A 119,358-nucleotide genomic window follows, 5' to 3' on the forward strand; every position below is an offset into this window, starting at 1 on the left:
TTGCTGGCAGTGTGTAGGTGAGGTGTTAAATCTTCTGCAGAGTGAGTGGGGAGGTGGGAAGAAGAGGTTACAGGAAAAATTAGTGAGGGAATGGGATTGCTCTGTGAGCTGGCATAGACTAAATGGGCTGAATAGTCTTTAGGGGAATTAAGGGCTATGGGTAAAAGGTAGGTAGGTAGTGTTGATGGAGCAGATCAGTAGTGATTTCTGACTGGGAGAGCAGGCTCGATGGGCATATGGGCCGACCTCTGTCCCCATATCTCATGTTCTTATTGTGTTTATAACCATCATTCTTAAAATTATGATATAGCCACGGTCCTAATAATATTATATTGCCATTGTAGTTCAGGTTTGTGGAATATCGAGAATGCTGCTGAACTATTTTTCTGCGTTCCACCTTTGAACGAGAAACTATTGTTGCGGCAGTAAAGTGTGTTTCACTACAGAGTTCTGTGATGAGCTCATGTTTCCACTCATCTTTCCATTGGTGTCAAGAGTGAAAGATATCTTGCGATTTAATTCAAAGGGAGAAGCAGTTGTTGTTCATCTATGCCAGTGAGGGCCAATGTTATCCAGGCCTTTGGCCCAGGATTTTGTGCTGACTGATGTCAACCTCCATAAATCTATTTTTTTCCCCACCTCACACCTAAAACCCTTTATTTTTCTTACATCCAGTTGCCTTTGAAGAAGACCGCAGAGCCCACCTCACTGTCAAAAGACAAAGGAGGAAAAACCCAACACCCAATCCCAACCCACCAATTTTCCCTTGCAACCGCTGCAACCGTGTCTGCCTGTCCCGCATCGGACTTGTCAGCCACAAACGAGCCTGCGGCTGACATGGACTTTTACCCCTCCATAAATCTTCGTCCGCGAAGCCAAGCCAAAGATATATAGGTTTTGGAATAGTCAAGGTGTCAAAGGTTATGGAGAGGAGGCAGGAGAGTGGGGCTGAGTGGGAGAATGGATCAGCTCATGAAGGAATGGCGGGGCAGACTCAATGGGCTGGATGGCATACTTCTTCTCCTATATTATGTGGACTTATGGTGTCTGTTATGGGAAATATGTGAGGGCCAATGTTATCCAGGCCTTTGGCCCAGGATTTTGTGCTGAACATTTCTTTATTTGTTTACAAGTGTTTGTTGAGTCAATTTTTTTTGCGGGTGCATCATCTAAGAGAACCATGATGCTAGAGGATGCCAAAGGGTGCTGGAGGCTTCCTGATTGTGTAGGAGGTGTGTATCTGGAGCTCAGGCTGTCGATGGTTTGGACTGGTCTGTGCAGCTGCGGAGGCTGTGGGAGCATTGGAGGCAAATCTACGAACACTCAGTTACTCAGAGGGGACTCTCCTTTGCTTCTCTTTCTCTGACTCTAAGGAGCGCCGGGCATTTTCTGCCGACGGAGAATCTTTGTCGTTCTTATGGTTGACTAAAGGGAGTTTTGTATAATATTACATTTGTTTCACTGCACGACAATAAAGTAATCTTAAAACTTCAATGTCCCAATTGTACCAGCCCCAGCAATGCATTCCAGCCACCCACTACTCTGTGTAAAAATAACTTTGCCATCTCCCCGTAGCCTTCCTCCACTCACCATAAACCAATGTCCTCTGGTACTTGCCATTGTTGCCCAGGAGAAAGATCCTGACTGTCCACTCTATGCAAGCCCCTCATCATCTAATACATCTCTGTTAAGGCACTTCCCATCCTTTGTCACTCCATTTAAGAAAGGATGTGGTGACATTGGAGAGGGTTCAGAGGAGATTCACACAGATGATTCTGGAAATGAAAGGGTTATCATATGAGGAGTTTTTGACAGATCTTGGCCTGGACTCATGAGGGCGGATCTCACTGAAACATTTCAAATGTTGAAAGGCCTGGAAGCAGTAGATGGAGAAAGGTTGTTCCCCATGGTGGGAGAGTCTGGCACAAGAGGCCACAACCTCAGCATTGAAGGGTGTCCACTTAGACCAGAGATGCGGAGGAACTTCTTCAGCCAGAGGGAGGTGTATCTATGGAATTTGTTCTCACAGGTGTTGTGGAGGCTGGGTCATTGGGTGATTGATGGGTTCTTGATTAGATGGGGCAGCAAAGGCTATGGGGATAAGGCTGGGCAATGGGACTGAGTGGGAAAATGGATCAAAACGAAGGAGCTGATTGTTGACTTCAGGAAGGGAAAACCAAAGGTGATCATTGGGGGATCAGAGGAGGAGAGGTCAGCACATTTAGGTTCTTGGGAATCATCATCTCGGAGGAGCTTTCCTGGACGCAACAGACTAATGGCATCATGAACAAAGCACATCAGGACCTCTACTTCCTCAGGATTTTGCGGAGGTTCAGTATGAAACCAGACACCCTGGCAAATTTCTACAGATGTGTGGTGGAAAGTGTGCTGACTGGCTGCATCAGAGTCTGGTATAGGTGCGTCAATACCCCTGAGCATAAAGCCTTGCAAAGGGTTGTGGATGCAGCCCAGGACATCACAGGCAAAATACTCCCCACTATAAAGAACATCTACAGGGAACGCCGCTGTCGAAGAGCAGCAACAATCATCAAGGACCCACACCCCCAGCGCCCGGTCTGTTCTTGTTGCTGCCATCAGGAAAGAGATATTGGTGCCACAAGACTCGCATCCCCAGGTTCAGGAATAGCTGCTACCTGTCCACCATCAGACGCCTCAACTACAAACTCATTCAGGAGCTCATTTAAGGACTCTTACTTGAGCACCATATTAAATTTTTTGCATAGTTTGTTTACATTTCTTTATTTGTTTACAAGTGTTTGTTGAGTCAATTTTTTTTGCGGGTGCAGAAGAATAAGTGGTAATTCTGCCGCGCCTGCAGGAAAAAGAATCTCAGTCGTATGAGATGTCACATATGTATTCTGACAATGAATCAGAAATGTGAATGTGGCTCCCCAGGGTTCCTACCCCTTTTGCTGCTTGAAGGGCTTTCCCATTAATCACAATCCCTTTACCTCCTGTGGACACTGTGAGACCAGCTGGGTTCCTCAGCATTTCTGTGTTTTGACTACAATCACAGTGTCTGCAGACTTTCATGCATCACAGCCTTGCTGTGCCCAACAATGGGCGGAATCTAGACAGTGCTCCTTCCCCTGAGCACCTTCATGTTGCGTGCGCCAAGCCTCAGTGCACCCCACGCGCTGTAGCCCGGAATGTGCTAGTCGGCAGCATTCCCTCGCCGACATCTCACTCTGCTGGAAGACCAAGGAGATTTGGGCAGACGAGATGGGCACCTCTCCCCGAGTTGATGACCTTCCAGCAGTTGTGGTTGTCTGGCTCTGCGTGAGAGGCTGTGTGTTACGGGTAATGAGAATCATACGTCTTGTGTAATGCTGCAAGCTTCATTCTTCTTCTGTTTCAAATCTACGAGAATATCGAGAACTCGCCAACCATTTACCTTGCTAAACATCTGATTCTACTGTTCTAATGTATCATCAAAGATCAGGTTAAAATCTTGCTCCTTTGTAAAGCAATAAGATTGAAATTGGATAGAACATCGCAGAGTTCCCTCTAAGTCATTCGGTGATTCATCTCATTCTGTGATGAATAATATTCAAGGGTGAAGGTAACGTTAATGTTATAGCCTTTGGCAGCTGCTCTATCATCTCCAGCTTTGGGCAAAAGCAAAGACAGCCCTGGTAAAGAGACATGTAGCATCACACAGGAAGAGACTCTTTGGCCCATTGCTCCTAGCAGAACAATCCCACCAGTCTTTTATCCCCTTGCCTCATTTCCTTCTGGCGCTGATGACATTCTCTCCCATGCCCAACCTATCCTCCCATTCTCTTACAACTCACCTCGACCGGGGGTAGCACCATGGCCAATGAACTAACCGGTTATGGGTGTGAGGTCAGATATCGGCTTTTGTCATGTAATAAAGCAGAGAAGTCATATTGACAAAGTTGCCTTTACCCTACCATAAGGCAGATAAAGATTCATCATTAACATTGCCCGGCAACGACTGGGTCATTGGAGACAGTCAGAGAAAAAGAAGCAAATGAAAATCCCCTCAGAGTTACTGAGTGTCTGTGGGTTCATCTCCAGCATTCCTGCAGCCACACAGATCCCTGTTCGACCCATTGGCCGCCCGAGCCCCAGATCCAACCCACGGCATGATCAGGAAGCCTATATCATCTGAGGCTCTTGAGTACCCTCTCAAATCCTGGTTCCATTACCTGTAATACGCGTCGAAAGAACCAAAGACTTGTTGATGCAAACCAAGGCTTTTATTAACTAAAAGACTGGAGCCTATCACAAGTAGGTCGACCAGAATGAGGAGCAATCCTTTAAGACCTGCGAGTAGGTGTGGCTACACTCTCTGTCAATCACAGTCATCCGACATGACCATCCATACATAGACACATTGGTGATAGAATCTGTACACTCACTTTACCCATGAGCCAGTCTCCAGCAACCCCCAGCCTGGAGTGAGTCCTTTGGCCTCAGATCACCTGCAGCCCTGTGGACTGTCCTCAGCCGCGGAGCCCCTCGCTGGTCTGCTGCCGTGTCACCATTCATCTCTGCTTCTCCTTCCCATTGCTGGTGCCCTGAGCCAGTCTGCTACTTCCCCTGAGTCTGTAACCCTTCATGGCCACTGTCGAACACAGGGGCTGCCATCTTGGGCCCAGATCCCGCAGTCACAAGATTTTAAATAAAACACCACCAGCTGTATAAATGTAAATTGTTGTGATGTCTTTGATGTGATTAGTTAAACATGGATATTTAATGTCTTGTATTGGTTTGCACAGTTAAATAGAGACAGCAGGTGGATGGAGAGAAACACACCTTGAGGTTCATACGCTGTGACAGACACATCACAGGTCAGGTGTGAGATACATACCATGTGAGGGGTCTCCTGGAAGCCGGAAGCTTGTATCCACTGACGGCGTTAACACCAGAGTCTTCAGGTGTGAGATATGAGAGTTGTCATATCCGTGAGTACGATGTACAGATGCACCAACATTCTTACTGAGGTCACACAGGTACATCATCGTCAGAATCAGAAACTGGTTTATTGTAATGAACGCCTGTCACAAACTTGCTGTTTTGCAGCTGTAGTTCTGGGCATTACAGGCACAAATAATGTTATAAATTACATTTCAGTAAATACAGTATTTCAAAATAAACAATTAGTGCAAAAGGAGAGAAAGTGAGATGGTGTCTGGGGTTCATTGTCCGTTTAGAAATCTGATGGCGGAGGGGAAGAAGCTGTTTTTGTACCGTTGGGTGTTCGTCATCAGGCTCCTGGACTTCCTTCCTGATGGTAGCAGTGAGAGGAGGGCACAGTCTGGGTGGTGAGGATAGAGGCTGGTTTCGTGAGACACGGCCTCTTGTAGGTGTCCTTCATGGAGTGAAGACTGATGTTGTTGGCAGAGTTCACAACGGTCTGTGGTCTTTTCCTGCCCTGTGCATTGGCACCTCCATACCAGACAGTGATGCCACCAGCCAGAATGCTTTCTACAGTCCACTGGTAGAAATTTGTGAGGGTCTTTGGTGACATCCCGAATCTCCTCAAACTCCTAATGCAGTGGAGCTGCTCATGAGCCATCTTCCTGATTGCATTGACATGGAGGCCTCAGGAGATGCTGACACCCAGGAATTTGAAGCTCTTTACCCTCTCCCTGCTGACCCTTTGATGAGGACTAGTTCGAGTTTTCGTGATTTCCCCTTCCTGAAGTCCACAATCGGTTCCTCAGTTTTCCAGACGTCGAGTGAAACATTGTTGTGACACTGTTCAACCAGCTGATCTATCATCCTCCTGAATGCTTCCTCTTGCTGTCTGTGATTCTGCCAACAACCGCGGTGTCATCGACAAATTTGTAGATGGCATTTTGTGTCACAATCAATGACCATTCACAGACACGAAGCGGGAGTCAAAAACTTTAATGATCAGAAGACCTGAACATGCCTCTACATGCTGCTGGCTCATGTCTAAGGCAGGTATGAGGGAGGGAGGAGACGAGGGCTCTCGGCCTTTATTAGGGGATCTTATGGGGGAGGGGCTACAGGTACAGAAGGTGGGCCGGCCTGCCCAGCCCAGTGAGGACATGCCCAAGTACTGTGTTCCACCACACATTGGAATTGTGCCTGGCCACACTGTCATGGATGTGGAGTGAGAAAAGCAGTGGGTTAAGCACGCATCCTTGTTGATTGTGTGCCTCTGTCGATTGTCAGTGATGAGGAGACATTGTTTCTGATTTGTACTGACTGTGGTCTTCCGATGAGAAAGTCAAGGATCCAGTTTCAGATGGAGGTGCAGAGGCCCAGGGTTTGAAGCTTATTGACCAGCACTGAGAGGGTAATGTTATTGAAAGCTGAGCTGAAAAGCAGCCTGATGTACGTGCTGCTGTTGCCCAGGTGATCCAGAGCTGAGTGGAGAGCCAGTGAGATTGCATCTGATGGCAGTAGGCAAATTACATTAAAGAGGTAATAAATATAAATGACAGATAAATAAATATTCACAGATGCAGTTAGTGCAAGAAAAAAGCATGATCTTTCAGTAGGGCAGACAAATCCTTTGCTTATCCCGGAGTAGTTTATGGTCAGTGTAATGAGGAGAATTTCGAAGGCCTGGTAGCTGTTGGATAAAAATTATTCTTGAACCCAGAGGTGCTGGTCTTCAGGATTCTTTACCTTCTGCCTGAAGGGAACAGTGAGAAGAGGTTGTGACCATGGTGATGGGGGGCCTTTATCACAGAAGGTGGTAAACATAGCCAGATCCATCCTCTGCACATTCTGTGGCCTTTTGTGTTCATGGGCACTTGATTTCCCAAACCATGATGCAACCAGTTCGCATGCCTTCTATGGAGCACTTGTAGAGGTTCAATAGTGTATTCACGTAGAGCTTTTGAGTACAGAGAAATTTCTCTCCTCACCTCTGCCACTGGTCCAAACTGTCAGATCCTTGGAAGGCCTCGAGGGTCTGGATACAGTGGTGCAGTGGGTAGAGGTGATGATTCACAACACTGGTTTGATCCCCACTCCTGCACTGTCTGTGTGGAGTTTGCACATCCTTCCTGTGACCCCATGGGATTCTTTCCCCCCCACCTCCCAACCTTGAATTTAAGAGCAAGGAGGTTGTGCTGCAACTGTACAAGATGCAATTCTGGTCCTCTTACTTGAGGAAAGTTGTACTGGCTTTGGAGGTGGTCCAGGTTAATTCCAAGGCTGAAGGGATTGGCTTATGAGGAGAGATTGAGTCATCTGGGACTGTGCTCACTTGAATTCAGAAGAATGAGAGGCGATCTTATAGAAACATATAAAATTATGAAAGGCCAGAACTAGGAAGCATAGCCTCAAGATTTATGATAGTAGATTTAAGAGAGAGATGAGGAGGAACTGCTTTTTCCAGAGGGTGGGGAATCTGTGGAATTGTGACATCAGCAAATATATTTCAGACAAGGTTGGATAGATTTCTACATAGTCAGGGAATTAAGGGAAATGGGGAAAAGGCAGGTAGATGGAGATGAGTCCATCATCAGATCAGCCATGATCTCATTGAATAGTGGAGCAGGCTCGATGGGCCAGATGGCCGACTCCTGCTCCTATTTCTTATGTTCTTATGCTCTACCCACCACCTCCCACTCCCCCCTCCCACCCCCGATGCTCCAATTTCCCCCACATCCTAAGGTGAAAGAGTTAATTGGCTCCTGTTAACTACTGGTGTGGGCAGGCAGTAGGTGATGTGGGAATGTGGGAACCATTGGTTTGCAGGGAAGCTCAAGGGTTAGGGGGAATAGTATTGGGAGGGTTTCCCTGAGCATGACCATGAACTCAATGGGCTGAATGGCCTCCTCCTGTGCCTTAAGAGAAACTGAAGAAGCCAAAATTATGGGATGGATGCAACACATGAAAAATGTCAGCCAAATTGCGAGCAGGGACACTCCAACTCATGCTAGTGAGGTCCTGATTGGTCGGTCTGTGTGCTGTTTTTATTTAATTTTTTTATTTTTTACACTGAACTATATTAATCAAAATCCACACAAACATTTCCCTCTTGAATATACACAGTGTCATTTTCTCCCCTCCCTTTTCCCCCTCCCTTCCCTCCCTCCTTCCCACCCCCTCCAAACCCATTAAACGTTCAACATATACAATACAATAAACCCATTAAACAATGTTATCACACAATGAAAATAAACAAGAAAATTGTGTCATCTACTTTTAGGCTACGAGATCCAGGCTTTTTACACAGGTGGGTGATTTAGGTTCTGAAGAGGGCGTAGAAGTCAGTTCATTTCGTCTTCTTCTCCTTCTGTCATTTTAGGGGGTGGAGGTCCGCGGTAGGCCCTCTCTGTTGTGTCCCATGTACGGTTCCCAAATTTGTTTGAATAATGTGACTTTGTTTTTTAAATTATATATTATTTTTTTCCATTGGAATACATTTATTCATTTCTATGTACCGTTGCTGTACTCTCAGGCTCTCTTCTGATTTCCAGGTTGACATTATACATTTTTTTGCTACTGCTAAGGCTATCATAATAAATCTTTTTTGCGCTTCATCCAGTTTGAGGCCTAATTCTTTACTTCTTGTATTACTTAGAAGAAAGATCTCTGGATTTTTTTGGGATGTTGCTTTTTGTGATTTTATTTAATACCTGATTTAGATCTTCCCAAAACTTTTCCATTTTCTCACATCCGCAAATTGCATGTACTGTTGTTCCCGTTTCCTTCTTACAGTGAAAACATCTGTCTGATACTGTTGGGTCCCATTTATTTAACTTTTGGGGCGTGATATATAGCCTGTGTAACCAATTATATAGTATCATGCGTAACCTCGTGTTTATTGTATTTCTCATAGTTCCGGAGCATAGCTTTTCCCATATTTCATTTTTGGTCTGTGTGCTGGTTCAGGAGGAGATATCCTCTCCTGTTCTTCAGCACACACTCTGCCCCAATCAACTCATGACCACACCTCCAAAGTATGCTGCTGGTTGTCAGCTGTCCTGAGTTCCCACAGGGAGCTATAGAAATGTACATCTGTCTCATGTTGTTGACTCATTCAGACTTGAAGTAAAACAACTCTGGGATGGTGCGGCTGGAAGCAATCATTTCTGGCGCTTCCTGCATCTGGCACCAACAGCTGATTAAGCCAGCAGAGCTGTATGTGTTTGGGCTTGGGCACAGGGCAGGACTGTTTAAATACGGTTTCGTTTATGTCTGGATTGGTGACAGGAAGCCTGGTCTCCGCAAGATGTAATCTGATGAACATTGAATTGATTTGTAATGGGATGGATGCAGAATTCCAGCCACGTAAAGCTTTCTCTGCTCCTTGCTTGCTGTGCCCAGTGCAACACAGTGATCCTGAAACTCTTCTCAGGCATCTGGTTCCCAGGAGCATGTAAGTAAATAGCAGAGCCACCTTCAACCCAGCTGTAATCTCATCACAGGGCCTGTGAAGTCTCTGTAAATGGCACAAGCTGGGAGGCAAAAGCAAGCTGGAGAAATGAGCAAGTGGCTTCCCATAACCATGTACCCCTGCCTAATGGCCCAGAGTTCATAGAACACTACAGCACTTCAGCCAACGATATTGGAAACCCACTCCACAACAATCCAACCCCTCCTGACCTCACACCTGTAACCCTCTATTGTTCTTACATCCATATGCTTGAGACTTTGAAAAGAGCGAATCAGAATTCATTGTCACAGAATTTGTGACGTTTTTACAGGTGTAAATATTGCTGTAAATTACATTAAAAAAAAATTAGTGCAAAAGAAGAGGAAGTGAAGCCGTGCCTGTGGTTTATTGTCTGTTCAGAAATCTGACGGCGGAGGGGACGAAGCTGATACTTACCGTTGGGTGTTCGTCTTCAGGCTCCTGGACCTCCTTCCTGATGGTAGCAGTGAGAAGAGGGCATGGCCTGGGTGTTGAAGGTCCAAGAGGATAGAGGCTGCTTTCTTGAGACACCGCCTCAGGTAGACGTCTTCGATGGAGTGAAAACTGATGCCCGTGTGGCACAGGCCAATTTCACCAAGTTCTTTTGAATGTCCCTATTGTACCAGTCTTCACCACCACTTCTGGCAATGTATTCCAGGCCCCCACACCTCTTAGTGTAAAATGACTTCTCTCCAAAGATCTCTCCTCCGTTTACCTTAAACACACCCACCATCACTGGCATCACTCGGGGGTGCCCACCACACCGGATGACACCATCAGAGGGGGTGACACCAAAACGACTCTCTATAAAATTTTTGTGCCGTGTTTCAGCAGAAATTGTATTATTTTAAATAAAAATATCCCTGTAGTTAGTTTTAACAACAAAAACATTTTTCGTAGCACTAGTTTACATGTATCCATATACCTACAAGGCTAAAACTTGGTGTTCATTTACTTTCTGAGCCTTCTAATGCCCTCCAGTCAGAGCCACCCCCCCCCCCCCCCCCACAAGCTCAGCGCCATCAACCCCCATCCCCCCACCCCGCTCAGTGGCTCTGCCATCCTGGACGTACAAGGAACATATACCTATTTCTTCTACTCTCGTTCCATGGGGGTGGGAGAGGGGGGAGATGACACCATGAGTTACAACACTGGGTGGCACTAATCCTAGTGACTCCAGTACCCACCTCCCTTTGTGTAAAAAATGTTACCCCTCAGGTTCACGTTAAATCTCTCCCCCCTCACCTTCAATTCATGTCCTCTGGTTACCGATTCCCCTACTCTTGGCAAAAGACTCTCTGCATTCACCCAATCTATATTTCTCACGATTTAGTATGTCATACAAGACTTTCAGCTCACAAAGTGGCCTCTGTCACTGCACTTTGCTGACATGTGGCAATCAACCTGAGGTTGTGAGTGGATCCTACCTTTGGTGAAAGTGGAAGTAGGTTCACTCCTTGCTCTTGGAGGATTTATTCACCTTAACCTTGGACATGGCCCCAGCACATCATTTTTCTGTCATTCAGGTTCAATTTAATTCAATGTTAAATAAAATAAAAGCCCTATCTGCCATTTAGAAATGTAATAATCAGTTGACTAAACATTGATTGAAACAGATGATTTTCTACATGATTCCTTCTACCAAGAGCAGCGAAGGCATTGTTTGGAACGGGATGTTTGACTCTATTTGCACGTTTGTGTAACATTGACAGAATTTGCCAGTTTAAAAATCCCTTCTCCTCAGCACTGCCTGCCACATGTTCCAGCCACAGGATGGAACAACAATTCTTCTTCAACAGAGCATGTCTCCAGCAGAGAACACGGGCAGTAGGTGCATGAAACCCTCCATCCTGTCTTGGAAATATATCACCAGCCCTTCTCCATCACTGGGTTGAGCTCCTGCAACTCCCTCCCCAACAGCACATTCACCTGAGGGAGTGCAGTGGTTCAAGGAAGCAGTTCACCCCCACCTTCTTGGGGACTTAGTGATGGGTATTACCATTAATGCCAAACTGTGGGGAATGCTCAATGACTGATAAACTGCTAAAAGAACTCTCGAAGACTCCACGATTTATTAATAATATTTATTGTAGATATATGCATACATGTACTATTCTTGTCTGTAGGTGTTTTGCATCGAGGACCGGAGAACATCGGGTTGTACCGGTATAATCGGATGACAATAAACTTGAACTTAAGGTAAAACTACAATTATCAATGAGCTTTAAAACAAAGAATACCTTGCAGTTGATAACATTTTACCCCATCTGTTAGGACAGGTCTGGTCCTATTTTGGATCACAGAGAATCGTTTTGAAACACTGATCTCTATATTTTAAAACCTTCCATTGTCAGCAAGGGTGGATGCTATTTTAGTACAAAGCAAGATCGCAGAAAGAATAATGCAACAATTAGTTGCAGCAATGATAAAAATGGTTTTTATTGTCATCTTGCACAAAAGGACCCAGCTTCAAGATTTGGGGGAGTAGATTTAGGACGGAGATGAGAAGGAACTGCTTCTCCCAGAGTGTGGAGTCTGTGGAATTTGCTGCCCGAAGAAACAGTAGAGGCTGCCTTGTTAAAAGACATAGGGGGAGAGATTTTCAAATAATAGGAGAGTTGATGGTTATGGGGAACAGGCTGGTGGGTGGAGCTGAGTCCACAGCCTGACCAGCCGTGATCTTACTGAATGGCAGAGGACGGATGGCCAACTCCTGCTCCTGTTTGTTATTGACGGGGTAGGGAGCTTGGGTAGCTGTTGGATCGAACAGGGTCTATGCGGCTGCAGAGGCTGTGGGAGCACTGAAGGCAAATCCATGGACAGTCAAGGGTTCTGAAGGGACTCTCTTTTGGTTCTCTTTCTCTCATACAGTAAGGGGTGCCAGGCAACACTAATGGAGGCTCTTTCTCTGCCTTTATTACATTTTGTGTAATATTACATGTTCTGTCCTATTACATTTCAATAAAGGAATCTTCAAGGGTGCTTGGTGCAATAGAGGGGTGTGGGAGGGATGGAGTGGAGGGGTGTGGGAGGGATGGAGTGGAGTGGTGGGGAGTGGGAAGGATGGAGTGATGGGGTGTGGGAGGAAGGTGTGGAGTGTAGGAGGGAGGTGTGGGGTGTGGGAGGGACGCATCAGGAGTGAGAGGTGGAGGGGCTTGGGGCATGAGGGGAAGTATGGAGGGGTGCAGAGAAACCCTGGAGCAGGCAATGTAATATTAGACAAATGGATGTAATTCCTTGGACCAAAGGATTTTGTGACCAGATTGTGTTGGGCTCAAGAAAGTGGCCGCTTTCTCGGAATAGTAAATTAATAATTAATAATTGGGTATTCACGATGTCTAAATGATCGAGACACACATGTTTCATTTCAGAACCATTCTAGTTTTGCAGAGAAGAGGGATCAGTTTAGATGGTTGAGCCCAGGCCACTGAGGTGTGGGGAAGCTGGATGGTGAACAAGGAGAGGGAGAGGATCTGGCCAGGGGTCTGATCTTGATCCATTGGGGAACCAGTGGAGCTGAGTCACCTGGCACTCAGATCCATTGGAGCGCCTGTGAACCAGAATGTTTGTTCCCGGAGTAGACCTGGAGTACATTCAGTCGGTGGTGCCCACTGAGGTAGCAGGGAAAGGACTGTGTGCTAAACATGGAAGTCTGTAAACGCTGTGATGGGAGTAAAAGCTCCGAAACACTGGAGGAACTCAGCCGGTCTCGCAGTGTCCAGAGGAGGTAGGGATGTACAACCGATGGTTCGGGCCTGACCCCTTCTTCAGGATGTGATTAGATATATACCGTCCTGTAATATGCCACCAGTCCGTGCCGCCCAATGACACTTTTTTGAAGGGTGGGAGGAAAGTGGAGAAAACTCTGGCAGACACGGGGAGAAAGTCCAAATTCCTTCCAGACAGCGCGGGATTCCACCCCCTGTCCGGTCCCGATCACTGGCGCTGGATCCTGGTGGAGCTGGACGCCCCGGGCCGGTGGTGGGGGCCCTGTGCTCTCCGTGCCCCTTCCCACAGCGGACAGGCTTCTGAGAGGGCGGGGGTTCTCAGGAGGGAGTTGGGATGGAGGTCCCTTCCTTCGGACGTGGCTCGTTGCCCACTCCCTCAGTGGCGCTGGGATCGTTGAGGTGGGCATGCTCTTGGTCCGCCTCCCCCTCATTGACCAGCCCCATTCACGTCGGGTGGGGAGCTCGTCAAATCTTTGCTGCTCCGCCTTGTTCTTGCACTTTGAAATCTGGCTGCAACCTTGAGACATTCTGTGAAAGGCACTTGTACAAAGATGCACCTTCCTCCCAGGAGCAGAGAGCGGGTCTCGGCCACAATTCCCGGCCAGATGTTTATTGTGCCTGAGCCAGATGTGATTATGTCGAAGGAGCTTTGAGAAGGTTCGTTTTCTGTCCGATGATTAGCTTTGATGCAGGCAGAGAGAGAGAGAGAGAGAGAGAGACTGTGGACGGATAGGTTTACCAACCAGGTGCTCATCTTTCCGTCCTGGGTCTGCAGCAACTTTCTCCCCTTATACTCCCAACAAATCAACATTTTCTGTTCATTTGAATTCTCCCCTAATGTGTCAAAATTCCTCCTTTCGCAAATATAATGAAAACCCAGATGATTTTGCCTTGAATAAATTGTCCATCGTGTTTTCTACAGCCGCAGCTACAAAATGTAAGGGCATTGCCTGAACTATTCCGAGGATGGGGGAAGGTGTTCTAGAAATCCAATACGTCTGATTCATTTCCCTATCTTTCCCTGGGATACGGTTCTCACGCCAGGAGCCAAGAATCCGAGCCCAGAACCTGTGGTGCGGCCAGGAGGCTGGGACCCCACTTCGACTGCAAATGCTCACTGCATTTTGCAAACCAACGCGCGCAGACTGTATGTGCGGAGAGGCAGCAGCCGGAGACCCGCACCCAATAGAGGTGAACATGAGAGAGGCTGCGTCCACACACACGCACGGTTCCTGCGCTACCTGCTGGCGGTGAGCCACGCAGAAAGCAGTGAATGGAAGCTGCCACCTGGTTCATTGTGTGTGACCCATGTGTGAAAGGCCAGCCTTTGTTTGAGACAAAAGCAACATGGACAAACATCCGCACATCATGGTGGCTTTGTACTGCAGGACTGTGAAATAGTCTGTAAACACTCACCAAATGAGAGAGCAAGTTCGGGAGAAACAGAGCTGGGGGCTATTGGAGGCCATTGGACACAAGGGCATCATTTGTTCCTGTCGCTGACTGTTGACAACCCCTGGCCCGAATGCAAGTGAAAGGTTTTTTTGCAAATCACTCGCCTTCCGTGGCTGGTTGGAAGCTACCAATGTCCCGGCTGCTTTGCAGAGAAGCAGTTCCCCCCCCACACCCTGCCTTCGAAGCCCACTCAGGCAACCTGACTGAGGTTGATGTGATTGTTGCCTGAGAGTAATCTACACCCTCCTCATTTTACCAAATGAAACAATGTGGTGTTGATCTGACAGTCCCTGAATACAATGGATAGTCCATATAGATCACTGAGCACCTGCAGAGAAAGACAGCTCGCACTGATTTGCTGAGAACTTCTGGCACATTTTTCATTTACTTCAAATCTTGGATTTCCAACACTGGCAGTATTTTATTGTTTGGGAGATAAAAGTAGGTTGGGAATAGATGTACAAGTAGAAAGAGCCTCCCCCCCCCCCCCACTTTTACAAATATGGTTTAATCAGTGATTACAAGAAATAACATTTACACAATTCCTCTGGATACAAGTTATTTACAGGTTTAAATTCTCACATGGTTATCACTGTTCAGTACACACTTAAGCCCCTGTGGAGGCCACTGGTTCCAGAAATGCCCCTTCGTCCCCGTGGACACAACATGGTCCTTCTCCTGGGACATGTGGGCACAGAAATCCTCCAGAAGAGGGACAGGTAGTCAGCCTGGGCTGAACTCTCGACTCCCCACTGTCTGGACCCTTGGATGGCCATCTTGGTCAGGCCCACTAGCAAACCGACCAGGAGAACCCCCAAAGAAACTTGGCCTTGGTCTCATTGAACAGAAGAAGGTAAGAGATGGAGTCAGGATGATACCCATTCAGGGAGATCATAGCTGGACTCAGCAGTGAGTTGGAACATAGAAGGGAGACAGAGGAACTAGTGGTGACAACCTCTCCCTCAATGGCAGTGAGACCAAGGAGCCGGTGGTAGACTTCTGGAGGAGGGACAGACCTCACTCCCCTGACCACGTCATTGGCGCTGGGGTAGAAAGAGCAGGCAGCTTTGTTGCTAAAATTGTAAAGGATTTAACCCGTCCTGATCATATCCTCTTCTCCCTCCTTCTGTTGGGAAGAGGATTCTTTCTTTGGCTCGGCTTCGCGGACGAAGATTTATGGAGGGGTATGTCCACATCTGCTGCAGGCTCATTGGTGACTGACAAGTCCGATGCGGGACAGGCAGGCAAGGTTGCAGCGTTGCAAGGGAAAATTGGTGGGTTGGGTGTTGGGTTTTTCCTCCTTTGTCTTTTGTCAGTGAGGTGGGCTCTGCGGTCTTCTTCAAAGGAGGTTGCTGCCCGCCGAACTGTGAGGCACCAAGATGCACGGTTGGAGGCAATATCAGCCCACTGGCAGTGGTCAATGTGGCAGGCACCAAGAGATTTCTTTAAGCAGTCCTTGTACCTCTTCTTTGGTGCACCTCTGTCTCGGTGGCCAGTGGAGAGCTCACCATATAACACGATCTTGGGAAGGCGATGGTCCTCCATTCTGGAGACGTGACCCACCCAGCGCAGTTGGGTCTTCAGCAGCATGGATTTGATGCTTGCGGACCCTGTATTCAAAGTATGCTGACGGCTGCATCATGGTCTGGTATGGGGTCACCAATAGCCCTGATTGTAAAGTCCTGCAAAAGATAGTAGTCACAGCCCAGAACATCACAGGCAGAACCCTCCCCACCATCAAGAACATCTACAGGAAACGCTGCCGTCGGAGAGCAGCAGCAATCACAAAGACCCTCACCACCCAGCACACACTCTGTTCTCGCTGCTGCCATCAGGAATCGGTGGTATCGGTGCCACAAGACTCACACAACCAGGTTCAGGAACAGCTGCGACCCCTCCACCGTCAGACTCCTCAACGATGAACTCAATTTTGCAATTAATTAATTTTTTTACCTCTGTTTTGCACAGTCAGTTTGTTTACATTTCTTTATTTGTTTAAAAAGGGGGTGGCATGGTTACCATGACACTGTTAGGGTGCGCCAGCAATCAGGATCAAGGTTGAGGCCTACGGGCTGGGTGCAGATCAGTGGGACTAAGCAAAAAAATGGTTCGGCACAGACTAGAAGGGCTAAAGGGGCCTGTTTCTGTGCTGTAACGTTTTATGGTTTACGTGTGTACATTTTTTTTTACATTACCAGTGAGTGATAATTCTGCCGCACCCGCAGGAAAAAGAATCTCAGTGTTGGATGTGATGTCATGCATGTTCTCTGACAATGAATCTGAGATCCAAGGACAGTTTCTTTCCTGGGGGGGACAAACAAATGTGCTTTATGTGGGATCAGTGGGAACAGGTGGTTGCTGGTTGGCGAGTTGCATGCTGCATCTCTCTGTGACTGTAAGGGGTGAGGGCAATTTGTGCTGATGGCAAATCTTTGCCTGCCTTAGGGTAGAGTAAAGGAAATTTCATGTAATATTTCATATTTTGGTTTATTACATGAAAATTAAAGAATCTTGAAAAGTTCCCATCTCCCAGCGTGTTGAAGTACTCCAATTTTCCATTTGTCTCTACTAAAGAGGTCGACCTCAGGCTTTTCCCACTTTATATTGCTCTGCCATGCCCCTGTGCAGCCTGCCAATAACAACAATGCCCCCCCACCCCCTCCCTGAACCCTGTCTGCATTCTCCACACAATCCACCCTGCCAACCAATAGTGATATCAGTAAACGTGGGTCCCCACATCACTCAAAGTCATTGATGTACAGTAAATGGTGGAACAGCAGCAGGCCTCTTCGCCCATCCCTGTGGAGCCTTCGCTTCCCAACTCCATCCACTCCTTGACCGAGCCAGGATATTAGCCCCTGATCACATCTGCACTCATTGCCTGTAGTATCTGAGGGCTCACTAATTCCAAAGCAGGCTGCAGTGAAAATGGGATCTCCTCCATCTCCACATTACCTTATTGGAACTTACATTTGTCTCTTTAATGAGTTCAAGTTCAGGATTATTGTTGGAGTAAACACATGACATCACATACCACCTTGTGATTCTTTCTCCTGTGGGCGAGGCAGAATTTCTACTTATTGGTAGTGTAAAGTGTACTCAAGAAAAATATACGTATACTAAAGAGAGAAATTTAAACAAACTGATTCTGCAAATCAGAGAAGGAGAAAAAGAAACAGTAAAGTGGACAAGTGAGAGTCTTTAAATGAGTCCCTGATTGAGTTTGTCGTTGAGGAGTCTGATGGTGGAGGGGGAGCAGCGGTTCCTGATCCTGGGGGTGCGAGTCTTGTGGCACCTACACCTCTTTCCTGACGGCAGCAGCGAGAACAGAGCGAGTGCCGATTGTTGTGGATCCTTGATGATTGCTGCTGCTCTCCTACGGCAGCGATCCCTGTAGATGTTCTCGATAGTGGGAAGGGTTTTGCCTGTGACGTCTTGGGCTGTGTCCACTACCTTTAGCAGGGCTTTAAGAGTTGGTGCAAAAGATGGAGCAGGAGAATATGAATGGGGGGGGGGGGGGGGGGGGTGCGGGAATCTCAGCTAACATTTGGCAGGAACAGCCGCCATTCCCCTCTTTGACCATGTTCTGTCTCCCAGATAGTCCACGGCTGACTTGTAGCTCATTGCCAAATCCTTCAAAACCGTGTGGCCTATTGACCTTGGATATTTGAGTTGAACTGCAGCACACATAGCCTTCTGTGGGAGAGAGCTCCACTGTCCTTGGTGTGAAGGTAAACTTCTTTAGTTTATGTAGTTCAATCTGGATAAATCTGAAGCCATGCACTTTGGAAGGTCGAATTTGAAGGTGGAATATGTGGTTAATGACAGCATTCTGAACAGTGAGGAAGAACAGAGGGATCATGGGGTTCAGGTCCATCGATCTCTCAAGGCTGCTGTACACGTTGATGAAGCAGTTAAGAAGGCATATGGCGTGATGGCTTTAATTAGTCGGGCGATTGAGTCAGAAGTCATGAGGTAATGTTGCAGCTCTATAAAACTCTGGAGTATTGCCTTCAGTTCTGGTTACCTCATCTACATAATACTTGGAGAGGGTGCTGAGGAGATTTGCCAGGATGTTGCCTGGACTGGAGAACCTGTTTTATGGAGCGCGAGAATATGAATGGAGTGGTCAGCCAGCACCTTTTCCCCAGGGTGACAACAACAAATACCAGAGGACATTTATTGAAGGTGAGTGGAGGGCAGTTTAGGGGAGACATTAGAGGTAGCTATTTTTAAACAAGGTGCTGGGTGCCTGGAATGCATAGGCAGGGATAGTGGTGGAGGGTGAACATTCAAAAGACCCTTAATAGATACATGGATGTAAATTATAGATTGAAGATAGGTTTCTGTAGGTCAGCACAACTTTGTGGGCTGAAGGGCCTGTACTGCGGTGGAATGTTCTTTGTTTTAAAAAGGCTGATGCTTTAGTCTTGAGGAATTTACTGTCAAATTTAATTTTGGAACTCTTTCTGGAGACTCAAGTTTCCATAAAGCAAATTGACCTAAAAAATGGACTGATCATTTCTACCCATGGATGCTGCCTGACCAACTGAGGTTTTCCAGTTCCTTCCTCAAATCTCTCCCAGATCTACTTTTCGTATCTAGTCCACTCTTGATGTAGACTCTCTGTTTCTTGGGGGTCATCTAGCAGAATGAAAGCAGTCCACAAAATGCTTATTCAATTAGAAACATAGAACCATACAGCACAGAAACAGGTCCCTTTGGCCCTTCTAGTCTGTGCTAAACCATTTTCATCCAATTAACTTACAATCTCGGTATGTTTTGAATGGAGGGAGGAAACCGGAGCCCCGAGGGAAAACCCATGAAGATACGGGGAGGACGTACAAATTCCTTGCAGACAGCATGGGATTTGAACCCAAGTCCCGAAGTTGGCGTAAATACCAATTGTGAAGCCCTTTTCCAGCTGGTCCAGATCCCTCTGCAAGCTTTGAAAACCTTCCTCGCTGTCCACAACACCCCCAATCTTAGTGTCATCTGCAAACTTGCTGATCCAATTTACCACATTATCATCCAGATCATTGATATAGATGACAAACAACAATGGGCCCAGCACTGATCCCTGAGGCACACCACTAGTCACAGGTCTCTAGTCTGAGAAGCAATCATCCACCATTATCTCTGGCTTCTCCTGACCAGCCATTGTTGAATCTGCACCACTACTTTGCCATGAATACCTAGTGTCTGAAGGTTCCTGACTAATCTCCCACGTGGGACCTTGTCAAAGACCTTACTAAAATCCATGTAGATAGCATCCACAGTCTTTCCTTCATCAACTTTCCTGATAACCTCCTCGAAAAATTCTATTAGATTGGTTAAGCACGACCATGTTGAATATCCCTAATCAGTCCTCGGCTATCCAAATAATTGTCTGTCCAATCGCTTAGAACACCTTCTAATAATTTACCTACTACTGACATCAGGCTCACCGTCCTATAATTTCCAGAGTTACCTTTGGAGCCTTTTTTGAACAATGGAACAATATGAGCTACTCTCCAATCCATTGCCACCACTCCCATGGCTAAGGACATATTAAATATTTCTGCCAGAGCCCCTGCAATTTCTACAATAACTTACATCAAGGTCCGAAGAACTATCTTGTCAGGCCCTAAGGGTTTGTGCACCCTTATTTGCTTTAAGACACCAAACTCTTTCTCCTCTTTAATCTGTACAGGTTCGATGCCTCACTGTTTGTTTTCCTACTTCCCACAACTCTGTGCCCGTTTTCTGAATGAACACTGTTGAAAGAAAAGCATTTAAGATCTCTCCCTTCTCTTTTGGCTCCATTCAAAGTCTACCTCTCTAATTGTTAAGGGGACCAATTTTATCCCTTTGCTCTTAATATACCTGTAGAAACACTTAGGATTTTCTTCACATTGTCTCCCAAAGCCACCTCACATCTTCTTTTACCCTCTTGATTTCTTTCTTGAGGTTTTTCTTGCATTTTTTAGACTCCTCAAGTATCTCATTTACTCTGAGTTGCCTCTACCTGTTATACATCTCTCTCTTCCTCTGAATCAGATCCCCCAAATCCCCCGAAAACCAAGGTTCCCTCTGCCTGCTAACCGTGCCTTTCATCCCGACAGGAACATACAAGTTCTGTACTCTCAAAATCTCTCCTTTGAATATCCTCCATTTACCTCGCACGTCCTTGCCCGAAAACAACATCCCAATCCATGTATTCTAGATCCTTTCTCATTTCCTCAAAATTAGCCTTTCTCCAATTTAGGATCTCAGCCCAAGGCCCAGACCCATCCTTCTCCATAATTAACTTGAAACTAATGGCATTATAATCGCTGGACCCAAAATGTTCCCCTACACATACTTCTGTCACCTGTCCTGTCTTGTTCTCTAAATGGAGATCCAGTATTGCACCCTCTCTAGTTGGTACCGCTATGTATATTGAACACATTTGACTAACTCCAAGCCATCCAGCCCTTTTACACTATGGGAGTCCCAGTCAATATGTGGAAACTTAAAATCCCTACGATCACAACCTTGTGTTTCCTGCAGCCATCTGCTATCTCTCTACAGATTTGCTCCCCCAATTCTCACAGACTATTGGGTGGTCTATAACACAACCCCATGAGTGTGGTCTACCTTTCTCATTCCTCAGCTCCACCCATATAGCCTCAGTAGACAAGCCCTCTACTCTGTCCTGCCTGAGCACAGGTGTGATGTTTTCCCTGATGAGCAATGCCACTCCTCCCCCTTTCATTCCCACCATTCAATCACATCGAAACCAACAAAAGCCCGGAATATTGAGCTGCCGGTCCTCCCCCTCCTACAACCAAGTTTCCCTCCTGGCCACAATATCATAATTCCATGTGCCAATCCACGCTTTAAACTCGTCTGCCTTTCCTACAGTGCTCCTTGCATTGAAATAGATGCACCTTAGAAACTTGCCACCATGTACAACCCGTTGACTTCCAAACATGGAATCCCCTATCACTACAGCTGCACCAGCAAACCAACCTTTTTTTTTGTGATTCATGCCCAAGTTGTTCTGCAAGGCCGCAGGCTGCAGTCGCTTGCCATTTAGATAACATTCTGATCTTCCATCCTTCCTTCCAACATTTACCAACATTGTACTCAATTTGCCAGACCCATGCCCACTCCTTAACCTATCTACATCTCTCTGCAGACTCTCCATATCCTCTGCACAATTTGCTTTTCCACTCAATTTAGTGTCATCAGGGAACTTCGATACTCTACTCTCTTTCCCCTCTTCCAGAACATTAATGTTTAACGGGAACAGTTGCAGGCCAAGCACCGACCCCTGCAGCCTCCCACCTACCACCGAATGCCAACTAGAAAAACACCTGTATCCCAACTCTTTGCTTTCTATTGGCTAACCAAACCTCTATCCATGCGAATACATCACCCCAACTAAACGCATCCTTATCTTCTTTATAAGTCTTAGATATCACTATATCTATATGCCCGGTATGTCCCTCACACTATCTCTACAACCTTCACTATACATATATGTCCCCCATTCTGTGTATGTCTCCCTCACAATCTATGGATGTATGTTCATCTATTGGATGATGCTGTTTGCATTGTTTACGTTGAAATGGGACCTGCTTGGTTTGGAATGAAGCACAACCTAATGTGCTGGTGGAGTCCCATCCACCTGCTTCCCTTGTCCTCTGTGTAGACGGCTGTGACTGAATTCTTGAATGTATTTTATCCAGGATACACAATGCTGCCAAGGTGCATACTTTTCCCGCTTTAAACGGACTCCTATTGACATTAGTGAAAAAAATTCTTCATCTGCACACAATCCCACTTCTTTTCCCAACAGGACTAACTCGGTTTTAAACTCATGCTATGCACTTTGTTCACGAATGCAAAAGGAAACCTTTCAAGTGGTTACTCGCCATTTCATGAAGAGATAGGGACTGTAGGTGAGAACAGCTGTAATACCCTCACAATGAAACATGCGTGAAAACACACTGAACTGAGAGCTGCTTCCCGTAACAAGAGAATCTGCTTTCTTTTTAATGAGTTCCCACTGCTGATCGCTCCCCGGCTGTGACTCAATGGCACTCTTGCCTCTTTGTGGAGAAGAGCAGCATCAAGGAAATTATACTAATTCTTGCAAATAATTGGTCACATTCCATCTCCACATTGAAGGACCCTGCACTTGTGGATACAAGATCAGGGAGGAGATTCAAGTAATGTGAAAACATTGGCATTCTTCTGCATGGAGATGGAGTTATTCAAATTCATCAAGGATCTGAGTCCCAATGGGGGGGGGGGGGGGGGGGGTGCGGTGGGGAAGAGCTGTGTCCAGCTATAGGCGGGTCGGTGCCAACAGATACATCGTGAATGTGATTGGCAAAAGTCGGGGTAATGAGGAAAATGTTATTTTTGTGAGCTTGAAAATTTGGACTGTGAGGGCAAGATTTGGTAATAAATAAAGGCGGGATAAATGTTTGAAATAGATAGTTGTATTTTGATGGAATAACCGCACAATATGGGGTCAGTTGGAGAGCTCTTGCAAGGAGTCAGCACAGATACAACAAAGAGAATAACCAGAAGTGATACTGCAGTATTCCATGCATAAATGGTTCTTTGACAGTGATCACTTGATGTTTGATGAATAATGCTCACATGGACATGGCCTAATCTGGTCTGGTACTGAAGCGTTGGCAGTGATTGACGGGAAGGGCTGGTGTCTTGCGCTTTTGCTGCTTTAGTGGGTGTTGAAGTCAGCTGGTTCTTGGCGTACGCTGGTTTTAACTGGATTCGGTGTCCCGATGGATCACAAAACTTTTAGGCTGGCGTTGGATGAAGTGGATGGCGGCTGGTGTGGCATTGAACCAAGATGTGTGCTGCGTAGTAATTTGGCTGACATGTAGACTGCAACTTTGCCCTTGCATCCTGTTGTCGACCCACGCCTGCGCATTTTTGCACTTGAGCGTCACCTCCATGATGTCACCAGAGGTGACTGGCCCTTCGTAAAGCCCACATGCGTGTGTGGCTACAACAGGAGAATAAGTGAGGTCAAATCAAAACTCCCAAGACTCAACAAAGGTATGAATGACCTGATAAGGCAAGATTTGCAGGGCTTTGGTAAAAGAACAAAGGGGAGAGGAGAGCAGGAGTAACTGGAAAGCTCAATCAGCCAGAGAGCAAAGGCAGGGATGAGTGAAGGGTGAAACACTTTCTCAGAGCCAGTGCCTCAGTCAGCCAAGTAGTTGGCTTTACTCCTGCAAGAAGATGTCTCCACCAGTATCTTCTCAAGGCCAATCAGCAACCTTGGTGCAGAGAATTATATTTTTTAAAGAACAAGAATCAATCAAGCATGCCTTTTAAAATGGATGGAGAGAGTCACAGGAGAGAGGAAGATGTGCAGTGCTCCAGGGAAGGAGTCAGCATAGACTCGATGGACCAAATGGCTTCCCCTTATGCAATGATTGCATGCTGAGTCAAAATAAGAGGAAGTTGTCAATCATTTAGTGGGGCTGTTTCCCATCACATTCTCCACTGCTCTCACCCCCAGTTCATGACTGCAGAGGTTGCTGGGCAGAAGGAATGACTCACAAGAGAAAGGGAATATAGTAAGTGCCTCCCACACAGTTTTGTCAGGGCACCAGTTCTTTCATCCTTCATTTGTTTAAGTGCTCTTGGACACCTTCCATCTCCCCATAAGTGCTCCAAATGCCAGGTACCATGACATTTTGTTCTGCAATATTTTGTTGAGCTCAAGAGCCTTCAGGGGACTTGAAGGATTTTATGTTGGTGTTCTTGCCAAAGTGGATTGTTGAATGAACATTTCTGCCTCAGCTTCATTATCATTAAATAGTTTGCTGATACTCTAATTCATTATAACTGTCAGCGTTCGTGAAATCCCAGCAGTGTGCTCGGACCTTCAGGCAGAAGCCCATGGGTTCAAGGCCTACTCTCGGGACAAGAATCAACCCATAGAGTTTGGCACGGACTGACAATGCGGAAGGGGCCTGTTTCTGTGCTTGATGCTCTGTGGTTCTCTAACGAGTTTATTGTTCAATGTGTATATTCACTGACATTCTTTCTTGCTGCAGCCGAATAGGTACTTGCAAAGAAAATCTACAGTAGGAAATGAATTGAATTAAATTTAAACAGTCAAATAAATAAGATGGGTAGACAGTCCAGTATTTTACCTTAGGCTCTTTGAACAAGTAGAGACATCTCATTTATATGTAGAAGGGCAAGAATCTCGGGCTTGATATTTTGCTCCCGTCTATACAGTACACCTGTGATGTAAATATCTTCAAATGGAGGAGGATGTTTTACGCCCTCAGTCAGTGCAGTGTTCTCAACGCAAGTCTTTAACGATGGAACGGAGAATCCTCAATGCCAAATCACTCCATATTTGCTGCTATCTAACAAGTTCTGTCCTCTGCTTATATTCCAGGGGGATGATGTTGCAGGACACTGTGCATGCTGTTCTCAGCTGCATAGAAATCCCCCCCTCTACATACCCCCCCATTCCCCTCCCCCCCCCCCCACCATTTTAGAAGTCCTTTTACATTAGGAAAAGTCCTTGCTTACATGGCATCATCTGAAAACACTGAATCATTTCCATTTTGCTTATGCACCCACATATTTTAACTGCTGAGGGTAGGGGTGGATTTCAGGGCAGATCTCTTACCTACTTCCCCTCCAATCCTAAACTGGATCATCCACAGAAAACCTTATGCCTTGCACCTCAGATCTCGCCGAAATAGCTGTGCTCACTGACTGACAAGTCACAGAAGGCCATTCACGCCTTCAGTGAAATCTCTGTCCGTCGACATCTCCAATCCTTCCTTCCACCAAAGCTCCACAATCTTCAATGTGTTTGCTTCCCACAGTGTTCCCTTTGTCCTCACCTACCACACCACCAGCCTCCACGTCCACTACTTCCAGCACCAACTACATGATCCCACCACAAACATCTTCCCCTTCATTCCCCTCTCCACCTACTGTAGGGACACTCCCTCCATGACTTCCCACCAATTGCCCCCTCAGTACCTATCTCTGTGGCTGCAGGAAATGCTCCACTTGCCCCCACAGCTCTTCCCTCACCACTATTCGGGGCCCCAAACAGTCTTTGCAAGTGGGCAATACTTGACTTGTGAATCTGCAGGGTTCATCTACTGCATCTGGTGCTCCCAACATGGCCTCCTCCACATCGGGGAGACTGGGCGCAGACTGGGAGATCGCTCCGCTGAGCACCTTTACTGTGTCTGCTGCAATAACAGGTACATCCCACAGCCAATACATTTCAATTCCACACCCCTCTCCCATGCCGAGATGTCTGACCATGGTCTCACGCACTGCCAAACTGAGGGCATTGCAAATTGAAGAAACAACACTTAATATTCTGTACGAGCACTCTTCACATGGCATGAACATTGATTGACTTCTCCAATTTCTGTTTGGCTTTTCCTGTTTCTCTCTCTCTCTCTCTCTCTCTCTCACCATCCCTCTGTCTCTTTTCCTTCAGCTCACAGCCTTCTCTATTTAGAGCTACTGTTATGAGCCCAGAGGATTCCAAAACCCAGCAGCAATAGATATTCTCCAAGACAAATGGTTACTTAAACAAAAGTTACTTTTAATTATCTTTAAACATCAAAACAGAATCACACTTTAACATCACTATTAACTGACTTAACCCCATTCTAATTCTAAGTGCACGTGTATGTAATGTGTGTGTAAGTTCAGAAAAGTTCTTTGGTTCACAGTCCAATCTCAATTCTCATTTCTCCAAGTTCATTGGTTGTAGGCAATTCTTATATTGTGTACTGAATTTAACATTTATAAAGTTCACCAGGCTTTGGTGCTTGAAAAGTAAATGGTTACTGCTCAGGAAGGTTCTTGTCAGTTTTCAGAGAGAGATTTGTTGTTCCAGGACATCCACAACTGATGTACTTCCATCAGTCACCTCAGTGTCTTGCTGATGAAACCTGTCCATTCAGGGTTCTCCAGATGATAACCTCTTTCTTTCAGGTCATCACAGAGTTCCTTTTTGTTTCCCTTCTTCCAAGTGAAACATTAGACAGCCAGTCCTCTCCTCTTGCATGAACCACAAGGGCTTTGACCAGGCCGTCTTCCAAATGGGCTGTCCACAAACTTACTAGCTTATCCTGTTCCAGTCCAGCTGCTGTCTGCTGGCTGTAACACTATACAAGTGATCTCTTTCTCTCTCTCTCTCTCTCTCTCTCTCTCTCTCTGCGCTTCCAAAACCACATGACCCTCCTAGAACAAGTTCTCTTCCAGATAATCTGCAGTTCCAGCAAGATCTTTCATCTGATGCCTTTTGTAATTAACAATCCATTAGTGAAGTCTCTTGAGCACTCTTCAAAGCTATTTCAAAAGCTGTGAGGCCCCGATATGTCTAGCATGGGGCAGAGCTCCAGTATTTCAAATAAGATCTGTTTTAAAGTGTTTGTATGTAACCTAATCTAACAAACCTTTCCCAATTTATCTCCCCAAAACATGTCTATCCACTCTATCACACTACCTTCTTCCCAGCAATTTTCTCTTCTGCCCTCCCACTCATACCCACCAATGACCTCTTGCCTGTTGACCTGTACTCCTCCCTCCGCTTCTTCCTCTCCCCACCTCTTTATCTAGGCACCTGCCTGCTTTTTGTTTATACCTTGACGAAGGGCTCGGGCCCAAAACATTGGTGACACTTTACTTCCTACAGATGCTGCGTGGCCTGAGTTTCTCCAGCACCTTTGTGTATTGCATGAGTTAAAATGACCCTGCCTTGGGTCCGTACCAACTGATCACTCTCTGTAACTATGCCCATTGCCCTGGGTCTGAATTGTTGTACCAGATATGAGATGTCTAGCTTGCAAAACAACCTCCATTACTATGTCTTTGTACATGTGATATCTAACCTGGACTTGAACTAACCTGCCATCGGTAAGAAAGAAAATGCTGGAACTCATTATAAGGCAGGTGGGAACCAGACACTTAGAAAACCAATTTATAATTACTCAATCTGTGGCTTTTTAAAGAAATCCTGTTTAATGAACCTGATGCAGATTTGTGTGGCTGTAACTATGACGACCAGCAGGTGGATTTAAATGTTTTGAATTTTCACAAAGCAATTCAGTAATGTAAAATGTGAGGTTTTCAGCCAAGGTTTAATGGCACAGCTGCCCCACAGTTCCAGAGACCCAGGTTCAATTCTGGCTTCTGGGTGTGTGGAGTTTGCACGCTGTCCTTGTGGCTGCAGATCTATCCTGGTACCTGCGGTTCATGGGTTCATTGGGCTGCTATAGTAAATCACAAAAGTCTGTCGACACTGTGGTTGAAGTAAACACCAAACTGGAGAAACTCAGCAGGTCAAACTGTCCTTTATGTAGCAAAGATAAAGCGACATAACCAAAGTTTCAGGCTTGAGCCCTTCGTCAGGGTATGGAAAAATGTCTGCAGGCATCTGAACAAGAGGGTAAGGGAGAGGCGTGGTTACAAAGGGTAATAGGTGGAGTAAGGAGGGAGGGCACAGCAGCAAGCAAGGGGAGGAGGGATGTCTGGGTGAATAGAGAGGGAAGGGAGTGGAGAGCTGAGGGAAAGGAGACGGGTAAGGGAAGGGGGGGAAAAGAGGAAAGTAGGTTAGCAGAAACTGGAGAAGTCGATGTTAATGCCATCCGGCTGGAGAGGGCCCAGATGGTAAATTGTCGTTCCTCCAATTTACGGGTGGTCTTGGTTTAATTGGCTGCTGTACATGGCCTTGTGCAGACAATAGATTGCCAGAAATATCAAGGTAAAATTCAGGTTCACATGTTCCAAGATGTAGTGATAGAAGTTGTTTTGCGAGCATTCCAGCTCGACTGTATACCATGTATACCGTTGTACAACAAGTCAGACACGGTGCAAAGTGCAGAGTTACTGAGAGAGATCAATTGGTGCAGAGCAAAAGCAACATCATTTTCAGGTGAGACATTCAGGAATCTGATAACAGCAGAAAAGAAATCGTCCTTGAATCTGGGGGTGCGTGATGAGGGGAGGTAAAGTGAGTGTAGCCAGGGTTGGATGGGTCTTTTAGTGTGTTGGCTGCTTTTCCAAGGCAGCAGGAATTATTGACAGAGTTGATGGAGGGGAGAGGGGGACAGTGTGATGGATGGGAGGGGGTGGACATGTGATGGAGGTGAGGGGGGTGTGTGAGAGTCTGAGCCACATTCACAACCCTCTGCAGTTCCTGTCCCATAGAGTGACGTACCCTGACAGGATGGTTTCCGCGCTGCGTCTGTAGAAGTTGTCGAGGGATACGAGGAACATGCCCAATTTTCATAAAATAAAGGGGGCTAAATTAAGACCATTTGGCCCATTGAGTCCATACTGCCATTCCATCATGGCTGATTTATTATCCCCTTCAACCCATTCTCCTGCCTTCTCCCTGTATTTCTTGATTCCCTTCTTGATCGAGGACCTATTGACCTCTATCTTAAATATCCCCAATGAATTGGCCTCCACAGCCATCCATGCCAATGAATTCCACAAACTCACCACTTTCCTGGTTGTTAACTTACTGTGTTCCATGTATCCCAAATTCTAGTTTAACAACATTAATTAGTCTGTTACCTTTCAAAACTACCTTTTCATTTTTCCTGCCAAGGATAATAATTTTACAACACTCTATTCCACTTTCCACTATCTTGCTGACATGGAACTCAACAATATTATCTTGCAAACCGTCTGAGTCCTTCCCTGAGCCTTTTGTCCGAATTAGCTCAGATGTACTGCAACCTGCCTTTTCATCTGAGACATTAACTCAAAGCCCAAAGCGAAGCTCGTTCCCCACTACGAACAGATTCCAGCAGGAAATTACCCATTTATTCCTGCTTACCATCTGTCAACCATTCTACAATCCAAAGGTAATATAACATGTCAGTCCTTTTTTCCTCATGACACAGGAGGGCATTTTGTCAATCAAGTCTATGCTGGCTCACGGAGTACCCCCATTTCCCCATCGGCACTCTCGTAGGCCAGATCTCAAACAACAATGTCAGACTTCTGAAGGGAGAAGGAGCGACAAGTGGGTTGGTGGCAAGACCACAAACCCTCCTTCGATGTCATTGGCTTCCAGAGGAGGGACGGAGCTCCTCCGTATTCCTCGTCGACAGTACTGAGGTGGAGAGAGCAGAAGGCTTTAAGTTCCTTGGGGAAAGCATCTCCAGTGACCTCCCCTGGTTTGCCCATGTTGATGCAATGGACAAGAAAATGCTCCAGTACCTCTACTTCCTCAGAAGGCAGGTTAGGGTTAAGGTTAGCAGATGGAGTATACAGTTGACAGAATGGATATCACAACACCTTTACAGCACTCATGATCGGGACTGGACCTGAGTTTGAATCCTGCACTGTCTGTCAGCAATTTGTACGTTCTCCCCGTGTCTGTGTGGTTTTCTCCGCGGGCTCCGGTCACCTCCCCCCCCTTCAAAAATGTGCCAGTGTGTAGGTTAATGGGCTGTAATTGGGGTGGCATAGACTTGTAGGGCCGAATTGGCCTGTTACAGTGCTGTATGGCTAAATTAAGTGTGTCATCGTGCTCTTTGATGGAAGGAAAAGAGGCGAGGTCTATTTTTGAAATGGGCAATGAGTCCAGAAATTGAAGATGGAGAGGAAGGTCAACTTGCAGGTGGAATCGGTGGTAAGGAAGGCAAATACGACGCCAGTGTTCATTTTGAGAGGGTCGGAATATAAAATTAAAGGATGTCATATGGAGGCTTCAAGAGGCATTGATCAGATTACATTTGAAGTTTTGTGAGCAGTTTGTGGGCTCCTTATCTCAGGAAGGATGTGTTGCCATTGGAAAGGATCCAGAGGAGATAGATGCACAAGGATGATTTCGAGAGTAAAAGGATCATGAGATGAGGAGTATTTGATTATTCTGGGACTGGACCCTCCAGAGTTTAGAAGGATGAGGAGAGGGTCCTCGTCGCACCCTATCAAATATTGAAAGGTCTGGTAGAGGGTATATGGAGAGAATGTTTTCTCTGGTGGGGGTGTCGGAGACAAGAGGGCTCAGCTTCAAGGATGAAAATGTTCCTTGAGGACAGAGATGCGGAGGACTGGCTCATCCACGGCCCTCACCCTCCCGGGTGGGCGGGACAGTTCCCGAAAAACACGGAAGTGAATGCAGGCAGCCCCCACCACAGCCGGACCAGGCAGACACAGGGTCGAGCCGGCCTGTGGCCGCATCAGCACCACGGAGCCGAGGGGGAAGAGTGCTGATGCCGCCCACACCCAAGGCCCACCCTGGGGCTGATTGGGGGCTTTGAGAGGTCAGGCTCAGGCCAAGCCCCCCGGGCCGTGGTCTCGCCTCTGCTCGAAATGCCAGCGGCCCTTTGACGCGGCGTGGCCGCGGGAGCTGAGAATTAAATAATAAATGAGCGCGATGACGTGAACCCTCAGCCCGTGAAAATTCAGAGCGATGGCGAGATCGGATCGTCTCTCCCCGAGTCCCCATCGCAGCGGCTGCTGAAGCCACCGGCTGCCGAAGGGCGAGGTAAGTGGCCGGCATCGGAGCTGGTTGGGGTGGCAGGACCGAGGAATATTCCCCGCGCGGTAGTTGCAGCCAGAGCGGGTCATCTGGACATGAGCTGGCCACGGGGCAGGGGCTTCCGACCGACCCACACGGGGTTAGCGGGGCCATTCATGTTACAAGTCATTTCGGGTCCGTGCCGGGAAAACAAAAGATGCGGACACTCAGTCCAACATTCAACCCGCAATCTGCTGGAAATACTGAGGCCGCATCTTTGGGGGGAGAATCCGAGGCAACGTTTCTGCTTTTGTTGTAATTTTCCGGGGATGCCCGCAGTCTTTCGGGGGATGATTAATGTCCCCCCCCCCCCCCCCACCGAGGGAGTCGTGTCTGAAAGGGGCCGGGACGGAAACTCGCCCTCTCCCCTTCTCCGAGGGCCAAGCGCTCTCCTTGGTGCTGAAGCCAGAGTCCCCGGCTCCGTGCACTACGCGTGGACGCAGCGCACTTTGGCACCGTCCCGCTCCGGGTCGGGCTCCACCGCAGGGCGACATCCAATTCTGTTCTTCTCCATCGAGCAACAGCCCGTCAAGGTTTGAATCCCAATTCCATTCATTTCCGCAAAAGGTCGACTGGAATCACCGAACTCCTTTTGCTGAACCACAGCTTCCAAGTCGCTGTCTCACACAAACTTTGTGTGTTCGCATTGAGAGATCATAGTGTGGCTATAGGGAGAACAGTTACAAACCAAGGCAAGGACGAGGTGGCTATTTCAGTGCAAGGGCTCTGTTCCCCTGCCCCCTTCTATCTCCACGTTGTGCTTGAGTACTAAGCAGATTCAGGTTCCTCTCCCACTGCTGCTACCCTCTGATCATACGTCTCCTGCCGATTTCACAAATGCCACCCTTGCCGTGCTGTCATCCGTGAGACATTCTGAACAAATGGCGTTATTGAGATATTCAGACACACTGATTTACCTTCAACAATGATCTCCCTCGTCTGTAGGAGAACTGCTCTCAGTCACTGTGTATGCTCTCTAAGGCTCCTCTTGAATTACTGGACAGTTGCTTCCCCCCTGAAACCTGCCTATCCATGATCACTGTACAGTGATCCAGAATCTCAGCCCCATTCCAAAGGGCATTACTACACCACACCACTCTGTGGCCAGGTAAGAAAATGGACTTATCCATCACCATGAACCATTCCAAGCCAACTCCTGTCTGTGTGCATCAATATAGTTGGACGTCTGCATAAAAATCAATAGATTTTGACGAGAGATATTCAATGTTATAGGCATTTCCCTATTTTTTAATAACATATTTATCCTCCTTTATAAAACGCCATAAGAAATAGGAACAGGAGTCTGTACCATTGAGCCTGCTTCACCATTCAGTCAGATCATGGCTGATCTGGTAATGGATTCAACACCACTTATCTGCCCATTCTCCAACACCCTCAATTCTCCAATCCTTCAATAATCTCTCTCCCCATGTCTTTCAAGAGAATTCCACAGATTCACTCCTCTCTGGGTGTACATTCTGTTTCTTCTGGGAATTTAAATTCCTGGGAGTCCTATCTCAGAGGACCTTTCCTGGGCCCAATACACCAATGACATCATGAAGAAAGCATATCAGATACTGGCTCTGTATTGGATGTCGCTTCACCAATCATTTCATTTTAAAGTATTCAACTCTTCCAATTTCCTCTGTGCCCTCGACCTGTCCTACCACTATAACCTCCAATCAACTGCCAATCCCTGTCTACTCCTACAGTTCCATGATCTGTGCTCCCTCCTTCACTTCACTGCTGTGGTCTTGTCACCAACTGTCAGGACCTAAAGCATTGGAATTCCTGACAAACCTCTCTACTTCATTCTATGCATCTCTGATGCATTTTGACCCCCCCCCCCCCCCCCCCCACTTTTCCTTTGATGAAGCTTCCTTCACTAGTCCCATTATCTTCTTGGCTTGAAGCCCTTCTGTATCTGAGCAGAGTCCTGTAAAGTTGATTAATGCTCTGTAGATCTGCCACCGATTGCAGTGTAATTCCATGAAATCTCATTCTATGTTTTAAGGTAGCTGTGATTATTTCACATTTACTAAAAAGCACCGAGAAGATTTTGGCTTAAATATGAAAGTAAAAACACCATGTTGGAGAAACTCAGCAGGTCAGACAGTATCCTTTAAGCAGCAAAGATGAAGATAAATATCCAATGTTTCGGGCTTGAGCCCTTCATCAAGGTTTGGCAAAATGTTGGCAGGTGCCTGAATGACCTTTTTATTCGGGCACCTGCTTACAATTTTCCACACTTTGATGAAGGACTCAAGCTCAAAATTATGGTTATTTTTAAAAAATTTACACTTAGAGCACAGTAACAGGGCCAATTCAGCCCTATCTTCCATGCCTCCAAATTTACACCCCATTAATCTTCACACCCAATACATTTTGAACAGTGGGAGGAAAGCAGAGCCCCGAGAGAAAACCCACACAGACACGGGGAGAATGTACAAACTCCTTACAGACAGCGCGGGATTTTAAGCCCGGTCCCGATCACTGGCGCGGTAAAGGTGTTGCACTAATCACTGCACCATCTCTACCACCCTATGTATCTCTATCGTTGCTGTAGAAAGGACACAGTTTAACCAGCTGAGTTTCTTCAGTATTGTGTTTTTACTTCAACCACAGTGTCTGCAGACTTTCTTTTTACCTCTTGGTTTAAATATGCCATGATTCCAAACACTGGAAAGAGTTGGATGGAGTGAAGGCCATAGTTCTATTCATGAAGCCCAGATGCGAAGAATCCAGGAGAGTAAAAATCTACTCCCTGCTGTCAACTACAATTATCTGCCCATCCCATTTGAATAATCCTGAGATGTTTGGGGCAGGTTGGGGTATTTGCTCGAGATGTTGAGTAATTTTTCTCCCACTGTTCTCTACAGTCAAATGTTCACTCTTCTCACATGCTGTCTGCTCTTACTGCCACACAGATAGTGTCTGCCACTGCTCTGTGGTACTGTAGGAGACTCACCCCATAGGAAGCGCTGCATTCAGATTGCCATTGAACAAGCACTAATCTGCTCTTTCAGGGAGATACAAATGATTCCATGGCTAACCTTTGAAAAGAGCAGGGGAATAGTTGAGGAAGGTACTTTGTATGTTATATTTTGGTTATGTCCTTCTCCCTTTAATTTCTGGCAAAGGGTATTTCACAGCTTATCATTAGTTCTTAATATTAACTTGACTCCTAGCCCTTTCCTTGCTAATTTTGGAGGGAATGGGCCAATGGATTTAATATTGACTGTTTCACAATCCCATGTAGCAGCTTTTGCTTCCCTCGTTGCTAGAAGGGCCATTTTGCTGAGATGGAAAGATACTGTCCCTCCCATTCATCTCAATGGTTGTCAGATGTGATGGCATGTTCATCTCTAGAAAAAAAATAGGTGTTTTACTGCTGCAATGGATCTTAAATTTCTTTCTCAATTATTTTCAAAACATGTAGATCAATTATTTTTGGTATTTTTTTCATGACCCCATAGTTATTATTAGTAGTGGACTCCTTAACTTGACCAGCTTCCCTCACAGGGAGGGGTTTAATTCTTAGTTAAGACTTATTTTTTCTCTTTCCCTTTTTTTCATTTAATAACATGGGTTCATTTGTAGCTTGTTTATGTTGTTTGATACTTGTAACTCAACATTAATTTACTTTATTACCATATGTACCTATGTTAAAACCAATAAAAAGATTGAGAAAGAAAAGAGCAGGAGAGATATTATCACCTTCACCAACAACCTTCCTGAAACAGGGTGGATACACCCTGTAACAAGAAGAGAACTGCGAACATTTCCACCTGCTAGTCTGTGGAGGCTCAAAGGACCTGTCCTGAGACTCTGTCTGGACCAGTCACCTCCTGTGGCTTCTCTCTCCAGATGTGTAATCTGTCATCTGTGGCAATGACCGTGAGTGCGGGTGTGGCTGAGGTGGTAGCGATCTGTGCCATGGGCTTGCTGCCCCTCTGCCGAAGCAGCAGTAGAATGCATTGAGCTCATCTGGGATGGGTGCACCACTCTGCCTGGTTTCTCTTCATAGTCCATGACTGATCCTCACATCCATTGTCCATCAGGTCAGTCTGGGAATTGCCAGGCTTTAGGACTGCTTTGGCAGCCCTAGTGCTCTTGTGCAGGTCGTACCTGGATTTCATGCAAAGGGCTGACATGTCCATCTCGATCCTGACCTTCAGTAGTGAGAGGACCTCACACCTGCCATGGTTTTCATAAGGGGAACACACAGATTGTTCCCTTGGACATGCAGTCTTCTCCACACTCACTGATGAAGTCAGTGATGGTGGTGGTAAGTTCGTTAAGGCTGGTTGCTGAGTCTTTGAATGTAGACCACTCAAAGTCATCGTCTGGGATCTCACCTTCTTCCTTAGTCCAGTGATTTTGCTGCAGCTGAATGGGTCCTTGTAAAGAAAACCTATCATAGTAAACTAATTGAACTAAGTTAAATAGACAAAGTAAATAATAAATATTCGCTATAATTCTGGTGCAAAAGAATTCACTTGCAATAGACAGGACGGTCCTTTGGTGGTGTCGGAGCAGTCTCTGGTCAAGATTTCAAGATTAATTTTTCTTTATTGTCATGTAATATTACATGAAATTGCCTTAAGGCTGTTTCCATGGATTTGCCTCCAGTGCTTTTGCAGCCACAAGACTCCTGTCAAATCTATCAGCCACCCCAGGCTTCAGATCCAAACCTCTGACATGATTGAGAATCTTTTGGTGCCCGTGGCCCTTCGGGAGACCTTCTTGCCCTCAGCATCCTCTCGAATCCTGGCTCTGTGGAACAAGGGGCGGTTCAAGAATCTGATAGCTGTTGGAGAGAAATTAGTTTATGTGGGAGGGGAATGGAATGGTCAGAATTTTTGATGGTTGTGTAGCGGCAGAGAGAAGGCTGTTGCATACCCAAGTGTTCTCACTCCATAACCCACAAATATTTATTGTCAGGAGCTACTGGACAGTTTGAGAAAGAGAGGCGAAGGGACATTGACTTGTCAATGCCTCAGAAGCACAGGCATTACTGCAGTACATAGTTACTAACAAATAAGGTTTGATGGATTGGTCTGTTGAACTTGTTTCGAGGGAACCCAACAGCCAGTAATGTACAATGTTTGTCTAAGTTGGAATTCAACTTTTGGTTGTTAGAATATGTTGCTAGAAAGAAGTTGGAAGTGTTGAGCAAAAACTCAGGGGCATCAAAAAATGGGTAGCAGGAGGAGCAGTGTTTCTGGGAACTGAGATGAAACAATGAGAATAAGGCGAATTACAATGGGTAAATTCAAGGTCAAATCTAGCTCAAGAAGGTAATCAGAATGTGAAAGGAACCCAGAAAATAGGAAGTGTAAAGATTTCAAAAATGCAGAATATTTAAAGTTTCTCAAAAAAAAGGTGTCTGTTCATCATGTCTGTTTCTGGTTCTTGACAGAACTGTTTGTATCTGGTGCATTACATGTTGGCAGCTGAGCGCCTCCACTCCCCATCATATGTTCACACAAAGGTGATTCATTTTCAACAGCACCCTGCCAACCCTTCCCTCCCTCACAGCCCAGTACAATGACAAGGAATGGAATGGTGTAGCAGACTCGATGGGCTGATTGGCCTACCTTTGCTCCTATATTTTATAATCTATTGTCTATGGTATTACAAAGAGGATTGATAATTGGCCACTGGGATGCTAAGAGCTGGGGCAAGAAAACAATGGTTTTTCTGCAATCTTGTGATGTTCCCAGAAACATGATTTTTATTTAATTTTGTACATATTTATAACTTGAACTATTTATCCAAAACGATGTCATCCTGAAGCAGTGATTCTGAGTGACCTAGATCTTTTCCTCTCTTCCACTGGGGAAGAGTATTGTAGGCTGCTGTGGGGATTGATGTGTATGCATGTGGGGCTCACTGAGTGATGTCAGTAGCTGGAGGTATGTGATGTCTCGCTCCCCAATGGGGCTTCTGTACTGTGAGATTCAGGCAGGTGTCAGAAAGTAGATCAGAGAGGAAGTTGACCGTGACCCCAGGGACTTTGCTTCAACTCATCTCGGAGTACACCACAGGCCATGAGTTGAAGATGCTTTTTGGGGCTCAGCACCCAGATGGAGTGAGTAAAGTCAGGTGTAAAGCATTCTGAGCAGCCTGATTTTCCTGGCATGACAATAGCAAATACCTGAGGACATCTGTTTAAGGTGAGAGGAGGAAAGTTTAGGGGAGATGTCAGAGGCAGGTATTTTACAGAAAGTAGTGAATTCTTTGAATTCATTGCCAGGGATGGTGCTGGAGGCTGGTGCAATCGGGACACTTAATAGTATCATAGAGAAGATGTAGGAAAATTAGCGGGTTGCAGGTATGAGGTTGGGAAGGGTTAGATTTAAGGGTAAGTTACATTTTAAATATATTTTTTAAAATTACAGTACAGTAGAAGTCTATTCCGGCCATTTAAACCCATGCCGTGTCATTACAACCAAAATTACCTTCGACCCTGTATGTGTTGGAAATGTGGGAGGAAACTGGAGCCTCCAGGGAAAACCCGCGGAGACACAGGGAGAGTGTGCAAACTCCTTCCAGACAGCGTGGGATTCAAACCCATGTCGCTAGTGCTGTATAAGTGTCATGTTTAACCGCTATAGGTCGGCACAACATTTATGGGCTGAGAGGCCGGTTCTGTTCCATAATGATCTGTGTTTTATCTTCTACATTGTTTCTGGTGATTCTTCCTAATTAATTCAGATCATCGACAGGGATTAATGAGGCCACGTGGAGTACTGCATGCATTTCTGGTCACCCAGCTGCGGGAAAGACATACAGAAATGCTGGAGGAACTCAGCAGGTCCTTAGGAGGTAAAGATATATTACCAACATTTCAGGCCTGATCAGGCCAAGGAAGCTGGTAATATATCTTTACTCCCTGTGGACGCGCCAACATTTCTGCATTTTTACTATAATCATAGACTGTTGTGTTTCACTGAAGGAAGGTCAGCAATGAGTTGGAAGGGGTGCAGAGGAGATACTCCAGGATGTTGCTGGGACTGGAAGGAATTAGTTATTGGATTGGCTGAGTCTTTATTCTCTGGGGTGTAGAAAACTGAGGAATGACATAGAAGTTTATAATGTCACGTGGGGGCTGGATGAAGTGAATGCTCACGGTCAATTTCCTAGGGTAGATGATTCTAGAATTAGAATTACAGGGGATAGATTTAAGAAGGCCATGAGGGACAATTCTTTCACTCAGAAGATGCTCTATATATGGAACAAGTTTTCAAAGGAAACTCTGGCCCTGGTACAATTACAACGTTCAAAAAAATCATAGAACAATAGAACAGGCCCTTCAGTCCTTCTAGTCTGTGCCAAACCATTTTTTTAATCTAGTCCTACTGACCTGCACCAGCCCATAATCCTGCATACTTCTCCCATCCATGTACCTGTCCAAATTCCTCTTAAATGTTAAAATTGAGCCACATTCACCAATTCAGCTGGCAACCCATTCCACACTCCCACCACTCTGTGTGTGAAGAAGTTTCCCCCTAAATATTTCCCCTTTCACCCTTAACCCATGTCCTCTGGTTTGTATCTCACCAACCCTCAGTGGAAAAGATCTATCTACATTTATTCTGTCCATCCCCCTCATAATTTTAAATACCTCGATCAAATCCCTCATTCTTCTACGCTCCAGGGAATAAAGTCCTAACCTGTTTAACCTTTTCCTGCAACTCAGTTCCTGAAGTCCAAGTGACATCCTAGTAAATCTTCTCTGCCCTCTTTCAATCTTATTGATATCTTGCCTGTAGTTCGGTGACCAAAACTGCACACAATTCTCCAAATTTGTCCTCACCAATGTCTTATACAAATTTAACATAACATCCCAACTCCTGCCCCTGTCTTAATAAAACTTTCCTTTAAAACCCTAAAAAGAAAGAGGGTTTTAGATTTTATTATTGGGGAGCTAATATGAGATATTTTACTTTCTGGATTCATCATAAGGACAGACAGACAGGATACTGCAAGTTGGATTAATCTAGAAAACAAATCTACTAAGAAGTATTCTCTTATTTCATTAGTTGGAGCATCATTACCTTTTCTGCCTCTAGATTAACAGATAATTTTGTTGTTAAACATACATTGAATATTTGGTTTCAATTTAGAAAATACTTCGGTTACCATTGATTCTTATTAGTCAGTCCCCTTTTAGCTAATACTTTTTTTTTACCTTCAGTACAAAATTTTGGTTTACATGAATGGTCTGAATTAGGTATCCAATCTTTTCAGGATCTTTTTATTGAACAAATTTGGCTTCTTTTGTACAATTATATTCTATGTTTAAATTATATAAACATAATTTCTTTAGATATTTACAGATTAAGAGCTTCTTGAACTCCTTAGTACCGAAACTCCCTCAAGGCCTTCAATACCATTGTTCCCTCGGTGCTGGTCAAGAAGCTACAAATTCTAGGCCTCTGTAACCCCCTCTGTAACTGGATCCTTGACTTTCTCATCGGAAGACCACAGTCAGTATGAATTGGAAAAATGTCTCCTCCTCACTGATCATCAACACAGGCACACCCCAAGGATGCGTGCTTAGCCCATTGCTCTACTCATTATACACCCATCACTGTATAAGATACTGGTGAGACCGCACCTGGAGTACTGTGTCCAGATCTGGTCTCTATATTTGAGGAAGGATATACTGGCTTTGGAGACGGTCCAGAGGAGGTTTACTAGGTTGATCCCTGGGATGAAGGGGTTGACTTATGATGAAAGATTAAATCGTCTAGGATTGTATTCGCTCGAGTTCAGAAGAATGAGAGGAGATCTTATAGAAACCTATAGGATTATGAAACGTATGGATAGGATAGATGTAGGAAGGTTTTTTGAACTGGCCGGGGAAACTAAAACTAGAGGACACAGTCTCAAGATTCAGAGGAGTAAATTTAGGACAGAGATGAGGAAAAATAGTTTTTCCCAGAGAGTAGTGAATGTTTGGAATTCTCCAACCAGGGAAGTGGTTGAGGCTGCCTCATTAAACATATTTAAAATTCAGTTAGATAATTTTTTACATGATAAGAGGAATTAGGGGATATGGGGAGAAGGCAGGTAAGTGGAGTTAGGTCATAAATTAGATCAGCCATGATCGTATTGAATGGCGGAGCAGGCTCGATGGGCCATTTTTGGCCTATTCCTGTTCCTACTTCCTATGTTCCTATGTAATTCCAATGCCATCTACAAGTTTGCCGATGACACCACAGCTGTTGGCAGAAACAAATGGCAATGAGGAAGCGTACAGGATGGAGATAAATCAGCTCATTGAATGGTGTAATGAGAACAACCTTGCGCTCAACGATACAAAGCCCAAGAGATGATGATAGACTTCAGGAGGAAGTCAGGGAAACACAGCCCAGTCCTCATCGAGGGCTCAGTAGTGGAGAGGGTCAAGAATTTCAAACTCCTGGGTGTCAACATCTCTGAGGATCTGTCTTGGAGCCTCCACATTGATGCAATCACAAGGAAGGCTTGCCAACGGCTATACTTTGTGAGGTGTCTGAGGAGATTCAGTATGTCACTGAAGACTCTTGTAAACTTCAACAGATGGACCATGGAGAGCATTCTGGCTGGTTGCATCACTGTCTGGTATGGAGGTGCCAACTCTCAGGACGAGAATAAATTCCAGAGGTTTGTTAACTTGGCCTGTGACAACATGGGCACCAGACTTCACTCCATCGAGGGCATCTACATGAGATGATGTCTAAAAAAGCAGCCTCTATCTTCAAAGGCTTCACCACCCAGGCCGTGCCCTCTTCACTCTGCTACAATCGGGGAAAAGGAACAGGAGCCTATAGATATTGAACAGTTTCTTTTCTTCGGTATTCACTAAGGAGAAGGATATTGGGAGATGTGAGATAAAAAAAAGCAAATTGGGTAAATATGGGGAATATAGAGATTACAAAAGGTGTAGTTTTAAGGCTTTTGAAGAATATAAAGGTGGATAAGTCTCCGGGACCAGACGGGATCTTCCCCAGGACATTGAGAGAAGTGAAGGAGGAAATAGCAGAGGCTCTGGCGGTAATTTTCCAAATGTCATTAGATATGGGGATAGTGCCGGAGGATTTGCGCATTGCGCATGTGGTTCCGTTATTTAAAAAGGGTTCAAGGAGGAAGCCTGGCAACTATCGGCCTGTAAGTTTGACGTCTGTGGTAGGTAAATTAATGGAGAAAATTCTTAGAGATAGTACTTATAAACATCTGGATAGACAGGGTCTGATCAGGAGCACTCAACATGGATTTGTGGGAGGAAGGTCATGTTTGACCAATCTGATTGAATTTTTTGAAGAGGTGACTAGGAATGTGGATGAGGGTAGCGCAGTGGATGTTGTCTATATGGACTTCAGTAAGGCCTTCGATAAGGTACCACATGGAAGGTTAGTTAGGAAGGTGCAGTCTTTAGGTATAAATTTTAAGATAGTCAAATGGATTGAACATTGGCTGAAAGGGAGAGGCCAGAGAGTGGTAGTGGATAATTGTCTGTCAGGTTGGAGGCCGGTGACCAGTGGTGTGCCTCAAGGATCTGTATTGGGCCCATTGTTGTTCGTTATATACATTAATGATCTAGATGATGGGGTGGTGAATTGGATTAGTAAATATGCAGACGATACTAAGATAGGTGGAATAGTGGATAATGAAGAAGGTTTTCAGGGATTGCAGAGGGATTTGGGCTGCTTAGAAGGGTGGGCTGAAAAATGGCAGATGGAATTTAATGCTGATAAGTGTGAGGTTCTTCATTTTGGTAAGAAGAATCAGAATAGGACATACGTGGTAAATGGGAGAGCATTGAGGAATACAGAAGAGCAGAAAGATTTAGGAGTGACGGTACATCGTTCCCTGAAGGTAGAAACTCACGTGAATAGGGTGGTGAAGAAGGCTTTTAGTATGCTAGCCTTTATCAATCATTGCATGGAATATAGGAGTTGGGAGGTGATGTTGAGATTGTATAAGACGTTGGTGCGGCCTAATTTGGAGTTCTGTGTGCAGTTCTGGTCGCCTAATTAGAGGAAGGATATAAACAGAGTGGAGAGAGTGCAGAGAAGGTTTACCAGAATGTTACCTGGGTTTAAGCATCTAGAGTATAGGGAGAGATTGGACAGATTAGGTCTTTATTCTTTGGAGCGTAGAAGGTTGAGAGGGGATTTGATAGAAGTATTTAAGATTATGAAAGGGATAGACAGAGTGGATGTGGATAGACTATTTCCGTTAAGAGGAGGAAAGATTAAAACAAGAGGACATGAGTTAAGAATTAAGGGGCAGAGGTTTAGAGGTAACATGAGGGGGAACTTTTTTACTCAGAGAGTGGTAGCCGTGTGGAATGAGCTTCCGGGAGAAATAGTGGTGGCAGAGTCAATTGTATTATTTAAGAAAATGTTGGACAGGTATATGGATGAGAAGAAGATGGAGGGTTATGGGCATTGTGCAGGGAGGTGGGACTAGAAAGGGGTGTTTGGTTCGGTGCGGACTAGAAGGGCCTAATGGCCTGTTTCCGTGCTGTAATTGTTGTTATGTTATGTTATATGAGCTCTCAGCGGCATAAGGACAGCTTCTTCCCCACTGCCATCAGATTCATGGAAAATCAATGAACCAAAGATACTGCCTTACTATTCAAGCACTGTTATTTTACTTTTTTATAGTAATGTCGTAAGATGGTTATAATATGCATGGTTTGCACTGTGATCCTGCCACGAAACAACGAATTTCATGTCTTGTCTGTGACAATAAATTCTGATTCTGATTCTGAGATTTGGAATCAAATATGATAGGGAAGATTTATAATTTTAAATCAAATCATTAAAAAATTAATGTCAGTTCTTTATGACTTATTATTGATGTCTAAAGGAAATTTCTTGGACAAGACTAAGAAACGATGGCAACAAGATTTTTAACAATTATTTTTGAATTCTACATGGGAATCTATTTTGAAAATGGTAAATTCATCTTCTCTATGTGTCCTACACTCATTATTACAATTTAAAGTAGTTCATCGAGCTTATTTCTCCAAAGATCAATTGGCTAAATTTTATTCTAATATTTCTTCAAAGTGTGACAGATGTAAGACTGAAGGAGGCACATTGTTTTTGTCATGTTCCTCACTTCCCAATTATTGGGAGAGTATTTTTGTACCTCGTCATTAGTTCTTAATATTAATTTGGCTTCTAATCCTTTTCTTGCTCTGTTTGGAATAGGTAAACCTACTGACTTGAAGTTGTAACCATATAACCACTTACAGCATAGAACAAGCCAGTTCGGCCCTACTAGTCCATGCCGTAACAAATCCCCACCCTCCTAGTCCCACTGACCAGCACCCGGTCCATACCCCTCCAGTCCTCTCCTCTCCATGTAACTATCCAGTCTTTCCTTAAATGTAACCAATGATCCCGCCTTGACCACGTCTGCCGGAAGCTCATTCCACATCCCTACCACCCTCTGCGTAAAGAAATTTCTCCTCATGTTCCCCTTATAATTCTCCCCCTTCAACCTTAAACCATGCCCTCTAGTTTGAATCTCCCCCACTCTTAATTGAAAAAGCCTATCCACATTTACTCTGTCTGTCCCTTTTAAAATCTTAAATTGTGTCTGGGTCACAATTCCAAATAGTTGTCTTTGTGCTGTTATCGCTTAGACGAGCTATATTGATGAGATGGAAAGATACTGTCCCTCCTACACATACCCACTCGCTGTCTGATGTGATGGCAGATCTGACTTTGGACAAAAATTAGATGTTCTTCAACTGAAATGAATTTTAACTTTGTATGTTTATGGGGTCCTTTTCTTAATTATTTTCTGAATTTATAAGGCTCCTATTTAGTGATTTGGCTGTTTCCTTTTTTATAGTAGTGGAGCATGAATGTTCACCAACAACTTCATTAGGGCGGGTTATTAGATTATTAGTCTGGTTTTATTTTGTATCATGTTACCCATTCCAATATATTTACTTTGCTGTAGAGCAACTATTATTATTACCTATGTATCATTTACTGCTAAAACTCAATAAAAATATTAAAAGAGAACATCCCATCTGATACACAATACCTTGATTTATGAAGGCCAAGATGCCAAAACCTCTCTTCACAACCCTGTCCACCTGTGATGCCACTTTAAGGGAATTATGTATCTGCATTCCCAGATGCCTCTGTTCTACCGCCCTCCTCAGTGCCCAACCGTTTACTGTGTACGTCCTTTCTTGGTTTGTCCTTCCAAAATGTAAATCCTCACACTTGTTCGCATTAAATTCCATCTGCCATTTTTCAGCCCATTTTTCCAGCTGGTCCAAATCCCTCTGCAAGTTTTGAAAACCTTCTTCACTGTCCACAACGTCTCCAATGTTAGTGTCATCTGAAAACTTGCTGATCCAATTTACCATATTATCATCCAGATCATTGATATAGATGACAAACAACAATGGTCCCAGCACCAATCACTGAGACACACCACTAATCATAGGCTTCAGGTCTGAGAAGCATCATCCACCATTACTCTCTGGCTTCTCCTGTCCAGCCATTGTCAAATCTAGTCACTACTTCACCATAAATACCTCGTGTCTAAACCTTCCTGACTAACCTCCCATGTGGGACATTGTCAAAGGCCTTACTAAAGTCCACATGGACAACATCCACAGCCTTTCCTTCATCAACTTTCCTGGTAACCTCCTTGAAAAACTCTATAAAGTTGGTTAAACATGACCTACAAAACGTAAAGCCATGTTGACTGTCCCTGATCACCAATTACTGGATACACTGCAGTGATTTATGGATAGGAAGGGTTTGGAAGGATATGGATCAAAGCAGGCAGATGGGACTAGCCCAGAATGCCAACTTAGTCAGCATAAATAAGTTGGGCCAAAGGGCCTGTGTAGCATTATGACTTTATGAAACTGGGCTGAATTGCATCTGAAAAATGTTACAGGGCTCCCTCACACACCGGGGCCGAGAGACCTGTTTGCTGCAGAAGTGGGAGCTATATGGTGGAGAGACACGGACATTGATGGGAGAGGGAAGTATGGCTCCATCGGGGCAGAGAGGTGGGCCTTAAAAGAGGGAGAGAAATAGGCAAGGTGAGAGGAGGAAGGGCGGCAAAAGGGTTGAGTGTAAGATTGGGTTCAGGAAAAGTAGGAAAGGGTGTTGAAACAGAAGAATGGAATGGAGGAAGGATGATTTGGACAGATGAAACAAAACAAGGTGGTCAAGAGGAGAAAACTATGTGGCTGAAGGTCAGAGAGAGACCAGTGGGGAGAAGGTGGAAAGACAGCTTGAATGGGAGAGCAGTGAAGCAAGCAGAGGCCTCACGAGAGTGATCCTTATCCCTCTGTTCTCTCCCCGTATCACTTCTCACCTTCTTTCCTTCCCACCTTCATCCACCCATGACCTCTTAGCCTGTGCTCCTCTCCATTCTCCCTCCTCTCTGCTTTTCCTGCCCAAGTGTCTAATTCCATCTACCATTTTGGAGAGATCCACAACTATCGTCTTAGTTTTTCTATTTCTTAATTTCACCCGGGGTGTCTTCATCTTTCTCAAATCTTGTTTTGCATTTTCTGCATGTGTGTGTGTGTTGAAGAATAACAAGATTCTCTGCTCATCAGTCAGCATTTGGTGACTCTAGATCCTGTTGTGTTCACTGATTGTTTCAGGTTTCTAAATTTAAATTTTTAAAAAATTAAACTTAGACACAAAGCATGTTAAAGGCCCTTCCGGCCCATGAGCCTGGGCCGCTCAAATACTCCAATTAACATGCAACCCCCTACATATTTTATGGTGGGAGGAAACCGGAGCCCCCAGAGGTAACCCACTCAGACACGGGGAGAATACACCAACTCTTTACAGACAGTGCGGGATTCAAACCCAGGCTGCTGGTACTGTAACCACTCACCGAGCTGGCCTGCATTTTGTTTGTGAGTGTCTGCATGCTAACCTCGGGCCCTGTGGACTGAGTCAGTGTTCAGTCAGTTGTGGGCATTCTGACTGTGTTCGTGTCCATCATTTGCAAAGAATAACAGGATCTCATCAGGAGCTGCACCAAAGCATAGGCGATGAATGGAAAAACCTTCCGACGTCACAACCTCTCAAAGCCTTTCAAAACTAATCAAGAGTTTGGAAAAGTTAGATAAGAACAATAAAAAAAAACTGTCAACAAGAGAAAAGGAGACACTCTTTACCAATTGTTTTTCATACTGATTGGAGTAAGTAGCCCATTTTATGTCAAAAGGGATGTATTATATTGTAGAATTGCATTCAGGATCATTTTCTCCATCAATGTCATGGAGCTAGCAATAGAGCAGCTATTTATCTAACAATCACACTTATTTAATTTAAAATTTGCATAGGCGTATATATATATGTATGTGTGTTTTCCTAAGGACCGGAGATAAAAGTTTTGTCGGGTTGTACTTGAACAATAAGCTTGAACTTGGACTCTTGTAAAGCAGAAGGGTTCGTGGATGTTTGTCGAACAGTGATCTTACTGCAAATGATTCCAGTGTTGAAAGGAAGAAATAGGAGAGAGCTTAGATTTTAGATTTATCCATGTAATGAGATACAACAGCCACAGTAAATTAGGGGAAAGCTACTGATGGGGGATATCAAGTTCAAGTTCATTGTCATGTACCAAGGTGCAGTGACAGAGGTTGTTTTAAGAGCAGACCTGTTGGAAAGTTCATACATAGTACAAGTAAAGCATAGTACAGAACTGCAGGGTAACAGATCAGTTGGGTTGAGCAAAGGCAGCATCATTTTAGTAGTGTGGGGTTCATTCAGGAGTCTGATTACAGCAGGAAATAAACTGCCCTTGAATCTGAGGGTGTGTGATCTCACGTTCGTGAATCATCTTCCTGACGGGAGGGGTGAAGAGAGTGTGGCTGGAGTGGGGTGGGTCTTTATTATGTTGGCTGCTTTTCTAAGGCAGTGGGAGCGTCACAACCGTATGCAGTTTCTTGTGGAGCTGTTCCTGTCTAATGCAGTGACGTACCCTATCAGGGTACCTTCAATGGGGCACCTGCAGAAGTTGTCAAAGGAAGCAGGTGACATCAGGAAATTTGGCATGCCACCTTTAAAAGTTTAAGAGTGGGAGCTTTATGTCCTTTGAGAAAATATCTCCCCAAAGAATAGTCTTGAATGATTAAAGAGGTCAGGAACAAATTCAATACAAAAAGGTCATGCAGATATCAACAATAATATTGATTATTTCATCAGAATTGTCCAGAAGAGTACAACTGTGAATTAGCAGCAAGAATCAGATAATAGATGATCTGATGGTTGCCTCATCCCTCCCCACCTTTGTCAGCTGGGTTTCAACATTCTGCTTCCTGACATCCTTCAGGAAGAGAGTTTTCAAGATTCATGACTCTTGAGAGAAAAATTAATGTCTTCCTTTTTTGTCTTAAATAGGAAAACTTTTATTTTTAAATTTTATTTTGGATTTCACGACAGTGGAAACATCCTCTTCACATCAACCTTTTCAGGATCTCTCGGGGTTATGTATGTTTCACAAGTCTTGTCTCACTCAGCTGACCTCCAGTAGATAAACAGCCTCTCCAAATTTCTCATCCTTCCTCTTTGACACCAATCCTGTTCACAGACGTGGTCAATATTTGCTCCAAATTTTGTTTTCAGTTCTTCAAGCAATAAACAATGTTCATAATGTTTATTGTCATACACATTGTACAACATACATATGCACCGAAATTGCAGCTGAAAAGATCATCAAAAATAAGACTACAGTAGTATATATAATTTGAATATAATTTAAAAGGAGACTGTAGTGCATTGTGAGAGTCCAGTTGTACAGAGTGGAGATGCCGGCTGCTCGCTCAGGTCTCACAAAACACAAGGGTATGCGCTTCCGGCCAAAGGTTCTGATGGTGGAGTTGTTCGCTGTTTGTAGGGTGGGGCTGTGTGCTCTCGTGCGCGTCTCCAGGGAAGTCGGTGGAATGATGTTTATCTCTGCTCCTGTGTTGACAAGGAATCTGTGGCCCAAGATGCTGTCCTACACATGAAGTAGGCTGTTCTGTCGGTCAGCCGCCGCAGCCATTAACAGTGGCTGGTCCGCTTGTTTCGCCTCAGCGTCCCAGCGTTGGTGGTAGAAACACAGGCGTTAATCCGTAGGGGCTGGGCTCTGGCATTTGGGGCAGTGTTCTGACGGGGGGGGGGGGGGGGGGGGTGGCGGCTTTCCTTCTGGGTGGACTCATTCTGTGACTTAGTAACTCAGTTAACCGTCTTGTGGGCCTCGTGTTTGGTGTGGTAGAGGACATCGGCCTTTGCTGTGACTTTGCGCAAGTTGCTGAAATCGGTGTCTGCAAGCATCTGATGTGCTCTGGCATTTGTTCCTGTCCCCCAGGCCATTTAAGTGCAGGATTCTAGGGGCCTTCTCACACCGGGAGAGGCCATATGTGCCGATAAGGTGGTTTTTTTAAGGCCAAATATTTACTCTCTTCTTGGATGAGGTTGTCTACAGAGAGTGGTGGCTGAATGGAATAATCTTCCAGAGGAAATAGTTGAGGCAGAATCATTCTTTCATTTAAGAGGAGACTGGATATTTCCATGGATAGGAAGGGGTTGAAGGGTTATGGGCGGAGAATAGGTGGAGGGATCTCGAGGAGTTGTTTGAGTGAACTGGCATGGACTTGAAGGGCTGAGATGGCCTGTTTCCATGCCATAAACTGTTATATGGTTATATGTAGAACTACCTCATTGAATTGGAATTGATTTGCTTAATCTGGAACTGGGCCTTCACTTGGCTGAACCAGGAGCAGAGCTGGTTGGTCCAGAAGGTTGGCAGTTTTAGCACGACAGTGCCTATCGCTTCAGTGTCCATGTCGTTGAGTCTTCAGGGCGTGGACACTCATCAGGGTCACCATTGTAGTGCGTTGTGAGAGAGCAATATACCGACTGGAGATGCGGGATGCTAGCTCGAGTATCACAGCAGAATGTTTATTAAAAATTCGCACACTCACTTATTCGGCTGACAGTCAGACCACATGTACGTCCCATGGCTTGCGTCTTGCTGACATAAGTGTGCATGCCAACTTTCTGTCTGGACCAAAAGAGATGGATGTGCGCCACCATCTTTGTCGCGACCGTCCCATTGACCGTGCATAACAAGTGGGGCCAGTTTGTCCTACATATTTGTGTATCACCAGAAGACAATAAATACAAAAGGTAGATTATAAAAATTTGGTTATCCTAGTGCAAAATGTTTAAGGGGAACATTAGGGGGAACATCTTCACACAGTAGGTAGCGAGAGGGTGGAATGAGCTGCCAGTGGAAGTGGTGGGTGTGGGATAGGCTTTGGCATTTAGGAGGAGATTTGATGGCTGGTTGGATGGGAGAGGTATGGTCCGGCCAGAGGTCGATGGGATTAAACATAAAAATAGTTTGGCACTGACGAGATGAGCCAAAGGGCCTGTTTTTGTCCTGGTTCTCAGGGAAAAAAAGTGAATTTGCAATCGTGCAGACCATCCTTTTGAGGTGTCAGACCTGTCCCTGATCAGTGTAAGAAGGGGAGGATTAAGAATCTGATGGATGCTGGAAAGAAACTGTTCTTGATCCTGAGATCTTCGGGCTTCAACAGCGCCCTGTTAACTCCTCCTGATCACTTGCTGTCAACTGCATTCAAGCCTGTTGTGAATCAAACAGCAGAACATTGACCCCTCTGAACCTTCGACATCTGTCATCCCTCACCATTTAGATTTCTCCTGTCCGATGGAGAGTTTCAATTTTTCCTATAAATGACAGGTGTTAAATAATGATCTTGCATCAATATTTACCCAAGAAGGAAAGGATATCAAGCTAGATATCCTGAGGAAATTAATACTGAACCAGGAAGAGTATCGACTAAATAAACATGCACAAGGTAACTGTCATGAAGGCTTTGGATCGTACCAAAGAGCTAAATCTTCAGTGTCAGAACATTTCCCTCTCAAGGGTGCAAATGAAGTCAGTAAGATCATCCCTTACAGACTATGCTATCGAGGGTAATTGTAAAAGTCCCTCTGGAATTTAGGAAAGGTGAAAAAGAGGTTAAAGATATAATTTTATCCTTTGGATATTTTCAACATATTGCAGAGAGAGTAAACAAATTTATAAATGGCCCAACCAACCTGATTAAAATGAGTGGACTGGAGAAGATCTGTTGGCTTTATTTAAAGTATATACTTGTGTAATCAACAATACCATGTAAAGGTCAACCCCCTTCCCCTGTTTTAGGCCCCGACCGCCCTCCCATCCAAGCTCCCGACACCACAGCCATCCATCCATCCAAGCTCCCGACCGCCTGCCTACCAGAGCCCTGGCCATCTGTTCATCCAATTGCACACTGCCCCAGCTGCCCATCCATTCTAATGACCATCGCTTCAGCCACCTGCATATCCAAGCTCCTGACCACAGATCCTCCCACCAGGCATCCACACATCCGAACCCCTGATGCCCCAGTTGCCTGCCTATCTGAGCTCCCGACCACAGATCCTCTCCCTGGCCACCCGCCCATCCGAACCCCTGATGCCCCAGCCATCTGCCCATCCGACCTCCCGACATTCCAACCATGCATATATCACCTGATTCCAGCTATCTGAGCTCCCGATGCCTTGAATGACACAGGTACTTCAGAGAGTCAAATGTTTGACCTATGTAAAAGTCAACCCCTCTTTTGTGGCCCGAAAAAGTGGTAAAACAAATTTGGCCGATTACACGAGTATATATGGTATGTACAGAATTCTTTCATCCTCATTGCTGACAGAGACAATGAACTAAAGTTCATGAGACCAAAGACAAATTATTGACCAGTGTCAATAGGGGGTCCCAACCCGAAATGTGGACTGACCATGGATGCTGGCGGACCTGCTGAGTTCCTCCTGCAGCTCAACATTCTGGCATCTGGAGGAGTGATGGAGGAAGAGAATGGAGAATGGGTTCTGTCTTGATGAAGGGTTCAACATGTTGACCACTCTTTTTCTCCCACTGATGCTGCTCATCCCACTGCATTCTTCCAGCAGGCCGTTTTGCTCAATGTTCGTCGAACATTCCAGCTCACCACGGACCCTTCAGCCCACGATGTCGTGCTGACCTATGGAAACCTACTCCACAACATTCTAACTCTGCCCCATAACCTCTATTTTTCTTACATCCATGTGCCGGTCTAAGAGTCTTTTATGTCCTTATTACACCAGCCTCCACCACCGCCCCTGCCATACATTCCAGGCACCCACCACTCTATGTAAACTCTTACCAAGAGGGAAACTTGCATCTCCCCGAAACTTCCCTCCCCTCACCTTCAACCAATGTCCTCTGATAGTGGCTGGGAAAAAGGTGCTGGGTGTCCACTCTCTCTAAGCCCCTCAGAATTGTATATTCCTCTATTAAGTCACCTCGCTCCTTCGTCAGTTCCTTTAGAAGGATGAAAGAAAATGGGCAGGGAAGAGATGTTTGTTGATGATGTCACCTGGAGGTATTGGAAATGGCACAGGATATCCCAGAAAGACACAGCTCTGGGGGGAGGGAGTGGGGGGGGGGGGGGGGGGGTAAGGTGATGGATGAAAGGTTTAATGGTCATGTCTGAGGCCTCTTTCATAGATATGGAAGAAAATCTGTGATCGTGGATAAGGAGAAACTTTTGTGAAACTAGCATTAAAGGTGGCTTACAGGCTGAAAATGGACATAATGAAGACTCACAGGAATGGAAGGGAGTGAGAGGAAGTGTGGTCAGGGGGTTCATAGTGAAATGCTGCTGAGACCTTCTACCCAGAGATGGAGATCACAGTTAAGTAACTGAATGAATGATTCAAAAACGTATCCTATCAGGAGTGGAAAATGGAAACTGAAATGTAAAATCTTTCGAGTTCTGAGGTTGACCAGGAAATGGCACAGACATCATCTTGGTGAGGAAGGATCGGGAATGGTAGGGAAAGAAGGGTTGCAAAACCTCATCAAGATGAGCCCCGGGGTCAAGGAGGGCAAACTGCATCTCATTAAAGACCCAAAGAGAGGCAATACTACAGAGGTAAAACAGTGATTAAGAGTAGGGAACGGTATTTATTTGGATTAGAACAAGGTGTAACATTGTAGCTGATAATTATAGAGCTGATATCGGGAACTTCACCACAGCCATTGAGTGAGAAAGGAATGAAACCTCTGGATAAATTAACTGGAGGAAGCTGTCAGTTCAGATAAGCTTGGATTCCTCAGTGAGAAAACTGAGGATCTCCCCAGATGTGTGAACGTCTTCGTCTGTAATTTTCTTGGGGGCTGTTTTTATCTGAATCTCTCTCTGACACTTTCATCCTGAGGAATGGCCCAGGATCAGACTAGTTGAGATCTGGCCTGTCTCTCCCCTCCTCGTTTCAACTGTTTACCCCTTTCACTTCATCTTATCAGTGATAATGTCCATCAATTCCCATTCCATGTCTTCTCTGTCATCTGTGAAGAGCTGTTGAAATATTGATGAAGTATTTTTTAAAAATCATTATCCAACTCAGAGCTTTTAATGCTACCAGAGGCTTGGTTTGCAGTGACTCAATTACTGTTTGTGTGTGTGTGTGTGTCATGTTATACACTCTTGAGATCAGACAATCATTGCCAATCGAGCTTGATGCTGACCTAACCGTTTCCATGTGAGCATTCCCTTATGTAGGTCAGTCTCTGAAGTATCGTTGTTTTGCACGTGCTCCACATGTGAGATACTTTACATAAGCAGATTAAAATGAATGGTAACATGAAAGAGATATTAATATGTCCACTGCTTGGCTACTCCAGTGACAGAGCAAGAATGTCCCTGCCTCTTCCCTTCTGCTTTCTTCCTCTCTTCTCCTAAACATTCCAAACTCTTCTCAGAGTCAGGTTTCATTGACTCCCTTGTATAACTTGCACACATTTCAAGTCATTGGATGATTAATGAAGACGAGAGGCTCTTGGGAATTGTGGCTGCCATTATTGAGCAGTACCCACGTAACTTGATGTGTGAATCTGGTGCATTCATGGGGAGCAGGCAGTTGGGTAAAGGAAATCCTGTGATGAGAGAGCTGTCTGCTCGATTTGTACACTGAATGAGCAATACCACGATAAGGTTGTTAGCAGGAGTCCAGCCAAAATTCACCCCATTTGCTGAAAAACCAGGTTTGACACACCCACCATAACAAGAAGAATGAGGGAAGGCAATGAAAAGCAAATGGTCTCATTTCCAAAAGGTGCAAGGGCAGAGAGTCAGAAGAGCAAGGAGCTGGTCATCAATGCTGAGGTGAAAGTAGTGGACAGCTTCACGTTCCCTGTGGGAAACATCTCCAGTGACCTGTTCTGGTCCCACTCAACAATGAGTATTTATGGATAGTACATTTAGATAGGTGTGATGTAGAGAAGGAGTTCGGAGGATCCAAGCAATGACGAGTCTGAACACAGTTCAATCACAAATAGGATCTTTATTTACACGTGGTGGGGAGGAGGGTCCTCAACAGGGAATCACACTCACATATAGACAGACAAGGAAACCACACCCTCCATGTGAATCAGACATAGCTAAACAACCAGTACTCCTTACTCCCGACAAATTGCTTCTAATTGCAATTCTCACAGATAAACATGAGGGCAAAACCAACAGTACCCCTCGCCCCTAATCAATAGCAGGCACAGCACTCCGATTCACTCCAGAACGTAATCGCACTGATGATAATGAGTAAGGCACGACAGTCCTTTCTAGACGTGCACCACAATAGCCTCCCACCCTGCACTAGCACACACCCAGCATCGCCCACGGCTCACAACCAGGTGTAGGCCTAGGGTTCATTCTGAGGGGAAAAAGAGCGGGTCTCCACATGGTGAGCTGGCTGGAGGGGCTGGGTCAGGTATGCCCAAATGATCCAAGAGAGGCACTCATAAGGGAGCCTCACCTGTGGGTCGGCTAACCTTGATTGATATGGGGACATAGCTATGAACCATGCCTGGCTGATCAGGTCATCCTCCAGGAGTGAGCGCATGGAAATTCCTGTGTTCAGAGCAGTTTCTTGTCCAACCTGTTCAATAATCCTCTGAATAACTTATGGGTTGTAGTAAAAATGAACTGGTTCGCAGTTGTCCATTGGGAGAAGAAAACCTACTGTTCTTATCATCTCCAGGCCCTTACCCATGTTAGATGTGTAAATAGGACTGTTAGATAAGAAACTGCCTTTTGTGTTTCAGATCCTTGCTGTTGAACACATTCTGATGAACTCACTCTCTCTCTCCACTTGCTTCAACAGGCCAACATTCCCTTGGACTCGAGCAGAATGTTCCTCATGGCCTGGTCCACCTTGCTGTGAATGGCTGGATTCTCTCTCAATTGGATTCTGTTCTTCACAAGACCTTCCTGTCCCACTAAGAGCCTTCAGTCGTAGTAGTAGTTCCCCTGTCTCCTCCCACCATGAGTGGTTTCCTCTCCTACCTGGACCCCCGGCGTGTTCACTGGGGTGCCACATGGGTGGCATTCCACTCACGGGTGCTCCGCACCAAGCCTGTGGAATCGATGCTCGAAGACTCCACCCTGCATGGGGCAGGCCACTCAAAGCTGGCCCAGGTCCTCACCACGATGGATCTAGTTTCTCTTGGAGTTGGCAGCTGTGTAGGGACTGGCATGTATGTGGTATCAGGGCTGGTGGCAAAGGAGATGGCAGGGCCTGGAGTCATTGTTTCTTTCATCATTGCGGCAATGGCATCCATCCTATCAGGTAAGTGGGAGCAGAAATGAACATCCACCACTTTTCCAAACTTCAGACTGTGCAGTATCTGCTATTGAGTTCCACTGAGATGGGAAGGTATGGGCTCAGTTCCTTGATTGTGTGCTGAACTTGTTGGTCTCGGCAAGAAAGAGTTACTTGGAAGCAGAAGAAGGTCACTTTGAACCTCAAGCCCATTTTACCATTGATTAGGTAGTATCTGAAACAAAACCATCCCTACCTCATACCCCTCGATATTTACTTCATCCATGATCCTGTTTACGTTTTTAAAAACTGGAATGGGCTGCCCGCAGCAGCAGTGGAAGCAGATGCAATAACAATGTTTAAAAGGCTTCCAAATAGACCCATGAATGTGCAGGGCATGGAGGTATACATATTGGGTGCAATCTGCAGTTTTAGATGAACTTGCATGTCATGTTTGGCACAGAGAAGTGGGCCGAAGGGCCTGTTCCTGTGCTGGATTGGTGCATGTGTAGTTAGGCTGCACTATTCTGCCACACTGCACAGCAGCCACTGCAGAGTTAGCTATGGATGGACAACACATGCAGTTCCTGCCAGTGACACCCACAGTCCCTGAGTGAATACATAAGCAGTGACTGAAACCCTGATTCTTCATCTCAGAGTGCACCACAAAATGGCAGTCTATCAAAGGTCTCCCTGTCTAATTAATGTAATGGATCCAGTCTGGCAGCTTGAATTATTGATGTGAGTCATCTGTTTTGCATCCTGACAGAGTTCCTTCCTTCATTGATGAGTGGCATTAAGGTCAGCTTCCTCCCACAACAGAGGCTCACTTTATTAAGAAGGGAAAAGTGACCATAGTGCGAGAGTACATGGAGGCTTCAAGCTCTCAGTCTCTTCTTGGGCTCAGTTACCTTGCGATATGTCTGCACTTCTGATCAGGGAAGAGTGAAGGGCAGTCAATAGGGTCACTGGTCCCAGATTCCCAATCCTTTCGCCTGTCCATTGTCCATATAGGTTTCAGCAAGGCCACGCAGGACAGTTAATAAGGCTTCTAGAGTGTTGGGCTTCATTAATTGGAGGATTGAGTTCAGGAGTCATGAGGTAATATTGCAGCTCTTTAAAGCTCTGGTGAGACCACACATAGAATACGGTGTTCAGTTCTGGTCGACTCATTATAGGAAGCTATGGAGAGGGTGCAGAGGAAATTGACCAGGATGTTGCCTGGATTGGAAAATATGCAATATGAGGCAAGGTTAGAAGAGCTGGGACTTTTCCCTTTAGAGCAAAGAAGGATGAGAGGAGACTTAGCAGAAGATTGTGAGAGGCATAGACAAGGAAACAGTCAACACGCTTTTCTCAGGGTGGGAGTAGCAAACGTCAAAGGATATCTGTACAAAGTGAAGAGAGAAAAGTTCAGGGGAGACATCTGGGCTATGCTTTTTACACAGAGAGTAGTGGGGGCCTGGAAGGCCTTGCCAGGGATGATGGCAGAGGCTGGAATATTAGGGGTGTTTAAAAGACTCTTAGAAAAATAGAGGGCTATGGGTAGGGAGGATTCAATTAGTTTGTTTTTGGTAGCCATATATGGGTCAACACAACACTGTGGGCCAAAGGGCCTGTTCTTTGATGTAATGTTCTATGTTGTAAGGCATTAGATAGGTTCTGCAGGCTAGGCTGCTCTGGGAGGTTAGATCATATGGGATCCAAGGTGAGATAGCAAAATGGCAAGAAACTTGGCTTTATGGTAGAAGGCAGAGAGTAATGGCAGAAAGTTGTTTTCAAACTCGAGGCCTGTGATTAGTAGTGACTAGTGACTGTGACTGTGGGCCCGTTGCTGTTTGCCATCTATATCCATGATTTAGATGAAAACATACAAGGCATGATTAGCAAGTGTGAGGGTGACAATAAAGTGTCTGGTATGGTAGAGAGTGAAGATGTTTGCCAGGATCTTGTTCGATTGGGCAGAGGGCAGAGGACCGGTGGTGGAATTTATAACAGAAATGTGAGGTGTTGCATTTTGGGGTCTAACATGAATGGACCTCCACAGTGAAAGGCAGGAATCTGGGGAGTGTTGGAGAGCAGAAAGATCTTGAAAATGGCATCTCAGGTAGATAAGGTTGTCAAAAGATTTTCAACACATTGGCCCTAATCAGTCAGTGTATTGAGTACAGAAGCTGGGAGGTGATGTTGCTGTTGTCCAAGACGTTGGTGAGGTCCCGTTTGGAGCACAGTGTTCAGTTCTAGTCACCGTGCTGCAGGAAAGATGCTGTCGAGCTAGAAAGAGGGAGCAGAGAGAATTATGAGGATGTTACCAGGGCTCAGGGACCTGAGCTACAGGGAAAGGTTGAGCAGGCTGGGAGCGCAGGAGAATGAGGGGTGATCTCATAGAGGTGTTCAAAATCATGAGGTATAGATTAGGTGAACGCAAAGAATCTTCTGCCCAGAGTAGGAGAATCAGTAACCAGAGGCCATGGGTTTAAGGTGAGGGGAGAGAGAATTAACAGGGATCTGAGGGGTAACTTTTTTTACACAGAGGGTGGTGGGTGTGTGGAACGAGCTGCCGGAGGAGGTGGTTGAGGCAGTGGTGTGGTGTTTTTCCAGGGATGGAGTGCAGGGACACACATCATATTGGGAAGATGAGGACATGAGGAGGAAAGAAGCTGCGGAAGTGGGAGAGTAGAGTGAGGAGAAAGAGATGGACAGGGGTCCAGGGATCAGTGAGGGAGGAAGGAGAGGAGGTTGGAGGGTGTAGGGGTTGGAGGGATTACCATGATAGTGCACGCACGCACGCACACATGCACACACACACACACACACACACACACACACCCCCTCCCCTGGAGGCCCCTCTCTGACTTTCAGTCCACATCCTCTCTCTATTTTTGGCATCTCCTGACTCACTGTGATTAATGCTATGAGGGTCAGAGATCCATTGAATCTTTGTTCCTTTCAAATTGGCTGTGACCCACTCTGCTGGGACGCAGCTATATGGAATCCCTTCCCTCCCTCCCACCCTTCCCCTCCCACAGTTTGTCTCCTCCTCAGCATAAACATCTGGTTAATGGTCAATTTTAAATTCTCATCACTCTATCTCTCCTTTCACAACCCCCCTATTGATCTGGGTCAGAGAGTCAGTATTTGACCTGTCACCTGGAAGAGAACTGGTGACAGATGAGGGCGATTCACTCTCCAGATATCCCAGCCTTGATGCTACCTGGTACCACACAGTGAACACAGGACAAGCAGCATACCTTGTTGAATTTTTTGAGGAGGTGACTAGGAATGTTGATGAGGGTAGGGCAGTAGATGTTGTCTATATGGATTTCCGTAAGGCCTTCGATAAAGTTCCACATGGAAGGTTGGTAAGGAAGGTTCAGGTGCTAGGTAATAATGTTGAGATAGTCAAATAGGTTCAACAGTGGTTAGAAGGTAGATCCCAGAGAGTCATGGTGGACAACTGTCAGGTTGGAGGCCGATAATGAACAGTGTGGCTCAGTGATTGGTGTGGGGTCCCTTGTTATTTGTCATTTATATTAATAATTTGGATGATGGAGTGGTAAACTGGATTAGTAAATATGTGGATGATACAAAAATAGGTGGAGTTGAGGAGAGTGAAGATGGTTTTCAGAAATTGCAGAAGGATTTGGACGGCTTAGAAGAGTGGGCTGAAAGGTGGCAGATGGAGTTTAATACTGAAAAGTGTGAAGTGCTTCAGTTTGGAAAGATAATCAAAACAGGACATATGCAGTGAAGGGGAGGGCATTGAGGAATACAGAGGAACAGAGAGATCTTGGAATAACGGTTCATCGTTCTTTGAAGGAGGAATCTCATGTGGATAGGGTAGTAAAGAAGGCTTTTAGTATGCTGGCCTTTATAAATCAAAGCACAGAATACAGGAGTTGGGAAGTGATGTTGAGAGTATTCCAGGCGTTGGTGAGGCCAAATTTGGAAGACTGTGTGTAGTTCCGGTCACCAAATTATAGGAGGGATATCAATAAGGTAGAGAGGGTGCAGAGAAGATTTACTAAAAGGTTGTCTGGATTTCAGAATCTAGATTACAAAGGAAGATTGAGTAGACTGGGTCTTTATTCATTGGAGCGTAGAAGGTTAATGGGGGGCTTGATAGAGTATCAAGAGTTTCAGGGAGAAGGCAGGGTAGTTGGCCTGAGTGGGAGAATGGACCAGCTCATGTTGTAATGGCGGAGGAGACCCGATGGGCCAAGTGGCCGACTTCTACTCCTGAATCTTATGGTTTTATGGGAAGGAAGGGATTGGGCCTAAAAATAGGACCAAAGCAAGAGGAACCAGTTGGGGCTGTGGGTCTGTTGCTGTGTTTGGGACTCCATGTCTCTATGAGTCAATATCCTGACACAAATGTGTGAAAACCAGTCCCTTTCTTTATTTCGTTCTGCAGCACAGAGACTTGGAAAAAACAAGCAAATGTAATTGAAATGACCTGCAGTCGTGCATTAGATTAATCAAAATAAGTTAGGAGTTTATCAATAACTTCAAGTAACAGAACAGCTCCACAGCAGCAATGAGACAAGCACCTGAGACTTTATTCATGAGCGAAGAGTATGACGAGATTTCACAATCACATCTTATTGCAATGAGGTCCTAATTCAGTCTTTCAGTGCCTCATGCTGAGGGCTTGCAGGCAAGCTGAGCAGGAGAGAGGAATTTCACTGCAACAATTGATTATGAATTGCAGTCACTTCTAACACACAGGACAGGAACATCTTTCTGTTCCCCCACCACAAAACTTCCTCAGTCCCCCTTTCCATCACCCCTATCACCTCCTCTCTCTCTCTTCCTCCATCCAGCCTCTCCTCAAACCTGTCCGTACTGCTGACTCCGACAGCTCCATGTGGGAGCGAGCCCACCTTCCCTCCCCCGACTCTCCAGGAGAGAGTTATTTGAACCCAGTTCATGCAGAAGAAACTGCACTGTGTCTATGCATCTAAAACATGAAACCTTTTTGGGATTTCAATCACAGGTGTGCTCTTTGGCAGAGAAAATTCATCCCAGCGTGTTGCCCTTTCACAGAGGGCATCTGAGTTGATATTTATCCCCAAATGACATCACTAATACACATAAGCCAAGAATTTCTCACAGTTGCTTGATCACAAGATAAAGGTTATTTGGCCCATCGAGTCTGCTCTGCAAATCCACCCTGAGCTAAACTGCTTTCACATCATCTAGTTTCCAATTCTGGCCGTTTCCCCAAATCTCTTGATACCCTGACTAATTTAGATACCTATCTATCTCCCCCAATGATCCAACATCCACTGCTGTATGTGGCAACGAATTCCACAAATCCACGACCCTTTGGCTAAAGAAATTTCTCCTCATCTCTGTTTTAAATGGGTCCCTTCTCATTCTGAGACCGTGCCCTCTTGTCCTGGATTCATCTACCAAGGAAAACATCTTATTCACATCTACTTTGTCCAAACCTTTTAGCATTTGAAATGTTTCTATGAGATCCCCTCTCATTGTTCTACACTCCAATGAATAGAGTCCAAGAGACAATAAACATTTTTCATATGTTAGCCCTCGCATTCCAGGAATCATCCTGGTAAATCTTCTCTGTACTCTCTCCAAAATCATTACATCCCTTCTAAGATAAGGGGCCCAAATCTGCACTCATTTCTCCAAATGGTCTCACCGGTGCCCCTTAGAACCTCATCAACACTATTTCCCTTGAAATGAATCCCAATATGGCATTTGCTTTTATTACTGCTGATCCAACCTGTTGGTTAGCCTTTAGATTATCCAGTACAAGGACCCCCAAGTCCCTTTGCACTTCTGAATTTTGAATTTTCTCCCCATCAAAATAATAATCTGCCTGTTTATTTCCTCTTCCAAAATGTCCAACTGAACATTTCTCAACATTGGATCTTATCTGCCATTTCCTTGCCCTCTCTCCCAAACTGTTCAAGTCTCTCTGCAACCTTTCAGATTCTTCAACACTTTCTACTCCACCATCTATCCTGGTGTCATCTGCAAACTTGGCCACAAAACCATTCAATCCATCATCTAAATCATCGATATACATTGTAAAAAGAAGCGGCCCAACATTTTGCTCTGCGTTAGTAATAATGGCAGTTTTTTGGATGAATTTTCATTGCATCTCCAATCCAAAGGGCTTCATTGGCTCCGAGGCTCCTGCCATTGGCCTTCTTTCAGTTCTGTTGTTGAGTAATTAGATAAATATGGGCTGAATGTTTGACATTTCTGGATCTCCATTTGTTGATCCCAGGAAGGTTCATGTCTGCGGGTCACTTTAGCCTATTGAACCAGAAACAGTCTCACCATCCATTCCTGTGAGATCCCTGTGTTCCCAGTTCTCCACTGTTCTTCAGAGCAGACAAGTGGGAGACATGGGACATTTGTTTACGTTTGCAGATTCGAGATTCCTTTATTATCATTTAATAGTATGGAACATGGAATATTGCATGAAATTGTCTTCTGCCTGCATAAGATCAGTCCAATTATGTAATATTTATCTTTAAAACAATAGTTTATAACCTGACACTGATCGACATGTTGCTGAAGGATCATTTTGGTTTTGTGACCACCCTACCACTGAATGTAATGTCAGTGGCATGCACTGAGGACAGTGTAATCTCGAGATAATTCCACACAACCTTACCTGTTGCTGGTATAGTTTCACCATGATAGATCCTTTGAGATTAAATGGCAATGCCTAATTTAGCTTTGAGAAAGACAGTTCATCTATCTGTCAACCCATCAATGACAGTAGTCTGCAGAGAATAACACATGCTTATCTGTTCCAGATAAAATCCCAGGAGATGGACACAACAAATTGCTGAATGATTTCACTTTTTGATATTCACAGAGTAATGTTTGTGACCATTCAGTCTAATGAAATAAAGCCAGATAACATGGTGTCAACAGGTTCATTGCTCTGGGCACAATGTTCCTTGCAAAGGATTTTTTTTAACCAACTCCTTATAGCCTGCTGTCTGAGCTTTCACTTTCTTGGTGTCTCTGCATGTGTTCCTTTGTTCCCATTGCCAATTCTCTCAGCTTTTCCTCTCTTTGATAGAATGTCGAATGGCTTCCGAGTTCCTGTTCAGACTGTGTGTGGCCTTCTCTCCTGTGAGTTCCTGTTCAAAATGACAATGTGGCCACCTCTCCACTGAGCTCCTGTCCAAACTGACAGAGTGGCCTGGTCTCCCCCGAGCTCCTGTCCAGACTGACAGTGTGGCCTGGTCTCCCCCGAGCTCCTGCCTGGACTGACAGTGTGGCCTGGTCCTCCCCGAGCTCCTGCCCGGACTGACAGTGTGGCCTGGTTCTCTCTGAGCTCCTGCCCGGAGTGACAGTGTGGCCTGGTCCTCCCCGAGCTCCTGCCCGGACTGACAGTGTGGCCTGGTCCTCCCCGAGCTCCTGCCCAGACTGAGAGTGTGGCCTGGACTCCCCCAAGCTCCTGCCCGGACTGACAGTGTGGCCTGGTCTCCCCCGAGCTCCTGCCCGGACTGACAGTGTGGTCTGGTCTCCCCGAGCTCCTGCCCGGACTGACAGTGTGGCCTGGTCCTCCCCAAGCTCCTGCCCAGACTGACAGTGTGGCCTGGTCCTCCCCGAGCTCCTGCCCGGAGTGACAGTGTGGCCTGGTCCTCCCTGAGCTCCTGCCCGGACTGACAGTGTGGCCTGGTCCTCCCCAAGCTCCTGCCCGGACTGACAGTGTGGCCTGGTCCTCCCCAAGCTCCTGCCCGGACTGACAGTGTGGCCTGGTCCTCCCTGAGCTCCTGCCCGGAGTGACAGTGTGGCCTGGTCCTCCTCGAGCTCCTGCCTGGACTGACAGTGTGGCCTGGTCCTCCCCGAGCTGCTGTCCGGACTGACAGTGTGGCCTGGTCCTCCCTGAGCTCCTGCCCGGAGTGACAGTGTGGCCTGGTCCTCCCCGAGCTCCTGCCCAGACTGACAGTGTGGCCTGATTACCGCTGTTGACACAAGCACTTGCTCTTTGATCTTGCAGGTGTGTGTTATGCTGAATTCGGTGTGCGGGTGCCAAAGACCACTGGCTCGGCCTACACCTATAGCTATGTGACCGTGGGGGAGTTTGTGGCTTTTTTCATTGGCTGGAACTTGATTCTGGAGTATCTGATCGGAACAGCGGCTGGTGCTAGTGCCCTGAGTAGTATGTTCGATTCACTGGCCAACCATACCATCAGTCATTGGATCGTAGATGACATCGGCACCTTAAATGGACTAGGTAAGTTAGAGTGTGCACTGGTGAACTTACAGATCATCAATGTTTAACTTCAGGACCACACTTCCCGATTTTACCATTGATCTCTCGTCCCCAAAAGGCACTGCAATTAGGTTGTTTTGTTGTTTCAGCTGCACCAAGTAAGACCTTCTGTGCCAATGTATATTGTACAATGTCACCGTAACAAGATAGGAGCCCATGGAGTTCAGAATGGTAGAGCATTGGTTGATTGGCAGGAAGCGGGAGTGGGAAGAAAGGGATCCTTTTCTGGTTGGCTACTAGTTACTGGTTGTGTTCCGCTGGGGTCAGTGTTGGGGGTCACTTCTTTTTCTATTTCAGTTAATGATCTGGATTGAGGAATAACTGACTTAGTGGCTAAGTTTGCAAATGATACAAAGGTAGGTGGAGGGACAGGTAGTGAGGAGGAAATTAAAAGGCTGAAGATTTGATAGATTTGGACAATAGGCAAGTGGAAAGTGTACAGTCATGCCCTTTGGTAGAGGAATATAAGGGCAGACTATTATTTGGTTGAGGAGAACATTCAAAATTTGGAGGTGCAAAGGGACTTGGGAGTCCTCGTGCAGGATACACTGAAGATTAACCTCCAGGTTGAGTCAGTGGTTAAGAAGGCAAATGCATGTTGGCATTCAATTTTTAAGGAATAGAATATAAGAGCAGGGATGTGATGTTGAGGCTTTATAAGGCACTGGGTAGGCCTCACCTGAAGCGTGGGGTACAGTTCTGGACTCCTTATTTAAGAAAAGATGTGCTGGTATTGGAGAGGGTTCAGAGAAGATTCACAAGAATGATTCCTGGAATGAAGAGATTAGGATATGAGGAATGTTTAATGGCTCTAGGACTGAACTCCTTGGAGTTCAGAAGAATGTAGGGGGATCTCATAGAAGCATTTTGAATGTTGAAAAGACTGGACAGAGTAGATATGGCAAAGTTGTTTCCCATGGTAGGGGAGTCTAGGACAAGAGGGCACAACTTTCAGGACTGAAGGGTGCCCATTTAAAACAGTGATGTGGAGGAATTTCTTTAGCTAGAGAGCGGTGAACCTCTGGAATTTGTTGCCATAGACGGCTGGAGAAGCCACGTCGGGGGTGCACTTAAGGAAGAGGTTGATAGGTATCTGAATATTCAGGGTATCAAAGGTTATGGGGAGCAGGCCGGGGAGTGGGGCTGAGTGAGAGAATGGATCAGCTCATGGAATGGCAGAGTGGACTCCACGGGCCCAATAGCCTGCTTCTGCTCCTATATCTTATGGCTTCATGGTCTATGACGATAAACTCCATATCACTATTATTACCAAACAGGCCCTTAGCCCACTGAAACTCTGCTGTCCATCAGCCACAGGCTTTATGCTACATGATTTCTGCTTTTATTCTTCCCACATTTCCATCAGTTCGATACAGGTAGAGGTGTTTGGTGCACCTGCCTTCTTTAGTCTGGGGAGTTACAGGAGCAGGAACTTTGGTGAGACTGATCTTGCAATAATTCTGGTCACCCACCTTAAGGAAAGATGTCTTTGAGCTGGAAAGGGTGTAGTTAGCAGGGCTAGAGGGCTTGGATTATAAAGAGTGGCTGGAACTTTTCTCTCTGGAGCATTGGAGGACCTTATAGAACCACCAGACACTCAGCACAGAAACAGGGCCTTCAGCCCATTTAGTCCATGCTGAACTACCATTGAGCCTAGGCCCATGGGCCTCCACCAGGCCAGAGCCCTCCCATCCATGCACCTGTCCAATCTTCTCTCAAATATCGAAATTGAACCCGCACTCACCACTTCAGCTGGCAGCGCGTTCCACACTCCCACCACTCTCTGCATGAAGAAGTTCCCCCAAATGTTCCCCTTAAACATTTCACTTTTCACCTTTAGCCCGAGTCCATTAGGTCTTGTCTCACCTAACTTCAATAGATAAAGCTTGTTCTATTTACCCCATCTATATCCCCCATAATTCTGTCAAGCTCTATCCAATCTCCGCTCATTCTCTGATGCTCCAGGGAATAAAGACCTAACCTATTTAACCTTTCCCTGTAATCCAGCTCCTCAAGTCCTGGCAACATTCTTGTAAATCTTATCTGCACTCTTTCTATCTTATTGATATATTTCCTGAAAGTAGGTGACCAAAACTGCACACTATATAGCAAATTTGGCCTCACCAATGTCTTGACCTACTTCACCATAACATCCAAAATCCTATACCCAATACTTTGATTTATGAAGGCCTCTATCCCAAAAGCTCTCTTTAAGATCCTATCTATGTGTGAAGCCACTTTCAAGGAATAATCCCATATCTCTCTGTTCTACCGCACTCATTAATGCCCTATCATTTACCATGTATGTCCTCCATTGGTTGGCCCTTCCAAAGTGCAACATCTCACACTCCATCCATCATTTTACAGCTCATTGTTTTCACTGCTCTGTATCCAACTGCAAGTTTTGAAAGCCTTCCTCTCTGTGCACTACACTCAATCTTAGTTTGAAAAGCTGATCCAATTTAGTACATTATCATCCAGCTTGTTGATATAGCTGACAAACAGCAATGGACCCAGCACTGATCCATAAGGCATACCACTAGTCACAGGCTTTCAGTCAGAAAGGCAATCCTCTTCTACCACTCTTGGCATCTACCATAAAGCCAATGTCTAATCCAATTTACTTCTTCAACCTAATTCGGAGGAACTGAATCTTCTTGACCAATCTCCCTTGCGGAACTTGACAAAGGCCTCACTAAAGTTCATGTTGACCATATTCGCTGCCTTTTCTTCATCTACTTTCCAGGTAACATCTTTGAAAAACTCCTTAAGATTAGTTAGACATGACCTACCATCCACAAAGCCTTGTTGACTCTCCCTGATCATTGTATCTCTCTTAGGATATCTCCCAATAACTTACTGACTACTGATGTCAGGCACACCGGCCTATAATTTGTTGGATTATTCTTAGAGCCTTTCTTCAACAACAGAACAACATTAGCTATCTTCTAATCCTCTGGCACCTCACCCGTGGCTAAGGAATTTTTAAAACTCCCCAACTAGGGCCACTACAATTTCTCAAGGTCCAAGGGTAAACCTTGACAGCCCCTGGGGATTTGCCTCAAAACAGTGATCACCTTCTCCGCTATAATCTGTGTGGGTTCCATGACCTCACTGATATTTTACCTCACTTCAATAGACTCTGTGTCCATCTTCTGAGTAAATGCAGATGTAAAAAAAAATCCATTCAAGATCTCCCCCATCTCTCTGACCTTCAAGGGGGCCAATTTTATCCCTTGCTCTTAAAATATCTGCATAAGCCATTGGGATTTTCGTTCACCTTGTCTGCAGAGCAACCTGATGCATTCTTTTCAGCCCTTCTGATTTCCTTCTTAAATGTTTTCTTGATCCTCAAGTGCCCTATTTGTTCCTTTCTGCAATGTTTCTCCCTCTTCCTCTTAACCAGGGCATGGTTAGAGATTTATAAAATTATTAAGGGTATATCTAACGCAAGTGGTCATAGCCTACATTTGGCTTGTCCAGTGGTTCTCAACCAGTGGGTCATGACCTATTGGTGGGCCACAGCGTGTTTCCATGTGGGTCTTTAAAAACATTAAATAAAATACTCTAAATTAGATAAAGATGTGTTTCTTACAAAACTGCCTTTGACTTGAAAATATTTCTCAGTCATTGCCACTAGTGGGCCTTGACATGTTAGGCCAGAAACCTGGTGGGCCTTAGATCATAAAAGGTTGAGAACGACTGCTCCAAACCTATCCTATCCATGTTTCCGACCAAGTGTTTTTTAATCACTGCTAATAGTACCTGCCTCAACCTCCTCCTTCGGCAGCCCGTTCCATACACCCACCACTCTCTGGGTAAAGAAGTCACTCCAGTTCAATCCAACTGGCGTTATGGAGTGATTCACCACTGAGGGATCTTTTTTTCCTGTGCAGGGAAAGGAGAAGAATCCTATCCTGACATCCTGGCCTTGCTCATCGCTGCCATTATGACAGCCATTGTGGCTGTGGGAGTGAAGAATTCGGTGGGGTTCAACAACGTGTTGAACATCATCAATCTGGCAGCCTGGGTCTTCATTATGTTCTCTGGGCTCTTCTTTGTCAACAGTTCCAACTGGGATGGAGAGAGGTTTCTCCCGTTTGGCTGGTCTGGGGTGAGTAACTTTTGCTGACAGATTGTAATGTGATCCACCCCGTTCTGCAACATATTCCAAGTTATCCCCTTTCAATTCCACTCCTGAGATACTCTCCCACCCTCCAATATATTCCCAAGAGACAGACTGGTTAACACACTGCTCTTCCTCCTCCCTAAAGACCAACTCAGCACCCAGCACTTTTGGATTACACTCCCTTACATAATAGAACAGAAGGAGACCACTCAGCCCATCACACTGGGTCCCATTCCTCTGTTTTATTTCCATTTTGACATGCTTTGTGTCTCTTCTGTTCCTCCTGAAAGCCCCGAGAGGGTCAGTTCCTTCCATTGCTACAGGGACTGAGGGTCATCACCTCCTGAGACAGGTGGAATTGCCTTTGCCATTGACTGAACTGTTACTCAAGGGCAATTAGAGGTGGGCAATACTGGGCCTTGCCACCATTGGCCCCATCCTGTATCCCTGAGAGTGGAAATGGTAACTGGGCATTGTAGCCACTGAGTGGAGCACAGTTCCTGGTTAATCTCACTGAGATACTTTCCCAGCCGCTGGTACAGCTATTGGCAGCATTCCCTGACTATAACTCTTGACATGTAGAGTGGATAATACATCTCTTCAGCCAAAACATGAGCAATGAGAAATTATTAGACTTGTGCTTCTCCCTCCATGCCAGCCAATCTCAACCAGTGTGGTGTTTCTTTTGGAAATGTAATCAATTAAAGTGGTTTTCTGGTCATTGATCACCACCAGCCTTGTTCACACAGTCCACAATACTCTGCCAGTGTCGAATAGTTGGAGCATATGTTCACCACAGACCTTTCATTTGGATGAATTGCAGAGAATGTGTTCGCTTGGTTCACAGACTGACCAATCTCCATCATTCAAGACCCTACACTCAGTGTTAAACTACCCACCAGATTTTGGAAGTCCCAAGCTCCCCCTGAAAAATATTTGGCCAAGTGGTTCCCTTGGTGGGAGGAAATGGAACTTTGGAGTAATAATGATTAGTGACGCATTATTATAGCGCCAATGACCCAGGTTCGAATCCGATGCTGTCTGGAAGGAGTTTGTATTTTCAACCCATGTCTGCATGAGTTTTCCATGGGTGCTTCTGGTTTTCTCCCACCCTTCAAAATGCTTGGGGTTGTAGGTCAATTGGTGTATTTGGGTGGCATGAGCTTGTGGGCCGGAAGGGCTTGTGACTGTGCTGTCCCTCTTTTTAAAAAAAATCTTAGAATCCCAACAAAAGTTCTAGCACTTGGAGAAGGTTGTGAGTCTCTCAGCATTTAGGTGTTGGGAGACCCCACATGAATTAGAAAGAATGACCTTAAACCAAAGAGCCTGAGCATTAAACTCCGGGCCGACCAGACCCAAGTTCCTTCACCTTGAATCGGATTCTCTACTCCAAACCAAAAATGACACTTTGCCTGTTTCGATTTTGCAAATGGAATGGATTTGGCAAGCGGACATTTCGGGGAGATGTCACATCCTTCATTCAGACCCCATAAATCCTTGGTAATTTTAGCGAACCTGAGCCAAGGTGGAAATCAGATTGGTTCGGGTCAGAATCAGAATTTATTGTCTGAACATGTCACATAATTGATTGTTTTGCAACAGCTTCACAGGTACAAATATTGGTATAAATTTCGTTTTTAACTAAATAAATTAGTGCAAAATAAGAGAAAGTTTTTATTTCTCTGTGGTTCATGGTTCATTCAGGAATCTGATGGCAGAGAGGAAGAAGCTGTCCTTGTACCATGGGGTGCTCATCTTCGTCCTGCACGTCCTGGGTGGCGGGGGTCGTGGATAGAGGCTGCGTTCTTTAGACTCCACCTCTTGTAGATGTCCTTAAAGTAGTGGAGACTGATGCCTGCGATGGCACTGGCCAACCCTCTGTAGCCTGTTCCTGTCCTGAGCATTGGCACCTCCATAGAGAACCAGTCAGAATGCTCTCCACGCTACACCTGTAGAAATTCCATTAATGTGATCCATTGCTGGGATGGGAACACTGCCTGCTCCGGCAAGGTAAACGAAAGGTGGGGACTCATCACAGGAGATTCCTGAGCTGGGTCAGGCAAGGGTCAGTGTCATGACTGACTGGTAGGTAACATTGATGATTAAGGCTAATGGAATCCGGTTCAGCACATTTGAACGTAACAGTGCTGGGACCACACAGACCCGACACAGTGGGGAAGTGGCCCTCTCTCCCCCACCCCCCAGCCCCATACAGCAATGAAGTGGTTGACTTGACTGCTTCACAGGGAAGGGGGCCCATAAACTTAGAACAAAGCCTAAGGGGGCCATATCCTAACAAAAGGTTGAGAATGGCTGCACTACTGGACATGGGCTTAAGGGGGAGGAAGTTTAAGGGAGATGTGCAGGGTATATATATTACACAGAGAGGGGTGGGCCTGGAATGGCCTGCTAGGAGTAGTGATGGAAGCAAATACAAGAAAAGTGTTGAGGAAGCTTCCAGTTTGACACATGAAAATACAGGGAATGGAGGGATATCATGTTTGACATGTGGGCCAAAAGGCCTGTCCTATGTTATATTGTCCTGTATCATACTGGTCTGTGTAGTTCTGGTTTGTGTTGAGTTGGTCTATACTGCACTAGTCTGTGTTGTACTGTTCTGTGTTGCGCTGGTCTGTGTTCTACAATATCCTGAACACAATACATGCCTACTAGATTTCATTATGAGCTCAGGCAGGAACACTATGGATGTGAAACTCACTCTGCCTTCTGTAACAGGTTCTCCAAGGTGCAGCCACGTGCTTCTATGCATTCATCGGTTTTGACATCATCGCCACAACTGGAGAGGAAGCAAAGGATCCGAATACTTCCATCCCTTACGCCGTCACTGCCTCCCTTGTCATCTGCCTGACTGCATACGTGTCCGTAAGTGAAATCTTCCATCGCTACCTCAGGATTACTTTTGATCATTCGTGAGGTAACATCTATCTCCTCTTCTAAGACACTCTCTTTGACCAAGCTTCAGACACCTGCCCTATTATTCCTTCACACTGTCAGCGACTCTGGCGGATCGATGTGGATTTGCTGGTGTCCACGGTTGTCCAGCCCCCTACTCAGTTAACCCTCAGGCCACATCAGCCATTTGCAGGTATGGAGCCCCCATTGAGCAGGAGGCTACGTTGCCATGCCATTCCATGATGATCGAAGGGTTAAACACTTGAAACAACATTTTTAAACATACAGTATTTGTTAATTTTACCAGTAACTAATGGAAATTAATTAAAGCTTCATAGTTAGTTATTCCAGTAAAACCCAGTCCACTTGGGCTTTTGTTGATTGATGAGGGGAGTAGCTTCTTCCAACAGAGCTCCTACTGCAGGTACCAGCTGTAGCAGAAAGCTGAGAGCTGGAGTGAAGATAAACAAGAAAACCTGCAGTCACTGGGGTTGACTGCAGTACATAACAGTGCTGGAGAAACTCAGCAGGTCACACAGCATATGTAGGAAGTTAAAAAGCAGTCAACGTTTCAGGCCTGAATCCTTACTCAGGAGTGTCCAAAGTCAGGCAGAGGCCCAAATAAAAAGGCATGGGGTACGTCGGAAGAGGAAGAGGGTAGTGAGCACAGGCTAACGTGTAAGAGGTGGATACAGGTGGGAGGGTGAAGTGAAAGAAGCTGAGAAGTGATGGGGGGAGAGGGCAGAGGGGTACGAAGAGTAGGGCTCTGATAGAAGAAGGAAGGGAAGGCGACTTCTCCAATTCCTTCTGGTCTCTCTCTTTCCCTCATCTGCCTGTCTCCTTCAGCTCCCTAGTTAAAGAATTTCATGCATGATATATTCTAAATTCACATGACAATAATGAACCTTTATCTTTACCCTTTCATCTCACCTCACTTCACCACCTCAGCTCACATACGAATCTCCAAGTATCTCCACCAGTGGAGCATTTGTTAAAATGTCGCATGAAATTAGGGTAAACATGTCACAATGCAGTTGTATGACACAAACAAATTTTTAAAAATAACTAGGATTAAGGTCATTGATGTATCAATTTTATATTCTATATTTGCTAAGGGCAATTAAAATTTTGCTACTTTAATATCTGCTTGACATTTCTGTAATCTTTCTTAAAAGCATCTCTGTCTCAGATGACAAATTAACCCATGTGAATGGAATGTGCTGTGATTGTCGTAAACACAGAGATGCTGGAGGAACTGGGTCGGTCTTGCAGTGTCCAGAGGAGGTAAAGATATATTGCTGACACCGCTTACCTTGAAGAAGGACTCAGCCCCGAAACGTTATTTATATATCTTTAACTCCTGTGGATGCTGTGACACCGAATGAGTTCCTCCTGCATCTGTATTTATCCATTAATCCAATCCAACCCACTGACGAAACCAAACACCAGCATGAGCCAAGTTACTCAACATATCTTTCTTTTCTTTGGCTTGGCTTCGCGGACGAAGATTTATGGAGGGGGTAAAAAGTCCACGTCAGCTGCAGGCTCGTTTGTGGCTGACCAGTCCGATGCGGGACAGGCAGACACGATTGCAGCGGTTGCAAGGGAAAATTGGTTGGTTGGGGTTGGGTGTTGGGTTTTTCCTCCTTTGCCTTTTGTCAGTGAGGTGGGCTCTGCGGTCTTCTTCAAAGGAGGCTGCTGCCCGCCAAACTGTGAGGCGCCAAGATGCACGGTTTGAGGCGTTATCAGCCCACTGGCGGTGGTCAATGTGGCAGGCACCAAGAGATTTCTTTAGGCAGTCCTTGTACCTTTTCTTTGGTGCACCTCTGTCACGGTGGCCAGTGGAGAGCTCGCCATATAATACGATCTTGGGAAGGCGATGGTCCTCCATTCTGGAGACGTGACCCATCCAGCGCAGCTGGATCTTCAGCAGCGTGGACTCGATGCTGTCGACCTCTGCCATCTCGAGTACCTCGACGTTAGGGGTGTGAGCGCTCCAATGGATGTTGAGGATGGAGCGGAGACAACGCTGGTGGAAGCGTTCTAGGAGCCGTAGGTGGTGCCGGTAGAGGACCCATGATTCGGAGCCGAACAGGAGTGTGGGTATGACAACGGCTCTGTATACGCTTATCTTTGTGAGGTTTTTCCAGTCAAACAACAAGCTCTTCCAATGTGTCCCCGGGAGGCATGGTTAGCGCAACACTGTTACGGCACCGGCGATCGGGCCTGGGGGGGTTCAAATTCCATGCTGTCTGTAAGGAGTTTGTACATTCTCCCCGTATCTGCGTGGGTTTCCTCTGGGAGCTCTGGATTCCTCCCACTGTTCAATATGTAGCAGTGGTTGTAGGTGTATTTGGGTAGCACGGGCCCATGGGCTGAATGGCCTGTTATCATACTGTAGTCTAAATTTTAAAAAAAATAATAAATTAATTAAAATTTGTCCCATCCTTGAACTCTCTTCAATGGCAGTAGACTGGAACTTTGACCCCAATGCAGAGGGGTGGTACCTCTAGCAGGCCTGCAGCAGTTGAAGGGCAGTTACCAATAACTGGTGGCCTTGCCAGCAGAGTCCTATACCTGCTCGGCAAATCACATAAGGGGCCCCATGTCCCAGCTCTCCCACTCTGTCCCCTTTACTCTGGCTTCTGCATTCCATTTCTTCCCTGTTGATAAAGAATCTTGGCTCAAAAAGTTGACCATTCTTACTCTCCCTCTGAAGTAAACCAAAAAGTCTTCAGACATCATGATATTTTTTGAATATTTTATTTTTGATTTTCCAAGACTCACGCAAATCCAAAACAACACTACAACCTTCTCAACAATGATGTATTACATAACTTTCAGAGCCCATTACCCCCCCTCCCCCCGCCCACCCCTCTCCCTTCCCTCCAAGGAAAAAATTATATAAATTAAACAAACAAAAGAATCAAAAGTCTATAGAGTCACCGGCCCTTAAAGGAACCATATATGAACTCAGATTAACATAAAGTAAAATGAAAAAGATTCAATACAAGAGCTCGTCGTCTGTGCCCCGACCCCTTCATTTATCTCAATCATTCCACTATTGGTCAGAGTTTTACCTTTCTTCTATTTGGAAGGGGTGTAGCTACATTTGTGTACCCATATGCTGCCCCAACCCAACGAATCTGTCATATTTTCTCCTTAAATGGTATGCGATTTTTCTCCAGGGGATACAACTCTGTAATCTCCATATTCCATCATGTAATATTTAGTTGGGAGTCAGAAATCTATGTGACCTCTATACATTTCCTGGCAACCTTCACAAACTGAATTTCATACTTGGACAGTTTAGAACTCATGTCCATAATGTTTCCCAGAAGGTATAATTCCAGATCCTGTGGAAAATTCACCTTTGTAATATTTTTCAGAATGTTCCTCTGTTCCTCCCAGTAGGATCTCACATTGTTCACAGCCAGGTTGAATGAATTAAGGTTTCAATCTCCACACCACATCTAAAGCACATTTCCAAAATTTCTGGTTTGGATTTATGTAAATTTTGTGTTGTGAGGTACAGTTTATACAGGAAATTACACTGCACCAACCTGTACCTGGCATTAATACCAGCTGTCATGCTGTCCCAACACAGGTCTGACCAGGCCCGCTCGTGGATTGTTCATCTCCCACCTTTCCCTTGCTTTATGTAAGCCCGGCTTCAGGCCCTCACTCTGGAGTAGGAGATACATCATAGAAATAAACTTGTGCGTATTCCTCCCTCGAATTAGAATCTCCATGTCAGTACACACAAGCAGGGTCATAGTATTCAAGAAGTATTTATGAGGTCCCCCCCTCATCCTCTTTATTCTAATGAGAACAGTCCAAGAGCCGACAATTGTTTTTCATATGCTAACCCTTTCATTCCTGGTATCATTCTAGTAAATCTTCTCTGAACCCTCTCCAACACCAATGAACTCTGTTTGAGATCCCATTAACTCAAGTTGTGTGTTTTGAGTGTCCATACCTCCTTTCCTCTATTTGTGCTTTATTTTTCAACCAAGAGGTAGACTGCTCTTTCCTGCATCCTTCCTTGCCCCTGGGAATTCCTGGCAGGCCCACGATAGAAGCAGGAAGACAAAGAATGGTGGAGGCTAAGATTCTCACTCCCCTGCTGCGAAACCCTGGCCTTTTGTCACTGAATATTCCATTACGTTCATTCTCTCAGTCAGGTTTTGCAGCAATCTGATCTTTCTGGGTGATTGCCAGGAGGTTTTCAGTAGCATACTAGCAGATGGCAGAGTGTGGCAGACAAGCAGAGATAACAGGAATATCTCAATATAGATCTTGAGGCAAACAATTAAACGGACTGCTCCAAACTCTAAAATACTTGTTTGCTTTAAAAATGTGGAAAGGAGGTTTTCAAAGCTTGAAGTTGGATCTTCACCAGCTGGAAAAATGGGCTGAAAAATGGCAAATGGAATTTAATGCAGACAAGTGTGAGGTGTTGCATTTTGGAAGGGCAACCCAAGAAAGGACATACACGGTAAATGGTCAGGCAATGAGGAGTGCGGTAGAACAGAGGGATCTGGGAATACAGATACGAATTTCCTGAAAGTAGTGTCACAGGTAGACAGGGTTGTGAAGAGAGTTTTTGGCATATTGGCAATAAATCAAAGTATTGAGTATAGGAGTTGGGCCAAATGGTCTGTTTCTGTGCTGTAATGTTCTGTGATTTTAAGGTGATGGACAGAGGAACTGGTGGATGTGGATTCAATGTGGGATAAGGGGGGATGGGGGAGTAAATAGTATTGTGCAACATTTCATATTTCCATGCAATACAGAAGGAGGCCTCACACTGTTCAGACCCTCAGAGCACTCATATCAATTCTATTCGTCCTCACGTTTCCCATAACACATTCCTACACACACTCATTAGTCCTCCTACCCAGCTACTCCAGCGACAATGACCCTACCAGTACAACCATACAAATGAGGGAAACGCTGGCAAGATGTTAGAGTCAGTAATCACAGCGGTTCTCAACCTTTTCCTTCCCACTCACATCCCACTTTAAGTAATCCCTAAGCCATCGGAGCTCTGTGATTAGTGGATTGCTTAAGGTGGTATGTGGGTAGAAAGGCAAGGTTGAGTGCCACTGCTCTAGGCCCAAATGTTACCGAAATAATTTGCTAGAGAAAAATTGTCATTGGCCCATTTCCTTTGGAGTTATGACACGGTGCACATAACGAGTCAATGAGGTACGATTAAAGCAGTTTTCAAACTTTTTCTTTCCACTCACATCCCATCTTAAGCAATCCCTTACTAATCACAGAGCACCGATGGCAGAGGGATGTGAGTGAAAAGAAAAAGGTTGAGAACCACTGTCATGGAGGAATTAACATAATTTAGAAAAGCTAATAATCAAAAGTAGCTAACATGGTTTGTTGAAGTTTAGACATACAGCACAGTAACAGACCTTTTCAGCCCATGAGCCCACCCTGACCAATTTACACCCAATTAATCTACAATCCTCAGTATGTTTTAAAGGGTGGGAGGAAACCGGAGCCTCCGCAAAAACCTACGCTGCCATGGGGAGAACGTACATACTCCTGACACACGGCGTGGGATTTGAACCCCTCTCTTGAATGTGGGCACTAACTGCTATGCAAAGTGTGCCACCCAGACTAAGAGCTGAAGATCATAGTCATGGGGTCACACAATGCAGTCACAGGCCCTTTGGGCCAATTTATCTAGCCAGCCCAATTATCTACCTGAGCTCATCCCTTTGGCCGGTGATTGGTCTATATGCTTCAAAACCTGTTTTTTCTGTGAAAAGGTTGCCCCTTAAAATCTTTCCCCACTCACCTTGACTCTCAACCCTCCTGATTTAAACTCCTCAACATGGAAAAAGACTGTGACCTATTCATTGACCATTCTGTGCCTTTCGTGTTTTTATAAACCTCTATAAGGCCAAGTCAAGTCAAGTTTATTGTTATGTGAATGAGCAAGTACAACGTGATGAAATAGCATTCTCCGGCCTCACAACCAGACATGATACACAATACACATGCAGGACTAATATTCATCTATACAAATAAATATCGTTCCATCGAATATGAGAGTCTCAGATGGTTAGTGTGAGCAGTTCCTTTAGTCGTCTCCCCTCAGCCTTCTACTCTCCACAGAAATAAATGTACCAGTCTCTCCAGATAACTCCAGTCTTGTTGACATCTTTGTGAATTATTTCTAGGACCTTTCAGTTTCATGACATGCTTTCTGGAGCTGGGCAACCTGACCTACACTCAATACTCCAAATGCAGTCTCCCTGCCTTGGATATCTGAAACATGATATCCCAGCTCCTGTATTCAATGTGCTGATCGATGAAGGCAAGAGAGTATCTGCCAACATTGCCACTTTCAGGAAATTATGTATTTGTACTTTAAGGTCTGCCTGTTCTACAACACCAAGACCTCTGCAACACTCTTGAAAATAGTGGAAGGGGATGTTGCAATGAAGATGTTGTCAATGGGTATTGATAGCTTCAGTGATTATGCAAAAATTGGGTGTCAGTGAGGGGAAATGGGAGTAAGAGGAATCAAAAGGCGAAATATTATCTAAATGGACTGGGACTGAAAATGAGTGAAGATATTTTCAACCTTGAGAGGTTAAAGAGAAGATTTACAAGAATGTGTGCACAAGTTGAATCCCTGGAATTCTCTGCCCCCCCCCCCCCCCCCCCCCCCCCCCGGAGGGTGGTGGTCAGATTATTAGATAAATATTTAAAAGATTAAGGGATGGATGGCATTGGGAAACTGACACAAAAGAGGTGTTGAGGCAAGCTCAGATCAACCATGATCCTATGAAGGGTGGGGCAGGATTGAGGGACCAAGTGGTCTCCTCCTGAGCCATGGGAGGTTATTGGAAAAATTCTAAGGGACTTGCAAAGGCAGAGATTAATTAAAAATAGAGAGTTCCCCAACAAAGCAGTGCCAAAATGTATTGATAAGTGTCGTGTGGTAGATGTCGTTAAAGGGATCCTACGTGGAAGACTGGTCAAAAAGGTTGCAGCCTGTGGGATTCAGGGCAATTCAGAAAATTGGTTCTAAAAGTAGATTGGTGAAAGGATTGCTGATGAGATTGGAAGCCCGAGCAAAATCCCAGGAGGATTTTGCAGAATCCCTTACTGTTTGTTATTCCGGGTACAAGGTCTTGCAGTCAGCACAAAGATGTATTCTGTCATTGGTATCTTAGAGCAAGAAGGCCACAGGATGATACTGATCAACTGAGCAATCACATGTGGAATTGATTCATGATCAATGCAAGGTTGGACTGTGTATTGTAGAACAGAGGGACGAGAGTGGAAGTCCACAAATCCCTGAATGTAGCAACAAAGCTAGATAATGTGGAGTAGGATGTTTGTGCAATACTTGCCTTCATCAGCCAGGAAATAGAAAGTGAAAGCAGATAGTTTTCAGTGCAATCCAGGTAAGTCAAGCCATGCATAAATACAGGAGGTAAAACAAGAAAAAAACAAAAGTGCAGGGTGCAGTATTACAGACCCAGAACGCAGGCTGCGGTGTTACACTGAGCCACAGAGTGCAGGGTGCAGTGTTACAGTCTCAGAGTTCAGGGTTTGGTGTTACAGTGAGTCACAGAGTGCAGGGACTGGTGTTACAGTCCCAGTGTTCAGGGTACGGTGTTACAGTCCCAGAGTTCAGGGTTTGGTGTTACAGTGAGTCTCAGAGTGCAGGGACTGGTGTTACAGTCCCAGTGTTCAGGGTACGGTGTTACAGTCCCAGAGTTCAGGGTTTGGTGTTACAGTGAGTCTCAGAGTGCAGGGACTGGTGTTACAGTCCCAGTGTTCAGGGTACGGTGTTACAGTCCCAGAGTTCAGGGTTTGGTGTTACAGTGAGTCTCAGAGTGCAGGGACTGGTGTTACAGTCCCAGTGTTCAGGGTACGGTGTTACAGTCCCAGAGTTCAGGGTTTGGTGTTACAGTGAGTCTCAGAGTGCAGGGACTGGTGTTACAGTCCCAGTGTTCAGGGTACGTTGTTACAGTCCCAGAGTTCAGGGTTTGGTGTTACAGTGAGTCTCAGAGTGCAGGGACTGGTGTTACAGTCCCAGTGTTCAGGGTACAGTGTTACAGTCCCAGAGTTCAGGGTTTGGTGTTACAGTGAGTCTCAGAGTGCAGGGACTGGTGTTACAGTCCCAGTGTTCAGGGTACTGTGTTACAGTCCCAGAGTTCAGGGTTTGGTGTTACAGTGAGTCTCAGAGTGCAGGGACTGGTGTTACAGTCCCAGTGTTCAGGGTACGTTGTTACAGTCCCAGAGTTCAGGGTTTGGTGTTACAGTGAGTCTCAGAGTGCAGGGACTGGTGTTACAGTCCCAGTGTTCAGGGTACGGTGTTACAGTCCCAGAGTTCAGGGTTTGGTGTTACAGTGAGTCTCAGAGTGCAGGGACTGGTGTTACAGTCCCAGTGTTCAGGGTACGGTGTTACAGTCCCAGAGTTCAGGGTTTGGTGTTACAGTGAGTCTCAGAGTGCAGGGACTGGTGTTACAGTCCCAGAGTTCAGGGTACGGTGTTACAGTCCCAGAGTTCAGGGTTTGGTGTTACAGTGAGTCTCAGAGTGCAGGGACTGGTGTTACAGTCCCAGTGTTCAGGGTACGGTGTTACAGTCCCAGAGTTCAGGGTTTGGTGTTACAGTGAGTCTCAGAGTGCAGGGACTGGTGTTACAGTCCCAGTGTTCAGGGTACGGTGTTACAGTCCCAGAGTTCAGGGTTTGGTGTTACAGTGAGTCTCAGAGTGCAGGGACTGGTGTTACAGTCCCAGTGTTCAGGGTACGGTGTTACAGTCCCAGAGTTCAGGGTTTGGTGTTACAGTGAGTCTCAGAGTGCAGGGACTGGTGTTACAGTCCCAGTGTTCAGGGTACGGTGTTACAGTCCCAGAGTTCAGGGTTTGGTGTTACAGTGAGTCTCAGAGTGCAGGGACTGGTGTTACAGTCCCAGTGTTCAGGGTACGTTGTTACAGTCCCAGAGTTCAGGGTTTGGTGTTACAGTGAGTCTCAGAGTGCAGGGACTGGTGTTACAGTCCCAGTGTTCAGGGTACAGTGTTACAGTCCCAGAGTTCAGGGTTTGGTGTTACAGTGAGTCTCAGAGTGCAGGGACTGGTGTTACAGTCCCAGTGTTCAGGGTACTGTGTTACAGTCCCAGAGTTCAGGGTTTGGTGTTACAGTGAGTCTCAGAGTGCAGGGAATGGTGTTACAGTCCCAGTGTTCAGGGTACAGTGTTACAGTCCCAGAGTTCAGGGTTTGGTGTTACAGTGAGTCTCAGAGTGCAGGGACTGGTGTTACAGTCCCAGTGTTCAGGGTACGGTGTTACAGTCCCAGAGTTCAGGGACTGGTGTTACAGTGAGTCACAAACTTCAGGATTAGTAAAAAAAAAAAGCAGCTAAACAGGGCAAAGCATTATCTTTTACCAATGTAGGATTCATTCATGAGTCTGTCCTTGAATCTGGAGGATCGTTTTTTTACCAACGTGATTCTTCAACACAGTTGAAGGGGGGAGGAGAGAATGTAACAAACGTGTGGGGTTGAAAACTCCTTGCAGTTCATTGTGTTTGAGTTTTCTAATCATCCCAAGTCACTGACAGCCTTGGTCTCTTCCTCCTGAACTAGGTTAGTGTGATCCTGACGCTGATGGTGCCTTACTATGCCATCGACACCGAGTCACCACTGATGGAGATGTTTGTGCTTCATGGGTTTCACGCGGCCAAGTACATTGTGGCCCTCGGATCAGTATCAGGACTGACTGTCAGTCTGTTGGGTTCCCTCTTTCCAATGCCCAGAGTAATTTACGCCATGGCTGATGACGGTTTACTCTTCAGGTTGGTGTTGTTCTCTCTTCTTGGGGCATGTTCAAGATTTATTTTCATTCCACAGATACTCAGTGACTTTTCCTTCTCTTTCCCTGGCTGTAAGCAGCAGTGGGCAATTTCTGCTGAAGTTTCAATGAAGTTTCATGTAACACTGTTTTATTATATGACAATTAAAGAATCTTGAATGTACATAAATATTAAAAATATACAAAATTTGTTTACTGACATTTGCCCACAAAGGCACACAGGGTTCCACTAGTTCAGTGCCCCCACCAAGTTGAGAAAGAGAAGCAAAGGGGAGTCCCTTCAGAGACAGCGAGTGTCCGTGGATCCTGACACCTCTGATGCCATCACCTTTTGCACTCCCAAAACATCTGTAACAAAGGCAGTGGCATCACAGGAGTGGATGTTGCTTATAGACTAGAGGTATGTAACTAAGGAGTGGTTAAGAAACTTCTCCTGGCTAGGAATGATGTTGAGTCTTTGGGATCTTTCCACCCAGCACATTAACTACTTCTCAGCACCTTGCATAGAGGATCTAAAGTTCGCCAGTGTTTAGCACTATGATTCTCAACCTATTTTTTCCATTCACAAAGCACTTTAAGTAATTCCTTACTAAGCACAGAGCACCTATGCCACTGGATGTCAGAGATGCTCCGTGATTAGTAGGGGATTACTTAAAATGGTATATGAGTGAGGGAAAAAAAGGTTGAGGACCACTGGTTTAGGACCTGATCGAAGAGTTGAGATTTAGCTGGTGGGAATCTCTTTTTTTAATCTCTTTCAAAAGTTCATTCAATTACAACATCACTATAAAACTACTCACACTATACACAGGACTACATCTAAACACACGATTAACATTGTCAGAAATATGTGAGAAGTGGCAATCAATGCCACCCCTTTGTTATAGACAAAGTTATTGCACAGATACATTTTGGCCCACACGTACGTATTGGGGGTGTAGGTTAATTGGGTGGCACGGACTCGTGGGCCAAAATGGCCTGATACTCTGCTGTATGTCTAAATTAAAAATTTGGCCACCCTTGCATTAAACCTTTTCCCTTTCACCCTTAATCCGTGTCCTCTGGTTTGTATCCCACCCACCCTCAGTGGAAAATCCCAACTTTATTTATCCCCATCATAATTTTGTATGCTTTTATCAAATATCCCCTCATTCTTCTATGTTCCAGGGAATAAAGTCCTAACCTGTTTAACCTTTCCCTGTAACCAGGTCCTGAAGTCCAGGCAACATCCCAGTAAATCTTCTCTGCCCTCTTTCATTCTTATTGATATCTTTCTAGTAGTTTGGTAACCAAAACTGCACACAATTCTCCAAATTTGCCCTCACCAATGTCTTATACAACTTTAACATAACATTCTAACTCCTGTACACAATATTTTGATTTATGAAGACCAAGATGCCAAAAGCTCTCTTTACAACCCTATCTACTGTGACGCCACTTTCAGGGAATTTGGTATCTATATTCCATGATCCTTCTGTTCTACCGCTCTCAGTACCTGACCATTTACCATGTAGGTTCTTTCTTGGTTTGCCCTTCCAAAATACAACATCTCACACTTGTCTGCATTAAATTTCATCTGCCATTTTTCAGCCCATTTTTCCAGCTGGTCCAGATCCCTCTGCAAGCTTTGAAAACCTTCCTCACTGTCCACAACGCTTCCAAGCTTAGTGTCATCTGCAAGTAAATATGATTGCAAAGAAAACTCTGATGCCTGTGTTCGAACTCCCATCCACTCCTCACCAACCCAAGTGATCTCTTAATTCCCATTAAAAACGATATTATAATTCTTTTTTTTTCTTCAAATCCCTGGATTGCATCACCCCTGGCAGTCTCATGGCCATTGGATATCTCAGCTCTTTGATCTTGAGATTAACGCCAAACTAGACTGCTCCACTATTTGAAAGTGTGCCTGCAGCTACCAATACTCTTAGATCAGGAATGACCCCTCCTGAAACATTGTCCCTTTTAGAATGTTCATAAAATGTACTTCTTTGATAAGTTTTAGATCACCTGACCCAATGCCTTGATGCTTTCTTTAGTATCATAATTTCTTTGATCCAGCTCCCATGATGTCTTGGGGTATTTTGCTATTTTAACCAGCTATTTTAACCAGCTGATTTGAGATGAATTGTATCAATATGAAGCTGAATAAACACACAAGGGTGACAGAAATAGAAGTCAAGGCTGAAAGTGCACGTTAAGGAAGTGTGGGAGGGGGCTATGTGGATCTGGGTGTTTTGAGTGTGTCACTGTGATCTATGTGAGTCTATGACTGTACTGTTGGCTGTCCACCTCCAGGTTTTTAGCTTATGTCAGTGCCTACACAGAGACACCAGTTGTGGCCTGCGTCATTTCAGGGTGCCTGGCGGGGCTGCTCTCCTTGTTGGTCAGCTTGCGGGACCTTATTGAAATGATGTCCATTGGGACGCTCCTGGCCTACACCCTGGTGTCGGTGTGTGTCCTGCTGCTGCGCTACCAGCCCGAGAGCGACATCGACAACTTCGTAAAGTTCCTGTCGGAAGAAGGCACCAAGAAGAAGGAAGGAGCTGTGGCCGAGGGTGAAAAGGAAGCTACCTCCCCCATGAGCGAAGGTGAAGACTACGCGGGCCTTGACAAGAACACGTGCGGGGCCAAGAACCTCCCATCCTTGGGGGACAATGAGATGTTGATTGGGAAAGCGGAGAAGTCCAGTTACAGCACGAACCATCCCAATTACGGCACAGTGGACATGACCTCAGGAATAGAGGCAGACACTTCGGAGAACATCTACTCAATAAAGCTCAAGGAGCTGATTGGACCTCGATACTACACCATGAGGATCCGCCTTGGGCTGCCGGGCAAGATGGACCGTCCCACCACTGTCACCGGGCGTACAGTCACCACTTGTGTGCTGCTGCTCTTTATCCTGTCGTTTGTCTTCTGCTCCTTCATCAACTTTGGGGAGGAGTACATTTACAATCAAAGCTGGTGGGCTGTCCTCTTGGTCATCCTGATGTTGCTGCTAATCTGCGTGCTCATCTTTGTCATCCTTCAGCAACCCGAGAACCCCAAGAAGCTGCCCTACATGGCTCCCTGTGTTCCCTTTGTCCCTGCCTTTGCTATGTTGGTGAACATGTATCTCATGTTAAAACTCTCCAGTATCACCTGGATCCGCTTTGCCGTCTGGTGCTTTGTGGGTAAGTGCTGAATTAAGTACTTTGGCTGAATGATTTGTTGGCTTCAATGGTTTATATTCCTCTTTGAATTAATTTTATGTGTCCTGATGATGAATCAATGGTGCCAAGCCATAGCAAATCTCTAGAGGTCTGCGTGGACATAAAACAGGGGCAAGATGTTGTGAGAAACACAAAAACAGCGGACATTGAAATCCTGATCAGTTAAAGAATTGCTGGAGGAAGTCAACAGGTCAGAATGGTCAGGTCTGAACCCTTTCTCGAGGTGGGATATTGTATCTGGATCTTGGGAAGTTGTGGAGAGCAGAAATCCTTAAACAGTTCTGGAGAGGGGTAATCCAGTTCTGCAGAGAGGTAATCCAGTTCTGGAAAGGGGTAATCCAGTTCTGGAGAGGGGTAATCCAGTTCTAGAGAGGGGTAATCCAGTTCTACAGAGGGGTAATCCAGTTCTGGAGAGGGGTAATCCAGTTCTGCAAAGGGGTAATCCAGTTCTGGAAAGGGGTAATCCAGTTCTGGAGAGGGGTAATCCAGTTCTAGAGAGGGGTAATCCAGTTCTACAGAGGGGTAATCCAGTTCTGGAGAGGGGTAATCCAGTTCTGCAAAGGGGTAATCCAGTTCTGGAGAGGGGTAATCCAGCTGGAGAGGGATAATCCAGTTCTGGAAAGGGGTAATCCAGTTCTGGAGAGGGGTAATCTAGTTCTGGAGAGGGGTAATCCAGTTCTGCAGAGGGGTAATCCAGTTCTGGAGAGGGGTAATCTAGTTCTGGAGAGGGGTAATCCAGTTCTGGAGAGGGGTAATCCAGTTCTGGAGAGGGGTAATCCAGTTCTGGAGAGGGGTAATCCTGCAGCAACAATCAGGGCAACAGTCTAATGGAAAATGAGGTGGAAGTTCAGGATGAACTGGAGATGATGAAATGACCCTAAAATAAAAGTAGGCCAGATTTTCAGGTAGAAAATTTCCTCTGTCTCCAAAAATACAGGCCAGTTGGGAGTCAGGAATAGTTTTGGCATCAATTAGAGACAGAAAGTTAGAAAATAGGAGCGAGAATAGATCTTGATCTTTATTAGAGCAAATGTTTAATTGGTTATGAATTTGGAACCAGAGTCAGCCATCTGCTCCTCCAGCCTGCACCCCGACTAAATCAAATGGATTATTTGCCCACGACCTGGACCACATTCCTGTCCAGTCACTTTAACCTTTCACCCCATCTCCTGCCTTGTGCCAGTCACTCATCCACTTCTGTCTGGAAAATATTCAGACTCTATTTCTGTTGCTTTGAGCAGGAATTCCAAAACTGTTTTAAATAGGCAACTTCTTATTTTTAAACATTAGAACATAATTCCAAGTCAATAAATTGGTAAGAGATCTATAATTTGCAACAACTGGAGGACATGGGTTAAGGGTGTGTAGAGCGTGTTGAAAGAACCAAAGACTTGTTGATCCAAACCAAGGCTTTTATTAGCTAAAAGACTGGAGCGTATCGCATGTAGGTCGACCAGTCCAGAATGACCTGGTCTGGCGAGGAGCAACCCTTTAAGACCTGCCAGTAGGTGTGGCTACATTCTCAGCCAATCACAGTCATCCTACACTACATAGACACAGTGGTGATAGAATCTGTGCTATCACAGGGTGAAAGGAGAAAAATTTAGGGGGAACATTCGGGAGAACTTCTTCACACGCAGAGTGGTATGGAATGAGCTGCCAGCTAAATGGATAAATGCAAGCTCAATTTTTATATTTAAGAAAAATTTGGAAAGGTACATCGAAAACTTCGACCTTTCTAGTCTGTGCCGAGCCATTTTTTGCCTAGTTCCACTGACTTGCACCCAGTCCCTAGCCCTCCATACCTCTCCCATGCATGTACCTGTTCAAATTATTTTTAAATGTTAAAATTGAGCCCACATCACCACTTCAGCTGGAAGTTCATTCCACACTCCCACCACTCTCTGCGTGAAGAAGTTCCCCATAATGTTCTCCTAAATGTTTCCCCCTTCACCCTTAACCTATGTCCTCTGGTTTGTATCTCACCTACCCTCAGTGGAAAAACTCAACTTTATTTATCCCCATCATAATTTTGTATGCTTCTATCAACCCTCCACTCATTCTTTGACACTTCAGGGAATAAAGTCCTAAACTGTTTAACCTTTTCCTGTAACTCAGTTCCTGAAGTCCCGGCAGTATCCTAATTTACTCTACACTCTTTCTATTTTATTGATATCTTTCCTGTAGTTAGGTGACCAAAATTGCACACAATACTCCAAATTTGGCCTCACCAATATTTTATACAACTTTACCATAACATCCCAACTCCAGCACTCAATATTTTGATTTATGAAGGTCCATAGGCCAAAAGCTCTCTTTACAACCCTGTCCACCTGTGATGTCCACCAGGGAATTATGTATCTGTATTCTCAGATCCTTCTGTTCCACCAACTCCTCAGTGTATATCCTTTCTTGGTTTGACCTTTCAAAATGCCTCGCCTCATACTTGTCTGCATTAAATTCTAACTTCCATTTTTTTCAGCCCATTTTTCCAGCTGGTCCAGATCCCTCTGCAACCTTTGACCTTCTTCGCTGTCTACAACACCTCTAATTTTAGTGTGATAAGCAAACTTGCTGATCCAATTTACCACATTATCATCCAGATCTGATATAGATGATAAACAACAATGGTCCCAACATCAATCCCTGAGGCACATCATTAGTCACGGGCCTCCAGTCTGAGAAGCAATCGTCCACCACTACTCTTTGGCTTCTCCCATCCAGCCATTGTCGAATCCAGTTCACTACATCACCATGAATACCTAGTGTCTGAACCTTCCTGACTAACCTCCCATGAGGGACCTTGTCAAAGGCCTTACTAAGGACCATGTAGACAAGATCCACAGCCTTTCCTTCATCAACTTTCCTCATAACCTCCTCAAAAAAACTCTGATTGGTTAAACATGACCTACCATGCATAAAGCCATGTTGACTATCCCTAACCTCTATATATTGATGTACTATCTCAGAAGATCTTTCCTGGAACCAGCACACCAATGGCATCATGAAGAAAGCCTCTACTTCCTCAGGAGTTTGCGGAGGAGCTAGTGGAGTTGTTCAAGTGAACCGGTATGGACTTGAAGGGCCGACATGGCCTGTTTCCGTGCTGTAAACGGTTATATGGCTATGGTTATATAATGTGGGTCGCCAGGGAAGCCAGCAGTATCCCTGACGACTTCATCTGTGAGAAACGCATCCAACTGCAGCTCCTGACAAGCCAAGTTAAGGAATTGGAGCTGGAGTTTGATGAACTCCGGATCATTCGGGAGGCAGGGGTTGAAAGACAGGAGTTACGGGGCACACCCATAGAACCATAGGAAGCAGGTGGAGGGTAGATGGGTGACTGTCAGGAGAGGGAAAGGAAACATGCAAGCAGTGCAGGGCACCCCTCTGGTCATCCCCCTCAATAACAAGTATATAATTTTGGATACCGTTGGGAGGGGTCCTACCAGGGACAAGCCACGGTGATCAGGTCTCTGACACAGTATCCGGTCCTGTGGCTAAGCTCTAGTGATAGGGGATTCCATAGTTAGGGGGACATTTAAGAGGTTCTTTGGAAGAGATCGAGTATCCTTGATGGTATGTTTCCTCCCTGGTGCCTAGGTCTGAGATATCTCAGCTCGAGTTCACAGCATTCTCAGGAGGGAGGGTGAGCAGCCAGATGTCATGTTATAGGGACCAATGAGATATGTAGGAAGGGTGAGAAGGTCCTGTAAGGGAGAGTTCAGGAAGTTAGGTGCTGGGCTGAGGGACAAGGCCTCCAGGGTAGTGATCTCAGGATTACTACCTGTGCCATGTGCTGGTGAGGTTAGAAATAGGAGGATAATGCAGCTTAATACATGGTTAAAGACAAGGTGCAGGAGGAAGGGCTTCAGGTTTCTGGATCACTGGGCTCCCTTCCAGGGAAGGAGTGACCTGTTCTGAGGGGAATTTGAATTGGATGGGGACTAATATCCTCGCGGAAAGGTTTGCCCGTGCTGTTCTGGTGGGTTTAAATTAGATTTCTACACTGTAGTGATCTATGGTTCTATGGATAGATAAAAACTTTTTTCCCAAGTTTAGAACAGAGGTGCTAAGTTTAGAGGAGATGAACAAGGCAAGTTTTATTTTGCCGAGACAGTGCTGGATACTTGGAAATTACTGCCAGGAGAGGTAGTGGAAGCAGATGCAATGGCGACAGTTAAAAGGCATTCAGACAGACACATAAACAGGCAGGCACTGGAAGAATATAAACCATGTGCAGGCAGATGGCATGAGTTTAAATTGGCATCATGTTCAACAGAGACAATAGTGGGCCAAAGGGCCGTTCATGTGCTATTCCGTTCTAACCACACAGTCATAACAATAATGAATTTATTGTCACATATAATGCACCAAAATCTTTCCTTACTGAAAAATACATCTGCAGTTAATACCATTCCACCACAAGTCATAGGAGCAGAAAGAGGCCATTTGACCCATCGAGTCTGCCCCACCACTTAATCATGAGTTGATCCATTTTCCTACTCAGCCCCACTGCCTGGCCTTCTCCCCATAATCAAGAACCTCTCACTCTCTGCTTTAAATACACCCAGTGACCCAGCCCCCACAACCACCTGTGGCAACAAATTCCACAGATTTACCACCCTCTGGCTGAAGAAATTCCTCCACATCTCTGTTCGAAGCAGATGCCTTTCAATCCTGAAGTTGTGCCCTCTTGTCCTGGACTATCCCACTGTGGGAAATAACCTTTCTACATCTACTCTGTCCATGCCTTTCAACATTCAAAATGTTTTCACGAGATATCCCTTCATTCTCCTAAATTCCGATGAGTGCAGGCCATGTCCTGTCAAACACTCCTCATATGATAACCCTTTCATTCCCAGAATCATCCTAGTGAACCTCCTGTGAATTGTATGCCTTCCACTAATTGAAAAAGAAGTAATACATACAGAAGATGGATCAGTAACAAAATATTCCCACTTACCATCGTGAAAGAAGTAAATGCTGTGTCCCAGTAGTGCAGACAGTTCTTTTCCAGTGGCGGAGGATTCCCTGATGTTCAAGACACTAGTAGAATTATACAATCACATAGCATAAAGAAGGATATTCAGCCCACTATGTTTATGCTGGCTCTTTGGAAACACCCCCATCTATTTCCACTGCCCTTTCTTTCTCTAGAGCAATATTTGTGCAATGCCCCTTTTAACTCTGCTTCGATCTCCCTCTGGCTGACCACTTCCCTCTCTTTTCCCTCCCCCAGGTTTGCTCATTTATTTTGGATATGGGATTTGGAATAGCAGCCTGGAGATCGGAGCGCGGCAGGAAGCTCTGAGCCAGAGTACATACCAGCGCTATGACGTGGATGACAGCTTCCCTTATCCCGAGGCGGAGAGCAGTCAGTGGCAGGAGGAGTGGCCGCAGCCTGATCAGATGGGCTACCAGTCTCAACAGGCAATGCCTGACATTGTGGGCAACCACAGAACCAACAACAGCATCACCAAAAACAAAGGGAAGTATGTCAAGACTTCAGAGGCTCTGATTGCAAATGATGAGCTTGCTTATTCCCCAGAGTAGGAGGTACTGACCCCCTCAGACCCTTGGACTAGTATCATGGATGTGATTTCCCCTTTAAAAACATCATCCAGTGGTGTGATGTTAAAACAGCAAGGTCCCGTTCATTTCTGCCCCAAACCTCACTCAGTTGGCTTATTAAAGGGGCCCCATTTTCATGAATAAATGTTTGGCAAGCATTTGAATTGATCAGAAGTGTGGTTGATTGGCAATGATTATAATGTCACAGGGAAATAAACTGTATTTTTCAAGTGGCCTCAATTGCCAAAGAATTACAAAGGAATTTGCCAGATATTTAACACTGTGCCCCTTTAATCAGTAATTCAAGGTATAAAAAATATCCCTATTCAGTATATTATCTCATCAGGTACTTTTGAAAAGACCACAACAGTCACTGAATTTACTGAAGTGTTGAGGACAAAAGAACTGGGATGTTGGACATCAGGAGACCAATCGCATTGTGGGAATGGGTGGGAAACTGATCAGAGATGTTGGAGATTTGATGGTTTAGGTTTCCAGCCCCTTGTAAGGTATGAATATACTGTAGTGACATGGATTCTGTGCGTTCCAATGGTCCTGGACCTCTCATCACAAGTCCCAGTCAGTGTTTGGGTAACTCAGTTTAACCAGGACCGGGGAAAATTGGACTGTGCGTGGAGAAGTCAAGAGATGGTACAATAAATACAGTTATGGCTCCTGTTGTATAACACTTGGGAATCTTGATGACCACTTGGATATTGTGAGGCTGACACCACGTCACCTATGGGTGAATACGCTGTTGGAATATCCTACCACCTCAGAGGAGTAAGACTGAATTGGATTGTTTATTGTCATGGGTTTTGTGAGCTATCGAGGCTAATCAACTCATGTAACACGCAGGATAAAAATATCAAATCATTAAACACTAGATTGACTGCATTGAGTTAAAGAGTAGAAGATATATAGAAGGTAAATGGAGGGGATCACAGAAAATCAAATAAAAACAATGCAAGAGCAAGTGAGAGATCCATGTAAAAGTTTGATTACTGTAGGAAAGGAACTGTTCTTGAATCTGGAGGTTTGTGTTTTCATTAGACTTTGAGACATAGGAGCAGAGTAGGCTATTCAGCCCATCAAATCTTCCCCACCAATTAATCATGAGCTGATCCATTTTCCCACTCAGCCCCACTGCCCGGCCTTCAAGAACCTATCAATCTCTGGCTTAAATACTCCCAATGACCCGGCCTGTGTTAACAAATTCCACGGATTTACCATCCTATGACGGTGATATCATCGGCAAACTTGTAGAGCAGGGTTGGGCCACACAGGTAGCAGTGTACAGGGAGTACCATCAGGGGTAAGTATGCAATCTTGTGGGACACCGGTGTTCAGGATTATCATGGAGGATAATGTAGTAACCCTCACTGAATCAGGTCTGCAGGTCAGGATGCAGGGACCCACTTGTAGGGGTTTGCAGCCATGAGGGATGAGATGAGGGAAGTGAAGCTGCATTTAATGGCTAACTCTGCACTCATCGACCTCACTGTCACTGAGTGAATCAGGAGAAAGGCTTTTCAATTTGCTTTATAAACACATACTTCTTGGTGGGAGCAATGCTGCCCTCATCTCTGACTCATGACCACGATAAATTACTTCTGTGAATGAGATCTGCTGCTTGCAAGGTGACATTTTTCATTTCTTCTCTGGTTTATGAACAAAATTGATGCATGGCACCGTAACTGAGTAACACTTCCTCTTGGAAGGAGGATGCAGAGAGAGCCAGGAATCTGAATCGCTTCATTTCCTTTGATTCACATAAATTCTCTGACTAAAGATCCATGTATCTATTTCAAAGACTTATTATTTGTGTAGCAAAGAAACACATTAGCAAAATTGTACCTTCAGATTTAAAACAAACTTCGAACACTGTACACTTAACTCTAAAAGGCAAGGCAAGTTTTATCATCTTGGTCTTCAGATGAATTAAACATTTTCTTCATCAGAACAGTTTACATTGGAACTATCTTATTTTTTATTGGAAGATTTACTTTTAACCACCACGGCAATAGTTACTAAAAGGATGGAATCTTGGGAAATCATTGGATTATAGAGTGGTTACAGCAGCCATCAGATTCCTGAATGATCACGGCCTTAGTTTGACTTTACGTGTACTATTTCTGTTTATTGTTGAAAGGTGGTTTATATAAATGTTTGCCCTGTGACGCTGCCACAAAACAACAAATTTCATTATTCTGATTCATAGAATGAAGATTTTGAGTCTATTTTGGCTCTTTATACAACAATTCAGTCAGTTCCATTCCTTTCCACTTTCTAAATATCCCTACAAATGATTTCCCCTCATGTTCTACTATACGCAAAGTGGGGTTGGTGTGACACTATTACAGCGCCAGCGACCCGGATCCGCCAGTGACCCAGATCTGCCAGCGACCCGGATCCACCAGCGACCCGGATCCGCCAGCGACCCGGATCCGCCAGTGACCCGGATCTGCCAGCGACCCGGATCCGCCAGCGACCCGGATCCACCAGCAACCCGGATCCGCCAGCGACCCGGATCTGCCAGTGACCCGGATCCGCCAGCGACCCGGATCTGCCAGTGACCCGGATCCGCCAGCGACCCGAATCCGCCAGGTGTCAGTAAGGAGTTTGGATGTTCTCTCTGCGTTTGTGTGGGTTTCCTCTGGGTGCTCTGGTGTACTCCCACCCTTCAAAATGTATGGGGTTGGTAGGTTAATTGGGTGTAATTGGGCGGATGGCATGGGCCTCAATGGGATTATACCATGTTGTAAATAAACATTTTAATTTAAATATAATTTTTACAATTTCCCTTCTGAGAGCTTTGATGGACTTTGTTTCCACCATCTCTACTGGCGAAGAGTGCCAGATGAAACATTCAACTTGCAGAGAGTTTTTCTTAACATCACCCCGACTCTTTGCACTTACGTGTGCTGTTTCTGAAATATCTGCTGATAGATAACTTGTTCTTATTGACCCTTTCTAAATCCTTCATCGTGCTTTACTCTTCTATGATATTTCCTCTCAAACAGAGTTGGTTAACGAGAATTCAAGCCAGGAATTTCAGGCTGGTAGCCAAAATAAGAAAACACACAGAACTGGTGGAGGAACTCAGCAAGTCTCACAGCGTCCATAGGAGGAAAAGATATAGAACCAATGTTTCAGGCGTGAGCCCTTCCTCAAGCTCAGGGCCGAAACATCAGTCATATATCTTTTCCTTCTGTGGACACGTGCTGAGTTCCTCCAGCATTTCCGTGCACTTTTACCACCAACACATTGTCCGCAGACTTTCGTGTTTTACTCTCTGGTCGCCAAAATTTCTCATCTCGAGAATCATCGGAGTAAACCTTACTCATTCGTCTCCTTCAGTATTAAAAAAACCCTCTAATTCAGCAGCGGAATTATATGGCACTCTACCCCCAGACTGAAGATAGAACACAGAACATTCCAGAACGGTTTAGGCCCTGCGCCCACAATGTTGTGCCGACCCATGTAAACAATCTAACCCTTCAGTTTCCTTACATCCATGTGCCTGTCTAAGAGTCTTATGAATGTCCCTATAGTACCACTCTCCACCGCCATCCCTGGAAATGCATTCCAGGCACCCACCACTCTCTGTGTAAAACACAGAGTCGTCTCCTCTAAACATTCCTCCATTCACCTTAAACAGATGTCCTCTGGTATTGGGCCCTTCCCTTTTCTCCCATTCGAAACCATCAGCCCTCTGTCCATTCCCTGATTAACCCTCAGATTCTTTCTCTTCTTCCCCCTCTCATCTGCTATCCTGTGCTCCTCTCCTCCTTCCCTCCATCCCCATATTGGGGTGTTGGCCCAATCTTTGCCATCACTGGAGAAGGACTGGCCCAAAAGAGGCTGACGATGAAGATGTTCCACCCCACTTTGCATCAGATCTCTCTGATAACCACTCCCTCCGCTAATCAAACGAACTGTATTCATATGTTCATTAGAAAGTGTCAATTGGTCTCCCAGCCTTCTCCAAACTACTTGAGTTGCAGCCTTGCTGGGTCAAAAAGTTCCAGGGTTTCATTTAACCACTACTGGGAACTTACCTCCCAAGAAATGGAAGAGAGGTTTGTATTCATAGAATGAAGATTTTGAGTCTATTTTGGCTCTTTATACAACAATTCAGTCAGTTCACTTCAAAAGTGCTTTGAAACTCATGAAACACTCAGTGTTGTAAAGTTGGAAATACATGGATGCATGTAATGAGATCCCCACAAACAAAAGATAAAGACTTGAATGGTGCCAGTGAAAATACAGAGACTGCTGGAAACACCCTTGAGGTCAGGCAGCATATGGAGTGAGAAACGGGGTTTATATTTGAAGTTGGGGACCCATCAGTTGCAGACAAAACACCACCGCAAGGTTTTGCTTTGTTTTATTTTTCCTGATGCTTGATGGATAAAGATTGGGTCTTGGTTTGGCAAAAGGCACTTGCTATTTTACTTTTAGTGCGGGGGGATCATCACGTCTGACTGAGTGAGCAGAGAAGGCCTTCGCATAGAATCTTACCTTGGAGATAACAATTCTGCCAGTGGAGCACACTGGCAGTTCTGCACTGGACATCTTCAGGCAAGACCTTCACCCATGATTCTGTGTCTCCCGTGGGAAATGGACGCTCTCCTTAATAAATTCCCAACTCCTGCTCAACTCCATGTTCGTTTATTGTCATGTGTACCAACAGACAGTGATAGAGGCTGTTTTGCAAGCCGACCACTGGATATTTCAGAATCATGAATTTATTGTCATGAACAAACAAAATTTGTTGTTTTCTAGCAGCATTTATAGGTGCAAAAATTGGTATAAATTATTTTTTTTAAATATGAATAAATTAGTGCAAAAGAAGAGAAAGTGTCTGTGGTTCCTTGTCTGTTCAGAAATCTGATGGCAGAGGGGAAGAAGCTGTTTCTGTCCCGTGGCTGTTCGTCTTTGGGTTCCTGCACCTACCACCTCATTCCTGACGGCAGCAGAGTGAAGAGGGCATGTGAGGGTAGAGGCTGCTTTCTTGAGATTCTGCCTCTTGCAGATGTCCTTAATGGACTAATACATAAGACAAGCAAGACATAGTCATATGTACAAATGTTCATTGATGAGCAGCTGCAAGAACTGGAGAAGACTGAAGTGTATGGTTTAAATATACTTGCTTTCATTCTAAAGTAAAACACAAGAGTCTGTAGGCACTGTGGTTGAAGTAGGAACACAACGCTGGAGAAACTCAACAGGACAAACAGTGAACTTTATATAGCAAAGATAATGATACGTAACTGACGTTTCGGGCTTGAGCCCTTCATCAAGGTACAAGCAAAGTGTCAGCAGGCATTTGAACAAAATGGTGGTGGGTGGGGGGGGGGGAGTTTGGGGAGGAGCATGGTCCCACAGACAGGAGGTAATAGGTAAAAAAATAACACTTTATTTTCTGACTGGGCCTTCTCCAATCAGGTGGTGTCAACATCAACTTCTCTGGTTTCTGCTAGCCTACTCTCTGTTCTCCTTCCCTTCCCTTTCCTCTTGCCTCCTTTCCCCTCAGCTCTGCACCCTCTTCCCTCACCATTCACTGAGCCATCCCTCCTCCCCCTGCTTCCTGCTGTGCTCTCCCTTATCCACCTCCTGCCTTTGGGACTGTGATCCTCCCCCACCTCTCCACCTGCACCCCACCCCCTGCCTATTTGATCTGGCACTGCCAACATTTTTCCAAACCCTGATGAAGGGCTCAAGCCTGAAACATTGGTTCTGTATCTTTATCTTTGCTACCTAAAGGACACTGTTTGACCTGCTGAGTTTCTCCAGTGTCACGTTTTGACTTGCTTACAATCGGTCTATTTCAGCTTTGCGTAAAGCTTTTCCAGGCTTAGATATTAGTACTTTATACTCCACTAAATGTGAGGGAATAGAATCGGGTCTTGAAATGGTCTGTCATCATACCTGTGTTTGCTATCATCTTAAAGAGTAAATGCTTCCTGTTATTTGATACATGTTTTAAGGGAATGATCCAACATAAAATGTAAAGCATTTACAGGCTGTGGCATAATGTACGTCAAAACGATTAGGTGTTTTGAATGCATGCCAGATCTTAGCTTGAAGGGTTGAAGTATTTATCTGCAAATGGATTCCATATCCTGGTTGAAATTAGCATTTGAAATAAATAAGCATATTGGACAATAAACCAAAGCCAAGCCCATGAGGTGGCAGGCAGGAAACTGATGCAACCAATCATCTGGTTGTCAGGTGCCAGGTAGTTTGAAGGAGATGTGTCCTCTGAGATGTTGTATACATGAGTCAGCCTCATTGTTGCTCTGTGAAGCATTTGTCTCCCACCACTGGTTTTTGATGCAGTTATACTTCCAATTTCTCAGCCAAAATGAGCAGACAGTAGCCACTTGCTGCTATTAATTGAACGGGAGATCGCTCCCGGTGGAAGTAATTCCATTATGGTCATTACTTTTTTGCCTCACTTTTAATATTCTTCGATAGAAGGAATCCCAAGGGCCGGGAAGTGAAACCCAACAGTTATTGCTGCTGCAGCCGGAGTGTTTATCTTGGCACAGTGTTCACTACAGGAAATCCAGACGCATTCCCGTAGCTTTTCCACTGAAATGCAATTAGCTGTTCTAATCATTTGGAATAAGTCACATTAAAGAATCAGGTCAGATCTAAGATCCTATTGCATGAATCTCGACATTTCAATCATATCAAATATGATATAATGATACAGATATCATATTAGACATGAAAGATCCTTCATTATGAAGAGTTTGAAGCTGTATTTATTGGTTAATCTGACAATACTTGGGTCGAGGTTGGGTGAACAATGCTGACAAGGGCTTTCCAAATCGGAGACCACTTTCCACATCACTATCAGACGTTGTTGGTAAGTCTGAAGTTAATTTCCAACCTACCTGGTGATGTTGCTCCCACGGTGCTGTTAGTTGGGGATTTCTAGTTTTAACTGAACATTCATTTAAAAATGCATATTTATTTAAATGTCAACATTTAGCCAGAGGGTGGTAAATCTGTGCAATTTGTTCCCACAGGCAGTTGTGGAGGCCAGGAGATTGGGTGTATTTATGGTAGAGATTGATGGGTTCTTTATCAGCCAGGGCACCAAAGGTTATGGGGAGCAGGCCCGGACAGTGGGGCTGAGTGGTGAAATGGATCAGATCATGATTAAATAATGGGGCAGAATCAATGGGCTGAATGTCCTATTTGTGTTCCTATTTCTTATGGTTATGGTATTATATAATGATTGGGTCTCTGGAACATAAGATGTTGAAGGAGGTGTAATCCATAAAGAGACTGGGGAAACTCAGCAGGTCACGCAGCATCCATAGGAAGTAAAGGGTGACCAACATTTCGGGCCTGTGCCCTCTGACAGGTATCAGGAGGTGTTAAAGTGCTGTTTTTGTGGTCCAAAACCTCCTGATTAACATCTGGTGATTGGGTCATGTGTTGTATGTTGGGATCAGGGATTTTTTTCCTTCCAGACAGACCCTCAGGATCGAGGACAACTTGCTTCTTGTGGTTTTGTGGGTTGTGAGGTTCCTGATAAGGCCAGTCTGGGAATATATTGTTGTTTAAAGACTAAAGATTTAGTAGATAATGATGTGGTGCAGCGTGAATACCAGCTCATGATGGATTAACTGGGCACATTCCAATTATGACTGCAAGTGTTTGATTGTCCATGAAAGAGCAGGAATTAAGTGCGGATGTGTTCCTGGCAATGGATGAGTGAGTCTATTAACCAAAGGAAAACAATCTCAGAACAAGATCCCAAATTTGTACTGTTATGTTGCTCATTCCTCCTTCCCACTCTAGCAGGTCTTGATGGGACTGATTCCTGATCCTCTGTGGTCCATACGTCCCACAGCTCACAATCTCCTCTGTGATCTGTACATGGCATGGCTCCCAATCTCCTCTTGGTCCATACATGCCACAACTCCCAATCTCCTCTGTGGTGTGTACATGACAGAGATCCCAATCTCCTATATGGTCCATACGTGCCACAACTCCCAATCTCCTCTGTGGCGTGTACGTGACATAGATCCCAATCTCCTATATGGTCCATACGTGCCACAACTCCCAAACTCCTCTGTGGTGTGTACGTGACAGAGATCCCAATATCCTATATGGTCCATACGTGCCACAACTCCCAATCTCCTCTGTGGTGTGTACGTGACAGAGATCCCAATCTTCTCTGTGGTGTGTACGTGACAGAGATCCTAATCTCCTCTGTGGTGTGTACATGACAGAGATCCAAATCTCCTATATGGTCCATATGTTGCACAGATCCCAAAGAAAATAAAAACAAAACTGCAGGTCCTGGAAATCTGAATGAAATCAGAAAATGCTGGAATTATGTGTCAGGTCCAAGTCAAGGCTCGGGGGTGCAGTTCAAAGGGTATTTCCAGGACATGGACTCCATTTGACCAAGTCATTAGAATTCTAACTGTTCAGTCATTCCAAGGATGATTGTTACAGATGGTTGGACATCAATGGAATTGAGGAGTTTAGAGAATGGGTAGGAAGGAGGGTCGAGGCAAAGAGTCGCCCGTGATAATTTGGATGTCAGAGTCGGCACAGGCTGCGTGGCAAATTCCTTTTCCTATTTCATTTGGAAGTCTGATCTATGTTCCCACAGGGATGAGGTGTGTATTCTAAGGAGTTAAATGAAGAGGCAAAAAAAACTACAGCATGGATACTTCTAGTGATTGGATCACCAGCGATCAGACTACGAATCCCGCACTGTCTGTAAGGAGTTTGTACATTCTCCCTGTGTTTGTGTGGGTTTCCTCTGAGGGCGCCGGTTTCCTCCCACCCTTCAAAACGTACAGGAGGTTGGTAGGTCTGATGGGTCACATGGGTGTATTTGGGTGATGTGGTCTCATGGGCTGTTACTGCACTGTATCTCTAAATTAAATTTAAAGCTTAAATTACAACCTCGGGACATCTGAAAATGCCTTACAGCCTATCAGATGCTTTGGAAGGGCAGTTTCTATTGTCATGTGGGAAACACTCCATCTGATTGGCTCACTTGGTCCTTTCTGGGTCATGGATTTTGGGGGGGGATAAGTCAGTGAAGCTGAATGTCATCAGTGAGGGAACTTTTCAGAGCTAATGCTCATTTTGGTCACAGACACAAGCTGTTTCTTCTCTCAAAATCTGTCAGTTGGCTGTACTGCATTCAGCTCTGTGTTAATTTGGGTCCATTGCATTTCAGTATTATTGCCTGTGCTTAATGTGCAATGGTGGGTGTTCGACATGAACTGTTCCTGCGCTCTATCTTTTTTTATCTAGTCCAAGGGTCAGGTGAAAGAAGCAATGACTGAGGGTTCACTGCTTAACAGAAACAGGATTAATTCCATTTATTCAACCTCAAAATAAGCATGAATGTAACATCACTCCACACAACTGCTGTGATTTCCAAAAAAACCAAGAGAAAAATGGCTGCCTTTTCCAAGAAAGTAATGGATAAATATTTACTCCTTGCCCCTGAAGAGTCAGCAGAGGGTCAAAGGCTTATTTCTGTTCCTTTCCATTTACTGTCAAGGTACACCCAATATCTCACATTGCTTCTTCCAGTCCATACATCATTTGACCCTGTAAATTGCCCTTCTGTTTCAATTCCCTCGTCTGAGTTGGAGTGTGCTCCTTGGTTTTGATTTTTCTTTTATTTTGAGGAATGAATTTAGCTTATTTTTCTGTATATTTTGAATTTCTGGTATGGAATTGTTGTATATTTGTTACCAGTATGTACACCGTGAACTTGTTTTGGTCTGTTGTGTCCCATTGTTGTACCAAATTCATGCAGAAAAAAGAAACATTTATTGCAGAAACATCTGACGGACTGGTTCATTTATTGAATTTTCATTATTTTCACATGGAACTGTGCAAGGTAAATACAGAGATTTGCAATCAAAGTCTTGCATTATCTCATGTCTATATGTAAATATATACCATATAAATATACAATATATTACATATATGGGATGAGTATATTTAATATATGTAAAATATTTTGCATATTTATATATCTGCATGTAACATATATTGCATATTTTATATATATACACACACACACACACACACACATATATATATATATATATATATGTGTGTGTGTGTGTGTGTGTGTATGTTATATGATGCAAATTAACTTTTGCAACCAGAACAGTCTACTTCAGTTGAATTTGTTTCACCAATGCTATTTTGGACTTTAGGTTCTCACTGTCTTTCCTTATCTCTTAATTTCCTAACACCATAACAACGTTTCATGCGACCCTCAACATCCCCAGCTGAGTGACAGCCACGGATCCAACTTCTACCACCTTCCCACTCACAGAAACATTTCCAAACTTTCTGTACTTCATGCTTAGCTCTGCCTCAGAAAGGGAGATTCCCCAGCCAAGAGAAACAGGTTCTTCTCCCAATTGTTTCCAATGATCCTTGAAAAGATCTGGTCATCACTTTTTCTCAGAGATCTTATTACTTAACCGTTGAAATCTAGGTAATGATCTGGTATATCTGCACTCACTCCAATATATCTTTCCAAAGGTGTGGGACACAGAAGCATTCAGGGTACCACAGGTTTGATCTACTCAGGACGTTCCACAACTCAAACTCAAACGCAACTCGAACTCAAGTTTACACCTAGCTCCACTGAAGGAGGCATCCTACTGAGGATAGATTCTCCATGGCAGTCTGAGCTGTGTCACTCTAGATTATTAAGGATCCATTTTCCCAACATGAACATATCTTTTCCAGCACATGAGAAGGAGATAAATCAGCCACACCTGACATTACTAAGATCATGACAAACCCAATTGTTAGACTCACTGGCATACAAGTGTCTTGATTCCTATATTTCTCCTTAAAACATTTGCTTTGTAACATATTGCCTTTAGCTCATGGTCTCCAATCTGCCCTTTGACCTCCCCATATTCTTCCTTAGTCACCACACACCAGTAAGGACAGGGGAAATAACCATTATTAGTGCAGAAAGGGTGAGGAGCTCCATGGGCTGAATGGACTCTGCCTGTGGTGAAACATCTGTTTTCCAACACTGAGATTGAATTCCGTCCTCCCATCCAATATGTGTCTTCAACCATAGTGGTGTGAGGGACAAAATGTCTTTTTGTTATTGGTAGTTTTGTCCACAGTCCGGGACCAAGGGATAGTTAGCCTCAATCAAGACAGGATTAGGCCTCCTGCATCTGAGAGAACAGATGGTGTAACAATGCTCTTGGCTTCACTTCCAGGGTGGAGCAGCCAGGGTTGGATGTGTTCTTCATTGCAAATGTGTCATTTTATATGTTTGGACTGTGCTTCTGTAAACAAAACCAAACCCATGTTGGCTAATGGATAATATTCTTGAAGATGGGGCATCTTAACCTTGGGCATTAAACTCCACACTGACGTTCCCTGATGGAAAGCCCTCATCTGTCCTCTCAGCTGCTCTTAAACATTCCTATCTTTGTAGCCGTATCTCCCTAAAGCAAAAGTCCTTTTCCCTGAGTTAACCTCAAGCCTTGCTCTGGTTTTCTTTGCAAAAAAATAGGACAAGAATAAAGCAGATGCATAGAAAAACAATCAAAAATATGTATATTCATTACTAAAACACTTTTGCAATGACCAGCTCTTTCCTATGTTCACTGGGAAGAAAGTTCATTGATCTTGCAAGCTGTTGCACTGAGACAGTGAGGCCTGGCCTCGAGGACAGAAATATTCTGTGTCCTGAGGCTAATATTTATTTTTCAGCCAACATTACCGAATGGAGAATTCTGAGTGAAATACCTTAAACCTCAACCAATCAAACAGCAGAGACAGGATTGTCAAAGAGATCATCTTTTTTGCAGCATGTTGTCAATAAATTGATGCCAATAATTTGCTGGATCCTACCTCACAGAAACTCGGGAATGAGGTAAATGGAGTGAGCAACCAAGGATTTTGCTTCTGGTGTTTATTCCTCCCTTCTTTCTGCACTGCTCTTATTCTGTATTAACCCCGCTGCTGGAGCTTTCACTTCCAGCCACTGTCAATGTGTAGGCAACATTAACATCCAGCATTTGGTCTAACATCAGATCGTCTCTGTTAGGCATACAGGTCCCAAGACTTCCCTAATCTTCCCATGCATTTTTCTATACGGTCTTTGCATATCCTGAGAGAAGCTACAGGACCTGGGTTTGTCAAGTCACTTGTGTCCTTCCTGAGTTGGACCTTCTCAAATCTACTCCCGTTCTTCAAATTTCCAGTCAGTATAGGGAGGCATGGCTAGTGCAATGTTGTTATAGTGGCATGGACAGAGGTTTGTATCCAGTGCTGTTTGGAACGTTTTCCCTGTGTCTGTATGGGTTTCCTCCCACCCTTCAAAATGTATAGGGGTTGTGGGTTAATTGGGTGTCATTCGGTGGCATGGACTCATAGACTGGAATGGCTGTATGTCTGAAATAAATAGATCCAATCATAATCACTGAAGGTACATGATTTTAAAATTTCCAGTGAAATTATTTCCTTTTCCCAGTCTTCGATCGTTTCCCGATTGAAGAACTCTGAGCTCATATCCTGGGATCAGAGTCCATTGTCTTAGAGCAAACCAGATTTCCTTTTCCTGTGGAATTTCAAATTCTCTGAGGTCTGTGAGAATGATTGTATTGAGTTGGAAATTCCAAGGTCACAATCTCCACACACTTGAATCTGCCTGGTTAAGGTATTATCTTCTTTTCCCGGGCAACTTACAGTCCTCACATTTGTTCAAGAGGTAAAGCATGAAAATCTGCACACGTTGTGGTTGAAGTAAAAACACAATACTGGAGAAACTCAGCAGGTCAAACAGTGTCCTTTATACAGCAAAGATACAGAACCAATGTTTTGGCCTTGAGTCCTTCAGCAAGATTTGAGAAAAATGTAGACAGGTGCCTTAATGAAGGGCTCAAGCTCGAAACATTGGTTCTATATCTTTGCTGTGTAAAGGACACTGTTTGACCTGCTGAGTTTCTCCAGCGTTGTGTTAATACTCACTTTTGTTGAAACAGTTTGCAATGAAGGGGTTAATCAGCTGTGCCCCTGGGCACTGTCTCCCAGCACCCCCCAGTCACACTGAAACAAAGAAGATCCCTTCCTCACTTCCCCAGGAACATGATATTTCAAACCTTTGTCAGTTTGATGCTGTGGAAGTCAAATTCTACCCAAGAGGTTGGACATCACTCCAATACAACGATGAGATTGAGCCAATTTATATATCTTTTATTATATAATCATAAATCCGTGGAGCATATAATACATGGAAATATTGTTTAATTATTTTACAATATTCAAATTACACATGTCAGATTATTTGTTACCTTGAAACTCAATTGTTCTGGAAATTGCAAACTCTTTGGTGACAATGGCACTCCTTTTGCAACACTTTCTGTCCCCAGAGATGGATCAGTCTTGCAGCATTCATGTACACCAACTGTTAAACAAGAAAGTCAGTAGACATTGGGGTGGAGTACAACACACAAACCTGCTGGAAAAACTCGGCAGGTCACACAGCATCCATAGGAAGTAGAGGGGAACCAGCGTTTTGGGCCTGAGACCTGCTGAGTTTCTCCAGTGCATTTGTGTATTTCTAGTTTGTAAAATCATTAAACTATCATTCAGGGACCTCCTTCATAAGTTGTTAATCTTCAGTTATGATTCCTTTCCTCAGGAACAGGGCTCAGAATTACTGACGACCGAGAATTTGGTTTTTACAAAGCCAAGTGTACATAGAGTGACTTCACCTGTCTCATTTCTCAGTGTCATTGAGCCCACACACATGGTGCCACTGGGCCCACCCATAGGTGACACTGGGCCCACACACATGCAGCATTTACCTCTGCGTGACAGGGTTTGTCAGTACCATCCGGCATTTGATGATGTGAAAAGTCACCCAGCATGCATCTCCCCCTCGCTGGAATACCTTGGAACTTTCAGGTGGGAGCTATCACCTTTTATCAACTGTCACAATAATGTTTGAGCCCACCTTTTATTCTGTGTGCCACCCAACCTCAATGATCATCCAGGGATCTCAAGCCACTCATAGTGTGGGACTCAGTCAGGGTACACAATTACATGCCACCACCCATGCATCTCCCTTCCCATGTTGACCCCCACCACCATGGAAGCCCTCAATTCAGCTACACAGTGAGCTCCAATAAGGGGTTACCCTTCCAGCGATAAACAAAGGAGCTGCAGATCCTGTTGAGTACTGCACAGCTCTCCTTCCAGGAGTAAACCACCACTCCGTCTCTCTCTCTCTGTCTTCCCTTTTCCTTCCTCCCCCTCTCATTCTTCCCCCTCACCTCTAGTCTTTAAATAAGACGCCTGCCCACCTTTAGCTTCTGCCTTGAAGAAGGGCTCAGGTTTGAAATGTTGGTAAATATATCTTTACTTCCTTTGGCCATTGTGAGACCTGCTGAGTTCCTCTTTCATTTCTGTGTGTTTTAACCGCTATCACAACATCTGCAGACTTTGGTGTTTCACTCCAATAAGTTGAAGACTATGGTTATGAAAAACTGTGGTCATTTTCAGAAACAGCTGCACATGCCCAGCACACCAAAACAGCACGACATTGAATGTCTAAGCAAGTGCTTCAGTGGATGCTTAGGTCCCAGATAAGAAACATTATCTCACCTTCCACTAACAATTAGCAACGAGAGAGATATCTATGTTGAGCACAATTCCCATCAGATCCTAGAGACACAAGGACCAGATCATACTCTCCCCCTTGTTCCGTCACTCATCTGAAGCCCTGGCAGCATTAATCTGAATTCATATAGTTATAGAACTGTTACAGCACAGAGAGTGGCCATTTGCCCCATCAATCTCCATGGAGAAGACAAAAGCAATGGTGGACCCATTCTGAATAAATGCTGGAAAGAGGAATGTAATGATTTGCTGATGGAACAGTAATACCAAACCCAGGTCTGATTGGAAGTTCATTGGCCAAAAATGTTAACCGGTTCTCTCTCCGTAGTTGGTACCTGACCTGCCAAGTGGTTCCTGCAAAATGAGAGTGCACACTCTTAAGGGTGTAGATTGGGGATTGGTTCATAGGGACAAGTAAGAGAGTCAGAATATTTTTCGGGCTAGTGAAGTATGACTAGTGGGGTGTAAGAGTGACTAGCGCCAGGCACCAACACATCTATTCTTGTGGGTGCCACCCAGCAGAGATAGCAGTGTGGATTGTGAGGAACATGTAAGGACAGAGCAGATAGAATGGAGTATGGACAAATACACTTTGGTGGAGGAAATCGAGAAGAGCAAGGTTCTCTATATATTGTGAGAGATTGGAAGATGCTGGTCTTCTGCAGGAGTTGGTTGGCCTTGTACATGAACCACTGACAATAGGTTTACATAGGTCAGCACAACATTGTGAGCTGAAGGTTCTATGAATTCAAAGGCACAGCAAGTTTGCTCGGAAGGTAAACAGTACGATTCCCTTTATTGGAAGAGGATTCAAGGAATCACAGTCGCGTTGAAATTGTAGTTGGAATGCTGTCTGCTTCTTACCCAAAGAAACAACAAGGTAGAGAACCACACTGATTCCTGGAATAGAGGAGAGATGAAGTCTCTAATCTCTCCAGTTCAAAAGAATAAGCAGTGATTTAATTGTAATTTACAAAATTCTCCTGGGGCCTGACAGAGGAACATGCTTCCTTATTGATGTGTCCAGAACAAGGGATCATTGTCTCAAAATACTGTGTGTTTATGTATCTTTACCAGATAAACAAGGGTCAAACCTTTCTGTGTGCATAAACAATAAACAAAATCTTCATCTTGAATTTTGAATGAGAAAGACAATTCTTCACTCATAGTGTGGTGAATCTTCAGGACTGTCTCCCCAAGATGACAGTGGAGGCTCAGTTGCCAAATGTGCTGAAGACAGAGTTCAACAAATTATTGGACATAATCAAAAATAATAGAAATGGGGTCAATGCAGAAATGTGAAGCTGAGGTTTAAAAACCAGCCACGATCTCACTGAATGGTAGGGCTGAATTTCCCACGAAGCTGGGGAGAAGATTCATTTCATTAAATTAATCTGGCATTTTAAACTTCAAATGAGCAGTGATTACCATGAAGTTACTCAATTGTCAAATTAAAAAGGGCCACAGATTTAAGGTATACTTCAGGGAAAGGAACCAGCTGTTCTTACCCAGGTCAAGTGTACATGTTGTTCTTGTGGTTGATCTAACAGATGCCCATGCACCAAGACAGGCAGACATTTACAAAGGCCAGCAATATTACAGCTAACAGCCAACTTTTCATTTCTCCCAATTTCTTTTTCATTCAATACAAATTAAATTTGGCAAATCTTTAAACAAATACGTACAACTAAAACATGTCTTACTTGAAAGGATTTCTTTACACCTGAAGGAACCTTGATGCACAGTGTGATGGAACTGCAGTAGGAGTTACATCCTGACTCTCATGTTGGTCGATCACCAAGCTGAGAGAGCAGGCTGACATTATTCCTTGCTCCTCTGTGCTGGGTATACACAGTGACACCATCAACCTGATGCTGCCTGTACAAGTTTCTACTGCACTCACAGGGCTCAAGAGAAAACAGAAGTAATGTCATAAGTGGAGCCTTGCATCAACATCAATGGGCTGATCACTTTGAAGCCACAACTGGAACATCCGAGCTAACCATCTCTCACTTACTTCCCTGACTTCCCATTGTTCCTATGTGCCACCACCTCTCCCCATTGCTGATTCACCTCCATCTCCCACCCTCTGACCAACAGCTCCCTGTTTTGTCACCACTTGTGAACCATCTCCTCTAGGAAACCTGAGTCAGTCACCAACCAAACTGCAAAAATATTACTTTATTCTGGAGCTTGTTCCCCAATATCATCGTGGCAGCACTTCCATGAGGTGGAAGGTCTGGCCCATCAAGGGCAGAGATGCTGAGACCCTGTGAGTGAATGAAAAAAAAGCTTCCCAATCCTCTCTACCTCCTGCCAAACTGATCACTTCTTCAGCATTCCCCCCTTCCATGTAATTGCCTGCCTGCCTCACTGTGTTGACCATCTCCACTCTCCACAATATCATGGAGGAAAGCCCAGTTGTACCAGAATGAGCTCCCTGAGCCTAATGCAGGGTGGGGTATACAAGCCTTCTCATTGAAAGTGCTCCCATTGAGCCATCGTGCCAAGGGTTACCATAGCTGATAGCTTTGGACAGTTTATAGTTAGCACCCCACCTCCCCCCATTTCACTGAATCACAACCAGTTCTGTTGTTGCAGTTAATGTCACTCATTTCCACGCCTGTACCAGGGGCTTGTTAAACATTTGATTCCCCTTTGGGTAGATATTCAAAATGATTTTGTTTCTTCTTTCCTAATCTTTGAAATTTAGCCTTGCCATGGCTTGGAGCTCAGTTTTCCAGTGGTAGCCTTTTCCCCACCTGACCCCTCAGTTCCTCGTTGTTTGTTTGGTCTGTCATGATGCTCTACTACAATTAAAAACTATTTGTAAATTAGCTGGCGTGAAATAGAATTACAGGGCATGCAGTTCCCACAGAGCTAACACTGCAGAAAGATCTTTGGAGAGGATTTTCAGGTTTTGTTTAGCTTTGAGGAAGATTACTGATTTTGATGGGAATTGGGAGGTGAATTTTAGCCACAGGCGTGCTTTACCTGCCCAGATAGCTAACTACTTCCTGCTTCAAAGCCCCAAACTGACTCTCCACCACCCTCCATGCACCCACCCCTGACCCCAGCACTTGCTTCTGCAGCATGCCCACCCAGAAATGGTCTATAATTATTTATCATTCAACAAGAGGAAATAACTTTCATTTTTCAATATGATCCAGGCAAAGATCCACAGCAATAATTGTAATAAGGGTTGATACTGTATCCACCGTGAGGAATAACATTGATCACTGTTCTCCTTTCAGTAAGAAGAGTGTATTTTCATGTTGGTTTTTGCCACAGGTATTACCCAACGCTGGATGTGAGATCAGTCGCTGCTCCTTCAGGCCGTACACCTTCCTTAGACGTGTGCGCTCTTGGCGTGTGTCGGGTTTATCATGGTTGAAGAGCCTTGCGAAGCGTAGTAATACCGGTTTTCCTGGAGCTCTGGGGAGGGGCCGGTGCAGCATGCAATCACCGCCCCTCCCAACAGACAAAGCAACGTGCCTATCCATCCCAAGAAGAGTGAATATCCAAAGTTGAAGAGGTACTCCACCTTGTGGACTCCCACTGGAAACCAAATGGTGGCCACCGCAGAACAGATTGCTGGAAGATAGGAAGGAAGAGTTGTTTAATTGTGAATGTGGCTCAGTCCACACATGGCTCCCCTCCATCACACACCTCCCTCCCCTCCATCACTCACACCCCTCCCCTCCATCACACACACATCCCTCCTCTCCATCACACACACCCCCTCCCCTCAATCCCCTCTTCCCTCCATCACTCACATTTTCCCCATCACTCATCTCCTCCCTCCATTGTAGACCCTCTTCTCTCCATCACACACCCCTCCCTCCATCACATATTCCCTCCCCTTCATCAACCATCACACACCCCTCCCCTTCATCACACACCCCTCCCTCCATCACATAACCCCTCCCCATTGACTCCATTACACAACTCCCTCCAACAACTATCACACACCCCCCCTCCCCTTCATTGACTCCATCATAAACCCCCTCCCTTCCATCGACTCCATCACATACTCCCCTCCTCTTCATTGACTCTGTCTACAACTCCAGCTACCTTGGAAAATCAGCCAACAGACTAAAAGACCCATACACTCCTTTCACCTTCCTTCCTGTCAGGAAGAAGATTCACGAGTGTGAGATCACACCCCCACAAATTCAATGACAGTTTCTTTCCTGCTGTTATCGGACTCCTGAATGAGCCCCTCACAGTACAATGATGCTGTCTTTGTTCTGTCCCAACTGATCTCTCTCTCTAACTCTACACACTGTATTATATACAAGATGTCTAGCGGGGCTGCTCACAAAAAAAATCACTGGATCTCTGTACATATGACAATAAATCTGGTTCCTTACTTACCTGCAATTATGTGGTACCTTTTCACTATTTTTCTGTGATGACCTTCCATTACAACATTGCCCTCCTTATAGTTATTTTAAAAGTTAGCTGTTCACTCACCCAGCAGAATGAGGAGGATTCCACCCAGCAGGGATTGCTTGTGTTTGGAAGATGGGGAGTCAGGTCCAAGGCGCATACACGGTAATGCCATGAGCACAAGGAGAATGGCAGGAAGCCCCAAGATGGAGGCAGTGACCATCAGAGCTCGGCTGGTCTGCAGGTAAGCTGCATGAGGACAAAGTGGGTACAGATGAAGCCGAAGGTCGAGATCACGGTCAGAGAAATAATAAAGATAGATCCTGATGACCTGAGCCACATTTACAACACTCTGTGGTTTCATATGGTGTTGGTCGGAGCAGTTCCCATCCCACACAGTGATGGCTTAGGGTATCACACACGATCTCCCCTCCATCAACTCTGTCTACACTCCTACTGCCTTGAAAAGCCAATATGTTACAAGACTCATCCCACCCTGATCACATTCTCTTCACTCCTTCTATCAAGAAGAAGAATCACAAGTGTGATATCACGCACTTTCCCAGATTCAAGAACAGTTTTTTCCTGCTGTTATTAGGCTCATGAATGAACCCCACGCCAGTACAATGATGCTGACTTTGCTCTGTACCAGCTGACCTCTCTCTGGAACACTGCACACCTGTACTGTGTCTCACTTGTTTTACTATGTATGAGATGTCTAGTGCTTGCAAAACAAACTCAATCACTGCACCTTGGTATATGTGAAAATAAATGAACTTGAGATAATTCTTTTATGCCATTGAGGAGGGGCTGAGAAAGCAGAATCTTTTTCCAGGTGAGGATAGATGAAGGAGAGAGGAATGATGGAAGTTATCTCTGTGAACCGATCTCCCTCAAATCCATTACAGGCTGCAGCTCTGAAGGCCAAGGAAGATGGGAAGACAAGAAGATATTGTTTCTGGAACAGCCTCAGCAAATTGGAGGGCAGCAAACTTAACACAGCTATTTAAGAAGGCAGGGAGAGAACAAAACAGGAAACCATGCATCAGCCAGTCTAATATCTGCTATTGACAAAAATACTGGATGCCATCACTCATCGCTACAGAAACACTTCCAGGGTATTTAGCAAACCATTGCGTGATTCAGTAGATTCAATGTGGCTTTTTATGGGAAACTTCACAAGTCTCATAGCCTTTTGTTTTTCAAAGGTGAAATGAGTAGCAAGCAGGAGAGCTAACCAGTAGGTTTCAATATCCTACACCAACATGTCCATCCATGGCTTCATGTACTACCAAGCTGAGGCCACCTGTAATTGGAGGAACAACACCTTACATTTTGTCTTGGCAGTTTCCAACCAGGCAGCATCAATATTCGCTTTCCCTCCTCTCTCTGGCCCCATTCCTCCCTCTCTTCTGTTTCCTCTTCCCTGCCCTCTCTCCCTGCCATTCCTTCCTTCCATCTCCCCACCCCTTCCTTTCATTCCTCCTGTCAGAGTGCACCTCCCTCAGCCCTCTGCCCCTTCCCCCTATAAACCTCACAGATCCTTTTCTTTTCCCTCCCACCTGTATTCACCTATCATCTGCCCACCCACTCTCCACCCCAACCCACATTTCTAGTTGAGCTTCTACCTGATTCTCGCTACTCCTGAAAAAGGGCTTGGGCCCAAAGCGTCGACTACCTATTGCATTCCCATGATGGTGTCTGATTTGCTGAGTTCCTCCTACACACTGTGTGGTTTTCAAATAGCTGGCAAGTTTAGGGTTGGATTAAAGAACAGAAAGCAGCAAATAGAAATATGCAGGAGATTTTTAGGGTGGCAAACTTTCCATCCTTTATATGGCTTGGTAATGGCGCTATACTTCCGGAGAAGACTGGAGCACAGTGGAGCTATGAACATGGTGGTGTCCTACTGCCCAAATTACCAGACTACTGATCCACAGTCTGGACTCACAGTCATTAGACAAGGTAAGCTGGAAAGGGTGCAGAAAGGATGCACAAACATGTTGCCAGGGCCGCAGGGCTTGAGGATGGGACAGTTTCCCTGGGATATGGGAGATTGAGGGGCAACCTTGTCATGGAGGGCATGGATAAATGGAATAGTCACAGTCCTTTCCTCAGGATAAAGGAGTTCAGAAGTTCAAGGTGAAAGGAGAAGTAATTTTTCCACTCAGAGGACGGTGTGTCTATGAACAGAGGAAGTGGGTACAATTCCAATGTTTAAAAGGCATTTAAAACAGTACTTGTACCTGAAAAAGTTGAGGGATTATGGGCCGAACCCAATTTCAGTTAGAAAACATGGTCAGTGTGGACATTGGGTAGAAGGGCCTGTTCCTGGGCTGTATAACTCCATGGCCAAAATGACCATCCGTAGGAAGGACATGATTACACCAGAGAGGACACAGAGGTGATTCACGAGTATGTTGCCTGGGATAGAAGATTTCACATGAGGCAATACTGGATAGGCTGGGAGACACAAGATGGTACAGACACTGGTGTAAGGAACCAAATGTAAACAAAGGAATGGGCAGCAGGAAGAGGTTGCTGAGGCAGGAACCATTTGGACGGATACATAGATAGGATGGGTTTTGAGGGAAATGGGGCAAATGCAGCCAGGTGAGATAAGTGTGGAAGTGACATTTTGGGCAGGGTGGGAAAGTTAGGGCAAAGGCCCTATTTCCATGCCATCCCAATGTGATCTTATAGATATGATCTCACTTCAGGACCAAAAGAGGCCATTCATCCCATTGGGTCCATGCTGGCTTCCAGGAGCGTGCAGGAAAGATGTTGCCAAGTCTAGAGCCCTTGAGTTTGGACAAGTGGGACTGTTTTCTCTAGAGCAGAAGAAGCTGAGGGGAGATTGGACAAAGGATAATGAAATGATGAGGGGCATGTATAGGGTAGATAGTCATAATCATTTTCCCAGGGTAAGGAAGTCTGAAACTGAGTTGCAAAGATTTAATGCAGTGGTTATCAACTAGTGGACCATGTGGTTCTTTTAAAATGTTCAATAATATACTTTAAATTGGATAAAAATGTGTTTCTTAAGAGCTGCCTTTGACTTGAAAATATTTCCCTGTCATTCCCTAGTTTCCCAGAAACTAGGTGGGCCTCAGATCAAAAAAAGGTTGAGAACCAGTGGATTAATGTCAGAGGGAAAAGATTTATAGGAGGTCTGGGGGGCGGGGGGGGGAGGGGTGGTGTAGGGTGGGGGCGCAAGGATTTCATGCAGAGGGTGATGGATATGTTGACCAAGCTGCCAGAGAAAGTGGTGGAGGTGGAAGGACAGGTGAACCCTTAGGAAAGGTTTCCAAGGATAGGAGACAAACCCAGGTAGGCAAGTTGGCCAGCATGTATGAGTTAGCCAAAGGGTCTATATAATTCCACGAATCCATTAATGAATCCAGACTCTGGAAGGACATGATTGCCCTGAACAGGCTGCAGAGGAGATTCACCGGCATGTTTGGGGAGTGTGTGGAAAATTGGTTGTGTTCCCTTTGAAGCAGAATAGGTTGAAGAGGGAGCGGATAGAGATACAAAAAGTGAAGAGGGGCATTGATGGGGTTGATATGAGAATGACAATGCCTGAACTTGGGATATGGGTTCAGGGTAAGTTTACTGAGGGTCTTTAACCATGCTGTAAGTCTAAACTTTTAAAAATATAATTATTTCTTGGAAGGAAGAAAACACCATGCAAAAGATTAGAGATGAAGGCTGATGTACTGGTATTGGAAGAAGAGAAGGTGGGAACAGGGGATTACGGTGGTGGTGGGCAAGGGTGGGGGAAAGATGGAGCTGGAAGAGAATGGAACCAAAAAGGCTGGACCTTGAGAATGGGGGGAGGCGGTAGGTGGGGAAGGGGACAAAACAATTCATCCTCCATTGATCCCATTTTATTCTCCCTGCATTCTCATCACTTCCTCCCTCCGCCCTCCACCCACCCCAGTTCTTCCTCTCACCTACACATCAAGTAATTTACAGCAGAAATTAACCTCCCAACCTGGACATCTTTGGGAAGTGGGAGTAAACTGGAGCACCCAGAGGAAACCGTGCAGTCACAGGGAAACTTGCAAATTCCACACATACAGCATCCAAGGTCAGAGTTGAACTGGGTCTTGGGCGCTGTGAGGCACAGCTCTCCTCACTGTGGCATTGTGCTGTGCTACAACTCATGGACCCCACCGACCATCAACCACGTGACGACCCTGATCACACATTAATCCTGCTTTATACGCCAGTCAGTCAACAGGTAGTCAGTGGGGTTAGGGGCCAGTCTGACTGAATCTGGAGAAGGAAGGGGGAAAGGAGGGAGGAGTGAGGTGGAGAGAGACAGAGACAGGGACAGAGAGAGAAACAGAGATTCACAATTCAAGATACCTTTATGGTCATGTAATAAAAACAATCCAATATTAAATGAGATTTGCTTTAGTCTGCCATAAGTGTGTGTGTGTGTGTGTGTGTGTGTGTGTGTGTGTGTGTGGTGTGTATGTGTATGTAGTGTGTGTGTGTGTGTGTGTGTGAGAGAGAGAGAGAAGGAGAGAGAGACAGAAAGAGAAAAGGAGAGCAAAGGAGAGTGGGGAAGAGACAGAAAAAGAGAGGGAGAGAGAGAGAGAAGCTCAAATTTCTGATGACGGACTGGATTCTCTGCAGTGCATAGGCTGGAGGTGAATCCATGGACACTCAGTGACTCTGAGGGGGCTCCCTTTTGCTTGTCTTTGACTGTAAGAGGAGCTTCAAACAATTTCTGCAGATGGCGAATCCATCTTCCTTACAGCAGGCAAAAGCATCTTCTTGTTATATGACACTTTTATTACATGACAATAAATTGAATCTTGAATCTTGACAGAGGGGGAAGAATAGTTAAAGGGAAGGAGAGAGAGGGGAATAGGGAGAGGGACAGAAAAAGGGAGACAGTGAACAAAAGTTGAGGAACAAATGGAGAGAGTCTATATAGACAATGGAGGATGAGAGAGGGAGGGACAGAGAGAAAGAAAGAGAAAGAGAGGCGGAAAGGGAGTGAAATGCATATAGGCAGCTTTTCACAGATGGTGTAGAGCTGAACGGTGAAGTAGACAGACAGATGGAAAACACATCTGAGGCACTGCATGTAATGTAGAAACCAGAGCCCAGTAAGAAGCAACCTGCTGGTTTGGATTGTTGACAGGTGAGTGGTTTTCCTGTAAAGGGGTATGTATTTTTCAGTGTTTTCCATGTTTGGAGAGGTATGCGCCCTTATTTTCATCTCATACAGAGAGTGTGGTGTGACAATGGTTCACTGTTTACATGGAAGGAAGCAAACACCAATGCAAAGGATTTCTTTTGTCTGGGCGACTCAGGCCGTGTCTTTTTTAACTGTCATCTGCTCCTGTTTCATGTTTCCTGCGTTTGTGCAGCGGCCTCCAGCTGTTAGCAATCTTCCATGGGCAAAGCAGCCTCCAGCTGCATAAACACCCAGAGTTGCCCCGTGCTCACATGCACAATCTTCTCTCATGACCCTGCCGGACAGATAAAGCCCTTGGAACAATAACTGAGACCTGTGACAAATTGGAAGGGCTTGGAGCTGGTTTGTTATGTGTAATGAAAACTCCTGGCTGATTCCTGACTCGGAATTGGAATTGGAAGCAGTGAAGGGGCTTCTCACATATTCCAGCCTGTGCTCGCGAACAAGGCAGAGAGTTTTCTTGGGAGACTAATGTGAGGCCACAGGAGGAGAGCTGCAGGATGAATGGACTGCAGTTCTCCCTTGCGTCAGTCCTCCAGTCCCCGCACCAGAACCTTGAGCACAAAAGGATAAGGACCACTGAATCTTCTTTTGAAGAGAGATTCTGAGAAATCAGGTCATGTTCCCACTCCCGGGGCTGGGGCACACCCATGGTCTCTCTTTAAAGAAAAGCAGGGGCAGTTCTTTCAGTGTTCTGGCCAATATTTATCCTTCACCCAGTATCACCAGGGCAGCACAGTCAGTGTACCAGTTAGCGCAATGCCTTCACAGCCCCAGTGATCAAGACCAGGGTTCGAATCCCGCGCTGTCTGTAAGGAGTTTGCTCATTCTCCCCATGTCGGCATGGGTTTTCCCCGGGGCCTCCGGTTTCCTCCCACCGTTTAAAACGAACCGGGGGTGTAAATTGGGCTCCATGGACTCTTGGGCAGAAAGGGCCTGCAACAATTCTACATGTCTAAATTTAAAATTTAAAAATCACCAAGCCCTTATCTCATTGGATCTCTGCACCTGAATTGCCTGCCTTGACTGAGTTCAGCAGATCCAGAGGTCACGAGAGCACCAAGGGGCCACCATTTCGGCTGGGATCTGCTTCCTTGGTGCATTCTCTTCACTGGGACACTCCCACATAGGAACGGTTCTATTGACCTTTCTCCCACCACCAGAGAGAGGGGGGGGAACAGAGGGATAGAGAGAGGAGAGGGGGTGGAGAGAGGGTGAGAGGGAAGGAGAGACAGTGGGAGAGAGATGAAGGGGAGGGAGAGGGAGAGAGGCATAGAGAGAAAAATAGTGAGAGAGAGAGAGGGGGGAGAGAGGTAGAGGGAAGTGGAGACACAGCGAGGGAGAGAGATAGTGAGACAGAGATAGGGAATGCGTGTGAGAGAGAAAGAAAGAGAGGGAGAAAGAATGAGAGAGGGAGGACAAAAGAGGTGGTGTGAACTGATGAATATATAGTCAGTTCAAGAAATACTGGCACCTTTGAATGAATAGATTACTCTGTCTAAAGGAAAGAAAGGAATCTGATCTCTAATGAGTGATTTGGTCACACAATCAGTGCGAGCAAATCCCAAAGAGTGGTCTCAAAGACATGGATTGACACACCTATGGGGTCACAGAGAGAAGCAGAATAGGATCTGGCCATTTGGCCTTAATCCCCCATGACAATCCATGGAGGGACCCCTTTGTATTAATGCCCTGTCTTCCAGCCTTGGCCATTGCCTTCTGTGCCTGTGTGATTGGTTCTCAAATCTCATCTTTCACTCGTTGTACATGAGTGAAGAACCAGCAAAGGATGAAATGGAACCATTGGTAAAAGTCCATTGATATATGTCAGCTCCCAGAAACAGAGAGAATGTGGAAGCCAGAAGTTCCATTTCTATCTGCAAAGCTAAACAGAGCAGGAATCCTGACTCAATAGCTTATAAGAAAGAAGTTGGGTAGAAGCAGAAACTCAAGCTCAAGATGGGCAAACAACATTTCAGAACCAATGAAAGGGCTTTATGTATGGAGGGCAGTTTGTGTCCAGTACCATCCAGAAGCTGTTCTGTAGTGAAGGACAAATGGTCTACTTAAAGTATTGGTTAGGGGATCAGATTGACCAGGTCATGGGGAACATTGACTTGCTTGATTTCATGGAAATTCTTACCCTGACAGGAGGAGAGACAGGGTCTCAAGTTAAAGAGGGTGAAGCATAAAAGTCTGCAGATGCTGTGTTTGTAGTAAAAACACAGGGATGCTAGAGGAGCTCAGCCAGTCTCGTGGTGTCCATAGGAGGTAAAGAGGAAGGGCTCAGGCCCAAAACCTTGACCTCCTGTGCACGCTGCAGGACCGGCTGAGTTCCTCCAGTGTTTCGGTGGTTTTACTAATCACAAGTTAAAAGCAGCTCCACTGATGATGTCTCAGCCGTGTATCAGGAGATTGTGGGAGAGTCAGCAGGCATGAAGAACTTGAACCCACGTTCTTCAGCTTCAGAAATGAGAGAGCAACACATTGGCAACAACGAGACAAACCAGGCTGGACAGAAAATCTGACAAATGTGTCATTCTGTACCACAAGGGGTTAACCTTTTCTCTTTGGGAAGCACTGTTGGCTACACTCACTCGGAACCAGAAGTCAAATCATTCTGTGGAACCAGATTTTCATTTCTGCATTGTGTTCAAACTCTCTTGATGAAACAGCCAGATGTTGGTGCCAAAACATTTAATTAGACATCGAATTAAAAGGAATAAAGGGGGAAAAGTGAGCAACTGATGAAAAAAAAATGTGACTGGGAAGAGGGAACATTAGTCGGATTGGATTGTTGTAAAAAGAGGGAATGCGTATTCAATAGTAAAAGGAAATTATAGAAAGAAGTTGGAGAGAGAGGGTGAAGTGGGACTGAAATATTGGAGTTACCTGGCATTCTGAGGATGTCAGATATAGTCTTGCAGTGGTAGGCTTCCGCTGATCGGTAACACTCAGTCCACAAGCCCCGCAGCTTAAATTCGAGAAAGTGTTGGCAACTCGTGCCTCGTATCGAGCAGGTCTGAACCCATTCTTTGGTGCCGGTGGCAATCAGAATGCTGATCCAGCCAAGGGAACTGAAGATAAACCCCAGGACATGCAGACACATTGAACTCATCTGGCCTCCACTTTCCTGAGCAGCTCAGACCTGGTAAAATTGTTTGGATCTTGCTTCCTCTCAATGTATCCCACAGAAACAAAATAACAAGTTCCAAAATGCAGGCAGTGTGAGTTCCCACGATAAAGCTCTTTCTTCGGCTGCCTGTTGGAATAAATATCTCTCTGTGCTGTGTTCAACAAAAGTCAAATCACACTGATCATAAACTCTGAGTTCAGTCCTCAAACTTCAACCAACCAATCAGTTACAGAAATTATCTGAAGGGGCGGGGAGCAATTTCCCCAGCCTATCAGTGAAGACTGAAGTAAGCTTGGGGATGCTTTTTTCTTCAGTGCCCCTTTCCAGCTGTGGAAAACAAGACTGCAAATTGGAAACACAGTTGTGCTTGATCTATTTCAAACCATGAAGGAAGGGTCAGGCTCGAAACATTGGTCATATATCTTAACCTCTTAGAGACGCTGCAAGTCCTGTTCAGTTCCTCCTGTTTTTACTTGATATATTTTGCCATGTCTGATTTATACTGTAGGAAAGAACTTGCAGTGGAATTGCATCTTTCACAACCTTGGGACATTGCATTATAAAACAACGCGAACATAATATTCAAGAGCATGAGTAGGCCCCCTCAAACCCCAATCCAATAAGAACAGGGCTAATCTGATTGTAACCTCAACTTTGCATTCCCTCTATGCACGACTTGACCTGCTGTACTCTACACCCTGCACTATTGTTTATGGAGTCACACAGTGTGGAAACAGGCCTCTTCAGCCCATCTTGCCTGTGCCAACCAAAGTGTCCCACCCACACTAGTCTCACTTGCCTGTATTTAGCCCATCCTATCCTATCCGTGTATCCATCCAAATGTTTCTTAATAGTACCTGCCTCAACCACCTCCTTCAAGGGCCCGTTCCATGCACTCACCACCCTCTGTGTCAAAAAAGGTTAACCCTCTGGTTTCTGTTCAATCTTTTGCCCCCTCCCCTCCTCACCTTAAACTTATGCCCCTTAGTTCTAGAAATATCTACCTTTGGGAAAAGACTAAGCATTCACTTTATCCATCCAGGTCATAATTATATAAAGATCATCCCTCAGTCTCCTTCACTCAAGAAAATAATGACCCAATCTCTCCCTACACCTCATTCCCAGTAACATGCTGATGAATCCCCTCTGCACCCTACCGACGTATTGATATCTCTCTATTGCTGAGGGACCAGAAATGCTCACAGTGTTCCTTGTTTCAAATGGGACACAAATCAGGGCTACAAAACAGCAGAGCAGTTCCCAGAATACAAATTCTTGTGATGTTGTTTGAATGAGGAATATCTGCCAAGAGTCTGAGGAGAACTCTTCTGCTTTTAGTTGATGGAGTAGTATGGTATTTTTCCTATACATTTGAAAGCCCAATATCCTATCCAACATGTGGGTGCTTCAGCCTGGCAGTGATACCTTTGTCTGAAAAGGTCCCTCACTCACCTTTGGTTCAGACAGGTTTAGATTTTTGTGTCCTAGCTAAGTCCAGATGGAAGATCCAGACCACTGAACAGAGACCAGCAGATCACATAGCTCGTGTCCGTGTGTGCGATGTCCATGTGCAGTCTGACAATTGCGAGTCATTGGGTCAGGTTACTGCTCTTCCTAAGTTTGCAAGAAAGAGCAGTGTTGTGAACATAGTTCAGGTCACAAAACACACACACACACACACACACACACACACACACACACACACACACACACACACACACACACACACACACACACACACACACACACACACACACACACCTCAAGAAAGCTCCCACCCCAATCACATACTCTTCGCCCCTTCCCATTGGGCAGAAGGTACATGAACCTGAAAGATCCAAGGGCAATTTCTTTCCTGCTGTTATCAAGACTTAAATCCACCTCACACCAGTATAAGATTATGTGCTTGCAGTGTGTTTTACTGTACTTTTGGCTATGTTTTTGTTCTGTTCTCTGCAGCTTGTTCAACGTGACTAATTGTCTCATTGCTCCCTCTACTGTTGTTGCATCACCTGGTGTATGGGTTGACTTGCCTGGATAGTAAACAAAACAAAGCATTTTACTGTATCTCAATACACGTGACCATATAACAATTCAATTATTTATTGTTGGCCTTGAATTGAAATCTGATAACAACACATACCTGTAATGTATCCAATATTTAGCTTTGGTCAGTTTAATCTCAAACTCTTGCCACGTAGCACCAGCAGGTAACTGATAGCTGTCATAGAAACACAGAAACATAGAAGATAGGAGCAGGAGTAGGTCATTCGACCCTTCGAGCCTACTCCGCCATTCAACGAGATCATGGCTGATCTTAAAGTTCAGTACCCCGTCCCCGCCTTCTCTCCGTAACCTTTAATACCCTTATACTGAAGAAATAGATCTAATTCCCTCTTAAATATATTTAATGAACCTGCCTCTACTGCCCTCTGTGGCAATGAATTCCACAGATTCACCACCCTCTGGGTCAAGAAATTCCTCCTCATCTCGGTCCTAAATGGTTTGCCTATTATCCTCAAACCATGGCTCCAGGTTCTGGACTCCCCCACTATTGGAAACATCTCTTCCGCATCCATTCTGTCCAGTCCTGCCAGAATTTTATACGTCTCTATGAGATCCCCTCTAAATCTTCTAAACTCCAGCGAGTACAATCCCAATTTTCGCAATCTTTCCTCCTAAGTCATTCCTGCCCTTCCAGGTATCAGCCTGGTGAATCGCCTCTGCACTCCCTCCATTGTCATTCACACTATGACACAAACTCTCCCATCCAAGTGCTGGGAGCCTGGGTGTGGAGCTGCAGTGACTGTCAGTTCACAGGGTAGAGCCATTGTTTCAAAAGCTCCTATGTTCAATCCGGACCTCAGGTGCTGGAGCTCTGTTCTCCAGTGACTGTGTGGGCGTCCCCCCCACCCCCCCCCCCACCCCCGATTCTCCAGATCCCTCCCTTGTCCTAAAGATGTGGGGGCAGGTTAACTGATGTCCATGTGGATGTTTGGAGGAATCAATGGGCTATTTGGGAGGTGAAGGTGAGAAATAGCTTCAAAAGGCCTCTGTCTCCCTCTAGTGCCTCATAACTGCAGTGCAACTTCAATATGGTCCGGACTTTGTACATTAAATGCTTCAGACTAAGACCACCCACAAATTGGAGGAACTAAACCTCATCTCGGTACCCTCC

The 119,358-nt window shown here is 45.1% G+C and overlaps 2 protein-coding genes across 2 annotated transcripts; one reads left to right on the forward strand and one right to left on the reverse strand.

Annotated features, from left to right (window-relative positions):
• Positions 1–9,779: 9,779 nt before the first annotated feature.
• Positions 9,780–91,337, forward strand: slc7a14a (solute carrier family 7 member 14a). The gene is made up of 9 exons (XM_069897610.1): positions 9,780–9,933; positions 11,521–11,593; positions 54,367–54,831; positions 62,801–63,037; positions 66,973–67,190; positions 69,942–70,088; positions 79,744–79,952; positions 82,268–83,145; positions 88,427–91,337. Exons 3-9 carry the CDS (start codon positions 54,528–54,530, stop codon positions 88,738–88,740), a joined length of 2,307 nt encoding a protein of 768 aa, XP_069753711.1. The 5' UTR covers positions 9,780–9,933; positions 11,521–11,593; positions 54,367–54,527; the 3' UTR covers positions 88,741–91,337.
• A 10,654-nt stretch (positions 91,338–101,991) lies between these two features.
• LOC138742760 (claudin-11-like) lies at positions 101,992–116,357 on the reverse strand. Its single transcript, XM_069897611.1, has 3 exons — positions 115,937–116,357; positions 107,911–108,075; positions 101,992–107,028 (listed from the first exon to the last, which is right to left on the reverse strand). Exons 1-3 carry the CDS (start codon positions 116,160–116,162, stop codon positions 106,784–106,786), a joined length of 636 nt encoding a protein of 211 aa, XP_069753712.1. The 5' UTR covers positions 116,163–116,357; the 3' UTR covers positions 101,992–106,783.
• Between the last annotated feature and the right edge of the window lie 3,001 nt (positions 116,358–119,358).

This window comes from Narcine bancroftii, chromosome 9 (assembly GCF_036971445.1).
Source record: "Narcine bancroftii isolate sNarBan1 chromosome 9, sNarBan1.hap1, whole genome shotgun sequence".
NCBI classification, from domain to species: Eukaryota; Metazoa; Chordata; class Chondrichthyes; order Torpediniformes; family Narcinidae; genus Narcine; species Narcine bancroftii.

Bases quoted from the DNA above. Each gene is read 5' to 3' on its own strand.
- slc7a14a (XM_069897610.1), top strand. From the start codon at position 54,528: ATGAGTGGTTTCCTCTCCTACCTGGACCCCCGGCGTGTTCACTGGGGT. The intron at 63,038-66,972 runs GTAAGTTAGAGT...TTTCCTGTGCAG, and splicing joins CGGCACCTTAAATGGACTAG to GGAAAGGAGAAGAATCCTAT. The intron at 70,089-79,743 runs GTAAGTGAAATC...CTCCTGAACTAG, and splicing joins GCCTGACTGCATACGTGTCC to GTTAGTGTGATCCTGACGCT.
- LOC138742760 (XM_069897611.1), bottom strand. From the start codon at position 116,162: ATGAGTTCAATGTGTCTGCATGTCCTGGGGTTTATCTTCAGTTCCCTT. The intron at 108,076-115,936 runs GTAACTCCAATA...GTCCTCATGCAG, and splicing joins TGACATCCTCAGAATGCCAG to CTTACCTGCAGACCAGCCGA. The intron at 107,029-107,910 runs GTGAGTGAACAG...CCTATCTTCCAG, and splicing joins AATCCTCCTCATTCTGCTGG to CAATCTGTTCTGCGGTGGCC.